This window comes from Bos javanicus, chromosome 7 (genome assembly GCF_032452875.1).
Source record: "Bos javanicus breed banteng chromosome 7, ARS-OSU_banteng_1.0, whole genome shotgun sequence".
Lineage (NCBI taxonomy): Eukaryota > Metazoa > Chordata > Mammalia > Artiodactyla > Bovidae > Bos > Bos javanicus.
In genome coordinates, this window is record NC_083874.1 from 61,001,206 (window position 1) to 61,118,161 (window position 116,956).

A 116,956-nucleotide genomic window follows, 5' to 3' on the forward strand; every position below is an offset into this window, starting at 1 on the left:
GCTGCGAGACCCTGCAAAGTTGGCTGCACCTAAGAAACCCCTGCGTTCATGGGAAAGGAAGGGAAGCCCCAGGACTTGCCAATCGAGGCTCTGAGCATACTTGCTTCTTTATAGGCAGCACCTGGGCCCACTTATCTACAGGTCATAGGTGCTGCCCAGCTGCCCAGGAATCCACACTGGCAGTAGCCAGTGTGCTCAGAGGCTCCTAAGAGTTTCCCCAAGTGCTGAGGGCAGGCTTCCCATTGCATGGGAGCCTAGGAGAGTCCAGACTCTGTCTCACTACCTGGAAAACTTCCCCCATGAGGAGGCAGGTGAAGGAGGTGGCTGTATCCCCTTGAAGAAACCAAAGTGAGGAAGGAGCTCTCTGAGACTCAGCCAGGGCTGACTTTGAGAGGGGAATTCAGGAGCATACAGTTTGAAATACTCAAGCCCTCCCTCCCTTTCTGAGCATGTAGGGGCTTAATCTTCCTGGTAGATGACCGCAACATTTTACCTCCCCAGCAGACATCAAAAACAAGCTCATCTTGGCATCTGGGAAATTTCCAAGTAGAAAACATTCAGTCTAAGACCTCACATGACACGTGGCCTTAGCACCACCACAATCTTTGTTCCTCATGGCAAACTTTCCTTTATGGACACAGACACACTTAAAAGCCATTTGCTGCTAACACCCTGCTTGTTTGGCTCATACAAAAGAGGGTTAAAATTCTCAGTGAGGAAGAATGAAAATGTGCCCAGCTGTATAAGCTTCCTATAGGCCAGACACAGGGATGTTCTTCTGGGGTGAATCTTCCTGTTTTCTGCTCCCTTGTCTCTCCTTTACCCATCTGTTCCAACAAGGTGATCAGGACTGGTTTCATTAAGAATACACACCTATCTAACTATCTATATGTATATATGTAACTCAACCATAAAAAAGAATGAAATAATGTCATCAGCAGCAACATGGATGGCCCTAGGGATTATCATTCTATGTGAAGTCAGAAAGAGAAAGACAAATACCACATGACATCACTTATATATAAAATCTGCAAAAGTTATATAAATGAACTTAATTATAAAAGGAAACAGATTCATAGGCATGGAAAGCAAATTTATGGTTACCAAAGGGGAAAGGGAGGGATAAATTAGGAATTTTAGATTAACATAAACCCACTACTATATACAAAATATTCAAATGGAAAGGACCTACTGTATAGCACAAGGAACTACACTTAATATCTTATAATAACCTATAATGAAAAGGATCTGAAAAAGAATATATATATATGTATGCTGCTGCTGCTAAGTCGCTTCAGTCGTGTCCGACTCTGTGCGACCCCATAGACGGCAGCCCACCAGGCTCCCCCGTCCTGGGATTCTCCAGGCAAGAACACTGGAGTGGGTTGCCATTTCCTTCTTCAATGCATGAAAGTGAAAAGTGAAAGTGAAGCTGCTCAGTCGTGCCCAACTCTTAGCGACCCCATGGACTGCAGCCTACCAGGCTCCTCCGTCCATGGGATTTTCCAGGCAAGAGTACTAGAGTGGGGTGCCATTGCCTTCTCCGATATATATGTATACATACATACATACATACATATATCTGAATCACTTTGCTGAACACCTGAAACTAAGACAACACTGTAAATCAACTATACATCAATAATATTTAAAAAAAGAAAACCACTTTAAACAAAAAGACAAGGGTAGGATAAAAGTAAAAGAATGCAAAAAGACATTCCATGTAAGCAGTAGTCAAAAAAAAAAAAGCTGGAGTGCTATATTAACATCAGACAAATAGACATCAGAACAAGGTATATTTCTAGGAATACTGAACAACATCACAAATGAAGAGTCACTTACTAAAGCAGACAATAATTCTAAATGTATATGCACCTTAGAATAGACATTAAAAATACATGAAACAAAACTGATAGAACTGGAAGAGACAGAAAATCTGCAGTGACGTTCTCTCTCACTAACAGACCGTACAAGTATTAATAGGAAGTCAGTAAGAATACAGAAAGCCTGACCCAAACTATACACCAACTTGACCTAATTGATATTAATAGAATTCTCCACTTAGCAGCAGAATACACATTCTTACAGATACATGGAACATTCACCTAGATGTACCATACCTTATCTATACGAAAAATCATTAAAAATTTAAAAAGCATACAAAGTTTAAGTATCTAAATTATACAAATATTGCACAATAACTTGCACAATTCTTGTGCAAGCTTAATAATTTAAACTTGAAATCATTAACAAGAAGATAAATGGATAATTGAAATATGTGGAAATTGAACAACACACTTACAAGCAACCCTTGAGTCAAAGAAGAATCACATGGGAAATTAGAAAATTGTTTTAATGGAATGAAAAAATAATCAGTGATCTGAGTTTGTACATAAGAAACTAGAGAAAGAATACTTAAATTCATAGTAACTATAGGGAAGGAAAGATAACAACAGAAATTAATGAAACCCAGAAAATGTTAGAGAAAATTCAGTAAAGCCAAAAGCTATTTCATTGCAAAAAAAAAAAAGGATAAAATATCCAAGAAAAAAAGACACAAATTACAAATGTCAAGAATCAAGGAGTGGACATCACCACCAATCCTACAGACACTTAAAGCATTACAAGGCTGGAGTGGTGAGCGGTGGCTGCATGGCACTGGAGTGTCCAAGAGGAGATACCCATGTCCAAGGTCAGAGAAACCACAGTAAGATGGTAGGTGCTGGGAGAGGGCATCAGAGGGCAGGCAGACTGAAACCACAATCACACAAAAGTAACCAATCTAATCACATGGATCACAGCCTTGTCTAACTCAATGAAACTATGAGTCATGCTGTGTAGGGCCACCCAAGACAGACTGGTCATGGTGGAGAGTTCTGACAAAATGAGGTCTACCGGAGAAGGGAATGACAAACCACTTCAGTATTCTTGCCTTGACAACCCCATGAACAGTAAGAAAAGGCAAAAAGATTGGACGCTGAAAGATGAACTTCCCAGGTCAGTAGGTGCGCAATATGCTACTGGAGATCAGTGGCAAAATAACTCCAGAAAGAATGAAGAGACAAAGCCAAAGGAAAAACAACATTCATTTGTGGATGTGACTGGTGATGGAAGCAAGGTCCGATGCTGTAAAGAGCAATAATGCATAGGAACTTGGAATGTTAGGTCCATGAATCAAGGTAAGTTGGAAGTGGTCAAACAAGAGATGGCAAGAGTGAACGTCGACATTTTAGGAATCAGCAAACTAAAATAGACTGGAATGGGTGAATTTAATTTAGATGACCATTATATCTACTACTGTGGGCAAGAATCCCTTAGAAGAAATGGAGTAGCCATCATAGTCAACAAAAGAGTCCAAAATGCAGTACTTAGATACCATCTCAAAAATGACAGAATGATCTCTGTTGTTTCCAAGGCAAACCATGCAATATCACAGTAATCCAAGTCTATGCCCCAACCAGTAATGCTGAAGAAGCTGAAGTTGAACGGTTCTATGAAGACATACAAGACCTTCTAGAACTAACACCCCAAAAAGATGTCCTTTTCATTATAGGGGACTGGAATGCAAAAGTACGAAGTCAAGAAACACCTGGAGTAACAGGCAAATTTGGCCTTGGAGTACAGAATGAAGCAGGGCAAAGGCTAATAGAATTTTGCCAAGAGAACGCACTGGTCATAGCAAACACACTCTTCCAACAACACAAGAGAAGACTCTACACATGGACATCACCAGATGGTCAATACTGAAAACAGATTGATTACATTCTTTGCAGCCAAAGATGGAGAAGCTCTATACAGTCAGCAAAAACAAGACTGGGAGCTGACTGTGGCTCAGGTCGTGAACTCCTTATTGCCAAATTCAGACTTAAATTGAAGAAGGTAGGGAGAACCACTAGAACATTCAGGTATGACCTAAATCAAACCCCTTATGATTATACAGTGGAAGTGAAAAATAGATTTAAGGGACTAGATCTGATAGACAGAGTACCTGATGAACTATGGATAGAGGTTCGTGACACGGTACAGGAGACAGGGATCAAGACCATCCCCAAGAAAAAGAAATGTAAAAAAGCAAAATGGCTGTCTAAGGAGGCCTTACAAATAGCTGAGAAAAGAAGAGAGGCTAAAGGCAAAGGAGAAAAGGAAAGATATACCCATTTGAATGCAGAGTTCCAAAGAATAGCAAAGAGAGATAAGAAAGCCTTCCTCAGTGATCAATGCAAAGAAATAGAGGAAAATAATAGAATGGGAAAGACTGGAGATCTCTTGAAGAAAATTAGAGATACCAAGAGAACATTTCATGCAAAGATGGGCTCAATAAAGGACAGAAACGGTATGGACCTAACAGAAGCAGAAGATATTAAGAAGAGGTGGCAAGAATACACAGAACTGTACAGAAAAGATCTTCACAATCCACATAATCACAATGGTGTGATCACTCACCTAGAGGCAGACATCCTTGGAATGTGAAGTCAAATGGGCCTTAGGAAGCATGACTAGGAACAAAGCTACTGGGGGTGATGGAATTCCATCACCATTGAGCTATTTCAGATCCTAAAAGATGTTGTTGTGAAAGTGCTGCACTCAATATGTCAGCAAATTTGGAAAACTCAGAAGTGGCCACAGGACTGGAAAAAGTCAGTTTTCATTCCAATCCCAAAGAAAGGCAATGCCAAAGAATGCTCAAATTACTACACAATTGTGCTCATCTCACACGCTAGTAAAGTAACGCTCAAAATTCTGCAAACCAGGCTTCAACAATACGTGAACCGTGAACTTCCAGATGTTCAAGCTGGTTTTAGAAAAGGCAGAGGAACCAGAGACCAAATTGCCAACATCTGCTGGATCATGGAAAAAGCAAGTGAGCTCCAGAAAAACATCTATTTCTGCTTTATTGACTATGCCAAAGCCTTTGACTGTGTGGATCACAATAAACTGTGGAAAATTCTGAAAGAGATGGGAATACCAGACCTCCTGACCTGCCTCCTGAGAAATCTGTATGCAGGTCAGGAAGCAACAGTTAGAACTGGACATGGAACAACAGACTGGTTCCAAATTGGGAAAGGAGTACGTCGAGGCTGTATATTGTCACCCTGCTTATTTAACTTACATGCAGGGTACATAGACACCTACCTCCTTGGTTTTTAAATTGCTTTCTTGTATTCATGATGTGAATATCCCATAACTTTTTACCATTTCTCTACTGAATGGACACTTTACTTACTTGATTTTTCTCCATCGCAGTGATCATCTGAGCACGTGAATCATTGTGCATGTGTGACATCACTTTAGGGGAATCCATTCCTAGAGGATGGATTGCTGGGTCTGAAAGTAGGTACAGTTAAATGTGCAGTTTCTGTTCAATTGCCCTCCAAAAGAGGCTGTATAAATGTGCATTCCCACCAAAAGTGTGCAGGGAAACCTAGCTTCACTACATTCTTGCTGAAGTTGGCTATTCAGTTCAGTTCAGATCAGTTGCTCAGTCGTGTCCGACTCTTTGTGACCCCATGAATTGCAGCATGCCAGGCCTCCCTGTCCATCACCAACTCCCGGAGTTCACTCAGACTCACGTCCATCAAGTCAGTGATGCCATCCAGCCATCTCATCCTCTGTCGTCCCCTTCTCCTCCTGCCCCAATCCCTCCCAGCATCAGAGTCTTTTCCAATGAGTCAACTCTTTGCATGAAGTGGCCAAAGTACTGGAGTTTCAGCTTTAGCATCATTCCTTCCAAAGAAATCCCAGGGCTGATCTCCTTCAGAATGGACTGGTTGGACCTCCTTGCAGTCCAAGGGACTCTCAAGAGTCTTCTCCAACACCACAGTTCAAAAGCATCAATTCTTCAGCACTCAGCTTTCTTCACAGTCCAACTCTCACATCCATACATGACCACTGGAAAAACCACAGCCTTGACTAGATGGACCTTTGTTGGCAAAGTAATGTCTCTGCTTTTCAATATGCTATTTAGGTTGGTCATAACTTTTCTTCCAAGGAATAAGTGTCTCTTAATTTCATGGCTGCAGTCACCATCTGCAGTGATTTTGGAGCCCAGAAAAATAAAGTCTGACACTGTTTCCACTGTTTCCCCATCTATTTCCCATGAAGTGATGGGACCAGATGCCATGATCTTCATTTTCTGAATGTTGAGTTTTAAGCCAACTTTTTCACTCTCCTCTTTCACCTTCATCAAGAGGCTTTTTAGTTCCTCTTCACTTTCTGCCATAAGGGTGGTGTCATCTGCATATCTGAGGTTATTGATATTTCTCCCGGCAATCTTGATTCCAGCTTGTGCTTCTTCCAGTCCAGCATTTCTCATGATGTACTCTGCATGTAAGTTAAATAAGCAGGGTGACAATATACAGCCTTGACGTACTCCTTTCCCAATTTGGAACCAGTCTGTTGTTCCATGTCCAGTTCTAACTGTTGCTTCCTGACCTGCATACAAATTTCTCAAGAGGCAGGTCAGGTGGTCTGGTATTCCCATCTCTCTCAGAATTTTCCACAGTTTATTGTGATCCACACAGTCAAAGGCTTTGGCATAGTCAATAAAGCAGAAATAGATGTTTTTCTGGAGCTCACTTGCTTTTTCCATGATCCAGCAGATGTTGGCAATTTGATCCCTGGTTCCTCTGCCTTTTCTAAAACCAGCTTGAACATCTGGAAGTTCACGGTTCACGTATTGCTGAAGCCTGGCTTGGAGAATTTTGAGCATTACTTTACTAGCATGTGAGATGAGTGCAATTGTGTGGTAGTTTGAGCATTCCTTGGCATTGCCTTTCTTTGGGATTGGAATAAAAACTGACCTTTTCCAGTCCTGTGGCCACTTCTGAGTTTTCCAAATTTGCTGACATATTGAGTGCAGCACTTTCACAGCATCATCTTTCAGGATTTGAAATAGCCCAACTGGAATTCCATCACCTCCACTAGCTTTGTTCATAGTGATGCTTTCTAAGGCCCACTTGACTTCACATTCCAGGATATCTGGCTCTAGATGAGTGATCACACCATCGTGATTATCTTGGTCATGAAGATCTTTTTTGTACAGTTCTTCTGTATATTCTTGCCACCTCTTCTTAATATCTTCTGCTTCTGTTAGGTCCATACCATTTCTGTCTTTTATCGAGCCCATCTTTGCATGAAATGTTCCCCTACTGCTACTGCTGCTACTGCTAAGTCACTTCAGTCATGTCCGACTCTGTGCAACCCCATAGATGGCAGCCCACCAGGCTCCCCCATCCCTGGGATTCTCCAGGGAAGAACACTGGAGTGGGTTGCCATTTCCTTCTCCAACGCATGAAAGTGAAAAGTGAAAGTGAAGTCGCTCAGTCGTGTCCTACCCTCAGCGACCCCATGGACCGCAGCCTTCCAGGCTCCTCCGTCCATGGGATTTTCCAGGCAAGAGTACTGGAGTGGGGTGCCATTGCCTTCTCCAATGTTCCCCTGGTATCTCTAATTTTCTTGAAGAGATCTCTAGTCTTTCCCATTCTGTTGTTTTCCTCTATTTCTTTGCATTGATGGCTGAGGAAGGCTATTACTGATCTTTAAAAATGTTCCCAACCTGATAGGAAAAATAAAATGTTATTTCATTGAGATTTTAATATACATTTCCGTGGTTGATTGTGAAATGAACTTTTTTGACATGTATTTTGGCTTTTGGGATTTCTTCTGCACATATCCTTGACCCATGTCCTATTTCTTATCATTTATTGATTTGTTGACACTATTTACATTCTGTATTATGTCTATTAACCCTATTATCAGATACGTTGAAAATATTCTCTACCAGTCCACCACATCTCTTTCAGCTTTCTATTTTGCTCTCTATTTACACAGAAGTTTACACAGAAGCTTTGTATGTTGTAAACTTGTTGGTGTTTTCATTTCTGGTTTCTGGGTTTTGTACCTTGCTGAGGAAGGCTGCAGGGACAGGGGAGCCTGCTGGGCTGCTGTCTATGGGGTCGCACAGAGTCGGACACGACTGAAGGGACTTAGCAGCAGCAGCAGCAGAGGAAGGCTGAGCCACTCGTTGTCTACAGGACACTTTCATCTCTATTTTCTCATACACATCTGGGCCACAGGGACTCGGCGTGTTGCATAGTATCTCCACCAGATAAGAAAAAGAAGGGTCAGAGAGGGTAAGTGACTTATTTCAGGACACACAGACTTTTGGAAAGAGTTGGAGCGAGAATTGGGATTCTCAGAGTCTCAGGCCCAGACTCCTGCTCCCTGCCATCAAGTTAATCCACTCACACCACTCCCCATACAATCACAGCATTCCTGGCAGGCCATCTGCACACCTCCAGTCCTTAGAAAGCTGCAGCATGTGCTTCCTATCCGGGAACAGAACTGTCTCCTTGGGAACCCCCTGTTGCTCCTGGTTCTGTACTCAGGACCCCCAGGTACCTCTGTTCCCTGTCCCCTGACAGGACTCCAGGAACATGTGCCCTCCCCTGGGCCCCCAGACGCACTCTCCAAGTCAAGCACTTTGGTCCCTTAGAGGTCCTCCTGGGACCTGGTCTCCCAGCACATCTGGTCAGCCTCACCCTCATCTTCAACAATATGCAGGGTCACCAATGTGACATTAACTTTCACCTCCCACCCAGTTGGAGGGAGCCCCTTTGTGTGCTGACAGGAGCACAGTCAGATGTCATGAGGGGACAGGATGGAGAGTCTTTGAGGGCTTCGTGAGCAGTGGCTTTGGAGCTGGTCCTTGGAGGAGTCATTCAGGCAGAAAGGAAATCCAGAAGACTGACTGGCATGAGGGCAGAGGGGACAAAAAGTCAGAGATCTCCACGGCAGGCCAGAGGAGGGGTGCAGAAGTAGAGGTAGGAAGGGGTGACGTCCAAGAGCAAAGAGTCCCTGAGCAGGTGGGCGGGAGCTTAGGCTTTATGCTACAGGCCACGGTTCTTCCTGGGAGCCGACAGACAGGGACCTCCAACTACATACAGTCCAGGAACCCTAGCCTCAGAATCACAAGTGAAAGTGAAAGTGAAGTCGCTCAGTCGTGTCCGACTCTTTGCTACCCCGTGGACTGTAGCCCGCCAGGCTCCTCCGTCCATGGGATTTTCCAGGCAAGAATACTGGAGTGGGTTGCCATTTCCTTCTCCAGGGGATCTTCCCGACCCAGGGATCTAACCCACATCTCCCGCATTGCAGGCAGACGCTTTAACCTCTGAGCCACCAGGGAAGTCAGAATCACAAGGGGATCTGTTAAAAAGCAGATTCCAGGGCCATCCCAAGCCTGCAGAATTAGAAGTGGGAGGAACCTGCACAGGAAACAGACTCTCTAGGGAATTCTGATGCTTACTAATGTCTGAGGCCACCACCCTTGAAAGCTCACGAATGGCATTGTGGAAACCTGAGAATCTCTAAGATGTAGAAGTTTGTCTCTGGTCTTGGGGTAGGGTGCTCAGCTTCCATGCAATTCTCAGAGTCCCTGACTGGGGCTGGCAGAGACCCGTCCCTGGTGGAGGGTGTAGAGGTGGAGAAGAGATGGGTCTAGCCCGGGTGGGTAGTGGAAGTCAACAGTGGACCTGGGGGGTGGCCTCAGCAGAGCATGTCCCTGTCCCAGAGATCAGAGGAAGCTGCTCAGCTGCGTGTCCTATTACTGCTGTCCACCTGGAAAATCCGACAGCTTGGACTATCTCGAAGGGGCCTCCTGCCCTTCCTATGCATCCCAAGCCCTCTGGGCTCACCCCCATCTCAGTTCTTTCTTCACTTGCAGGCCACACTTATAGGTAGGTGTGGCTTTTACCCCAAGACTCAGAGTAGTTAAGTCACTGTCTTGAGATCACACAGCTGGTTAGGGTATTTCTGCCTCCTGAGCCTGTGGTATACCTGAACATTCTGATCCACTGACTTCAGATGTTTGAGGGATGTACGAATCTGTGAATGAAAGCTGTGTTAAAAGCTCTACGAGTCGGAAGGCACTCTGCCCTCCTAGAAGTATGGCGTTTGGAGGCCTAACATTTTTCACATGTTGTTCACATGCCAGGTACCATGCCGGGCTCTTGGCATATTTATCTCATTTAATCCTCTCAACCAGGAGGCTGGTTCTATTAATTATTCCTATTTTGCAGATGAGGAGGGCAAAGCTCAGAAAGGTTGGCACTTGCCCCAGGTCTCAGAGCCATCAGGTGACCGAGCTGGCTGCAGAGACTTTGCTAATGACCACCACAAAGCACAATGTGACCCTGGGTCTTTCTCGACTGTGAGGGTGCTGACCACCATGAAGGCAAGTGCCCTGGGCTCACTGTAGGGCACAGTGCGGGTGATGTAGGGGTGACCCCTGGCTGGGGAAGCTGCAGTGATGCTGCTAGGAGGGTGATGAACAGGGATTCCAGACTGACATCACTGCTTCCTATGGCAGAGGAACTTTGCAAAGGATTTGCATGTCAGCCCAAATGTTAGGAAATCCTGAAGCAACTGTGTGGGCCTTTCACACTCCTGCACGTGCTAAGGGTCTCTCCCTGCCTGGCTCTGGGGTCCTGGCACCTCTAGACTCCATGGCAGGGAGAGCTCAGCCTCCACATTCCTTACCACTTAACCCCAGCCCCAGTCCATGCAGGCAGTTTCCCCACCAGGGAGAGGAGGGGCCCAAGCCAGGACACAGGGACCATCATCAGGACACTTGACTCCCATCAGGACTGAGGATAGAAAGAGTTCTAGTGTCTGCCTTAGGCTACCAAGGGTATTTGTTCCTATCTACTATTCCAGCCCAGAGGTGCAGGTCAGGCTCATGCTCTAGCAGGGCTTACAGTGGCCTTTGCTACCTGCCTACAGCTGGCCTTAGCGCCTCTGCTCTCTCCACCCACTCTCCCTGCAGGATTGAAGCCCGAGTTCCCAGCTCCTGAACTCACCCTGCTCTCTTACTGCTCGATGTGGTCCTTCTTCTGTCTGGTCTGTACTCAGCCCTCCTCCCTTTGTCTGCCTTACACTGGCCCCCTGAGGTCACAGCACTTCTCAGTGAAGGGCTGTTCTCAGTGGGGGACGTTACTGATGTAATGTCCTGCTGACTGCCCCACTCCACCCCCAGCACAGCCCTGGTTTCTCCTCACCCTCTGTTCTTGGCCCATGCCTGGCAGGTGGTGGCAGCTCAGTCAGTGCTGGATGCACAAATAAGTGAGTAAACATATAAACAAACGAGCAGAGAGTGAAAGGAGTCCTCCACTCTCAGAAACCGGCAGTGACTTGTTCTGGGCCTATACAGTCCATGAAATTCTCTAGGCCACAATACTGGAGTGGGTAGCCTTTCCCTTCTCCAGGGGATCTTCTCAACCCAGGAATTGAACCAGGGTCTCCTGCATTGCAGGCAGTGAAGTGAAAGTCACTAAGTCATGTCTGACTCTTTGTGACCCCATGGACTGTAACAGTCCACGGAATTCTCCAGGCCAGAATACTGGGGTGGGTAGCCTTTCCCTTCTCCAGGGGATCTTCCCAACCTAGGCATCGAACCCAGGTCTCCCAAATTGCAAGCAGATTCTTTACCAGCTGAGGAAGCTATCAGGGAAGCCCGTAAACAAATGAAAAGAGAGTGAAAGGAGTCCTCCACTCTCAGAAACCAGCCATGCCCTGTTCTGGGCCCAGGATGGAGAGGCTCAGGGCTGTTTCCTACCTGCAGGTCCCTCCCTGTCCCAAGTAGTGGTACTATAACGAAGGTGCTCACACTGACATCAATCTCTGTTGCTCATTTGTCATCCAAATATGAACCTTTGAGACCAAAAGGGGTGCCATTAACAACTGCAGTAAAGCAATTACACAAAGAGGGGTTATCTTGAGTCCCCTGTTCATAAGACACTTCCTTTGTGAGAATCTCCAGACTGAACTCTGTGTACAGGTTATCTCATCTGATCCTCAGAATCATCTAAGGGGATAGCTTTAATTAATCCATGTTATAGATGAGGAAAAACAGGCTCAGAGATGTTAAGTGTTCTTCTCAGGGTCACACAGTTGACACGTGGCAGAGCCGGATTTGAACTGAGGAACTCAGCCCCAGAGCCCATGTGTTTAACTACCTGCTTCAGCAATGGCTGCGGCTCTCAGAAAGGTCAAGGGTAGAGGGGGACTGGCCTGGTTTTTGGAGCCAGACAGACTGGGAATCACATTCCCCACTTATAGCTGTGTGACCACAGCCAGGTTCTGGCCTCTAAGGTTGTTTTTTTTGTTTGTTTTTTTGTTTTTTTTTTTGTCTGTAAACCAGGGGAAGGGTTACTAACTCAGATTCAGTGAGACAATAATGGCAGGTGAAGTGCATCCAACAAATATTTATCAAGCACCGACTCTCTGCTTGGCCCTGGGAACAGTGCTGAGCGTGGCAGGCGTAGTTCCTCCCCTTTGGAGCTCACGGCTGGGTGGTGAAGACAAACCAGGACAGCGGTGGAGTTGCAAGACATCCTGGGAGCGCTGCAGAAGAAAGAGTCTGCCTAAACTGAGAAGGAGCTGGGGAGAGATGCAGAGAGGAGTGGGAATGTTCCAGGAAGGAGAGATAGCATGATAAAGGCCTGGAGATGAGAGAGCACAAAGGACGTTAGTGGACTGATGGGGCCCATCAGAGGCACAAGCGAAGGACCGGGCAAAGAAACTCCCAGCCGGGTGCTGGGAAGGCTTCTTGGGGGAGGTGGCTTTGAGCTGGGCTGGAAGTTAGCCAGACTTATCCTTTCAGTCATAGAGAACTGGGTGTCCTGGGTGGTGAGGGCAGCACCCAGAGAAGTGCAGAGGCAGGGCTTCTGCACAGCACAAGAAACAGGCAACACGATGAATAGGCAACCTGTGAAATGGGAGAAAATCTTTGCAAATTATATGTATGGGCTAAGGAGTTAATATCCAAACATAAGGAACTCATTCAACTCAACAGCAAAATAATCCAATTAAAACACGGACAGAGGAATGGACATTTTTGCAAATTACCAACAGGCCTATGAAAAGATGTACAACATCACTAATCATCAGGGAAATCAAATCAAAACCACAATGAGAAATCACCTCGCAGCTGTTAGAATGGCTACTATCAGAAAGACAAGCAATAAGGGAGCTCTTGGGCACTGCTGGAAGGTTGGACAGCTTGGGGCCCACACAGGGATAGATAGGCCTTGGAGCACAGACACGGGAGAGGCGAGAGACGCTGAAGCCAGGTCAGGAGGGACCTTCACGACCACATGAGGATGTCTGGACTTTGTTGGGCCACGGGGAGCCATCGAAGGTGTCTGAGCAAATAGAGACAAGATCATAGTATGCTTCAAGAAGATCAGTAATGGAGAAGAAAAATTTTCAGACATGGAAGTTGCCATCTTGTACCTTCAGAAGGGGAACAATAACTCTTGAGAATTCTGTGATTTTCCAGAAACTTTGTTACTTCCCCGTGTTTGTAACTTTCTAGTTCCTTGCAGTGATTACCCACAAAACCCTAAACCAGAAAGAGACTGGAACTGCCCCAACCCTGTCAGGTGGAAAGAAGCCATTGGAAAGAGCAGACACACAGGCCCTAATGTGCCCAGAGAGAAGGGCAGAGGCTGAGCCAGTTGGAGGGGACCACAGGGAGATAGGCTGCTTTCTGTGGTGTCCCTGAGTCCCTTCTGGATCCTGAGAAGGCCCAGCCCCCTGCCCCAGGCCTAGGCCCCTTCATCAGGCTCCGAAGCAGTCATGGCTAACGGTATTCTGAGCTGTGGGAGCCCATCACAGCCCAGAAGCCCCAGAAGCTCCCTCTAAGGAGGAGCCTACTCAAGGAATTCCAAGACCCTCACCCTGAGTGGGTGGCTGGCAACCTGATCCAATGGCTTCTCAGCCTGCTATCCCCTCTGCATCCAGAAACTGGACTCCGAATCTCCCTGAGGAAGGCAGGAGCAAAGACACCAGACTGGCAGGAATGAGCCTCCCAGTGTGACCTTGGGCCAGCACTTCATGGCTCTGAGCCTTAGCTTTTTCATCTGGGTCTTCCCTTGGCTTGTTGCCTAGCTTTATCGTGAACATCACATCGGCTTACAGAGAGGATCCCACTCTAAATGATGAGGGACCAAGACAGAGCCAGGGTCTCATGGGTCTCTTTCTGTGTTATACATCTGCTAATGGGTACTTTTTAATGCAGGCATATATTATATAATTGCTTCTATAAAAGTAATTTTAAATGTTTATGAAGCTGAATGAGAAACTGAAATAGAAAAGACCTTGTGGAGACAGGGCTATAATTCAAAGAAGGAACATTAATGGGGGCTGTGGGGCCCCTCATCAGCTGAGGGTCAGGGCCCTGGAAGCAAAAGCTTTCAGTCTTTCTCTCTTTTTCCAGGAACAAGGACCCTGGCTGTGAATAGGGTGGCGGAAGAATTGTATAGTCAAGTGGCTCATCGTCTGGGAGGAAAATTCCAGCTCACCAGTTCCCATGGGCCCGTCTGAGTGGTGGGGATGGGAGAGCCACAGGAGCTACAGTTTCCCCATCCTCCAGCTCCCACATCCCCTCTGCACAGGGGTGTGTGGGCTCCCAGCCCATCAGATGCTTGTTTATTACATCCACCTAGCCCTCAGAGTCTCTTAGCTCCTTCCTTCCCCCCAGCACTTTCTCTTGGGGACCCACAGCCCCAGAGGTCTGGAGTCAGGAGACAGGGGCTGGGACCCAGGCTTCCCTTCGCCCCCCTGAGAGCTGACCCAGGTTTCAGCCAGGCCCAGGCACCCATCACCTCCCTGCTGTACCAACCTGACAACCATAGGCAGGTCACCACAACCTCTCCTGAACTGGTATCCCCTTCGTAATACGGGGACAGGAGCAGCCCTAGGTTCACGGGGGGATGTGAAGGCAAACGGGAAGATGTGTGCAGCAACAGGACATCCCGGCACAGAGGAACGCTTCAGCAAGTGGCACCAGCACTGTGTCCTCCTCGCCTCTCTCTGTGGTGTCTTAGCTCCATCTACTTCTGGGCTAACCCACCCAAGACCCCATAAGGAGCAGGCCTGAGGTGAAGGGGCCGAGGTCCCCTGACCTCCAGATAGAGGCTTTCCCAAAGACAAGGAAAATCCCCATCTGGAGTGTGGCTGTTTATTCTCTTTACAGGGCAGATCCGGGTGTGGCTTACTCATCTCCTACCACAGCCAGGGGAGATGGGATCATGGGCGCCAAGGCCAGGACCCCCAGGCCCTGCAGCAGGGGAGGTGGGGCAGGGGGGTTTCCCTGGGGGTGGCTCAGCTGCCCCTGAGTTGGCGGCTGGGCCCATGAGTCAGAGCTGCCCCACGTCTCTGTTCCTCTCCCCACTGGCAGCCACGGCCCCAGACTCCTGGAGGCAGTCCAGGGAGGCCTGTGGTTCTGAAAGGAGGTGCTAGTCTCCAGAAGGAAACTGGGATGCCCCATCCCCAGCTCAGACAGAGCAAGGAATGGCCGAGGTCACACAGTGAGGTGTGACGGGTCTCAGGCAGAACCCTGCTGCCCCCTCAGGTGACCCGTCCCAAAGGACCCAGGCAGGAGGGCCAGGACCTGTGTACTCTGCCCTCTGCCCCGGCAGCTCTATTGCCCTGGCCCCATTCTGCTGCCGGGTCTCCCTGGGCTGTCAAGTAGAGCCTACAACCAGTACTGAGCTGGCCAGTGGACACCAGGATGCCTGGCTCATGACAGCCCCACACACCACTAAGCTGCCACAGCCATGAGGGATGAGTCTGCACCCCTCTCCCAGCCTGGCAGACTCTGCTCTCAGAGCCACAGCTAGGCCCCTGCTTCCCTCCCCTGGCCGTGCTGTGGCCACACTCACCCACATCTTCCTTACTTCTTCTTCTTCTCTCTCCTTCCTCCTTTCTGCTCCCTCAGGCACACTGTCTGTCTCCCTGCCCGTACCTGAGACCCGACCACAGGTCACCAGGGCCTGGGATCTGGGCTGTAGTGAATGCCTCTTATGAGCCACACCAGCTTGGAACTGGGTCACAGGTTGCAGGGAGGGTGGCTGGCTTAATGGCCAAAGCCAAAGCACATGGCGGGGCAGTGCGGGGGTGGCAGTGGGGCTCAGGGTCCCCACCCAGAACCAAGCACTACGGCGCCAGAAGAGCCTTCTTCTTCCACAACTTGGAAAACCAAAGCCTGAGGTCCAGGTCCCCCAACTACCAGGGAAGAGCGGTGGGGCGGGGGGTGGGGAGTGTGAAAAACCCCATCTCACAAATGGAAGTGGACTTGAGCTGAGGGGTCACGTGGAGATCCTACGGCTGTGTGAGCCCGGCTGCCCCACCCCACTCCTGCCACCTCCCGGGCCCAGGGACCCACACCTGTGGGACATCACGAAGTCTGTGAGTGAGAAGCACCAGGTTTAATATTAAAATCTTTCTCTTAAAAAAGTACACAGAGAGGAAAATTTGATGGCGTACAAAATAGCACTTCTGTCATATAAATGTGTGTTAACGTGAGTCCTAAAAATACTTGTAAACCTAGGTGATTACATCTTTGGTACCGTAGTGAGAACCCAACCCTCCCCTCGACCAGGCTTTAGGGGTCCCAGGGCAGGGAGGTGCCAACCAACACAGGGGGCTGGTTCCCAGAGTCGCTGACCTTCCCTCACCCACCCACCCCCACCCCATCCAGCCATTCCCCTGCCAGTGGTCCTGGCCACAGCCCTCACTCCCCAGGCCCCACCACTGCCCACTGGGCTAACAGAGGCATGAGGTGAGCACCCCTGGGCAGACAAAGCCATCTCCCACAGTTCCTTCCTCAGACTGGGGCAGCTGGAAGGTGGGAAGGCAACCCCCAAGTACCCACGTCTTGCAGCCCCTCCTCGGGTCCCCCCTCCAAGGCGTCTTGTCCTCTCACTGCCCGTCAGGTCTGCGGCACAGCCCTGGACAGCAGGTGCTGGAGTGGCAGGCTGCGCCAGGCGCTTCGATTTGCTGCCTGCTTCCTTTGCCCAGGACAGCTCCAGCCAGAGGCCATGTGGGTGCTGAAAGGGATCCCATGGTCTCCCCCCGTCCCTTCTGGGGGTTTTCCAGGACACTGGCTATCACTCAGAGCCAAGGCCTGGGCAGCTGGCCTTTGGGGACCTGCCGGGGGCCTGGGGAAGGGGCCCAGTTCCTGAATGCCCGGAAGTGTGTGATGTGTGATTGGAGCCTCCCCAGGTCCCAGCTGATCCCAGGATAGAGGTGTGGAGTGTTTATCTTTGCTTCATCTGGGCAAGTGTACAACCCCTGGAATACTCTAGAATGTTAGTGCTGGCAGGGTACCAGAAGTCAGTGAGTCCAATTGCTCATTTTTCAACAAGGAAAACAGCCCCAGAGAGGGTGAAGGAATTCTCCAAGGTCTCTTAGCAGGTCCAATGCCATACTGGTCCACACATGCAGGCACCTGTTGCAAGCATGTCAACACACGCATCGGAGATGGGGGGCTCATCTGGCCCTGGAGACTCTGGTGAGTGGAGTAAGACTGGCAGTGATAAGAAAGAGGATCCCTGGACCCATGGGGCCAGGAAGACATGGACATGGCATATTATGGGGAGGTGCACCCCAAGTCCCTGGGCCTGGGGCTACAGGCCAGGGTATCCTGTACTTGGCTCAGCCCCAGCATTAATTAAGCACAGAAGGCCCCAGACCAGCTTGGGCCTGGGAAAGCAAAGACTGGCACTGAGGGCAGGCGGCTTCTGGATGAGGCAACATTGTCCAAGGCCAGGCCCTAGCTCGGCCAGGAGCTGGAGATGCTAGGGTCCCTTTCCCAGCTCTTGGAGAAAAAAGTGCAAGGAGAGAGCTGCAGCTCCTTGAGCAGCAGCTGGCTGAACAGAAGAGTTAATCCACCACTTCACGAAACTTGAGGGTTCCATCCTCCACATCTGTCAGGCAGGGTAAGAATCCCAGACTGTGGGTTGCCAAGCCCATCGTTCCCATCTTACAGATGGGGAAACTGAGTCCCCTGGGAGAGCCCTGGCTCAGAGTCACAGGGGTGCTCCAGAGGCAGAGGACTGGTCACGGCTCCTCCAGCTCTCTTGCCTCCTAAGCCAGGCCGAGGGGTTGGGTATGATGTGCCAAGGGCAGAAGCCTTCCGGAAAGGGACAGCCGACGGGAGCAGCCTGGCTGACGGGAGGCCAGGCCCGGCCAGGCGGTGCAGGGTGCTGGGAGGTAGAGGGGAGCTTCGGGTAGGGCAGGGCAGGGTGGGGGCCAGCCCCTACAGGAAGCTGTCCTCCGCCTCGGCCCGAGGCCCGGGGCAGCTGCAATCCGGCGGCCACTTGGGCTCTGGCTCCACCTGGGAGGCAGGCTGCGGCTCTGGCTCTGGCTCCTCTTGGGGTTCCAGAGGGCTGTCACAGGAGATGGTGGAGGAGGTGTTGACTTCATTCAGGGTGGAGCTAGAGGCGGGGAGGGCAAGTGAGTGAGAGGCTGGAGGGAACCTCAGTGAAAGAACAGCATTAACATAGAGCCCTCTATCTACCTGAGCTGGCTGCATGTGCCTTACACACTTTAGCTCACTAAAATCCTTGTAGAGATTACATGAGGCACGCGTCGTGAGGAAAGTGCAGCTCAGAGAGGTTATGTCACTGCCCTGCATCGCACAGTGGCTAAGTATAGGATGGGGACTTAGAGCAGATCTAGTTGACTCCAGAGTCCATTGCTCACTCATCAGTCTCCATCTCGCACATGCCTGAACGCATAATGACCTCATTCAATCCCTATAACAACCTCCAAATTGAAGTACTCCGACTGTTTTCATTTTGCAGACGAAGCAACTGAGGTTCAGAGAGGAGAAGCAGCTGGTCTGAAGGCTCAGAGCAGCCCCAGCATTCACACCCCAAGCTGTCTGAACTCAGCTGAACTCCTCTGTACACTGGCTGCTTGGAGCCTTGGAATATTAGCTTCTCAAACAGGGTGGGGAGGGACTTCTAAGTCCCGTGTGCGCTCCTAGTGCATGTACAGAGATGGGCTCACAGCAAAGGGACCTGGCCGGGTCTCACTGCAGCGAGTGGCAGAAATACAGCTGGAACCCAGTTTGCAGCCCCAGCCATTTCGCCACAGGGTGGATCTTGTTTTGGGTGTAGGTCTGGCCACATGCGGAACATCTAGTCCAGGCGATAGCTGGCCTTCCTCCAAAACCCTCCCCTCGTGCTGTAACTTCACATCCCAAGGCCAAAGAAAAGCATGAATCTTCTCCCCAGTGTGAATTTTGGCCTGAACTTCTGTAGACACCTCTGCCTCCCGGTTCCATGCTCCCTGGGGTCCTCAGGGCACGGTGCTGAAGGCCAGATCACAGGCTTGGGGATGACCACAGAGTAATACATGTGGTGCTAGGGATGCAAATTAGATTTTCCTTTTCCCTCCTTAGGGCTAAGTCACAGCCGAGAGAGGGGACAGAGTAGATGGCTGTGGGGGTTCCTTTAAAGGAAACAGATACTTTGCATATATGTCCCAGGCCATTCTTTCTCTTACCAGCCTGCCATTTCCACCTGAGGTCATCAAAGGTCAAATGAGTTCCATTCTTTTTTCTACTCATTGGCAGGAATAAGTACTCAGCTGAGGTAACTCACTTCTAAGCCAAGTCTGATGGCATGAAGATACAGACTGACACACACACATACAAAGACACACACGCACGTGTGCACACACACACTATGTACACTACTGCTTTGGGCTGCAGGTAGGAATAGCTACCTGGCAAGGCTGGGGGAACCCTCCAGTGGGCCCTCATCAGCAACCTCAGGTTTGGGGTCAGGCAGGGGGATGATGTAGTCATTGTCCCCCTCGTTGGGCTGCACAGCAGTATAGAGGACGGAGCTGGAGTCCAGAGGAGATCGGAGGCCATTGAAGCCAGGCAAGCGGGCTTGGGACCGAAGGATGGCTGGGTGGTCGCTCCTCAGAAACTCCTCATCCACCTGCTGGTACTTCTGCTCAGCGGGCAGGAAGAATCCAAGACAGAGGGAGGGTCAGACCAGAAATGACTTCAGGGATCATCTAACAGGTAGATTCTGAGCTAGCCCTTCCAGCATTATGTAAATAAGGTCCCTGGTGCTCAGAGAGGAAGGAGAATTGCCCAAAGCCACTAAGTTACCCTCCTCCCTGGCCTTCTACCAGACAAGGTGAGCTGAGGGTCACCTGGGGAGGGGTCAGTACTCAGACCAGCACCCGTGACCCTAACTCTCCCCTGCTTCAGGGGAGACAGGCGTGGGCTCTCTGCCTGCCATGGCCTCCTTCGCTGGGGCCTGTTTCCCTCACTACTGGTCCTGGACCCATAACCTGATGTGGCTGGGAGTGGGCTGAGGAATGGACTGAGGGAAAGGGCTGTGTCTAGACAAAGGATACATGCATCCCCCTCGCACTAGCTTTGCGGTGGGGCAGGGGACGGTTTTAATGCCCCGCTGGCAACATCTGCCGTGTACGAGCCTGCCACAGGGTCTAGGCAGTCAGGCCCTTAGTAGCCATTGCGCCTGGGGTTGTTCAGACTTGGGACGGAGGCCCAGGGTTTGGTCTGATTGCAAAGGCAAGTGGAAGGATGCAGGATGAGGGGGCAATAGGCTCCCTGCCTTCAGTTTAAATTAATCAGCTTCCAAGTAGGATTTCACTTTAAGAAATTCTGTACTGCTAAAATAAACTACACTCACATCCCTTATTAGCACCAATAGGGAAACAGGGCCAGAGAGGGGAAAGGATTGTCCCCAAACACCAGTGTGTCACAGTGAGCCTTGTACCCTGTGTCTATTTCTGCACTGGTGCTCTCCAGTCCCCACCCCCACCCTGCCTCAGCGTACCTTTTTGTAGCCCTCACCCAGCAGTCTCTCGAGAAGCAGCACCAGCTGGGAGAAGGGGGGCCGGATCTCGAACTTCTCTTCCCAGCACTTCTGCATGATCTCGTAGCTGAGGAAAGGGGCAGAGGGGTCAGGGCCTCCAGCCCAGGGCCTGCCACCTCCCAGGACAAAGTGAGGAATAAATAAAAAGAGGTGGGAGGGGAGGTGGGGAGGGTCTCCCCTTTACTGCTCCGGCATGTTCCCTTGAGAAGCCCCTCCTTCACCTTCAGTTCAGTGCTTCCATGGGGTTGGCCGCATGGTGAGCACATGACTGGGTCTGGCCAGTAGGGGTTCATCCCCTCAGCCCAGTGGCTGGTTCTGGATGGGCCTGTGACCCTAGCAGAGCCCTTGACAGCCACCTCTGGGCCTTTTGCTGGAACTATGGTGAAAGCAGCCAGGCTGAAGCCATTTGGATGGTGCCAGCCTGAAAGTAAGGTTAACATGAAGGAGAACAGAGTCCCAGGGTAGAACAAGAGGCTGTGGCTAATGTCTGTGAACAATGGGATCCGGCTAAACCTAATTTTTCTACATCTCTGAACTAATCTATTTTTATCTTAAGCTGGTAAAGTTGGAAATGTATTATCTGCACCCCCAAATATCTTCCCAGATGCTCCACTCACATCTCGTCAGAGGCGTGGGCAGGCTGGGCCATGCGGTAGCCCCTCTTGATGGCGTTGTAGAACTGCTCGTTCATGGGCAGCTCTGGGTATGGGGTGCCACCTGTTAGGGAGCAGAGACAAGAGACACAGGCTCAGGGGTGCTGGGAAAGCAGCAGGAATCCTCTCCTACAGGACAGGGAGAGGCACACCAGCCCAGGCACTGGTGAGGGTATCTTGGCTTTGGCACTGGGAAATGTGGGCTCCTTCACAGGCTCTGGACACAGACTGAATCCCTCCCCGGAATCAGAACCAGAGAACACCAGAGCCAGGCTTCTTGACGTCACTGTCCAAGTCCATCTATACTGAGATGCAGAGGTAAGGAGATCCAGACGGCAAGACACTTTGCCGAGGTCACACAGTAACAAGAACAGAGCAGAGCTTCTGAACCTTGTCCCACCACCCCCCTAGGATGGAGGTGTGGGCGCTCAGGGTGGACGCTGTGCTGTGTGCGGGTGAGCACTGGAGGATGAAGGAAGCATACCCAGCGTGAAGATCTCCCAGAGCAAGATGCCGAAGGACCACACGTCGCTCAGGGTAGTGTAGAGGCTGTTGAAGATGCTCTCGGGGGCCATCCACTTCAGAGGCAGGAAGGTCTGTGGGAGGGCAGAGGCTGCTGAGTGAGAGGAGGGGCTGAGCCCCACTCTGCACCTGGGGGGCAGGAGGAGGCCCGGCGGTCCCCACCTCAGCTGTTTCTCACTTCCTGGCCCCCAAGGCCCATCACTGCCGATACACGGTTCCCACACCCATCCCAATGCTGGTTAGTCAGAGGATCAGGAGGCTGAGTTTCTCTTCTCACAGGATGGGGACACGGCAACCCCTGTCTGTGAGGAAGAGCCCCAGGGTCTGAGACTCCTCGGGGAGCAGGATCCCTTTCCTGACCGCAGTAGAGGCCCCTGTGGGCGGAGGCAGGGATGTGCTCAGGTGTCCCCCAGCTCTCATCCTAGCTGCCTTCCATCTCTGGAGCCTAGTGTCCCTCCAGTTCTGTCCCTGTGTGGAAAGTGGGGACATGAGTGCGAGGCAGGATGGTCACCTTTTATCCGAGTACCACCTGCCACTCACTCATCTGGGCTTCTTCCTCTGCCTGCCATCACTGCTGAGAAGCGCATTTTGCCTGCTCCCTATCCATTCCAGCTTTATAGCTGGCCCCTTGGCCCCTGCCATGCCCAGCAAATCTGAGCCCTTGGCCCACACCCCAGGCCTGGGCATCTCACCCCCATCCCCTCCCCATGCACAGTTGGTGGCTCCCCTTCCTGTCCCTACACACAGGGCCAGGCAGGCAGAGCCCACGAGGACTCTGTCCTGATTTCCCGTGAGTCAAAGCCACATGAACCATGATGACGGTGAAGGCACTCACGCTGCCCTTGGAGATGTAGTTCGAGTCCCGCATGATGTCACGAGCCAGGCCAAAGTCGCAGATCTTGACCAGCTTGCCCTCACAGATGAGCACGTTCCTGGCTGCCAGGTCTCGGTGGACACACTGGGGACAGGGGATGGGAGCTGAGACTGTGGGGCAATTGTGGGGAAAGGCTCTCTAGGTCGAGGGCTTTATAAAAAATACATGGCTGGTCAGGTGTGAGGGGCCACCAGGTGTGAGGGCATTGGCCATCCTCAGCCACCAGGGGGATGCTGTATGGGTCACGTACTTGGAGGACCCTGGCTGGTCGGGGGACCCCCCTCCCCAGGACCCCACTCTGCTCACTGTGACTACACATACATTCTTGGACGCCAGGAACTCCATGCCATTGGCCACCTGGTAGCTGAAGCCCACAAGATCCGTGTAGCTAAGCACTGGGGACTCGTTGATCAAAGTCACCCGGCAAGTCCTCTCAGGAGCTAGAGAAGAGCAGAAGGACATCTTGAGTCTCCCCAGGGCCACAGAACCCTGGCCTCTGGCTCGTAGAGGCTGGATGGCCCAGAGAGGAGTCTCCTGATCCTCTAAGGCTTCCCCAAAAGGAAAACAATTTCCAAATATCTCTTAAATTTTCTGACTTCCAGAAAAAACTTTTGGCATTAGCCCTGGGCCACTTTTACTCAGCCTGGCCTGCCTGCTCCTCAGGGCACTAGTCAGCCTGGGGCCTGCTCTGAGCAGATCACTCTTTCCTGAGGCCCCAGCAGGTCAGGCATCCCCTCCAACCCAAGCTCCTCTCCTCCCTGAAGGCTGTGTGCACATTTCTTGACCCAAAAACAGGGGTTGATATTGGGGTTCCACCACACAGCAGCTTTGGGCAGGTGGCAGGCCTCAGTTTCTGCATCTATGAAATGGGCACAGGGCCACCTTCCTGGCAGGGTTGTTGCCAGACTGGGTGGAGGAAAGGGTTTGGAAAGAATGCATGACAACACTGGTGTGAGGACCCTGCGTGCACCCACCAGAGGGGACGTAGTTATCATAAGGAGCCATGTAGTTCGAGGACTCGATGTCTGCGTATTTGACATCTCCTTTCATGTCCAGCATGGGCACATAGTCCACCGACTCGTCCTTGCTCATGTCCATGTAGCCACCATCGCTCTCCCCAGGCAGTGACACGTGGCTGGGGGCAGAGGAGCATCACAGAGGCAGTAGCACAGGCTCTCCCCGCTCATCCCCCTCCTGCCCCTCTGCTCACCACTGGGGCCAGAAAGGCCCCGTCACTTATGCGTTTCTTCTCTCCCTCACTCAAGCATCCTCTACTCACAATCTGTCACAATACGAACGACCATGTAGTGAGCCCTTCCAGCCAACCTCAGACCCATCCTGAGCTGGGCACTGGGGCTGCCAAGATGATGATAAGACCTAGGTTGTGTCCTCAGAGAACTCATGCCTAGGGCAATTCCAGTACCCAAAGAAAGGGTCACAGGAAGGACACTGTCCAGCCATGAGGCCCTGCAAGTGGGCAGTGAATCACCTTAATGCCTCTGCCCGCGGCATCAGCTCTCCAGAGAGCTGTGGGACCAAGCACACATGTGTCTCTAGGGGGAGAAAAAAGACTGGAAGGAAACCAATCAAAATGTTGAAGAGAACATGGATGAATTTTAACGTCTTTTAATGCTATTCTTAACTGACTCTTGCCTCTGAAATAGACAAGTATTGCTTTTGCAATCAGCAAGAGAGAAAAGAAATGTTATTTTTGGACAAGAAGAAGAAAAAGGATAGCTACCCTGGAGGCACTGGAGAGACTGCTGTGTGGAGGAGGGGGAAGGCTGCAGCAAGGGAGGAGTAGAGTGGAGAGCGCTACAGTGAGGGTCAACCTGGATCAGGAGGACCCCAGGTGCTCCCCATTGATGGAGAGACAATGATGTGTGTTTGGTGAGAGGTCGAAGGGGGTCACATCCGCGGAGTGCTCAGTGCAGGGCCTGCCACACCTCCTACAATCAGCAGGTGGCAGCTACCATCATCACCACTGTTATTGTCATGCCCACCTCTAGGGTGGTCGAGGGGGCCAGGCTGCAGGCTGGCTCTAGGAGCAGCTCTGCCCACCCTGGCCTCAACTTCCTGTCCTGGACAAGGAGGGGTGAGCAGGTGCTCCTCAGGGCTCCCCACCGACTCAGGCCCCAGCCTCCCTGCGGTACCTAGGCAGAGGGAGCCCAACAGGCAGGGCGTTGCTGTAGAGCTCGGCGCTGGGCGGGCGGCGCTTGTCCGAGCAGCGCTGCAGGAAGGTGTGCTTGTTGCGGTGCAGGTAGTCCACCAGGTCGCCGTAACGGCAGTACTCGGTAATGATGTAGATGGGCCCTGCAGGAGGACAGGCTCAGGGACAGTCCCAGGGCCAGGGGTGGGGCGGGGTCAGGCTTCCGGTCAGAGCCCTGAGGCTAACGACAGGCTGCATGTGGAACAGCAGACAGGCTCAGGCCCCAGGCAAACCTGGATTTTCCTGGCTGTGAGCAAGGCAGTCTCCCTGAGCCTTACTATCCTCATCTATCAAATGGGGCTAGTAATGCCCACCCCAAAGAATCTCATGAGTATTCATGAGATAATGCCTTTGGTTAGCTCAGCTCAGTGCTTGGCAAACTGCAAGCACAGGGTTAGCTGTTGTTGATGAAGCTGAAATTTGAGCCCAGGATATAAAGCAAACCAAGGCAACTGATTATTACCAGGTTACTGTTTAAATTCAAGCACAATGCATTGACTTGGCAGTTTGAAGATACTGGTGGAATCAAACATTTTGAAATGTGTGACCACTGCAGACAAAAATTGGTCTACGCACACAGTGTACTTCTGTATTTTGTTTTGGTTGCACAATACTGAGGAAAATCCCAAATCTCACAACAAGCAGCTGCAAATAGTGATAACTTTTTTTTTTTTTTTGCAGCCTAACTTGTAATCAGAGTTTCAAATAAACACACTCAGCTGGAGAGACCTTACTTATTCTACGTTCCGAGTGAAAGCAGCTCTGAGTGAGCAAGCCGGTTGGTGGTCTCCAGAGGAAGGGCTCATTTCAGTGTCTCATGAGCTGTTACTTATTACCCTTTTTAAAATCGACTGTGACAAGTTTTAAACATCAGAGGACTCCTTGATTTGGAAACTGCTAGGAATGGTAACCTGAAGAGTGCTTTGGTCTTGGAGGTGATGTGATTTTGTGACTTGCTAATCTGACACACATCTGGCTCTGTGAAGTGAGGGCACTGGACTGGGTAGGCACGGACCCTCCAGTGAGAGTGTCCTGTTGTCCTTGGACTGAGGAGGGGGCAGGGAGGGGCCAGGCCTTGGCCACTGGCACTTCCCAGAATCCTCTGGGAGTGGGTTGTACCTCCTTTAGTGCAGGCGCCCAGCAGGTTGACCACGTTCAGGTGGGGCCCAAGGTGACTCATGATCTTCAGCTCCGACATGAGGGCTTGCTTCTCACTGCTGCGGGCTGTGGCTGAGGGAGAGAGAGGACCTCAGGCCTGGCCCAGTCACGGAGGCCTCCCTGGAGCCTATTCTGGCTCCTCTGCCCCAGTCTGTGCTGTTAGACCCAGGTGGTCAAGGGTGGTGAGGACCCACAGGCAGGAGGAAGGAAAAAGGGTGGGCGGGGAGGCTCCTGGAGGAGGGGGCAGGGTGAGGAAGCCTCTTTCCCAAAGTAGAATCGGGAGTGCTGCTGGCTGTGGTATGCCTGTACTTCTGTGCCCAGAGAATCAGCACAAGGCCTGCTCTGGGAGTGCCTGAATGTGCGGGGGAGGTGGGGGTGAGGGGAGAGAGAGGCGGGGTCCCAGGACTCACATTTCAGCATCTTCACAGCCACTTTCATGGTAGCCTGAGAATGGCTCAGGCCGTGAGCCGTGGCCTCCACCACCTGCCCAAAGGCCCCGGAGCCCAGGGTGCGTCCTAGGAAAGAGATAATCTCTCAGCTGCTGACCCACGAAGAATCTCAACATGTATGCTTTCTGAGGCCAGGTTAGACATCCCTCAAGCTACCCTGGACTTAAGGTGTTTCTCCCATGAAGGCTCCTAAAATCACAGTGCTTTGCAGTCCTTCCTGGTCTCACCTAAGTCCTGCCTACTTTCTGGTCCCTCTTTAGTCCCTGGAAAACCTCTCCCCCAGAGGGGAGCACAGGTTCTCCGTACCCTCTCAGCCTCTCCAGCTGCACTAAGCACAGGCCTCGCACTCATTAATACTTCCTCTCTCTCCACAAAGGGGTTTCATCTCACAGCATCTCTGGATCATAGAACATAAAGGCTAGAGGGTCTCAAGGGGATCATCTTACCCCCCCCATTGTACAGAGGGTAGGGCCTGAGGGCCAGAGAAGGCAAGACATCAGCCCTAGGTCTCAAGCCAATCATGGCAAGGCTGGGCCCAGATGTCAGACAGTGTTCCCACCAGCCTCAAGTCCCCAGACTGCCAATTGAGGCCTCCTTGGACTGACCGAGCACAAGCTGGTCCCGTGGCAGCTCCCAGGTGGAGTCGTAGGGCAGCTGCATAGGGTCCACATAGATGTACTCATGGCCATCAGAGCTCACAGATTCGATCACTTTCCATCGGATTTCATAGCGTGGCTTCTGCAGGATCAAGATCAGGGATGGATCATCAGAGGGGGACCACTAGGTCCAGCTCCTTATGAAACAGATGAGGCAAGAAAAACTGAAGCCCAGAAAAGATTATCTGAAGTCATACAGTAGATCTGAAGTCATACAGCAAGTTATCAATAGAGCCAAGGCCTTTATGGGCTCCATGGGAACAGATATAAGGAGGAGGTGGCAGAGAAGCAGCTGACAGCTGAGCAGCAGGCTCATCAGAACCTCCTCACCAGCTTCTCCCCAAACCCCAGTTGCTCCTCAGATGCGAGTAGAGGAGCACGTAGCCTTGGAAAGTGACACGAGGCAGGGACACTCTACTGGATGTGGATGGCCCCTCCCCATGCCGGGTCAGTCACAGTGGGAATCTCAGAAAGATATAACCTTAGAATGTTGAAATCACAGGATGCTGGAATCACAGGATTGGAATCTTAGAATGACAGAATCGAGTGCAGCAATCCTATGGAAGAATCATGGAATGGGGAAACCACAGTACAGACCATCGAAATGACAGATTAGCGGGATTAGAATGCCTTTCAGTAGAATCCTAGGAGTGTGGGTGACAGTTGGAAGAATGCTGGAACCCAGGCAGTCCACCTTGAAGGTCTCGGGCCCTGTGGCTAGGCTGGACAGACCTGATGCCCGAGCAAGATGCTGGGTGGGGAGTGGGGTGCACTGCAGAGTCGGAGCACTCCAGATGGTCTGGACCAGGCCCCTGTGACTCCAGGCAGCTGGGGTTGGAGGTAGCTCAGACACCCCGCATCACTTTACGTCATTTTATCACCTGAGCTCCATGCTGGGCCCCAGACATGGCCAGATCCTGCAGCACTAGAGGATGGCAGAGGTCCATGCGAAAAAATGGTGTGCCACTCTGAACCCATTAGGCAAAGGCGGGGCTTACCTTCTGCCAGAGCATGATGAGGATAATGAGGGAGATGATCGTGAGGACCACCAAGGCCAGGATGGCCGAGATCACCACCACCTTGAAGGGCAGGGCTGGACGCAGAGATGAGAGATGCTTATGAACAAACAGGACATTTGGCAGCTCCCCTCCCTGCACTCTACCTCTGGTACCACAAAAACCTCTCTGCCCGTCCTGCCCAGAATGGAACCAGCCCCATCCCCGCTTTGGCCTATGATGTCAGACCTTTAGCCTTTCCCTTCTGGGCCACACCTCCAGCCTCACCCTAAATATTCCCTGCCCTACAGTAACTCCCCCTGGATCACCACTGGCCTCCATATCCCCTCAGCTCTTTCCAGGATCAGTCTGGCCTGTCTGCCACAGGTCCAGATTGAATACAAGCTCCTGAGAGCAGGGCTGTGGTTCACCTTTCTTCTGAATCTAGGCCCTCATGGGGCTTGTCACAGCAAGGACAGACACCAAGGGATACAATAACTGAACTCCCATAGCCTGAGGCATACAGACTCCAGAAAGGAGCCTGTTTCCCCTCCCCCACCCCCACCCACAGCGATGGCAATCATAAAGCAGACTGAGGAAGGGGCCAGGCAACAGGTAACCATACAGGGCCAACTCTGGGCCCCCGAAGCTCTGAGTCTCCTCTACCCTCAAAGCCTCAGCCTCTTTGCTGCACATACCCACTTCTTCCCACTCCCTCCTCATTCAGCCAGACCCTCATCACCCTTGTCCTGCCCCTCTGGCCACCCATGAAGTTCCTTGGGAACTCCCTCCCTCCTCCCCTGTCCCCCACAGGCCCTTTTCTGCTCCCTAGAGAGCTCTAGGGAGCCTACATCTTCTAGGGAGCTATCTTTGAGCAAAAAGAGAGGACTTCACCCAGCCATGACAGTTTCCCCCTCAGATGGCACACAAAAGCTTTACTTCTGCCTTGCTCAGAGTTGGTCAGTAGGTGCCCACTTGCTCAGGAATATGAATGTATGTGTAGGAGTATGGATGAGGTAAGGCATTAAAACCTCCACCCATCCCACCACAGGGCAGGGGAAGGCAGGTCTGTGTAAAGAAGTATCTGCTTATACAAGCCCAAATACCTACCTAAGTGCCGGCGTAAGTATGTCCAAAACACCTTGTACAACCTTCATAGCTCTGCTCACACTGGCTTCTGGCTTCTCTTGTAGTCCCCTCCCCTTTACCTCTTCCCCCAACCCCTAAATACACACAAACTCTGTTCTCCAACCACGTTGATTTCTTTAATTGCTCTGAATTCACTTTGCCTCTGGGCTTTTAAACAGGCTATTCCCTCTGACTGGAGCACCATTCCTCACTAGGCTAACTCCTAATTATCTTTCAGTTATTGGCCTAAAGCTTCATTTCACCAGGATACTTTTCTGAATCCCATAGATGGGGATGGAGCTCCTTCTCCCTCCAGGCTTTCCCCCCAGAAGCTGACCCTCACGGTGAGGCTGCCTAGTTCCTTGTCTGCATTCTTTCTGGACCATGGGCACTAGGAGGACAGGCAGGGCTGGGCTTTCTCCAGAGAGAAGCTGAGACCCTGTGACTATTTACTGGATGAGGAAACGGGTGCATAAATGAAGTTTATGCATACAGGTCCATGTACACACTGGGACTGGCAGGTAGCAAAAGCATCTGGGCACCATAGTGACTGTTCACATGGGTGAGAATTATGCATGGATGTGTACCTACTACCAGACATGCAAGGCACAGCAAGCATATATGTGGGGGATTGGGTTGCACACTTTCACTGAAAGGTGTGCTGCATCTCCATGCTTACAGGCATGCATTATGCCATATGTGCACGCTGCACAGGGGTTGTACATGCACTGTTTGCCACTTATATGGGGATTGTGTACCACATATACACACCTACAGACATACACTTGTGGGTTTACATATCTGCCCAGGGATTGGGATGCTCATGTATGTGGTTTACAAACATATACTTACTGGGTTTACACCCACAAATATGCTTGTGTGCATGCTTACAGACACATGCTCAAGCTTTATGCATGTATGTGAGGATGAGACATTCTTCACTACCTGCTTTACAAATCTACACCTGGAGGGTTTACACCCGTGTCCATGGATCAGGCATGCTCAAGTACACATATATACAATGTACATACATAAGGAGATACAGTTGTTCGTAGTCATGGTTTACACACGTACACTCGTGGATGTACACACGTGTGCCAATATTGTGCTGTTGTGTAAGCGCATAGGAACATACACTCGCAGCGCTCCTGAGTGCCCTGGCCCTGCCAACTCTGGCCTGCCATGGGCATACAGACACAGACCCAAGTATAGCAGGGTGGAAGTGGAGGTGAGGGGTCGTCAAGGGGCCACAGAGGACGGAGGACTCACAATGTGGCACCACGGTGACCTCCTGCACGTCGTAGCCCAGCAGGTTGTGCAGCGTGCAGCGCACGGACAGCGGCTGATCCACATGGCGCAGGCGCAGTGTGCTCACCACCTCGAACTCCTGCTCCTCTGCCCAGTACGTCACATTCGTCTCTAGCTGGCTCTCCTCCTCGGAACTGTTCCCCAGCGGCGTGGGCGGCAGCTCCCGCGGACACCTGCCGAGAACCGGCCAGGTCGGCTTCCAGTCCCTTCCCACCCTACGCGGGCGAGAAAACTGAGGCCATAAGCAGGCAGCGCCACTGTGTGGTGCTGGAAGGAAGCCGGGCCTGTCTAGTTCTTTTTCCCACTGCCTGCTCCTTAATGGGTTCCTCATGTGATCTCTCGACTGACCAGCAGGGGCGCTCCTACCCTAGAATTGGGAACCCCGGATTGCAAAATCCGCTCCCTTCGTTTGACCCTCAGGGTCAAGGTAAGGAAAAGCGACAGTTTAGGTCATGCAGAGCATCTCCAAGAAGCCACGTCTTCTAGACTATGGCTCTAGCCTGGAACAGTGTTCCCAGAGGAAGGTTCCAGACTAGATGACTTTCACTGAGTCCATCTAGTTAGCTGTGGGTACCTTGGGAAACGGAGGCTTGGGGGTCTGCTCACCTTTTGAGGTCACTGCAGGTAGACCAGGTGAGGTGTGGCTGGGGCATGCCCCGGCCGCGACAACGAACTGTCTGCTCCCCATTGGCAGGGTGGCTCTCGCTCAGCTCCAGCACACGGACAGGCACTGCGTGGAAAGGGAGCAGGCAGAGAGGTGGAGAGGTCAGAATAGACAGTCAGTGAGCAAGGCCCTCAGGGAAGGCTTGTTCCAGAGTCTCCCCTGGGGGAGGGGGAGGGGAACTGCAGACTGCAGGTGAGCATTAAATACCAGGACTCACCGTGTGAAAACTGACAGATTCCCCTTCTGGGTACTTCAAAGGCAATGCCTGTAGGGTGCTAGTCTGTCTTTAACACCTAAGATTTTCTAATCTTCCCTTTTAACAAAGAGAGGGCAAGCCTCGGATCAGAGTCCTGGACCAGCAAGAACATGGAGCCAAGATTTAATAGCATTTTTTTTGTTGTTTTCTCAGAGTTTATTTTAGTGGTTGCTTTATATTTATGACATGTGATGCTGATTTTCCATCTACAATGGAGAGGTTCAATTTTCAGTCAAAATAAATTTATTTTTAGGAAGTTAGTCCACAAAACATTAAGTCATTATCGTGTCATTTCTCTGCTCAAAACCCTGCAGTGGCTTTTCATTTCAGTCACAGTAAAAGCCAAACTCCATAGTGTAGCCCATGAGGGCCTAGACTATCTATCCTCCCATGGGCCCCCAACTGCCAACCTCAGCTCTGATCTCATCTCCCACCGTTCAAGGTCATCTCTGACCTCATCTGCACCGCTTATCTCTCACTCTATTCTGGCCACACAAGCCTTTCAATGTTGCCTTCATACTGCCTGGTGTGCCCTTTTCCCAAATAGCCACTTGGCTAATGCCCTCACCTTCTCCAAGTCTTCACACAAATGTCATTTCCATGCAGTCAACCCTGATTATGCTATTGAAACTATAGCTTTCCTCACTCCCTAGTCTGCAGGACTCTCTATCCTCCTTACCTAGCTTTTATTGTTTTCTTTCACAGCACTTGTTTGCACCTGGCTTGCTGGGTTTTTCCCCCACTACTGAATGTTTTTCTTCCTCCCACTAAGATGCAAGCTATACAATGGCAGGGCCTCAAGAACCTTGAATGGACTGGCTTGGTGTAGCTGCTCAATAAATATCTAATTAGTAGTACAGTGTAAGTGGTGTGTGAGAAGGAAACATCATGACACTGGGACATGAATGCCTGAGGTTTTGCAAACACCAGTCTAGTGCAATGACTTTCTTTTAAAGCTGGGGAAACTGAAGCCCAAAGAGGGGATGTGCATACAGCAGTGGTCAGTGTTGGAGCCTGGTCTAGAATCCAGCCCTCTGAGTCCTGGACTCCCTCTTCTGCTCCTCCTCTGGGTGGATGGCCAGTGTAGGAATGGAGAGAGAATAGAGGTGGGAGGGTCAGGGGAAGGAAAGCAGGGGGAAGGCTCCTCACCATTGACCTGCAGCTGGAAGGAGAGCTGGGCTTCAGCATCCTCATGGAAGGCCCGCATGGTGTAGTAGCCAGCCTCAGCCACCTTCACCCGCACCAGTGTCAGCTCTGACACATACCTGAGGAGGACAGGCCAGGGGACCAGCTGTCAGAGCTGGGAGAACTCTTACAAGCCCCCACCTTTCTTGTAAAGATAAGAAAAACAAGGCCCAGGGCGTAGAAGGGGATTGCCAAGGTCACATGGCTGTCAGTAGCCGTGCCAGGACTTTTGGATCCCCACCCATAGGCAGCTCCAGTGAGCCAAGAGGGAGGGTTAGGAGGATTGGGGTGGAGGGCATGGTGAAGGGGAAGCACTATGTCTGTTCCTCCGCATTTCATCCCTTTCAGAAAGGCCTGAACTGCCTTATTCTAACATACAGCACCTCAGGTCGGCCTCAGGGCCACATTCTTGCATAGGTGGCAGTGGCCTGCCAGGCCCTCTTCCCTAGCCATCCTGTCTTTTTCTCCAGGGCTGCTTCCTGCTGGCTCCACCCATCACAAGGACAACTAAACATCTGGGTGGTCATCTGACCAGCATCTGTTTTCCCTTCTAGAGAGGAAACTCTAGGAAGGATGGAACTGTTTGGTTCTATTCTAGGCAGTGCCCCCCAGTGCCTGGCAACGTGGCCTGGCAGGGTGCCTGTCACGTAGTAGGTTCTCAGGAAAGATGGGCCTCGATAGGTCTTAAGGCTGTGGGCTGCCTGGTGGCTGCAGAGAACAATAGCTATAATAGAGTGGACAGGTGGCTGCTCACCGAGTCTCAGACACATTGCGTGTGGACAGCACGATCTCGCCGGCGCTGGAGTCACCTAGGGTTCGGTTGTCTTTGAACCACATGACAGTGGGTGGTGGGTAGGCCTCAAACACCACCTGCAGTGTCCGGCTGCGGTGGAGCTCGGCGAATTGTACAGGGTCCAGCTCTCCCAGCAGGCGCACATAGCCGTTCTCTGCAAGGGGCAGCCGTCTGGGGTGGGGCTGTGCCCTGAGCTAATGGGGCAGCACCTCCTTGGGGCGGGGCTCCTGGGGCGGGGCATCAGCTGTACACCCAAGGAGCCCAGCATACTGGAGGCGGGCTTCAGGCTTTAGGAACTGAACCTGAGCCTGGGGATTTAGGTTGGGACTGGGATGGACTGGAGCAGGAACCAAATTTGAGTCTGATATTGGTTTGGGGGCAGGGTTCAAGATTGGGACTAGAGTTGCAGTGCTCTTTAGGTGTGTTCTGTCTCATGATTGTGGCTGAGATGAGTTATAGCCTGCTTCAATTTGGGGATGGGGCGGCCTGGGGCTGGAACGGCAGTAGGGATTTAGAAATCGGGTTGATGCTAGGGTTCTGGCTAGCTGGGAAGTCTAGGTTGGGATTAGGACTGGATTTGGAGCTGATACTGTGCTTTGGTTGGGTTGATCCTGGAAATGGGGCTTTGGTGGGCACTGAGGCTTGAGCTGGATTAGAACGTGGCTGACAGTACCCCAGGGCTGTGACAAGGTCTGGGTCCAGTTCAGAATGAAGGCTGGGGCTAAGCTCAAGGCACTCACCGACCACGGTGACATTGATAGCCTTTTCATCACGATGGTCGCTCACGCTTTCTGATACATTGCAGATGTAGGTCCCTGAGTCTCCTAGCTCAGCACTGGGGATGTGCAGGATAGAACGTATGTGGGGCATTTCAAAGAGGAAGTCAGTCACTGGCTCCACCAGGCGCCCACTCTGTAGAGACAGTTGGGGCAAGCCCCCCACATTAGAAAAGGTCCAGGAAGTCAGGCTATAAGCTGAAATATCCATCCCTGCCTGACCCTTCCTCTAACCTGTGGCCTGGCATTACCTCCATGCGTGGGTATGTCCACTCGAAGTTGACCACCTCATTCCCGGTCACAATGCACATGATGGTGATATTCTCCCCTTGGCGGACCACAGTCTGCACTGCATTCACTGAGACATTGATGGATGACACTGGTGGAAAGAGATTGGCTTAGGGCTGAAGAAGTCACCACCAACATCAGCTTAGGGATGGGGTCAGGGTCCACAGAAGGAGGGCATGACTGGTGTGTGGAAGATTCATTGTTTTGACAAATATTTATTAAATACCTACTATATGCCAAGTACTATTCTAGGCACTAGGGCTTTAGCAGGAAATACAACAGACAAAATTCCTGTCCTCATGAAACTGGCATTCTAGAATGTTTTGAAATCAAAGTACTCTCTGGGCACCTAAGTACAAAAGAAACTTACTGAGCACAACCAGGTACTCGCCATCTTTTATTTAATCTTCATAATAATCCCCCTAGATAAATGGTCTGTATTATCCCTATTTTACAGAGGAAGAAGCACACTCTGAGAGATTATTTGTCTTGTGCAAAGTCACTCAGATGGGAAGTGGCAGAGCTGGGATTCAAATCCCACTGGCTGAAAGCCTGTGCCTTTGCCTACCACAGTATATACAGCCCAGCCCCAGCACTAATGCTTCCCATGACCTTCGGCATACTTCATCCTCTTTCTGAGCCTCAGTTTTCTCATCTGTAAAATAGGGAAACACACCTGCCTTCCATAGCTGTAGTGAGAATCCAGTGAAAATGGAATTGCACACTTGATAATCTGAAAAGGTCTTTCCCTCTGTGGAGGGTCATACTTGCCTCGGCTGAGCACCAGGCCAGAAAGGGGGCTCACCCTGGAGGCTGTAGACATGGTAGGCATCGGAATCCACCTCCCTGTCCCCGATGGTGGTTTTGCAGATGTAGGTCTTGTCCTCAAAGGTACCAGAGAAGCCACGCTGAGGGTCATAGGCTATGGGCAGGGGGACATCCACCTTCTTCTCGTGCAGCATCACCACCAGCCTCGGATCCGTCACTCGGCATGGAATTGTGGTCTCAGTTATTTCCGTGAGAAAGATGAATAGCTCCTCAGGGTCGACAGGGAGGAAGCCCACAGAAGGATCTGCCAGAGGCAGGGCCAAGAATGTGAGTCAGAGGAGCTGGGTTTCTGGCTCTTCCCTGATTTGCTCTGTCACCTTGAACAAGTCTCTTCCCTCTCTGCCCCTCAGTCTACCTTCTACAGAAGAAGCATGCTCTCAGGGTCCCTTCTAGCTTTAGCATTTGATATGGACAGCATCAGCCTGAGAAAGAAGATAAGTCACAAGCTGAAGGACAGCTGGTACCTGGAGCTTGGAAAATGGGAAGATGGGATGTGGAGGCCAAGGGGGTGCATATTGGAACCAGCAGAGAATGCAGCATCCTTGGGAACCAGGAATGGGGTGGGCTGGCAGACAGCAGACGAATATCTAGACCCAGGGGTGGGAGTGGACATACTCCTGGACTGAGCCAGGCTGGATTCCCTGATTCATCTGCATTTCTGAGATGGCTATGTTTCACCATCTCAGTAAAGCGCTCTCTGAGTCCCCCAGATGCCTGCAGCTGAGAAGGGCAGGAGAGGAGAAGTGCACTGGCCAGGGGTCCTCACCTGGTACAAAGATGTAGAGCCGTTTTCGCTCACTGGCCTCCAGCCCATGGGAGCGTTTGTAGCCACAGAAGTATTCTCCTGTGTCTAGTCCAGTGACGTTGACCAGTGTCAGCACGCTGGAGAATGTGCCATCCTGGGTCTCGGTCATTTCCTGGGGGGGTTTCTGGGACATCCGTTCCCACACCACTGGAGCTGGGCCCGAGCAGGTCAGAACAAAGGTGCTGGAGAGGTTGAGGACAAGTTCTGGCCCCGGGGGTATGATGGCCAGGCCCCAGGAGGCCTGTGGTCCCAGCAGAAACAGCAGGGGCAGCAGTAGCACCTGGCCTTTGGGAGAGGAGGCATCAGACGTCAGGGCACAAGAGCAATAGCACCTCTTTCCATAGCTGACCCTGAGGAACACACCTCCCTAATCCACAGAAAACAGAGACTGGAAGCCATGGCTCTGAGACCTGTTTGCCCAGGGTCTAGTCCCCAGGGACTCCTGGCCTCCTGCTCTCAGTGCCTAGAGACCCCCAGCCTTGCAGTCCTTCTGCAGTGCGGCATTCAGGCTGCAGGCATGTTCTCTCAAAGACATCAGGAAATCCTTGGGAAGCAATTCCCAGGCCCCCAGTTCCTGCATTACTTCCCAGGTCACTTTCTGAGCCTCTTCCCTGCAGCTGCCCCAGTTGCCCAGGTTGTACCCAAAGCCCAGAGATGGCCCTGCTTGGGGAGGTGTTGGCCAACATAGTCCAGAGTGGGGCAGATCAGGTCAGGAAAGAGACTGAGGCCCCTGGAGGCTGAAGGGTGCTGGGGATGTCGAGTGATTGGTTTTCCCTCTGCTTGCTGATGCCCTGGGGAAGGATGCTGTAGGCCTTGTGCCCAGCCTCAGCAGCTGAAAACCCTGGAGGTGAAAATAAGCACCCATTTAGATGGATGGGTGCTCAGCCAGTGGGTCAGTCATCCTTGGGTGAACCTTTGGCTGGCCACTGATTGCCTAGTCAGCATTGATTGCTTGAAAAAGCCCACCCAGACTTGGGAGCTCACAGCCAATGAGGGGTCCATGAATAGGAGGGGAGTCCCTCACCAGAACCAGACAGGCCAGACTGATATCAGTAAGTGCTGATAAGAGACGGGAGACCAGAGTGACTGTTAGGGAAGAGGGTGGGGACAGTTGGTGAGCGGACATGGAGTATGGAGGGCCAAACCAAGAATTTGAGCTGATGGCTCTGGACAGGCAGAGGTCCACTGAAGTTTCTGAGCTGAGGGGTGGACAGTGGAAGGAGGCCTCCACTGAGACCCAGTAGAAAGGCAGGGAACTGAAGCTCAAGAGCAGAGCAGCGCCCCTGGGCTCCCAGGTCCTGGTGCTAGCATAAGCCACCCTGCCAGCTTCAGAGTCCTACCTAGAGGTTCCCCAGGGCCCCCTATCCCTGCCCAAGCCTACCTACCTTTGAGGACAACAGCTTGCATGGCGCTCGGAAGCCACATGGTATCCTGCAAAGGTAAACAGGAGTCAGGGCTCAGAGTAGCCAGAGGCAGTGCCACAGCCCATCTTTGCCCTGGGTCCTGTAGAGTAAGCCCCAGCTTGAGCCACCCAGCCCCTGGATCCATTAGGCTAAAGTCAAAGACTACCCATACTCCACACCAAGAGGGCACTCATGCCCAAGGGGCTCCTTCCCCTGAATTGGGCCAAGTCTCGGGGTGCCTGGACCTTGCTTTGACTCTGCCTCTACTTCTTTGATGGTCTTGACTGAACCCCCCGCTTCTCCTTGGGTACGTATGGTGGGGGTGGGGTCTTGGCCTGGATGGTGTTCGGGGGCCCACCGGCTCTAACAGCCTGTCCTCCGGGTGACAGTTCCAATACCAGGCTCTTATCTGCCAGGACAAATATTTAGGAAAGTGTGATGAAAGGCCTGAGGGAGAGGGAGGGGGTGAGCCAGAACCCAGAGAACTCCCACAGTTCCACAAGCACAACAGGAAATGGAGGCGGCTATGGGAAGGGAAGCGGGGGAGTGGGGCTGTGGAATGTGGGGGGCACCCCCCACGCCTGGCCCCCTTAACTCAGCCCCAGGCTGCACAGGGAGGCCCAGGGGGAGGGGCCAGGGGCTGGACCCAGAGGAGGCCTCACCACACAGCACAGCATCCTTGCAAACTACTGAATCCAAGCCCCTCACCCCCACCTTCAGTATCCAGATGGGGAGAATGAGGCTTTAAGAGGGGAAGAAGTTTGCCCAGGGTTACATGGCAGAGCTTGTTCTGGAGGGAGACAAAGTGACCGGAACGATAGGGGTAGAAAGACAAAGACTCAGAGATACAGACAGGAATCACCCAGTGATGGAGGCGAAAGAGAAGCAGGGACACAGAGGGAGACAGATCGGACTATATGGGTCTTCACCCTCTCCCTGCCCTTGGCAGCCCCATCCGAGGATCCAAAATAACCAGCAATACCCAGGTTTGCAAAGTTGTGACCGCAGTATCAACAGGAAGGAGGCCAGAAGTGGGTGGGGGTCCTAGGGCAAGAAATGTGGGAGAGACCAGGTGATAAGGAGACAAGAAAGCCTGGTGCCTTCCCTGAGTGGCTGCCCAGCCTGGCCTGGCTCCTAAGCCCATGCCAGATTGCTCCACTCCACCCTCATCTCATCCCTTTTAGTTTGCAATCCAGGGCTAGGATGTGAGTCTAAGCTCCAGCAGGGCTACCTCCTGCACCATCACATTTCAGTGGCCTCTGTCTCCAGCTCTCAAAACACAGGACGATGGCAAGTGGCTCACTTTCAGGGCTGTGTTTACACATTCAGCATGAGACACAGGCAAGGGCCTGGACTGGGGACCACTGGTCTCAGCTGTCTGCTCAGCACCCTAAGAACTCCCTGAATAAATCTGCTCTCCTCTTCAGACCAGCCTTCCTGAGAGCCCCCTCCCCTCTGCCAAATGCCTTAGACTCAAAGCCCAGCCATGCTGAGGCCGCATCCCCAGCGCCCCCCGCCCACCCCTCCTGCCGCAGCCCTCCAGCTGGTTGCCAGACCTCTTCCGGCAGGACGAAGCAGCGCCACAGTGGAGCCAGCAGCCCCCACAGAGGCCTATCTGCCCCTTAGTGGGTGCCTCTCTGGATCCCCCCTTCCTGCTAGAGATCTCAGCCAAAGAAAATCATTAGCAGTGGAGGCTGGGGGAAGGGGTCATTTCAGCCTCCTTGCCCATCCCCTCCCCACCTCTCTGGCTGGCCACACTGTTTATTATTCTAAAGGAGGAATTTGGTCGGCTGGCCTGGAGATGGGAGGTCATGACAACTAGGACTGGCCTGGCTCTGGAAGGCTGTGTACTAGGCCCCTGGGTGAGCAGCCCTCGACCCTGGCTCCTCTCTGCTAGACCTGGGGCTCAGGGGGATTAGAGTCCCTGAGGCTCTGAGCTGGGAGGGGCCTTCTTGAACAGGCAGCAGAGACCTACAGACAGACTGTCATGGCCCAGTCACATCAAAAAGGCAGAATCAGGCTGCAGAGAGAGGATGGGATAGGCAAAGGAGCTCAGGGAAAGTGGAGACACCTTAGGGAGAGTATAGATAACCAGGGATCTTGAACTGGCTTCTCCCTCCATGAAATGAGCATTTCACATGGGACTTCAGACCTACCATGAGACTGAGCCTCCAGCCCTCTCTGGGAGTCAGTTTCCCCTTCCATACAGGGAGAGGTTTGGATGGATCATCTCAGAGAGCCAGCCTTGCTCTAACACTGCCAGAGAGAAGGTTCTAGTCACTATTATTCTTGCCGGGGTGGCCTGGGGACATGGGGTTGTTGATGAGAGGAAAGGCAACATTCCTGAGGCTGGAGCAAAATGAGCATCCATAACCCATTTTCATTTCATGGATTCACTTCCCTAACCATTTGGTCCCAGATTTGCTGTGTGTACTTTGACAAATTCTTTCCCTCTCTGGGCTTCTGTTTTTCAGGTGACTTCCAGACAAATAAACAGGTAATATGGCCCTCTGGAGGTGACAGTGGAAGTGTGGCATGGGCAACAAGCTGGTGGATTGGGAAGAACCAGAATGGGGACTGGGACCCAACCTCCTGGGCCATCTTGGATGACTCCTTGACACCTCCAGTTGTCTACCCAATGCCTACAGACTTCTGTGCTTTCCAGAGGTTGTATATTTGCAGCCAACCCCAGAAAGGCCCAGGTGGCTAAAATAGGGGAAGAGGGCTTGCCTGTGACCACTTCTCTTCTTCAGGGGCAAGACTGCTTTCCAGGGAGGAGCCACCTGGGACAAAGTGGATGTCATAGGGAGGAGGAATCCCCTTCCTACCACACTCTCCTGCCTCAGAAGGCCCTTGGAGCACAGAGAGGGAGGGGACCCTCAGAGATCGCCCCTTTGTTTGTGAGGCGAGTGCTGTGTGGGACGTTCTCATGAGTCTTCCTATTTTGGCTCGGTTGGGGGTACAGAGATCCACAGATGGGATAATTGCCCAGCTCCTCACAGTGAGTCAGAGGTACCCCCTCAGTCCAGGGTATGACCTCAAGTCCAGAGGAACAAGTGTGCTTGAGGATTCCTCCTCAGAGCCTCAGCCCTGCTCATACAAGCCTCCACTCCTTTCCCACCGCCTTAATCTAAATAAATCCAGTCCATCTTGGCCACATCCGCTAGCAGCAGCTTCCCTCCCTCGGGGTCCCAAGGCTCCCACGACACAGGCAGGCTGGGGAGGGGGGCCTGCACTGCTGCCAGTGGGGGAGGCTCACACACGGAGAGCACGTGCACACAGCACAGGCTCCTGCCTACGCGCTCGCTCACACACTGCTCTGAAATACAGGGCAGCGGGCCCTGTGTGTGCCCAGCCCGCACGCCGGCATCAGACATGCGCAAGCCCACACGTGCATGCATGCAGCTCCACCGCGCCTGCAGCACCACCTCGGGGCTCTCCCACGTGCCCATGTGAGGTGCACACATGTAGGTTAAATCACACGTGTACTTAGCACAAGCAAAGCTATGCACATACAACACGCATAGAGCATGTGCCCATGGGACCCCAAACTCACCTGAACACACATGCACACGTGGGCACAGACAAGACACAAAGTCAGCGTGTGCTGTGCACTTACTATGCCAGGTACTATCCTGAGCACTTGACATAGACTGACTCACTTGCTCCTCAGACAACACTATGAGGTAGATAGATACAAGGATCACCCTGTTTTAGATGGGGAAACTGAGGCAGGGAGTGCTTATTTACTTGCCTAAGAGCACAGAGCAGAGACTGAGCCGAGGTAGATGGCTCTGCCACCACTACTGTGTTTACTGGGCTTGGCTGTTCCAACGTCAGTGGGGACTGGTGGAAACAGACAGGACTGAGATTTAGCCAGCCCAGAATGACAGGACGTGGTGACTGGATGTAGAGGGGCTGGAGAAAGAGGTGTCCTAAATGAGCCCCACTCCCATTTCTGGCTTGGAGTACTTAGGGGGCAGGAATGTGTCTGTGCTGGAGGCACAATATCTTTTTCTGAGATGAGAATGAGGCAGAACAGAAGGAGTGGGAGCTGGCCCTGAGCTGGTTTTAGGATTTGGAGGGGATGTGGGTACCTGAGGGGGCAGGGGGACACTCAGTCTGGAGGCAAGGATCAGGCTGGGCAGAAATAGCAGTGAGGTGGGGATGGGAGGAAGCCCTGCTTCACAGAGGAGGGGTGCTTGAGGCCCGCAGTCTCGGGCCAGGGATGCTCTGAATAAACAAGATGCCAGAGGGAGGGGGAGGCCTGGCCTTGGGGTCACGGGGTTAGAGTCTTGGAATGTCAGAGCTCTGAGGCCCTCAGGGACCATCTATCTGATCCAACCCTCTTCCTGTGCACCACTGTGCAGACGGGAAAACTGAGGCTTGGAGAAGGACAGGGACCAGTGTCAGGGTTTTGACCTAGCAGGCCGGGTTCAGGGGGCTAGTGGGGTGCTGTAGTTCATCTGCCTGGGCAGCCCCTGCCTCCAGCCCTGGTTTTGATGTGAGGCTGGTGGTTCAAGGCCCAGGGTTTGAACAACAGTTGCTGTCCACTCCCTCCCGACAGGATACTGCCCCCGCCCACCACACACAGACCTTTATGTCACTTTCCCGGCCTTGTCCCAGTCAGACAGGGATTAGAAACAGACTCAGAGGAGGCGACTTGCTAAGTTGCTGTCAGAAGTGGGATGCAGACTCCAGTCTCCTGCCTGGTGTTCTGGTCCTCCCTCCTGCACACCACGGACACTTCACAGCCCCAGACACAAACTTCAGGGGCAGATCCCCGGCTGAGAGGAGGGGATATGGGTCCTAGCCCAGCTCTGTCACCTGCTTGTACAGTCCTGCGCCTCTCTGAGCCTCAGTTTCCCCATCTGTACATGGGGTGGGCAGGGCTGTCCTGAGAACACTGCTGGGGCTGACACGGGTGACTCTCAGGACCCTGCTCTGGAAGTAGCCGTGCTGAGTTGAAATGCTGGGATGGGGGTAGGGTGCTGGGGAGCGGCCCTGGCCAGGATGTCATGACTCAGCTCAAAGAAGGCAGCCAGCTCCAGGCCTGGGAGTGTGTGGGGGCAAGAGGGATCTGGAGCCAAAGCCTGAGTCCTCCCGCCAGCAGCTGGGGGAGTATGAGAGTGATGGCAGAGGGTGTGGCTCTGTGGGCTCACTCCAAGTGGGCTGAGCTGTAGGTGCCATCTTGAAGCATGGGTAGGGAACCCCATCCTGGGAGCCAGGAAGGACAGCAGGGTCCGTTGGGTTGGGAGATAGTATGGGCAGGGGTTAGAAAGCTAGAACTCAGCTGAGGTTGTGGAGCTTTCACCTGAGGTTGAGGGCATGTCGATCCAATGCCCCTTCTGCTGCTGAAGGTCAGCATTCCACCCTACACACTGAACCTCCCCACAAACCTCAGGATCATGTGGAGACCAGAGAGGGTAAGCAACCTGACCTGAGTCACACAGTGATGCCAATCACCCAGGCCCAGTTCCCTGCCATGCGGCTTCTAGACCCAGAGGACCTTTCTGTTTTCCAGGTATCTACGAGGTCCTCCAAACAAAGCAGCAGAAATCAGCTAAGTTGGGGCCTGGAATGGGGTCCAGCTGTTCTGGAAGTCCGTGTGGGATGAAAGGACAGTGCCAGTTCCATGGAACATCACTCTGATGGCCCTACCCCACCCCCTCCAGCACAAGCTCGGTGACCTCTGGCTACCCCATGGTACCACATCGCCTCTAGTCTGAGCCTTCCTGCCTGTTCTCATCCCCTGACCAGAGCAACGTTCCTGAAATCCCCACCCAGCCATGTCCTTCCCTGGTGCCTCCACGGCTCTCCATCCACCCTACATAAAAGCTGGCTTCTTAGCCCAGCCTGTAAGAACCTTCACTCCCTGCCCTGCTGACAGACAGCTCATCACCACGGAGGGGGCAGGATGCTGTCCTTCCAGCTCCCTAGGGGCCCAAGTGAGGCCCCCATGCTCTTGTCACTCACTCTGTTCTTCTCTCCCCAGGAGGCCTCCCCAGGGACACAATGGAAAGAAATGACCTCTTTTCTGGAAGTTCAAAATAAAACGAAACATCTGTCTGGATTGGAGCCAGGCTGATAAAACATGGACTGATCCCTCCCAGTCCGAGCCCTCTCTCCTGCCACACACCCCTCACCCGCCGCAGAGTAGCAGCAGGCGCTTGGAGGTAGGGGGAGCAGCCCTAGTTACTTGGAACAGTTCGTGGGAAAGCGCTCAGTGTGTGCCTCGCGGCCACTGGGGGCCCAGGGGAGGGGGTCTGGGTCCCCACACAGGCTGGGAACCGGCCTGAGAAGGAGGTCAGAGAGGGAGGGAGGCCCGCCACATACCCTTGTCCACCCGCCCGCCAAGCAAACGCTTCCTGCCTCCTCCGGCGCCTCACTGGCCTCCCTGCTCGTCCCCACGGCCACCCCCTGGGCCATTGTGGCCTGGCTCTGCCCAGGCCCAGTGGATCCCTGGATTAGAGTCCTCTGGATCCCAGCTGGGCCTCAATGCCCCCTTCAAAAAGGAACACTTAGAAGACCTTGAAAATAAGAAGAATAGCCAACTCTGATTTAGTTCTTATCACCCAATGCCTGGGCCAAGCCCTTAATGTGAATGGTCTCAGAACAATCCATGACATCGGTGTTGCTTCTGCATTTTATAGATAAGGAGAACAAGGCACAGAGAGGGCAAATCGTTTGCCCAAGGTCACAGAGTTCGCCAGTGGTGGAGCCCCTTTTCTATCCCGGGTGGACTGATCCCAGAGCACACAGGCTCAACAGCCATGTGACAGCCTTTCTAAGACAGGAGGCAAAGATGTCAAGCTTGTGCCTGACACACAGTATGAGCTCAATAAAGGAGTCAACAGGCTTGTTTGTTCACCCTCTATTTTCCAACCTCTCCCCTCTTCAGCCAGCTGAAACTGAAGTTGGCGGAACAAAGAGGCAGACAGTCACATCATCTTTCACAGAACTCTATATTCTTAGGTGTGAGATGGGTTGTAAGTCCTCCTACTTCACTTCTCCCCCAGCCTCTCTGCAATTGTCAAGCCTCCCAACTGCACACCTCCCACGATAGGGATCTCGCCACCTCACCATGGCCCATTCTATTCTTGAACAGCTCAGGTTCCTCAGGGGTCAGGCTGTTTGGAAACTTTTATTACATGTGCTCCATCTGTCTCTTTATACTCTCTGCCCATTAGTCCTGCTTCCATTTGCCACCGTCAATGACTCCCTGTCCCCACAAGCAGGGCATCTTTTTTCCCGTTCATTTTTCTGATGCTCCACAATGTGGAAACAAAAGCCCTTACTAATTCAGAGCCAAGCACTCTGCTAAATGACATGACCTGGGAATTTGGTTTCATCCTCACAACAATCCTGTGAGAAGGGTACAATCATTATTTCTATTCATAGAGGAAGAAATTAAGTCTCAGAGAGGTGTGGCAACTTGCTCAAGGTCACACAACAAATTAATAAAAGCCAATGATAAGCTGGGATTCAAACTCAGGCCCATCTGACTGATCCCAAACATGTATTCTTAACCGCTATGTTGGACTGCCTAGCTTCTGCCCAGAAACAGGTCTGTTCCCAGAGAAGCACTACCACATGGGTTCACCCTAACGGGCTCAAGCCTCAGGTATTCGAGGTCCTCAGAGGTCAGAGTCCTGAGCAGGGGATCTACCCCAGCTCACCCAGGAATTTGGAAGTTAAGCAAGGCAGGATCTCAGAACCTTTCTGGGACATCACTGCAGAACCTGAGGGTCAGCATCTACACTGAGGAGAGGAGTCCTTGCTGAGGACAGCAGGGCTCTGGTCTACCACAAGCCCTGTCCCAAAGGCCGCAGACAGAGCATCCCGGCAGTCAGGCTAGGTGCAATGCTATGCTGCATTCATGCTCCAGGCCTACCCCTGCTGGGGCCCCAGCACCCCCTTTCCACTGTTCAGAGGGCCCAGGGGCCCCTGCAGCTGCAGAGTTCTAGGCCTCCACCATCCTTCGGCTGTCCTCCCTGCAACCCCGCCCCCCACCGCCCCCCAGAGCCTCATCTCCGGCCGGTGCCATGGCAACAGAGAGAGCCAGGCCCTGGCAGCCAAAGGAGCCCCCGAGAGGGGTCCCAGGCTCAGACTGGGGAGGGGGGTGCGGCAGGCGCAGACAAGCAAACCTTCTGTTCCCCTGGCTGCTGCCAGCCCGGGATCAGCCCCGGGCTGGGGTGGGGGCTGAACACAGAATGGGTTCTCAGAGCCAAGTGGGCAGGGGGCAGGCGGGCCTCGGCCGTGTGGACTGACCCACCAGCACGCGGCCTTCCCCCAGCAGCCCAGAGTCCACACATCGGGTGGGGCAGCTAGCTAACAAGAATCTGCCATTAATTGATGCCAATTACAGAGCATTGAGATTCCCCTCATAGCCCTCCTGCGCGCCAGAGCCAGAGGGGAGAAAACTCCCACGTTTTAGTCCCCTTATTTTCTCCACATCTGTTCTCTCACCCCTTCCTCCAGGAGCTCACCCTGAGTCTCCCACTCGCTGTTACTCAGCCTCCCTGTGCCTCGGGTCTCCTCTCTCTAAGTCCGGGCCCGTCATTGAGTTGTCGAGGCCTTCGAATGAGTTAATACAAGTAAAATGCACAGAGCAGGGCCTGGCGCACAGCCCTCGGCCAAGTCAGTGGCCACGTGACTCTTCTTCATTCACTCACGGGAGAATAAGTCACTCACTCATTCACTCACTTGGCCTTGAGACCCGGCTAGGCTAGGCTTGTCAGCAAAGGGGTCCGTGTGGGAAACGGGGTGGTGAGAAAGCCAAGAAGGGTTGCTGCTATTGTTACTGTTGCTGCTGTTGTTACTGGCGGTGTCAGCAGGCTCAGCTTGGGCAGGGGTGGGGGCCCCTCCTCCAGAACCAGAACCCAAGGCTAACAGTCCACTGTCTGCCAACCTGCTCTTTGTCTTAGTCCCTTAGTTCAACTTCTCACAAATGAGAAAGCCCACCTAACAACCTGGGGGATATCTTTAAGTTCCTCATATAGGATTAGGCTTCCTGCTGCTGCTGCTGCTGCTGCTGCTAAGTTGCTTCAGTCATGTCCGACTCTGTGTGACCCCAGAGATGGCAGCCCACCAGGCTCCCCCATCCCTGGGATTCTCCAGGCTTACAGTAGGTGCCCAATATGGGTTTTCCAGATGGCGCTAGTGGTAAAGGACCTACCTGCCAATGCAGGAGACATAAGAGATGCGGGTTCGATCCCTGGGTTGGGAAGATCCCCTGGAGGAGGGCATGGCAACCCATTCTGGCATTCTTGCCTGGAGAATCCCATGGACAGAGGAGCCTGGCGGGCTATGGTCCATAGGGTCACAAAGAGTCGGACACGACTGAAGTGACTTAGCACGCATACCGGTGCTCAATAGATGCTTACTCAGCATGAGAGCTCAAATGGCTGTGGAAGGTCAGCTCTCTGATCCTCAGGATAGCAGGCAATGGTGACCCTTTCCATCTAGGGAGGTGATGGTTCAGAGTGATGAGGGGGCTGAACAGACATATGGGACTCTGATGCCAGGGGACAGTGCCTGATGCCTCCCAGGGAAATGAAAGTACCCAGAGGGGCTCGGTCAGGCCAGGAGCAGCAATCCCAGCCACTTAATCCACTGCCTCATAACCACGCGACTTCTCTGAGTTTAACTTCCCTGAGTCCCATTTTCCTGGGAAACAGCAAAAGAGACACCCTTTTCCATTGCCATGAGAGGTAGAGATGATGCTGAAAGGCTCCTGACGTATGACAGGCGCTCAGTCAGTGGTAACTGTTATGATTATAGGATGGTTTGAGGGGGAGGAGTGGCTGTGAGTTGGGCTCCCTGGGGGATGACGCCAGGGAAGGCTATTCCACAGAAGCTCTGTATGAGCAGTTAAGGAAGTGGGAGACTGTGAGGCATCGGGTGATGGCAAACAAAGGACTGTGAGGCTGGAAACGGGCTTTTCAGCAAAGAGGCAGGTGATGGGCAGAGAAGGAGGGCAGGAGTCACTTTGGGAAAAGACTGGGGTGCTGAGTAAGGACTTGGGCTCTGCCCTGGAGGCACTGGGGAGCCAACTTGCCAGGGTATTGGCAGTGAGGGTGGGGGGCTGGCTGCTGCCTAGGGTGACAACAGGGCAACTCTAAGCACTTATGGGGAGGGCCTCCACAGGGTGGGCGACAGGAGTAGCCTGGCAGTTTGTGGGAGGGTATGGATTAGATGGGGACAGTAGAGGCAGCAAGACCAGCTTTCAGGATGAAGCCGTCTCAAACCCAGCCTGAATTCCCTGGCAGGACCAACTATATAGTTTGCTGTGCTGAGGGCAAAATGCAAGTGTCGGGACCCTTGTTAAAAAATACTATTAAGCATTTCAAGGCAAGGCCCTTCTAAGCATGAAATCCTCTGTGCCTGCACATGTTGAATGCTTATGAAGTCATCCCTGCTCCCTGGACTAAAGGGGAGGCCATCTATTCATCCATCCAGCCATCGACCAACCTGTTTGTCCATCTCTCCGTGTACTTATCACTTTTACTATCCATTCAACAGAAAGGCCCCAGCCTGATAAGAACATAATAAGATAAGATTATTATGATAAGAACAGAAATATAGGTAAGAGTGGAATAGCCCACAGTCCATTGAGTCACCCCTGAGCCCTTACCTTCATTCCCAAAACCCTGGGCTAGGAGAAGCCGGGCCTTCAGTGACAGGTTTGTAAATCTGAGCCCTGCCCTCTGGGGCTGATGCTGGAACCTCCTCCCACTATCCACCACTTAGGCTCAGCTTCAGGAGTAGAGAAGCTAAAAAAGGAGGAAAAGGAGGGTGTCACAGCCCTTATGGCTCCACTTCCAAGACAGAAGGTAACCAGGACAGCAGTAAGATGTGACACAGCCACACAAAGCCTGACAGGAGCTCTCAGGGGCTAAGGGTGGAGCTGGATGTAACCTTTGAGGTCACTGAACTGTCCCCTTGCCCCCTTGTTTTACATAAAAGGAAATTATGGCTGGGATGGAGAAGTGATATAATCAAAGGCTCCATGGTCCACAAGACTACCCAGAGGGGCTCCCATCCCTCATTGGGGTGGCGTTGCTCCATTCTAGCCCAAACTCTGCCCTGTGACCTCAACCTAGTGAGAGCTGGAGCCTGAGCCCTGAGCCACAGAGATGGGTGGAGAAGATCCAACATGTGTGCTGGCGCAGAGGAAAGTCCAGGCCAGCAGGCTGGATCCTGGGCTCAGTGCTACGGCTGAGGCACATCCCTCCTCTTCTCTGGACCTCAGTGTCCCCTGCATACAATAAGGAAGTTGAGCAGAGTGATCCCCATAGTCCTTTTCATCTCTGACCTTCAGGAACTGTCTGACCCCCTGGCCCTGCTGCCCCCACCTCCCAAGTGACGACCCTTTCCATCACAGGGCAGAGAAGCTGGTACCTCTGGCAGATGAAAGGCTTTGCGCACTTGAGACATTAAAGAGCTCTGATCTGAAGCGAGGAAAAGAGAGGGTGCTAATACAGCTAAAACGATACAGGAGATTTTCAACCTCCTGTACTAGGCTGGGGTTAGGAAGAGGGGTCTTGGGGCCATGGCCTGGGGGTTCAGGAAGCTTTTTGGCCTGAGGGTTCTGGGCCTGAAGTCTTGGGAGGGGCTTAGGTTTGGCTTCTACACTGGGAGCAACAGTATGTGAATTCCACACTCCTCCCATTAGAGGTGGGTCTCTGCATCCATTCCCTTGCCTGTGGACCCCACCATTTGTCCATACCATGGGCCAAAGCCTACTTTGAAATCAGAGCATATGAAGTTCAAAAATCAGCAAAGGGTCACAGCATCCACACACACCCCTTCACAGGCAGTCCTGACCCTCCCTCCTCAGTATCCAAGAAAAATGGGCCTGTGGCTGCTGGGGAAACACACACTCAGAGCTCCTCTAAGAAACAGAGTGCATTTCCAGGCTGCTCTGATTGTCAGAAAGTTCTTCCTCTTGATCATAGGGCACCATTTTCCATTAGTGGTCATCGATCCTGACCGCTCTCTGTAACGTGCAGAAAAGGGGTAAGAAAAAACCCTTTCATTGTGAAGTTAAATATGCATGATCCTTGAGTACACAACAGGGCTTGTGTGGCTGCCAATCTGGACTGGCGCGGCTTGGAATCCTGGAATTGTTTTACAGCTGGAAGGAACTCAGAGATCATCTCGTTCAAAAATCCTTATTTTACTGATGGGAAAACTGAGGCCCAGAGACGGACTGACTCACCCACAGTCATACAGGATGGGTTCCAGGGTCTGATGACCACCTCTAGAGCTCTGAGGGGCCCCCACAGCTGAAGCCCAGTCCCCACCCCGTCTCTCAGTCATGGACTCTGGAGTCAAGAACACCAGGTTTATGTCCCGACTCCATCATATCCTAGCTGTGGGACTTAGAGCAACTGACTTAACCTCTTAACCTCTCTGGGCATTTCTTTTTCTATAAATTGGAGAGTTTATGTCCCCTCCTTGAGGTAGTCTGTGATGATTAAATTAGTTCCGCAAATATTTATTAAGCAGTCACTGAAGGCCAGGCGTGTTCTAAGTGCTGAGGAATATAGCCATGACCTTGATGGCAATGGATGTAAAAAGCACAATGAAAGTGCTCAGAGAAGGCTGCTCCCAGTTCTGTCCTCTCTCACACATGGCTTCCCAGTGGAGGTGCTTCAAGCTCTGATGCTGGGAAGACATGGCCAATGGGCAGGTTGTGGGGGGAGATGTGGAAAATAGGGGGGAAGATCTCCCCCTTCCAAGGGTCCACTGTCTGTGGGTTCTGAACCATCTGCCAGAAATAGGGCATGGGGGTGTTTCAGGAGTGCCTGAGGCCCTCTCATTCCTTTCTCCCTCCTCACCATTCAGTAGCCCAATCTGAGCAAAAGGCCCAGAATTCCCTCCTTCGGCCCGGAAGGCAGCTGGTCTCGGAGCCAGACTGTGCCTGGAGGATGGAAGTGAGCCTTCCGCACAGCCATGATGCCCAGGTTCCTTCCCTTCCATGGCTACAGCCCTTCACGATGTGCAGACCAGTGTCACAACCATGTCATCCTGTACAGGAGACGGGGAAAGCAGAGGCGCTCTCTTTGCTCTCTTAGGCGTTAGGTCCAGCTGCACGAGATGCAGGAACCATGCTAAGTGCCTTATCTATATTATTACCTTGTCGACTCTGTGTCCCACCCTACTGCTCACAAAGGAGGGGCCTATTGCCCGGAGAGGCAGAGCATTGGCCCAGGGTCACACAGTTAGCTAGAGCCAAGGGGGCGTCATCAGATGCCGGAAACTGGTGTTGTTTACCCACCATGCCCACTGCCTTCCAGATGCAGACGAAGCAAGAAAGAGGACGTGGGGGCCTGAGGTTGGCCACACAGGATTTGAGAGGAGCCAGGACAAGCGCTGGGTTTTCTGACTCTGAATCCACGGTGCTTTCCGCTGCCCCACATCTGTGGGCAATTAGAAGTCTCAGCTCTTCTTCCCACAGAGGAGGGAGGGCTGCCTGATCACCACTGAAGGGAGAGGGCTCACCAGATGGTCTCCCTCCTCACTCAGGACCAAGCCGGGGCTGGGTGGACCCAGGAGCTAAACTTTCTGCTGGAGAAGGTGCTGGACCCAGGAGCAGGCTCTGAGGGAAGATGGAGACTCTCTCCTCTGACCAGAGCCTCCCTGGGAGCAAGGAGGTTAAGTCTTTGGTTTCAGGCAGACCTCAGCCTACATACCAACTCTACCAACTGTGTGACCCTGGGAAAGTCACTTAGCTTCTCTGAGCTTTGTTTTCCTTGTCTTCAAGGGGTAATCATAATACTGATTCTAAAGACCTGCGATGGGGATTATAAGGCCCGAGAGGTTCCAGCACAGAGTCAGCACTCCAGGATGGTGACCAACATAGTCTGCATGTTCCCAAGTGCTGTGGATTCAAGGCTCTGCTGCTTGGAGGCAAGGGAAGATGGCCTGACTTCAGAAGACCTCACTAGAGGCGTCTGTGTACTTTGGGATCACAGAGACAGGAACACTCCCCCCTTGACATAGAAAAATGTCGGGAGGACCATGTAAGGTTCTGGAAAGGCACCCAGAGGGTGATAAGGAAGAGAGGAAGGAAGATAAGAGGCCTGGGTTCTGGGCTCACCCTTGGGAACACAAGGTCTTCAGTAGGTCCCTCCTCCCCTTCAGAACCACATTTGCTCAGTCCCACTGTCTTCCCAGGGGAACTGGGGTCAGAACACAGGATGGGGAAGCCTGGGACCCAAACAATCTCTGATATGTAAACAGAACACAAACAGAGGGTCAAGCAACAAAGCTCCAGGATGATGGGCATGGCAAGCTCTTGGAAGACCGGAGGAACCAAGGAAGGTTGCCTGGAGGAGGTAGAGGAGGGAGGGTCCTTAAAGGAAAAGGCAAGGTAGTGAGGAAGGGCATGCCTACCGGCAGGAGTATGGAAATTCCTCTGGGAAGCCTGGGATCTGACTGGCAGGAACACAAAGCCCAAGTCTGGTGTGATGGGGCAGGGAGCCTACTATCTCCTGAGCTCTACCACCTACCAGCTGTGTGGCTGTCCTGAGCCTCTGTTTCCTCACCCATAAATTTGGTATAAAATCAGTCCCTTCCGTTGGATTTGAACGCACATGAAATCAAGCATAGAAAACACCCCTAATGGTCCTGCTGCTGCTGCTGCATCACTTTAGTCATGTCCAACTCTGTGTGACCCCATAGACGGCAGCCCACCAGGCTCCCCCGTCCCTGGGATTCTCCAGGCAAGAACACTGGAGTGGGTTGCCATTTCCTTCCCCAGTGCATGAAAAGTGAAAAGTGAAAGTGAAGTCGCTCAGTCATGTCCGACCCTCAGCAACCCCATGGACTGCAGCCTTCCAGGCTCCTCCGTCCATGGGATTTTCCAGGCAAGAGTACTGGAGTGGGGTGTCATTGCCTTCTCTGCCGAATGGTCCTAGCATCATGCAATGTGTCTATGAGTGGCAGCTTCTGTTAGGAGTTTAGGCTTTCCATAGGTACCTTCTACTGGGGAGACTCACGGAAGGAATGGTGATCAGATGCATGTTTTAGGATGGCACGGAGAAAGAGGAAGATGAGAAGGCCTGAGAAGCTGCCTGTGACCAGAGGAAAGGGCCCAATAGCCAACCCCCCTTCTTCACAGAGGGGCCCCCAGATCGGACGGCTGAATCCCAGACCCCCAGCCCAGCCTGCGTGAGGACGGGCCTGCCTCTGCCCCCTCGCCTTCGCACTTTCCCAGCCGCTGGGGGTTTGGAAGGACATCTTAGGAATCCGGAAAATTTGCAAATCCATTTAAATCCCGAGAGGTTGCCTGGCGGCCGACTGGCCTAGAGCCAGACAGATTCTTAGGGACAAGGCTTGGGCCCAGGGACAGAGGCTGTGCGTCTGAGGTCCCCAGTTCCCTGCTAGGTTCCCTTTCTATGTATCCGGCAGGATACATGGATATATCTCCGGATCCATCTCCCAAATCCCTTTTCATACTCCTTCCAGCTCTCCTCACGGCCCCCTACAGGCAGCGCTTTGCTTTGGAAGGCCCCCCTCCCCGCTCACTGCCAGAAACCCCTGGGATTTGTTTGATGAGGGCAAGGGGCACCCACCCCAGAAGCAGCCTGAGCAGGAGAGAGCTGGTTCCTCCAGCCCAGATGTCGCCCACAATCTTGGAGCCTCCTCCCATCTGGTTTTGTTAAAAATATTTTCCATTTTTTGACCTACCCAAGAAGGCGCAGTCTGGGACAAGGGGACAGGACAAGAGGCTGGGGTTCCCTCCTCTTCCCAGCGCTTACCTTGCTGCTGATGCCTTCTGAGGTGTGGGCAAAGTCCTGGGCTCTGGGCTGTCACCCCCTCCAGGAAGACCTCCTCACTGCCTACTCTCCCCTGGCATCACAAGGATTCTGCTGGACCTGAAGTGGGGCAGTGGCAGAGCGGGAGGACAGTGAGGAGCGTTGTCGGCTCGCAGAGCCTCAGGAGAATGGAGGGAGTGAAGGGCTACGGGGTGAGGAGTGGCCTCACTCCCAAAGCATCCTTGTGGAGGAGAAGGGCTGCCAGGAGGGGCCGCCCTGGGTCTGGCTGCCCGGGTCGCTCAGCGCAGGCTGCTGCCTGGTGGCGCTGGTCAGAGGGGCCCGGCTCTCTCCTCCCAGTCCCTCCTTCCCTCTGGCTCCAGACAGGGCGGGCAGGGACTGCGGGCCGCTGGCGGCCCCAGGAGCTCACCCCACTGTGGGCTTCCCTGCCCCCACCCCCCTGCTTTGGGGGAAAGGCTGCAGAACAGCCTCTGATTGGCCCAGCTGGGGGAAGGGGGGCTGGGGGCGGGGAGGGCAGACGCGTGTGTCTGTTTTCAATTTTAGTTTCCCCCTCCCTCTTTCTTTTCCCCCAAGTTTCTTGTTTTTCTTCCTCGTTTCCCTCTGCTTGCTCCCTCCCGTAGCCTGCTCACTCAGGATGTGAGGGGATGTTTAGAAATTCCACAGCCCACGCCAGCCAGCCGCTGAGTCACTTTTATTAAAGAGTGGCCTGGCCCACTAGCCTGATGCCTGTCTCGGGTGGTAGCCTCCTCTGGCTGTTGCACCCGGGGGTGGCTCCCCTCTCTGGGCCTCAGCTTTCCCATCTGCAGAGGGAGCTCTGATAACCCATCTGGTGACTCAGTCGACACTCATTCATTAAACACGCTTGCTGAGCACCTACCATGTGCCAGACACTGTGCCAGGTGTTGGGGTTGCAGTGGTAAGTTACAGTCTCCGACCTCAGGGTACCCAGCTAGTGGGAGATACAGTGCCCGAAGAGGGGGGCACTCCCTGAGGCTTGAGGGAATCAGGAAGGGCTTCTGAAAAAAGGTGACTTAGAAGAGAGAAAAAGCCCTTCTGAGGTTATCAATCACTTCTCATAAGAAGAAATCAAGGTCCGGGGTGAATTAGCACAGAAAGGGAAAGAGACATGCCCAAGGTCACCCAGCAAACTTCAGATTTCCAGACATCTTCCCCTATCATCTCAAAATCCCCAGAGGACCAGGAAAGAATTATTTCCTTATTGTGTGGACAAGGAACTGAAGCCCAGAGGAGTCAGATGGGCTTCCCAAGCTCACACAGCTACAGCAGAGCTAGGGCAGGGTCAGGTCTGTACATACCAGAACAGATTCAGGTGCTCTGACCCCAACGAAGACCCGCACCACAGTGCTGACTGGCCCTCCTGTCCTACCCTCTTCCTTGTTATCCCTTCCCCAACTCTCATTTCTCTTCCAGTACTGTTGTGTTCCATTTCCAACCTCTCACCAAGGTCTGCCAAGCCTTCTCTGGGAGCCCCTGGACTTCTCACCCTCTCCTTTTTTTTTTTTTCCTGCCTGCATCCCATAGCATGCAGAAATTTCCCGACCAGGGATTGAACCCACGTGCTCTGCAGTGGAAGCATGGAGTCTTAACCATTGGACCTCCAGGGAAGTCCCATCCTTTCATTTCTTCAACCCTCATTTCCTCCGATCAGAACAAGTCTCTAATCAACAGATTCCTGACCAAAGGCATCATTTTTAATGAGAGTTGGGTTGTGTCACCCTACCCCTACCACTGTAATACATGGGGAAACTGAGTCCCAGAGAGGGAAAGAGAGGTGTCCCAGGTGGAGCCCTACCTGACTCTGCCCAGAGCTCCTTCCATCCTGCCCTCTATCTACAACCTTTTCCTCTAGCACCTCACCCCAGGTGTCTGTTCATAAAGGAAGGAGGTTGGGATTTCATACCAACCACAGTCACCAATCTTGTGCTCATTTCTTGGTCTTGGCCCACTGGGGACAGCCCAGCAGAACATTTGGGTTAGACCACACAGAGGGAGAAGGGTTTTTCAGACTAGGTCCACATGATGGGGTGGGAGCTATGAGAGTCTCCCAAGGGAGGGGGCTTAGTCCAGCTCAGTGGCAAGGGAGTCATAGGGAAAGTCCGGGGACTCCAAAGACCACAGGGTCAGGCCTTTCTGTCCAAAGATTTCATCAGTCTTTACAACTCCCCTCCTAGCATCTGCCTTGGCCATTCACCTCTGAAGCCTTAGTTCAGCTGCTAGGACCAGGTCAGTAGGGCTGGTGGGGGAGAACAAGGAGGCATTTCAAATCCCAATACCCAAAACAGATAGTCTGGGAGTCCTGAGACCCAGCTATGCACTTCTTGTGTGGCCTTGGATAGGTACTTCGTCTTCTCTGAGCCTCAGTTTCCCCATCTGTTCATAGCAAGGATGGGCTCACTGTGCTGGAGGGCACTTGGGATGCTCTGTCTACAAGTTTCTTAGATCTGGACTCTGGCTAGGGAGAGGAGGCGGGTGGGCCCCAGGGCAAGGGGACAGCTGGGGGCCAGAGATGCAGCACAGAGGGGAGGGGGCGGCTGCTGGTGGCTCCCCTGGGAAGCTGGCGGCCGCCGGTTTCCGGCCAGCCCGGCCATCCGGCTGGCCCATCTGGAATCACTTAGCCCCTACCACCATTAACCCTTGGCAGGCACCAGGGCTGTTACGCCTCCTCACAGCTGAGATGGGGTTGGGGGGTGCAGAATCACACGGAACACCACAGGGCACTCCCCGAGGGCTGGACAGTTGAGGAAGAAGGGTCATGACTGACAGGGCAGGTTTCAGAGATGGACAGAGCTTGGTTCAAATCCCAGCTTTAGCAGTTCGAAGCTACAGGATCTTGGGGAAGTCATTTAAACTCCTGAGCCTCAGTTTCCTCCTCTGAAAAACAGAGATAATTCAAGGGATGACTCAAAAGACTGTTGTCATTTATATTGTACCCCAAGGGCTTAGTACACTGTCTGAATTGTTCTTGAAATAGTGTTTTCCCTCATTCCAGCTGCGGCCCACCACTGTGTATCCCTCGGCTGAGCGCTCCACTTCCTGGGCCTCAGTTTCCCCTGTGTACTCTGAAGGGGTGAGCAGTGGCCAGAGCAGTCCCATCACCCTGGGGTGGTCAGCATGGCCCCCAGCCCCACTGTGGACAGGAGGAGCCACAAGCAGTCTCCCACGCGTCCAGATGCTATGGTCCGTCCTCTGACCATCCTGTCTTGGGAGAGGCTAGGGTGAGGGTGAGTGGGCAGAGCCTGAGGTGTGGGGAGCCCTGCCTGAGGTAGAGGGTGCAGAGGCAAAGGTGCAAGGCAGGCCTTGGGGTTCAGTACATCCCCTTCCCACTGCACAGTGTCATGCTCGAGGATTAAGAACCAAGGCTCTGATGCATGTAGTTCCAATCCAACTCTGCCACTTCCTAGCTGTGTGACTGTGGACAAATTACATGAACTGAGCTCAAAGAGCCTCAGTGTTTTGAGCTGTAACGTGGGGTTGTTGAGAGGCCTGAGTAAGTGATGCACCAAAGGCATTTTATTCAAGGACTAGGGCAGAGTGAGAAAGCTCTCACAAAAGATGCCTGATTCTCCGGTGTCACCGGGAGCTGCTGTCCCAGAAGTCCACCACCAGGGTTGGAGGGAAGCCTGTGCAACCGCCAATTTGACACCCAGGATGTCTGAGGCCCAGGGATGGAGCGTGACTGTGATATGAGTCCAGGACAGGCACCCAGGTTCCGTCTAGACTCTCAGGACCGTGTTCTTCTCTAAAGGAGGGAATCAGGATGAACTGACCGCCCCCTCCTCAGCCCCCACCCACGCTCTTTAGAGCCGGAAGCCGAAGCTCTCCGTAGGGTGAAGGAGTGGGGGGCAGAAAGGGCGCCTGAGTGGGAGAATTCCCAGTAGGCCAGTTCAGCACTCACTCAGGCAGCGCCAGCAGCCCCCACATCTGGCTCTCCCACACTCCCAGCACTGCCCCTCCTCCCGCTCCCCAGGCCTGGGGTCGGGACGCAGCACACATGTGCCACACACTGGCACAGTTGTCTTGGATGCCAGGGCCTGAAGAGCCCTAAGAGTGCTTCCATCAGACACAGAAACTGAGGCCCAGAGGGTGGAGGCGACTTGCCTGAGGTCAGCAGAGACCGAAGGGGCTGGGAAGGCAGGACTCCTGACTCCCAGTGCGTTATCTTTCCATCCTGCACACCCTGAGCAGGTAGCTCCTTGTACCTAAAAGCGAGGGAACCAAAAGAGGCACACAGAGGACACGGCCCCTCCCCCTCCTGGACACTCAGCATAGTGGCTATCTGGTGGGGCAGAGGGGCCAGTGGGGACTTCGGGCCACATTCCCACCCTAGATTCCTAGAACTGCTCTTGCTGGGCCAGGCTGTCACCACCAAGGCTCGACAGGGTTCCCAGAGATAAGGGCTCCAAGACCTTGCCATCTCAGCCTCTCCCCAGCCTCCAGCTGACCTTGGTCTTAGGGCCCCTGGGAACAAGGGTGTGTCCTTCTGGTACACAGATGGCTCACAGATCATCAGACCAACAGGGCCCACAGAGGCCACATACCTCCCTCTCACTGGATCTACTGAGGCCCAGAGAAGGCCAGAACCCTCTTAAGGGCACACAGCAGGTCTGGAGTGGGACCTCTGCCTCTCAGGCTGTTTTTCGCATGCGATGCAAGTTAGTGGAACACCTACTCTGAGCCCTACCTTCATAGAGCTCATAAACAAACACGAAGGAAACCATAAATTAATAATATAAAAATTATGACAAGGACTTCCCTGGCAGTCCAGTTGTTAAGACTCCGTGCTTCCACTGCAGGGGGCACAGGTTTGATCCCTGATCAAGGAACTAATGTCAAGGATCTCACATGCCACACCAATAGAAAAAAAAAGTGATGAAAGAAACAGAGAATAACAGGGTGGATATAGGAGTTCTTGTTTAGGTAGGCTGAAACTTCTCTGCGGAAGACATATTTCAACTGACATCTGAGGTTAAAGGGCTACATGTAATGCAGAGGCAGGAACAGTGTTCTAGACAGAAGAAACAGCATGTGCAAAAGCTTGGAGGCCAGAAAGAGCCTGGTGTGTATGAACAGGAAGAAAAGAGTGGTTGAGGCACAGAGAGGGGACATAGTGGGGTGTAAGGTTGGAGAGGCAGTAAAGTATGGCCTTTGTCCTGAGGGTCAGCAGGGGCCAGGGCAGGATTTTAAATAGGAGATCGATGGGATTATGGTGGTACCTTAAGGAGGATGGGCTAACAGGGGCAAGAGGTGAGGCGAGGCAGGGGACTAGCGGGGAGGCTATGGTCGTCAACTACAGGCTGACTGTCCCCACCCTGACTCTGTCCAGCCCAGAGGCTGGAGGATGTTCCAACTGGGAGTGAGGCTTATGGGTGTGTGCTCGCTTTAGGTACAAGTCCGTGCTTGACCTCCGACTCACAGGGTGACCTTCCTTTCCCGGCCTCTGTATCTCCTCTGAACAACAGATCAACACAGTGCTCCTTCGGATGAGCACATTCTGCCCCTGGACCTCTGGCTCGAGTGTCCCCCTGCTCCCTAAGTAGCTGTGTGCTGGAGACTGCCTCCCTCCCCTACGCCTCTCGTTTCTGCGCTGAGAGGAAGAAAGGAATCAGCACATCCTGTGTCACGATTGAGACTAAGCCCCCAGGGAGCCTTTGAGTAGTACCTCACAGAGCCAGCAGGTGGCACCCCCAGCCTCTGGAGGGGGCAGGAGGTGGAGAGGACCATGATGAGAGGGGAGACAGGAATGGGGAGGGGCTCCCAGGAGCCCCAGCACACACCCATGAGACTCACACCTGTCCCCTGGAGGTGGGCAGAGGTTGCCATCCCCACTTTCCCCACAGCTCAGGAACAGCTCTGAAAGAGAGCGTTCCTTGCCCAAGGTCACAGAGTGAGGTTGAGGCTGGGCTGGGACTGGGGAGCAATCCAGGTAAGCCTCCTGCTAGCCCTGGTGCCCACCAGTTTCTCGTTAGGCAAATCACTTCCAACAGGAAGCTGAGCCCAGAACCTCTTCTCTTTCAGGGCCATAAACCTGATTTAAAAACCAAGTTATCACCAAGATCTTTATGAGGCCATTGTCTCTGCACCCCACCCCAGAAGGCCCTGGTTGGGTGTGTGAGAGCAGCCCAGAGGGAGGGCTTCCAGAGGGAAGAGGGGCCCAGTCAACAGCCACTCCCAGAGATAAGGGGCTGTCACAGAGGAAGAGGCTGTGACAAGGGTGTGGGGGCTCTCCTGCTACACAGGGTCTCAGTGCCACAGCTATATGGCTGTCCAAAGCAACCAGCCCGCAGTGGGCGCCTTGGGGACACCAAAGCCCAGGGAGGCAAGGTTCAAGGTCACATGGTGAGTCAGAGGCCAAGGCAGGGGGAAGACCTGTGATTTCAGACGCCCAGCTTGAAAGTTTTAGACAAGGTTATAGTGTCCTCTTAACATGTAACATGACGGGTAGTTTAGGTCTCTGATTCAGGGGTCCACATAGGGGTGAGGGTGGGGGGTAGCTGAGGCTCTTTTGCATGAGGAAGCCAGAGGAGGAAGAAGAACTAGGTATTTGTTTAGGCAAAATCCTGGGTGGGAAGGAGAGGCACATACAGGCTCACTATCCTTCCAGGCAGCTCAGCTGGAGAGGAAAGAGAAACTTCCAGACAAGCCCCTGACCTGCTGTGTGGGCTCAGGCAGGTAACTTCACTTCTCTGAGCTCTAGCTGCTTCATCTGCAAATCAAACTGGGGATAACAATGACCCTACCTTACTGGGTTGTGTGAGGATGAAATGAGATTAATACATGCAAACAACTTGGCATGATGCCTGGCACTCAGTAAATAATGATGCTTTATATTATTATTTACTGATTATTTACTTATTTATATTTATTATGCATTATTTATTAATGCTCAATAAATAATGATCTATTGTTATTATTATTTCAGCACAGGTGAAAGAGTAAACACTGCAACCTCAGAAAGATTAAGAAAAGGGTGCTGAGCTGGGCATCAGAAGACCTGGGTCTGATTCCAGTACAGCGCTGACTTGCTGAGGGAACCTGGAAAAAAATCCTTTCTTTCTTTAGGCTTCTGGGCCTCAGTTTCTCTATCTGTAAAAGGAGTGAGTTGGAGGATCCGCCGGGCTGGCTGAGAAGCCCTTGGGTACTTGGGCTCGGCAGCAAGAAAGGCAGCCAGCTTCTGTGCCCAGCCATGTGTAACTTTGGCCAGACACCTAGACCTCTCCATGTTTTCTGCTTCCTTTCCTCATCCAGCAAATGAGGCCAGTTTGTCCCACCAGTCCCCAGGGCTCAGGAAAGAACAGGTCCAAGAAGGGGTGACAGAAAGATGGGTAGAGGCCTCTCCAGGAGATGTCTGTGGAGGGGTAGGCACCTCCTGCCCCCACCCTGGGAGAGGATGGCAATGAAGGGGGCCACGGAGCCCTCCCCTCATCCCCACCCACTCCCAACCCCAGGCCTCAGGTCTCCCTGACTCTGCTCTCTCCCTGGCTAGAGAAATAGTCCCTGCTTTGCCTGGCAAGTCCCCCCTCCCTCAGCCACCACCCAAGTCCTGAACACTTCATCACTCCTGGACCCCTGCCCAGCTTCCTTGTAGCTCTTGGGCTTCCCGCCTCTGCTCTGGCTCATTCTCCACACACCAGCCATAGCCCCCTTCCCACCATGCAAAACCCTTGATAAAAACCTCCCATATCCCTCATCAAGCTTGTTCTGCCAAGCCTTGCTCTGTCTCTCCCCACACTCATCTCTTGCCCCCACCACCATCGCTGAACTCCAAATCAGTCTTTCAGTTCTGGAAGACTACGTATCCCCAGCATCAACCCCTCTGCTCACACTGTCCCTCTGCCCACAGTGCCCTTTCCTGCTCCCCAGGGCCCTGACTCATATGTCACATCCTCTTGCAAGACTTCCAAGTCTCCTTCCCTTGGGAGTACTCTCTGGATTCCTGGCCCTCTCCAAAATGTAATTTTACCCTTATTTGTGATCATTTGATTCATACCTGCTTCTCTCCCTTCCCATTCTGTAAGCACCCCAGGGACAGAGCCTCACCTAGTACCTAACACAATGTCGGCATAAAGGAGGAGTGTTAATACACATTTTCCGAACATATGAACTGCCTGCAACGCAGGAGATTGCCTGCAATACAGGAGACCCAGGTTCAATCCCTGGATAGGGAAGATCCCCTGAAGAAGGAAATGGCAATCCACTCCAGTATTTTTGCTTGGGAAATTGTATGGACAGAGAAGCCTGGCAGGCTCAGTCCATGAGGTCACAAGAGTTGGATACAACTTAGCAACTAACTAACACCAAACATAGGAATACAGGAACAAATGAATTCCTATGCTGCTGCTGCTGCTAAGTCACTTCAGTCGTGTCCGACTCTGTGCGACCCCATAGATGGCAGCCCACCAGGCTCCCCCGTCCCTGGGATTCTCCAGGCAAGAACACTGGAGTGGGTTGCCATTTCCTTCTCCAATGCATGAAAGTGAAAAGTGAAAGTGAAGTCGCTCAGTCGTGTCTGACTCTTAGCGACCCCATGGACTGCAGCCCACCAGGCTCCTCCATCCATGGTATTTTCCAGGCAAAGTACTGGAGTGGGATGCCATTGCCTTCTCCGATGAATTCCTATACCTACTCCCAAATTTTAAGCCTTCCATCTAGCTCTGAGGTAACATATTCTTGGAATCAGAGGGTACCTAGAGGGCATCAACTTTCTTACTTTCCAGGATAGGCATCCTGTAAGCAGCATCCCTGACTGGGGACCTCCAACAATCACTTGTCCTACCTTCTGTGGCGGTGAACTCACTCTCTGTCTCACAACAGCCCTTTCATGACGGATGGCCCTTTAGAGAGCACTTTACTATGGGTGGGTTGAAATCTACGTCTGTGCCTGCAGCTTTCTCTCTCAGGTCTTAGGTCTGCCCTGTTTCCTTCCTCAAACTCAGACCTTCAGGCCACCCTCCAGGTCTTTTCTTCCTCCAGTCCAGTCTAAGCAGCGCTGGTTACACCAGCTCAGAGAACAGAGCCCCGTCCTCTTGGGTCTCTTCTCCCTTCTCTGTGTACCCCCCGGTATCTCACCAACCCCTTGAAAGATTGGGTCCAACCCCTTGAAAGACTGGGTCCTGGGTTCAGATGGCTTCTGATCAAACCATCCCCACATGTCCACTTCCTGACCTTCCCTGCTGAGGCTGTAGTGAGCTCATCCATGTCAGCCACAAACCAGGAAGCCCTCTTTCCTCTCTTCCATGAACAGCATTCATTTTGCTGCATAGACTTGGGCACAACCCCTTTCCTTTCTGGGTGTTGGTGCTTCCCACTGTACAATGAAAAGAGCTCCTCCAAGCAGGAAAGGGCATCCTGGGCTTACTGTCGCTCACTCGGTATGGTATCCATCAGAGTCTCAGAAGAACAAGATTCTGACCAAGACAGCTTCATGGCTGAGACCCGTGCAGTCACTCAGGGCCCAGTGTTTAGAAGGGTGCCGTGCTTGCTTGTGCGCTCTGCGGCCACCATCTTGAAATTTAAAATGAGTTTTGAACAAGGGATCTCACATTATCATTTTGCACTGGGCCCTGTGAACTATATCCTCATCCTGACATATCTATCTAGTCCTGAAATGATGCTGACCTGCCCTGGGTAGTGTGGCAACTCAAGGGAGGGACAGGCTGGATAGATAAGACTCTGATTCCACCTTCGGGGCCACAGGTCCCTGCACATTTAGGGGGCTCCCAGGAAACACTGGAGGATCAAACCCCATAAGAGGTTTTTACAGGCCTTCTGATCCAGAGCCCTGTTCTTCATGAATCCTTCCCCCAAACCCTCAGTTTCACTTCCCACTCTCAGTTCACTAATGGCCTCTCAACTCTTTACCCTCACCCCGTCCCCCTCATCATATCTCTGAAATGTTTGACAGTCTTTAATTGGATAGGATGGGGGGAGATGCATGAAACATTTAAAATCCAAGAGGTCCCTAGCTCTAATAATAAATGGATTAGGGCTTTAGGATAAACCAACTATTAAAAAGACATTTTAAAAATCAATTGAAATACTCTGAATGTGAATGGGTATTAGATAATACACAGAAATTTGCGTTAATTTTGTTAGGTTTGATAATGGCATATTATGTAAGAAAATGTCCATGTGTTTTAGAGATGCCTGCTAAAGTATGTAGGGATAAAATGACACGATGTTTGAAATTTGTTTTAAAATACTTTAGCAAGAAAAGGGAGGCGAGTCAGTTAAATAAGTGTGGCAGAATCTTGATAATGGTTGAAGCTCATGATGGGTCTATAGTGAGTCACTCTACAATTCTACTTCTGTGTATATTGGAAACTTCTCATTAAAATGAAGGCAGGGATGGGGAGGAGGGAGGGGGTTGTCAAGAGAATTGTGAAAGGTTCCCTAGAATATCTGTAAAAGAATGCTCCTACCCGACTTCTCTAAGAACTTCCTCTGGAGAGCCAACTCAGGTGAACTCCCCAACTGTTTGCAGACTCGTGTATGTGCATATGTGCATTTTCCCCCAGGGGAAAAACATCCACAGCTTTCAGGAGAGACTAAGAGGGGTCGTGACCCCTCCCCCCCCCCCCAAAAAAAAAGATTAAGGACCCGCTACCTTAAAGACGAGAACCCTGTTTGAAGTCAGCGGTTCCTCCCTTTCACCTCAAACTGGTCCCTACCGACTGCGCCACAGGCCGGGTGCGGTTGTGTGGCGCTAACCCGCATTCGCCCCACTACCACCACTCAGATCCCTTTTCTTCACCTGTACAATGGGGTTGCGGAGAGGTCGGTGTGGCGGCAGGGAGGACAAGGCCGCGGGGAGGACTAGCCCCCAAGGCCGCTAGGCCGGGGCCTTACAGGAGGCTCCCATACCTAGTGATGCCTCGATGCTCGCCGGGATGCGCCCTCCGCGCCCCCACCCTCTCTGGCCCCAGAGTCCACCTCCCGCTTGGGGCGGCAATTTGTCTCCTTTTGAACCCCCCGCCCCCGACGGGTTTCCCCCTTTGATTCGCGGCCTGGAGGCTCCCCCCGCTTTGAAATGCAAACCCGCCTCGGCTGGGGCGGCAGGCGGCCCGGAGCTATAAAAGGCCTGGGTGGGGCGGGCGGCAGCAGGGCTGGGAGTTCAGGTGTGCAGTCGCTCGTCGGGGCAGCCGGCTGCGGCGGCTCCAGGGCCCAGCATGCGCGGGCGGCCTCGCGGCCACCATGTACGTGGGCTATGTTCTGGACAAGGATTCCCCCGTGTACCCCGGCCCCGCCAGGCCCGCTAGTCTCAGCCTGGGCCCACAAGCCTACGGCCCTCCGCCCCCGCCCCCTGGACCCCCGCAGTACCCAGATTTCACCGGCTACTCTCACGTGGAGCCGGGCCCCGTGCCCCCTGCAGCCTGGAGTGCGCCCTTCTCTGCGCCCAAGGACGAATGGGCTGCCGCCTACGGCCCGGGCCCCACGGCTCCCACCGCCAGCCCGGCCCCGCTGGCATTCGGGCCCCCTCCGGACTTTGGCGCGGTGCCCACGCCCCCGGGGCCTGGCCCGGGTCTCCTGGCGCAGCCCCTCGGCGGCCCAGGCACTCCTTCCTCACCCGGAGCGCAAAGGCGGACACCCTACGAGTGGATGCGGCGCAGTGTGGCGGCTGGAGGCGGCGGTGGCAGCGGTAAGGATCCCTCTCTCGCTCTGGGCCTCCGAATGGTTCCCTTGGGCGCCAGCAGGTGCTGCCTGACCTCTGCCGTGGCCCTGCTTGGGTTCCAGAACGCGGCCCCCGTCCACTCTCCCTGGAGGCTGTTCTCTCAGTTTCCCCCTTCTGAATCCCGGCCTGCCAGAGCACTGGAAAGCACAACCTGTCTTTCCCTGTAGGTAGGGAAACTGAGACCCAAGCAATGAAGAAAGACGCCCTGTAGGAACTAAACACAGGTCCCCAGACCTTTATCCCTGGGTAAACTTCGGCAGCACTGGTCCAGGTGGCCATCTGTTCCTTGCACCCCTATCCCAGCCCTGGGACATGCAGTGTGTGCACACACACGCACTGGTCCAGGTGGTCATCTGTTCCTTGCACCCCTATCCCAGCCTCGGGACACGCAGTATGTGTGCACACACACGAGTCACGTTCCAGGTCTCAGTCCCCTATCCATATAATGAAGAGATTGGTGGGTCATATCCGTTGGGCTAAAAAAGAGCCTTCTTTGGTTAGATTGGTGGTGGTTGAGGGTCCCTACCTTACCATCCCAGGGCTCTCCCTGAACTCTTGACCCTGGGGGAGGGGACAGCAGCAGCAGTTGGGAAGGTGGCTGCTGTTTGGCTCCTGAGCCTGTGAACCTCCTGCCCCCAGGCAGGCCTCTCCGATCCACCCTCTTCAAAGGCTGGGGAGAGGGCAGGACAAAGGCTCGGCTTTAATAAGGGGCGGCCTGACCTCTTTATAGGTCCCCCCTTTGTCATGTAACAGGCTGGGCCTTGGCTCGGTAGTGACTCCTGTCGGCCGGAAAGTGAACATGATACCCCATTGTCCTGACTATGTTTGGCCTGTCCTGACAAAGGCCACCTGGCCTTAGGGGCGGGAAGTTGACCTGCCCACCCTTTGATGTCCAGCCCCTCCTCCCCTTCCCCCAGCTGGGAGTGAGCCTGGGCCTTCCCCACCTCCCCCCTCCTCTTCACCCCCACGTCCCCCCCACACGGACAGCTCATCCTGGGGCAGATGCTGCGGAGGGGGTGATCAGCAGCTACAGGTCTGGCTGCAACTGTACCACCTCCTTGAGAGTCCCCAGAACACAGAACCTCCTATCTGCCTCCAGAGGCCTCAGAAGACTGAGGTTTCTGCTGCAGCTGTACCACTTGTCTCTGTGGCTAAATAATAACAGTTAATTCTTACAGAGCACCTACTAACGCAGCAGGCGCTGACCTAAGATCTTTTCATCCTTATAACTTTATCATGGGGACTATTATCACCCCCATTTTCAAGATGAAGAAACTATGGCATAGAGAGATGACAAAGTAGGGCAAATATAGTTATACTGGTGTAACCAGTACATGGTGAGGCTGGGATGTGACCAAGCCTGTGCTCTAATGCTCTCAACAGAGTCCTTTAAATCAGCCATCTTTTCTAGGTCTCAGTTTTACCACCTGTGACATGAGCGAGAAGGGTCTTATACATTTGTTTGAGTTACAAAAGAACTCCTTTGAAAAATGTGGTGGAAAGCATAAATGTTCTCCCTAGGAAAAAAGAAAAAGTGTTTCCTAACTGGGCAGACAATTTCAGGGGTTCCAAAGGCCCCTAGAAGCTTTATCCATAAACCTCAGTTGAGAATTTTACCTTAGATTATATGAGACAAAGTGTCTGGGACCACTGACACTTGGGGTCCTGAGGTTCTGTGTCTGTTCTCTGAAGAAAGTCCACTTGTCCTGCTCCTTTATTCCAGTTGCTACTTCCTGCTCATCAGCCGACTATGGAGATGGACAGGGAGGTTCTCCAGGGGCCTGTGGCGGTCAGAGGACTGGCAGGAGCCCTGAGGAGCTTCCAGGCTGTGTGATGTCAGGCAAATCCTGGCTCTCTGGGCACTGGAGCTGCCAAACCCAGTTTGGCTCGGTCTCGAAAGTCATCTGCAAACTGTTGCCCTGGGCACATTGGAGGCCTAGGAGTAACTCTGCCCAAAGGCAAACATTCTTTCACCCTCACTCCCAGAAAGTAGAAAGGCGGGCCAAGGGAGGTTTGGGGGTTCCCAAGGAAAGTGGCCACCCCTGGAGCCAGGCAAGAACCACTCTGCCTTTTGGAAGCTAGAAGCTGCTGCCTGTCCACTCAGGTGGAGTCTGAATCTGACCAGTGTTCTTGAGGCGGGGGCAGAACTGAATTGAGGTTACAGACCCTCCCTGAGAGAGAGGCCAAGCCCCTCTCTTCTTTGGCCTCAGTTCGTCCCTCTGGGGAATGAAGATGTGGGGTCTCCAGGGGTGTTTCCTGGGTTACTCTGTTGTCTGGGACAGCAGAGGGAAGGTCAGTGCATGCCATCCCCCCCACCCCCCACCCCAGTGCTGCTGGCCCCCGATCTGATGGTATCCTTCCTGCCCCTTCCTTGCCTTCTGTGCTTCTAGCATTCTAGAATATCTGACTGGACAGTTAGAGACGAGACATACAGATGGGAAACTGAAGGCTGGAGATTGTAAGGGAATGTTCTAGTTTCACACAGGTGGAGGCTGGGCTGGGGTATATGTTGGATGAGTCAGTTAAAAATTTTCTGATGGCTTCCCATTATATTTAGGGCAAAATTTACACTTCTTCCTGAGATCTAGCTATATGTGCTGCTACAGGCAGGTCTTATACATTTGCTGTATTCCCTCTTCCAGGAAAACTCTTTGCAAGCTGTCTTACCTTTCAGGTCTTACTTAGCTTCATGGCCACTTCCTCAGAGAGGTCTTCCATGATGTTCTGAAGTCAGTGCCTCCCCCACATACCCGTTGATAATCTTTGCCTTGTTTCCTTCAGAACGTTAACTTACTTTGTGTTTGTGTGGTGTCTATTCCCACACCAACCCACCAAGGTAAACTCCCATGAAGTCCAGAACCATGTTTATTTGACCCATGACTGTGTTTCCCTGATAGCTCAGGTGGTAAAGAATCTGCCTGCAATGCAGGAGACCCCGGTTCAATTCCTGGGTCAGGAAGATCTGCTGGAGAAGGGATGGGCTTCCCTTGTGGCTCAGCTGGTAAAGAATATGCCTACAATGTGGGTGACCTGGGTTCAATCCCTGGGTTGAGAAGATTCCCTGGAGAAGGGAAAGACTACCACTCCACAGTTCTGGCCTGGTGAATTCCATGGGCTTGCAAAGAGTCAGACACGACTGAGTGACTTTCACTTCACTGCATTCCAGGCACCCAGCTCCGTGTGTGGCATTTAGTAGGTGCTCAATATTTTCTGATGAATGAATGAACAGGGCAAGTGTGTGAGGGACAGTAAGAGAGCTCTGGGAGAAGAGGGGAGAGATGAGATCTCAACCTGGAGATGGGACCCACGACTGTCCAGCTGAGCCGCTCACGCCAGTGGTGGAAGCCTGGTTGCCCCTTTCTCCCTGTTCCACGGATGGTCAGTACTCTATTCTTACCTGGGGAATTGGCGGAGCTGAGGCTGGGACTAAGATGCCAGTTGTACCTAAGGAGAGGGCAACAAAGCTTGGGAAGGTGCAAGAGAGGCTATTATGTTGTCCATAAACAAAATATTAGCCAGTTCTGAGTGATGACTGTCACTTGACTGAGGCCAGGATGGGAAATGACTGCAAGTGGCTCTATTCTTTTTTGTCTTCCCCTTTTAACTATAAATATTTTATTTAGGAATCATCCTCTGTCAAAGGTTCAGTCTCTGATGCAGTATCAATAAATAGTTTTTCACAGGTTAATGGCCCATTGGCGTGGCTAAAGTCCCACACAAGTAGGGTAATGCCCACTCAGATGATAAGACTTTTGTAGCAGGGTTTGGATCTTGGTCCAACCTCTTCAGCTATCAGATGGAGAAACTGAGGCCCATGGAGGGGATGAACCCTCCTCCCCCAACTACGTTCCAGGCCTTCTCCCTTGGCCCATTGCCACAGCCACCAACCTGGCCTCTTACCTTCAGCCTCTCCCCAATACCCTGCTGCTGCTGCTGCTCCTGCTGTTTAGTCGCTAAGTTGTATCCAACTCTTTGCAATTCCATGGGCTGTAGCCCACCAGGCTCCCCTGTCCATGGGATTTTCCAGGAAAACATACTGGAATGGATTGCCATTTCCTCCTCCAGGGGATCTTCCTGACCCATGGATCGAATCTGCATTGCCAGTGTCTCCTGCATTGGCAGGCAGATGCTTTACCACTGAGCCACCTGGGAAGCCCCCCTACTGCCCTCAGTTCAGTTCAGTCACTCAGTCATGTCCAAATCTTTGCGACCCCATGAACTGCAGGATGCCAGGCCTCCCTGTCTGTCACCAACTCCCGGAGTCCACCCAAACCCATGTCCATTGAGTCGGTGATGCCATCCAACCATCTCATCCTCTGTCGTCTCCTTCTCCTCCCGCCCTCAATCTTTCCCAGCATCAGGGTCTTTTCAAATGAGTCAGCTCTGACCTTGATGTCCTCTAAACCAGGGGTCTCCAACCCCCTGGTACTGGTGTGTGGCCTGTTAGGAATGGGTGGCACAGCAGGAAGTGAGCGGTGGGTGAGCAAGCAAAGCTTCATCTGCCATTCCCCATTGTTCACATTACCACCTGAACTATCCCCCACCCCCATACTTGGAAAAACTGTCTTCCATAAAACCAGTCCCTGGTGCCAAAAAGGTTGGGGGGCCACTGTTCTAAACCACTACTGGATTTACCTTCTCAAAGCTCATCCCCTGCTCAAGAGCATCCCATGGCTCCCCACTGCCATGGAATTGCCCTTTTGTTTTATACCATTCGATTGCTGTAATGAAAATCCAGCCCCACTTCAGAGTCCTTTTGAGAACCAGCCCCAACCCACTCTTGAAGCCACTTTCCCATTAGTTTGTTGAGATACAGAAATGCTTACCTGGGATGGTTAAGAGTCCAGCTTCAGCGCCTCAAGCCTGAAATTGTGTTTCTGTTAGAAGCTGCATCAGCTGCAGTCAAATTGATGTGGATCATTTCTCTAAGCCTCAGCTTCTTCCACTGTGATATCAAGATTATAGCAGGATTACACCTTGAGGCAATGGTTCCTGTAAAACACAGCCCTGAGCCTGGCATACAGTAGGTACTCAGTGTACTGGTGCCTGTGACCATCTCCACCTGTCATTAGCAGGTACATGAGAGCACACACCTCATACTCCCTGCCTCTCTAGTGTGGGTTTCTTGACCTGAACTGCCCTCCTGTATCTTTACCAGGTCAAATGCTGCTTCTCCAAGGCCACCTCCTCTAGGAAGCCCTCCTTGGTTCCCTCCCCTCCAAGCACTGTATCAGATCCTTTTTGAACATTTATCACTGACTGTCTTGTTGATCTCTGCCATCTGCCATCTGTTATCCCCTCAAGGAACCGTCCTAGTCAGTCTCATCCTTCTCATCATGCCTTGCACATAATAGGAGCTCATGATAAAGCTAATAACTGTGACATCGGCTGAGTCTCTACCATGTGCCAGGCACTGTGTCAAAAACTCTGCATGGGTGATCTCATGTAAGTCTCATAATAGCTGTAAGAGGTGTGAGGATCTATTAGTAGCTTCATTTTTACAGATAAGAGTTAATGAGGCTCAGAGAGGGTAAAGTGACTTGCCAAAGCTCACATGGCCACGTTTGCTGCTGCCCAGGGTTCAAACCTAGCCTCTGCAGCCCGATGACCATCTATCAGATGAAGCAACACACTCAGAATGGGAACCCAAGCCCCCCTCCCCATGTGCATTCCAGTCCAGGTGGGGAAAAGGAGGCCAGTCAGTGATGAGCTGTAAGAGACTGAAGTGGGAGGATGGGCACAGCAGGCTGTTTAAAACCGGTTCTCCAGGCAGAAGCTCCATTCGCCACCTCGTCTTTCAGATGTAGCTGGGAAGGGGGGAATGACCCAGTTAGAAGGTGGCAGAAGGCTTTTTTTGGTTGGGTGTTTTCCCCCCACTTTGCCGATATTGCTGCTGAGAGTTTGGGGAGTTGTTCTGAAGGACCAAAACAGCTTTATTAGCAGCAAGCCTCTCTTATTGGTGGGAATTATCTTAATGAGATGCCTCTCAAGTTTCTGTCCCAGAGTTTTTGGGACCTGGAAACAACATATATGTCTGGAGTCAGGTCCAACACCATATTAAGAGGCTAAGCCCTCCCCTGCCATACTTGCCCCTCAGCCTTATAGGGGTGCCCCCACAAAGACCCCTCAGCATCAACAGAGAGAGGGAACAGGCATCATTGGACACCAAGACTGACCCTCCAGGCTCCCATGTCTTCCCATTGCTCTCAAAGTCAAATCCAAGCCCCTTACCCTAGGGCTCAAAACCCTGCTAGCCTTTTCAGCCTCCTCTTGTGCCTTTTCTCATTCATTCATGAGGCAGGCGGGTGGTGCTAGTCTCTGAGTCTTTCTTCTCTTCTGCTAGGTGCTGGGGATTCCTGCCAGGGCAAGGCACAAGGGGTCCCTTGGGGGTCTGGCCCTCTGTTGCTACTCTCTCTGCTTTAGGGCCTTTGCACATGCTCTCCTGTCTTCCTGGGATATTCTTCCCCATTGGTGACATAGAGACCTCCTTCTCAACCATCAGATCTTGGCTTAGATGTCATCTTCTCCAGGACACTTTCCTCAAGCTAAATAAAGTAGGCTCTCTACCCCCTGCCACCCGCCCCCACATCTTAATCATAATAACTGTAAGAGGTGTGAGGTTATGCTCTGAGCTCAACGCTTCCTTTCCTTCACACTAATCACAGTTTGTAACTATTTCTTATGCTGGTTTGTTTTTAATCTACCCCCCACCCTTGAAAGTGGGAATGAACCATTTAACAAATAAGTACCAAGCACTTCCCATAGTAATAATAATAAGCACTACCATCCATTGAGTACTCACTATTTTTCAAATGCAAGTGTTTTTGACCCCAGAACAACACATTTCTCTATTAGAGTAGTGGCTGTGACTAAGGCTATGCAAACAGTGGAGTTAGACAGAAGGATGTCCTTTGGAGGTTAAGCCAACCAGCTGATGGATGGGATGTGGGGAGCGGGGAAATTGCCACCTAGGCTTTTGGCCTGAGTGGCTGGAGGAGAGGGGCCATTTACTGTGAGGAGAAGGCCAGGAAGCAGTGAGTCTGTGTTAAGTTTAACAAGGATTCATCAAGTACTCACTGTGTGTGTGTCTGGAACAGTTGTAGAACCAAATGAGCAAGATGCATGGTCTCTGCCATCATGGAGCATGTAGGCAGCCAGGAACCAAGGGGAAGGGATTTGCTAAGGTCCCTCGGTGAGCATGAAAAGGGCTGGGGTCCACAGCCCCTCCCTCCCTGCACCTCTGCCCCAGATATGATTCTTTAGGACCCACACCTGCGGACAATTAGGCAGGGACCTCACCTCCAGACCAGAGAAGGATGGCCAGGGTAGGGCAGAGGCCTGGAAACTCCACCAGGAGACAGTTGAGAGGCTGCAGGTTGTTCAGCCCAGAAGACAGAGGGATGCAGTTGCTGCTGGTAACTCTCAGAAGGGCTGTTCTAGGCCAGAGGTGCCCCCTATTTCTGGTGCCCCTTGTGGAAAATCCTAGGAAGAATATAACTGGGTGATGAGCGCAAGGACAGGCTGCTTTGCAGATAGTCCAAGAGTCGGGTTAGGTATATGCTACGAGGGTGTGGGCATCTGGACTTTGCTGGGAGTTTGGTCTAGCTGTGTTGTCCAATAGAACTTCCTGTAATGACGGCTCTGTATCTATACTGTCCAGTGTGGTAGCCATTAGCTACATGTGTCCACTGAGCACTTGCTATATGGCTAGCATGACTAAAACACTGAATTTTTAGTTCTATTTAATTAATTTTAATTTAGGCAGCCAGATGTGGCTAGTAGCTATCATATGGGACAGTGCAGGAAAATTCCTCTCCAGAGTTCCCAGCACGGTAATCCATTCCTGATGTGCCCCTTATTCTCCACTGAGGATTCTCTGGCCTCTTTTGTCCCTGCAGTCATCATCTTTTTGTCTCTGCATCATCATCTTCTTCCCCCTGCTCCTCCTCGTCCTTTCCCTCTTATCCCCCCTCCTCCCTTCCCCTCTTTCTTTTTCTCCACTGTCACAGATAGCTTTTTTAATATCTTGTTAAATACATGAGCACATCTACTCTCCACAGCTTCCATGTCTGAAGGAGGCATTCCTGTCCTCATTTCACAGATGAGTAATGGGATTCAGAAATGTTCCGTGACTTGCCTGGGTTCCCACTGCTAGCCCATGGCCAGGCCGGGTTAGAACCATCAGGTCTATTTGACTATGAACTTTCTGTCCTCTTTACTGCCTCCCATAGCCGAGTCAGATTGGGGACCTCATTGAAGAAGATAGGTGAGGGGAAGATGCAGAGGCAGCTGGGGAGGAGGAAGGGCGGTGCTGACTGAGCTTGGTGCCTAGGAAGGGGGGTGACAGTGGGGTGGAGAAGCCGCCTAAACCTGCAGGGCCCCAGAGTGTGGCTGGTCTGGCCATCCTCTCATCTCACTCCCACAGCCATGCTAGCCTCACTCCTGCTCCAGGAATGAGCAGGAGTGAATGAGGACTCGTGCTAGAGCAGCTAGGACTGGCAAACCAGCCAAAACAAGAACTAATCATGGGCCCAATAGAGAGCCTCAGGGCCCGGGGAGGATATCTATCCATCATGGAACTGGGCAACAGAAGTCCACCCACTGGTCATACACATGGGGGAATGGTTCCAAGCAGAACCTCACATGTCCAGCTGGTGGCCCAGCCAGACCTCCCCACCCCCAGGCAATGTTGTTTGCCCTGAGGGCCCCCATCAGGCGGCATTCCTCCTTCTCCCAAGGGATCCCTCCAACATCCGCTTCTACAAATAGCTCAGTTCAGCTTGTTGTCTCCATAGCTCTTTGCCCTTTGCAAACTGCTTTCATATCCATTCTGCTCCCCAGGGGGAAGGGAAGCCCAAAGAAGTTCAACCACTTGTTAAATCCATTAGCTAAGGATGCAGACCTGGGCCCATGGGCTCAGAGCTACAGAGAAGTTCAGAATCTACAGGGCCCTGGGAGCTGACACCCAACCTTCTGCTGCATAGGAGAAACAGGCCCAGAGGGGAGAAGGGACTTACTTATGGCCACACAGGTGGCACAGCACCGGGACATACTTAATTCAGCTGGTGATTCAGAATCCCCTCCGGTAAGCTTGTTAAAGATGGCAGAGAGACCAGGACACAACAGGCCTGAGAGCTTGTGAATACGTATTTTTAACAAGCATCCATGCCTGCCTGTGTGCATTTCTCTGTGTCTGTGTATGTCTGTTGGGTGTGGGGGATTTTGATGTATGGCCAGTGGGATTGGACCACACAGAGAGGGGTCATGGATTTGTGTTCCAAGCTCTGAGGGCCAGAGCTGGCAGTGTCATCCCTCAGGGCCACAGTCCCAGCAGGAAGAGGTCAAAGGAAGTGCTGACCCAGAGGCCACTTGATTTTCTGGGAGCCACCAACCCTGCCCTGGGGGCAGAGGCTGAACTCTGTCCTTGCCTGGCCCAGGCTGGATGAGGAGGCCCCACTGCAGACCGCCAGGCTCCTGCCCGCACCCTCCAGCTGGGCAGACTTTGTTTCTAGACTCTCAGGGAAATCAGTCTTAGAATTCTTTCAGCAATAATAACAAATATAATCAGAGCATCAACAAACATTGGGAACTTCATGTTTCCAAGTTGGAAGGGACCTTATAAATAAATGGTCTCATCCAACATACAATCCATTGCTTAGATCCATTTCCCAGCATCCCTGCCCTGTGGTTATCCCACCATGGAAATCATTAGGATCTACCTTTCCCTGCATGTGTTCGGTATATGCTAGGCATCATTCATCCGTCCATCTCAAGTGATCCCCTAAATACTCAGGGTGGGAGTTAATTATGGGAGACCTTACACTGGGTGATAGGTTCTAGTGCTGTTTCTAAAACCAGACAGACCTGGGCCAGGTCCCACCCTCAGATGTGCAGACCTTGCTGGGCCTCAGTGTTCTCATCTGTAAACTGGGGCTAACACCACCTGCACAGCTTCATAGGTTGTTGAGAGATGTATACAAAGTTCTTGACACATGGACATATTGGCTGTTATTAGAATAATTATTGCCATTTTGTAGATACAGAACATGAGACTCAGAACCCAGCCAGTGAGAAGCTGGACAGCAAGCCCTAGAGGTCTGCCTGCTCAAACAACCACATGTCACGGTCACCTGGAGAGCTATTCAAGTATCAAATCCCCAAGCCCAATTTTAGTGCCCCTGAGTCTGAACTTCTGGGCCAGAATCTGTGCTTTTAAAAGTTTCCTCAGGCATTTGAGGCTGCTGGTCAGGAGTCAGGACATTTAGCCTGGAACTTCCCAGGGCCTCTGCTGTGCACGCTTTAGGGGTGGGGAGCTTGCTAACCTCTATGGCAGCCTGATGCATATGGATGGACCGTTCCTAGCATCCTACAACCAGAGAAGAGAGAAAGACTCTCATTTGGAGAGTTATCCAAGCCTCTTCTCCTCTCATGCTTCACCCCTAAGAGCTGGTGGGGGGACTCCCACCCTCTCTCCCACCTACGTGCCCTGGCATCTGGCCCAGAGGGTTATTCATTAGGTGACTGGGAGTGGCCTGGCCCCCATCAGACACCTGTTACAGGAGTCCGGACTTCCCTCTTAGGCCCAGTGTCCCAAAGGCCTGTAAATCATTCATCCTGGGCGCTCTCCCTGCCCCACCGCTGTCACGCACCTCCCTGCTCCCTCCCTTCTGGGCCCCCAGGGTGGCACTGGTGATAACAGGAGGGGAAAGGAGGGTTGCTCACAGCAGTGGGGAGTTCTGGCCCAGAGTTGGGACTGGAGCCCAGGGCGCCTGATTGTCATTAAAAATACAAATTCACATCTTCAGAGGGTAAAAATGCAAATACCCCAAAGACTCCCTCTTCCCTGTGGCTCCCCAGGCTTCAGTCCCTTCTCCAGGCAGCCCCGATACTGGCTTCCTGTGTATTCTTACAGAAAGAACTCCGTGGGTGCACAAACATGTTCGAGTGCGTGTGTGTGTGTGTGTTCCATTTTTATACGAAAATAGTAACATACTTTTCACACCATTTTGCCGTTTAAAAAACGTAATGTTTTTAGAAATTGCTCCACGTTGGCACATATAGAGCTTTATAATTTCTTCTTAATGACTGCCTAATGATCCTCTCCATGGATGTACCCTCTCTTATTAACTAGTCCTGACTCATAGACATGTACATGGTTCTTAACTTTTGTACTATCTGAAACAGTACCTCTCTGGGCAGTTTTCTGTGGGATCACTCCCTGGAAGAGGGATTCAGGAGTCAAAGGGCATGTGCATGTTAAATGAGGCTGAGATCACCAAGTTGGGCTCCAAGGAGGACATTCCCATTATCACCCTCTGGCCAGCAGATGGGACTTTCTGGTTCCTGGACCACACAGTATGATTTCAAACATTTGGTTCTTTGGCAGAGCCATTTTCTCAGCAATAAATTTTGTGCTTTGAGCAACTTCCCCAGATAGAAGTTGGTCTGTGTGTTCCTGAGCCCACCAGCCCCTCTCTTGGATCCAGGAGGCTGTAACAGGTCCTGGGTCTTCACTGGCAGCCTTGCTAGAGGTGCAGCTACACAGAGAGGAGTAACTATGCAGCCAGAACCCCATCTCTTGTCTAGTTCCTGATGCCCCCAGAGTTGGGGGAAAGAGCCCAGGCTGGAGGTCAGGAAACCTGAGCCCAGATTGATACCACTACCAGGCAGGATGACCCTCAGCAAGTGCCCTTCTCTGAGCTTTGATTTCCCTCATATATGAAATGGGTGTAATGGATCCCCACTTGCTCATCAGGGAGGATAGGAGTAAGGGTTGGATGCCTGAGGAAAAGGGTGTCTTTATAGTCTCTCAGGCTGAGGTCTGGGTGGGCAGGAAGCCTCCTCCCCCCACTCCCAAAAGTGAATCTTTTTGGCATTTTCAACCTGAGGGCCATCCAGGCCCAGCCAGGACTTTGGGGATCTGCCCTCACCATGGTCTGGACCCTCTCTTCCAGAAATACAAGTGGACGATGGGCCTGCCGTTTGAGCTTCTATTGCCAACGCTTAGAGGGCCATATAGCAGGCTCTGTGGATCCCAAATCTGGTGGGGTGAGGAGCTACGCACCACAACAGGAGCTGCAGGCCTGGTAACTGCCTGGGGCTTCAGTAACCCTGAATGTACAGGGAGTTTGAACTAAAAGAACTCACAAGGCCTCTCTTATTTGGACCTCTGGCTGCTGTATAACCATTCTGAACGTCAGTATCTTCATCTATTATGTGGGAGGAGACTGAACTTCCATGACCCTTTCTGGCTTTGGCCCAGTGAACCCAGCGGGGCTGTGGGTTCAGAGATCTGCTGGGTTCCAGCGGTGGTGGCATTAGGCAGAATTGTTTTTGAGCTGGCATTGAATTTTCTAGGTCAAGAAGGGGCCCCATCTGGAGCCAAGGCCTCGGCAGCCACTCCCTGGTCCCTTTCCTGGGTTAGGCCTGGCTGAGGGCCGAGGCTGTCTCGTGCTGTGTCGGGCAATGGGCTGAGGTCAGTGATTGTGGAAGAGTCCAGTGTGGTTCTGCTGCTCTGGCAGGAAACTCAAGGGAAAGAGCCCAGGAACATCTGCTGTCTCCTGTTCTCCACAAACCACTTGGCTCTTGGGGAGCCCAGCACTGTCCTGCCAAGCTGTGTGGGCTGGGTGGGGAAGGCGGAGGCTGGAACAGTGTTGGGGGGTGGTTAGCACAGGGGTGCTGAGGGACAGTTAGGCCCAGAGCTGGGACCACGGAGATGAAGGTCAGGTTGTTGGGGGGGCATCTGGGTGAAGTGGGAGAGGTCGATGGTTATGCAGACTGGCCATGCCCTGGTGGGATGCAGGGGCGAGTCTGGAAATGCTTACATGTGCCTCCTGGTCATAGCCACGTGCTCAGTTTCTTACAAAAGGACACTGGTATTGAGTCAGGCCCTCACAGCAGCCCAGGCCAAGCATGACTCTTTAATAGTCTCTCCAGACAGACCTCTGATCCCAGCCTGAAAGAGATCCCTGACATTAACCCATGCAGTTCCTGGTCCAAGGCTGAGTCTTATGTGGAAGCCAAGCTACCACCTTCTTTCTCCTGAGTTATGGCAGGTCTCCCCACACTTCCCCTTTCTCACCAGTCTGTTCTCTATGCAGCAGCCAGAGGCATCTTAAGAGGCATCTTAAAACCTATATCAAATCTCATGTCTCCTCTGCTCAAAACCCTGTAATGGCTCCTGTCCCAGACAGAGCAAAACCCAGAGTCCTTTTCATGGCCTGTGGGCCTCGCATGACCTGCCCACCCCCCTGCTTACTGCATCCTGGGCGCACCAGCCTTCTCAGTGTTCCTCCCTCTTCAGACAGCAGGCACATCCCCTACTCAGGGCCTCTGCACCTACTGTTCCCTCTGCTTGGGCACCTCTTCCCCAGACAGCTGCATTGCTCTTTCCCTCACTTCCTTTAGATCTTTGCTCAAGCTCCCCTTCAAGGTAAGGCCTTCATGGACCACTCTGTTCAAAATCATAGCCTCTCTCCTCCCTAAATTCCCAGTCCTTCTTTTTTCTCTGAAATACTTTTCATCAATTAACATATCAAATAATTTTCATATTTTTTTATTTTTACTCATCTCCCTCCACTAGAACCTAAGCTTCAGGAGGGCAGGGACTTTTAATTCTGCTCCCTGCTGTACCCGGGACTTGGCCCACAGCAGGAACTCGGTAAATATCTGTGGGCTGGCCTGAGCACTCCTGCTGTGTGTCTGGGCTCAGGCTGGAGCGCGAATGGCTCCAAGCAGACCAGCCCCCTGGGTGCAGCCCCAGCTCAGGACTTCGTGTTTAGAACCAGGGTCTTTTGAGGAACCTGACAAGTCCTGGGGAACAACCAGCAGTCCCAATACTTTCTGTCTGATTGTTTGGCCAGCAACCAACAGGCATTCAACAGGAAGTGAGGAGCATATACCCCAGGGCAGTTCCTGAAAGCTTCCTGCTTCCAGCCTCTGGCTGTGGCGGCCCTTCCTGCTCTCTCCACCACAGGAGAGAAGAGCAGCTGATGTCTCTATCTCAACCTACCCTGCTGGCAGGTGTTCCTCCAAGGATCCCCGAATTAGAACCACCTGGGGAGCTTGTGAAAAATGCAGATTCCACCCAAGGCTTTCGAGTTGACATGCTCAGTGATGCTCTGGAAGCTGTGCTTTTCCCAAGTTCCCCATGTGTCTGTTGTGCAGCCACACCTGGGAACTGGTGCATAAAAGCTGGTGGGCCTGGCAGTCAGAGTAGGGCTCTGGGTCAGCAGACCTGGCGGAAACCCCAACTCCACCTGCAGCTTGCTGGGTAACCCTGGGCAAGTTGTATCCTGTCTCTGAGCCTTGTGCTCAGTCGCTCAGTCGTGTCCAACTCTGCGATCCCATGGACTGTAGCCTGTCAGGCTCCTCTGTCCGTGGGATTCTCCAGGCAAGACTACTGGAGTGGGTTACCATGCTCTCCTCCAGGGGATCTTTCTGACCCAGGGATTGAACCCACATTCCCTGCATCTCCTGCATTACAGGCAGATACTTTGCCTGCTGAACCATTGAGGAAGCCTCTCTCTCAGTGTTAGGGGCCCCAGATGGGCATAAGAACAGTGCTTGACTCCCAGGTTGGAAGTCTCCAAGCCTGATTGTTACTCTCTCAGCGTTCTTCTTCGGGGGTCCTGGATTGCTCCTCCTCCTGGGAGCCCTGCCTTGGCCTTCTGCAGGCTCCTCTCCCCACTCATCTCTCCTCTTGGCACTTCTGCTTCTCAGGTAAGACTCGGACCAAGGACAAATACCGGGTGGTCTATACCGACCACCAGCGCCTGGAGCTGGAGAAGGAGTTCCACTACAGCCGTTACATCACCATCCGGCGGAAATCAGAGCTGGCCGCCAACCTGGGGCTCACTGAACGGCAGGTGTGTAGGGCCCCTACTTCAGCCACAGGAGCAGTACTGCGAGTCTGACCTCCAGGCTACCAGGCAGATTATGGAGCTCAGTCAAGGGAGAACAGAGAGGTTTTCTCCTGGCCATGGTCATACAACACAACAGAAACAGAGCTGCTGCCATGAATCCCCTGGCCAATAAAACCCAATATCCCTGGGCACCAATACAGGGATAGGGGATCTGATTAATTCTAGGCTATAGCAGTCTTTGATCAGTGCTGTTTAAATCCAGAGGAGGGAGCAGTCACAGGGAGGACAGGGAGGGCTTCCTGGAGGAAGGGTGTTAGAGTATGGCTTTGGAAGATGGAGAGGAAGAGGGTTACAGAAAAAGTTGTCTTAAGAGTAAAGGAGCAGGGGTGGAGGGGTGGGTGTGGGGGTGGGAGGGAGGCTCAAAAGGGAGGGGATATATGTATACTTATGACTGACTCATGTTGTTGCACAGCAGAAACCAACACAACATTGTAAACCAATATCTTCTAATTAAAAATAAATAAAAATTAAAAAATAAAGTAAAAGGATGGAGGAACAGCTGCAACTCCTATATTTTGCTGGGCAGAATAAAAAAAATATTACAGGTACTTCAAAAAAAAATAAAAGGCAGGGTAACAGGTTCCAGAAAGGGAGAACATGTTCACGGTACATGAACAGTTGGGGTAGCTGGAGCCGGAGGGAAGCCCCAAATGCCACATCAAGAAACAAGAGCTCCACTGCCCTCTCTCTTCCTCTTGCTCTGTCATTCAGTCTCCACACCTTCTGCCCCATCTCTGTTCTCTGACCCCACAGGTGAAGATCTGGTTCCAAAACCGGCGGGCCAAGGAGCGCAAAGTGAATAAGAAGAAGCAGCAGCAGCAGCCTCCACAGCCACCCCCACCAGCCCATGACATCACCTCCACCCCAGCAGGGCCACCCCTGGGGGGCCTGTGCCCCAGCTCTGCTAGCCTCCTGGGTGCCTCCTCCCCAGTGCCTGTCAAGGAGGAATATCTGCCATAGCCCCCTGACCAGCCTTGTGGGCTGGGGGCCTTGAGGACTCAGGTGCTGGGAATGTGGCTCCTGTGGGGGCCCAGGAGTCTGAGTCCCAAGCCATACCACTGACCTTCTGAGTAACCCTGGACAAATCACCCACCTATTCCCTGCATCCCCTGGGCCCAACTGTGCAATGAACCTGTTGAATAGGACCTTTTCCCACTTTGGTGTTCTAGGCCTCAGGGGGATAAGGGTGCCTGGGGTGGGAAGTCTTAATTCCCAAGAGGCAAGGTGAGGAGGATCTAGCTCCTCCTCCATAGGCTCAAAGGTGGGAGGCTGTTGTAGGGACCAGATTCCTGGAGAAAGGAGATGGAATCCAGGGAAGATGGCTTGCAGACCATGACCTGAGGGGGTCCAAGGGAAGGGTGCCAGCCTGCCTTTTCCTGCAGGCTCACGTCTACCTGCCCCCATCATCACATGCCTCGAACCCTCTCCTTGCGGGATGCAAAGTACAAAGCCCTCAGGCAAAAGCCCTTTTGAGCCTGGGCAAAAGATGACCATCCTGTCTGAGCTACACAGCATATCCCCTCACACCCATTCTCAGTGGGGTTTCCAGATTGTGGGGAGGCCCCTGCAGGGGACACAGGGGCAGAGTCTACCCTACCAAGTTTCTACCACCCCACCAGGCTGTCCCTTGGGGACCACGCCTCAGAGAGCCCCCAGAGGACTTTCTCTGAACCAAACAGACCTCACAACTGGGCAAGTGTGTTGCACAGAGAATGGAATCTCTTGGATGCAGCTTCAAGAATAAACTTTTTTTTTCTCTTTTTAAAAATGTATAAAAATCATTATAAATAGCATGAAAGGAAACAGCAACTGCATAGTCCCTCCTAGTCTCTGCAGGCATACAACAAGGTCACCTTTAAAACACATTTGAAAGATCAAAACACTACATCATTAGAGTAAGTCTATGAGACTATGTCAAATTTTAAGTCCATTTTGTAAGCAGAATCATCAGATTCAATCTTTCAGTCTTTTGAATTTTTAAAATACTCAGGGATTTCTTTTAACAGATGACATTCGTTGGGTACTCCCACGTGCCAGGCATGGCTGGACCTGGGGAATGCACAGTCCTTGCCCCCAGAATTCCCAGTCTGAGCTATGCTTTAGGTATCAGGGGAGCAGAGCATCCAGGGAGTCCAGAAAGAGCTCCCAGCTTATCTTGGAGGATCTGGAAGGCTTCCTGGAGAAGGGGATGTTTGAAGTGAGGCCTATAGGACTAGTGGGTGTTGTCAAGCCAAGACGGAGGAATGGTTAAAAAAAAAAAAAAAGATTATGAGCAACATAAGCTTGAAAGTCTACTTTTTAGAAACTCCTGATATTGTCAGCTCCCTTTCAGAGGTGGAGAGGAGTCTGTTGCCTGGGGCCTTCACTCCCTAGAGGGATCCAGTGCCAGCTGCCTCCCCTCTGTTTACTGTTCTGGGAGGTGGCCCAGCCATAAAAACTGTGTGCAGTCTGCCTGCCTGCCCTTTGCTCCTGAGGCACATGACGACAATGCGCGAGGTGGATCTAGTCCCCGCATGCGTCCCTGAGGAGCAGAGGCTCTTCTCTCTCCTCCTCCTCCTGGTGGCCTGGGAGGCAGCACAGCTTAACTGAGGATGGTGGACGTCTAAGGCATGGGGACCTGGTGGAACCAGGGGAAAGGACCAGGCCTCCAGGAGCAGAGGAAGAAGATTGGTGGCAGTGTGGCTAGCAGTGATTGAATATAGTTTTCTGATCTTCAGAAATGTTTGCTGTGTGACCCTCGGGTAATTGCTTCCCTACTCATTTCCCCATCTGTAAGACAAAGGAGCTTGTTTATCAAGGAAAAAAAATGGCTCTGGTCAAGTAAGTTTGGGAAGTCCTGCAGACTCAACCCTTCTGGGATAGTCACAGTGGTGTATTAACACATCAAAGACTGACAAGTCCCACAGCAAAGAAACCCCCTGAATTTTCTTTAATCCAGCATTTCTCATGCTTCACTATCAAGGAGACCCCTACCAGCACCTACCAGCACCCCACAGAACACTGTGGGCTCTGGAGTGTGGGGCTGGAGGGCCATGCTTCAGCTGTGACTCAGTGTTTAGTTAGCAAGTTTGTTGTCACAAGGCCTGGACTCCAGCTTGGCCACTTCCAAGCTGTGAGATTTCAGACAAGTTACTTAGCATCTCTGAACCTCAGCGTCCCCATGTGTCAAATGGAAATAAAATACTCTAAGCTGCCTCAGAATTGTGTTTAGCACAGGGCCTGGCATGCAATAAGTCCTGTGTTTTAGCCACCTGCTCCCAGGGCTGCTATATCCTAGGGTGAGATACTGGCAGGCCTAACTGATGCTCTAACAACCCCTGCCCCCAGGGCTGAGGACAGATGGTGGCTGGGAGGATCTGAGGCAGGACAAGCCTGTCCCCAGCCACAGGAAGACCTCTGTGGGGCTGGAGGTCAGTCACCAGGCCTGGCAGGCTTGAGGAGTTGCAGCTGCTGTCTACTGGGAAGTCAAGGGGTTGGGTGGGACCCACAGGTTGGGCTGGCCATCACCTGTCAACTGCTGTTTGAGCTTCATGGAGAAGGAAACTTTGATCTAAGACAACTTCCAAGCAGTGTCTTGAGCTGCCATGTGAGATAATACATTGCCTGCCACACAGAGAATTCAACCAGATCTGGGTGTTGTAATGGCTCAGGAAAAGGACCCCTCAAGTACTGTCAGACCCTGCAGTCACCCCAGTGCTAAGAGGTGTTCGGGATTTCCTATCAGAAATGACCTGGTACTGCTTCTGCTTTGCATATAGTGACTTTATGCTTCCCCCCTGGCTGGGTGGCAGGCCCTGAGTTGGTATTAGAGATGGGGAAAGTGTGGAGGCAAAAGTGAAATCTGGCCTGGCCTGGCTGTGCAAGGCCCAGGGCCTAGTCATGGCCTCTAGCACATCTGAAACATGTGTGTTAGCACTACATTTCTGTAGGCCCCTAACGCCATGTTGAGAACCTGAGGCTTGTGGACGAGACTTCTTCACGGACTGCCAAGAACCTGGTGTGGGCTGAGCAGAGAGGGCCACAGATCAAGACTAGGGAGGGACTCGGGGCTGGGAGTGGAGTATTCACAAAGAGGAGGTCTTTAGCCAGGAAGCCAGCCTGGCTCTAAGTGGGTGAGATGCCCAACCAGTGGGACACAGAAGCTGAGAGCAGAGCAGGTGTAGGATGGGGCAGCTTCAGAGGGTATGGCCGCTCCAGAACTACTTTCTCTGAATCTCACCAGATGGACTAGCAGTCTGGATCCTCATCTTTCACAGTCACCACTGGCTGGTGTAACAAAACACATGATCTTCAGCGATAAAGTCTGAACATTTAAGCAAACTAAAAATGTTTATTTATATGCACTTAAAAATATCTTCCTATATAATAAAAGGAAGTACATTTTCATCTCACATTTTCTTTAAGTCCAGTACATATCCCCATTTTTCTGGTTTGATGTGAGACTAAGAAAAATAAAGGAGAGGGAGAGGGAAGAGGGAAAGGGAAATAGATTATTTATTAGGCTTGGATTCCTAACTAGTTATTTTGCCAAGTGGTACCCAAATTTACCCTTGGAGGGGGAAGGGGGTTGTGTTGAGAACAACTGTCAAATGTGCTCAGTGGCAGAACTCATGGCCAGTTGCATGATCATAAAACCAGGGTTTCAGAAGGTGACTGACTCATGTGGACAATGTCTTGTAAAAAATGTTGGGGAGGGGGGGTTGTTTGTTGTATGAAGTAGACTTTGCCAACAAGGGCTGTGGTGATGAGGGTGAGGATGGAGGAAGTTGTGATATGGAGAGTCTGGGCAGAGTCTGGGTGGGGTCAGACTCCTTGATTCCAGGCTTCACCTGCCTCTGCTTCACTGAATGATTTTCCAGGTCCTGCTTCCTCTGGGCCTCCCTTTCCCCATGTGAAAGGTGAGGCCCAGTGACTGCTGCTGCTGCTTGGTGGCCACCTCATGACGGGTTTGAGAATGGCTAAAGTCCCAGCCCTGTTGCCTTCCCCTCCTCTAGCACTGGCTCCCTCCAGGCCTGGATCTGCGGGGAGCAGGTGCTACTGGGAAGTAGCAACAAGGAGGCGAGTCTTTTAGGGCTCCTGAGCCAATGCCTTGTCTCTACTCCCTGTTCCCACGCTTCTCTGTGCCTTGCTTAGAGCCTAATGAAACCTACAAGCCAATGAGAGGGAGTGGTTCAGTCAAGCTGCCACCCACCCTGTAAGAGGTGTGATGGCAGCCACAGGCCCTTGGATCCAGGAGCCACTGGCTTTTGCCTCTCCCCAGGCATGGCCTGGAAGCAAAGATCAAATTGCCAACATCTGTTGGATCATCAAAAAAGCAAGAGAGTTCCAGAAAAACATCTACTTTATTGACTATGCCAAAGCCTTTGACTATGTGGATCATAACAAAATGTGGAAAATTCTTCAAGAGATGGGAATACCAGACCACTTTACTTGCCTCCTGAGAAATCTGTATACAGCTCAAGAAGCAACAGTTAGAACCAGACATGGAACAACAGACTGGTTCCAAATTGGGAAAGGAGTACATTAAGGGTGTATAATGTCACCCTTCTTATTTAACTTAAATGCAGAGTACATCATGTGAAATGCCAGGCTGGATGAAGCACAATCTGGAATCAAGATTGATGGGAGAAATAGCAATAACCTCAGATACACAGATGACACCACCCTTATGGCAGAAAGCGAAGAACTAAAGAGCCTCTTGATGAAAGTGAAAGAGGAGAGTGAAAAAGTTGGCTTAAAACTCAACATTCAAAAAACTAAGATCATGGCATCCAGTCCCATCACTTCATGGCAAATAGAAGAGGAAACCATGGAAACCTTAAGAGACTTTATTTTTTTGGGCTCCAAAATCACTGCAAATGGTGACTGCAGCCATGAAATTAAAAGATGCTTGCTCTTTGGAAGAAAAGCTATGACCAACCTAGAGAGCATATTAAAAAGCAGAGACATCACTTCGCTGACAAAGGTCCATCTAGTCAAAGCTATGGTTTTTTCAGTAGTCATGCATGGACGAGAGAGCTGGACTATGAAGAAAGCTGAGCCTTGAAGAATTGATGCTTTTGAACTATGATGTTGAAGAAGACTCTTGAGAGTCCCTTGGACTGCAAGGAGATCAAACCAGTCAATTCTAAAAGAAATCAGTCCTGAATATTCATTGGAAGGATTGATGGTGAAACAAGCTTCAATACTTTGGCTACCTGATGTGAAGAACTGACTCATTGCAAAAGACCCTGATCCTGGGAAAGATTGAAGGCAGGAGGAGAAGGGGATGACAGAAGATAAGATGGTTGGATGGGATCACCAACTAGACAGACATGAGTTTGAGCAGGCTCCGGGAGTCAGTGATGAACAGGGAAGCCTGGCATGTTGCAGTCCATGGGGTCACAAAGAGTCAGACACAACTGAGTGACTAAACTGAACTGACTGAGGCATGGCCTAAGGGCCTCCTGGCTTTATCTTCAAAGCTCCAAGATTCAGTGATTTGTGACCCTGGACATACAACTTCACTCCTTGAAGACAGTTTCCTCAGGTGCAAAATAGGGAAGGCCAAAGTTGACTCTCCAGGCTGTTGGAAAGAACTAAAATTTAGATATTGGATATGAGCTCATCAATGCACACAGTAGGGCTCAATGAATTCCACTTCACTTCACATTCATGGCTAAGGGGCTCCTTCCTTCCTGGGTCTGGAGAGGCCCTGCCTGCCCTGTGAGGCCAGGCTTAAAGAAAGGAGCAGCTGGGTGGGACCTAAAAATCACTCCACTCCAAAATCACTGCAGACGGTAATTGCAGCCATGAAACTAAAAGATGCGTGCTCCTTGGAAGAAAAGTTATGACAAACCTAGAGAGCATATTAAAAAGCAGGGACATTACTTTGCTGACAAGGGTCTGTATAGTCAAAGCTATGGTTTTTCAAGTAGTTATGTATGGGTGTGAGCGCTGGACCATAAAGAAGGCTGAGCACCAGAGAATTGATACTTTTGAATTGTGGTGCTGGAGAAGATTCTTGAGAGTCCCTTGGACAACAAGGAGATCAAACCAGTCAATCTTAAAGGAAGTCAACCCTGAATATTCATTAGAAGGACTGATGCAGAAGATGAAACTCAATACTTTGTCCACGAGCTGACTCACTAGGAAAGACCCTGATGCTGGGAAAGATTGAGGGCAGGAGAAGGGGACGACAGAGGATGAGATGGTTAGATGGCATCACTGACTCGATGGACATGAAAACTCCAGGAGACAGTGAAGGACAGCAAAGACTGGTGTGCTGCAGTCCGTGGGGTCACAAAGAGTCAGACACGATTCAGCAACTGAAGAACAACAAGTGGGACCTGGGGAGGAGAGGTAGACCTGGGAGCCTGCCAGGCCCTTTACCCAACCCTGTGCTGTGCTTTAAACTCTTCCTGTCTCCCACTCCAAGGAGAGGAGAGGCAGCAGACACTTAATCTCATTCTCCCCAAAGACCTCCCCATGTTGGCTGCCAGTAGGGCAATGCCTGAACTGGGACACTTTGGAGAGTGAAAGGAGCATGATTTGTAATGTATATGCTGGGCCTGCTACCAAATATGGGTTCAGTTCCACAAACCAATGCATATAATCGTGCTTGCTCAGTCATTTCCAATTCTTTGCGGCCTCATGGACTATAGCCCACCAGGCTCCTCTGTCCATGGAATTTTCCAGACAGTAATACTGCAGTTGGCTGCCATTTCCTACTCCAGGGGATCTTCCCAACCCAGGGATAGAACCCGAGTCTCTTGCATCTCCTGCATTAGCAGGCAGATTCTTTATCGCTGCACCGCCTGGGAAGCCCTAGCTAATAATTTCCCATCCTACCTGTGGGCTCACTGGACCCTCACAACACTCTGAGAAGTCAGCCAAGCCCAAACTGGCTGATGGCCCACTTTACAGATAGGAAACTAGAACATTTTCAAGGTCATACTTCTGGGGAACAGGAACCCACGTGTTCATGATCTAAGTCGCCATACAGTGGCACTTGCCCTATTCTTTCCCCTCACCCCAAAGTTCTTATTTCACTTTCATCCCAAGGAAAGAGGCATGTTCAGGACCACTACTAGTCTAGAAGGTCCATGAGGCCTGACTGTCACCAAGGTCCCTCACTAGCTCTGTGAACTTGAGTAACTCAAACTCTCTGTGCTGTAGTTTCCCTTTCTGTTAAATAAGGATAATAACCTCTTCTCCAGGTCACTGTGTTGAGAAAATATTAGCACCTAACCCAGGATCTGGCACACTTCAGGTGCTCAATAAATATTGGTTGATTAGGTGACTGAATAAATACCTGACTATTGGCTGTTCATTTGTTGGCAAGAGTGGACAACCCATATGGACAAATCCATAAATGTTTACTGAGCCCCTACAATGTGCCAGGCCCTATGCTGAATGTTTTCTATGCACAAACTGCTTGGAGTCCTCACATTCTTGTCAGGAAGGTAAGTTTGTTGTTACCACTTTCCAGGTAAAGAAGCGACAGCACAGAGTTTAAGTAACGTGGACAGGGTCACAAAGAAAAGAGGAGGCACAGGGACGCTGGAACCTAAGACCGGGCTGTTAGCGTTCACGTGTGTGGCCTGTCTCCTTCATTGCCCAGCTAGGGAGAGGGAGGCCCAGAGAGGGCAGGGTACTTGCCCAAGGTCACGCAGGGGGCGACAGCTGAGGCCTCAACACCGAGGGCTTCCTTCCTAGACTCCCCTCCTCACGCGCTCGGGCCCCTCCAATCCGCAGCTCTGCTTGCGGGGGTGCGCATCCCTCCCCCCCCCCCCCCCCCCCCCGCCTCCCTCCTCCTCGGTCCATCAGTCAGCCCATCAGTCTGGGAGTCTACACCGGCTCAGCGGTGCACCCCTCCCCAGCCTCGGGCGCTGCGCAGGGAGAGGCAGGGCGTTTGCAGCGCCCAGCCCGCGCCCCACGCCGGCAGCAGACGGCAGCGCCTGCGCCCGCGGCCCCCCAGCCGGTGTGCGGGAGTCGCGGAGGCCAAGGCGCGGCAGCCGGCCAGCGGCACGATCTCTTGCTCCCTCGCCGGCTCTCTGCGCTCAGGAAAAGCCAAGCTGGGAAGCCCTAGCGACCTGCCTTCCAAGATGAAGAAGCTCCAGGGAGCTCACCTTCGCAAGGTAGGGCACGAGGTCAGGGACGCACCTGAGGGAGGGATGCAGAAGCCCGCCCCCTCTCGAGCCCCCTGGGAGGGTTGGCGAGGACACCTACACTCGGCTCAGGGCTCTGGGGGAGGCCGGCTGAGCTGGATTGCAGGGAGGGGCGGGGTCACGGTCTGCGCGGGGTGGGGAGGGGTGGCCTTCCCCATCCGGGGGTCCGGATGCAGTGTGACGGCGGAAGAGGGGGAGGGGAGGCGGGGAGAGGCTAGGGTTCATTGGGCTAAGTTCTGCGAACAGGTGTCTGCAGCCACAGGAGGCGGGAGGTAGGGGTGCCGGGGCTAGGCACTCGCCCCTCCCCAGTACCTGCATCCCTTTCCCCCAGGAGCTAATTAGGGGAGTGGGGGATGCTGGAATAGCTGAGACAGCCTTGAGCTGGGTTAATGGGGGTGGGGGCTTGGACCTGGTCCTTATCTGTGCACTCTACACTGAAGCAGCCTCAGGGAGCCAGCAGGGGCACTCTGGTTTCCTGCAGGTGCTCCTGCCCTGCAGCACCCACCACCTCCTCCTCCCCATCGGCTTCGTTCTCCTGGCAGCTTTAGCTTCCCTGCTAAGACCCCAGGCTGCCGCTCAGCAGGACACAAGGGAGGCAAAGGCAAGGAGGGAAGCAATGCAAGACCCCACAGCTCGGGAGGTGGGGTGGAAGCTGGCATGCGAGCAGAGGCCAAGTCTCTGTATCCTGGGCCCAGACCTTAGCCTCTCCCCACCTTGTCCTTGGGGTTGGACCTCCCAGCCAAGTTGCAAGTGCATGAGAAGGGAGAGTCTTGGGGGAAGTTTCTGGCTTTGGGCTTAAAAGTACCAGTATTAACCAAGGAGTCCAAACTCCTGGATAGTGTTTCTGCAAATGCCGCTTACCCCGTGACTTTGGGGAAGTATGTTCTCTAACCTGGACCATTGCTGCTCTGTCCCAAGTGAGGGGCACCAAAGCAGCCCCCCCCCCCCAGTCCTGGGGTGGGGGGACACCATGAACTCACAGCAGCTGGTGTTGTTGACTGTCCCCTCTCCCACAAGCCACACCCTCACCCCCAACATGCACTCATTCAAGCTCTCTGCCCTTGGACAGCTGAGTGTGGAACTACTGTGATAAATGGGTTCTTTTTATTTACTGACATGAGTGACTTCTTAGGGTCATTTGTGGGTCTTTTGGGTCTTAAGTCCAGCCGCTGTTCTTTTCCATCTTACTCTCTCCTCCTTCCTCTCCCTCCTCACAAGAGCCCCCGCCCCTCACTGGCACAAGGCCACTCATTATGTAAATACCCATGTTGTGTGAAACCTTATCTCAAGTAATTCTCCAACAATTCTGGGAGATGGGTCTTATTATCCCCCATTTATAGACAAGGAAACTGAGGCACAGAGGGGTGCAACTTACTGCTTTCCTAAAACCAACAGGGCAGGGGTGGGGCCCTTGGCCTCAGGGTCCCTTCTCTTGGTCTTTAAGGGAAGTGGGCAGGGAGTGAGGAAGTACCAAGTGTGGCAAAGGAATGGTGTTGTTCAGAGAGGAGCATACTACTGAGAGTCGGGGGTCTGGGTCCTGGCTTTGCTCTGCCCTTAACTTACCGTTTGACCTTGAGCTCACCCCTTCTCCTCTGAAACTTATTTCCTCATCTGCACAATGATGAAGTCAGACTCCAGATTCCTATTGTTTCTCTCATCCTGAAGAAGGTATGAGAGCCTTGGCTTGGGAAATCCTACCTCTCCCAGACCTGCTGCTGCTGGTCACTACATTTGCTGGTCCCTAAAAGAGGGGTGTGGATCTGGCAAGCTCAGATTTGTGTTCCTCCGTGACTCTGGGTGGGGAGCGGGGAGATCAGGGGTGGGAGCCTCACATTCAGGCAGAAGTGTGAAGCTACTCATTAAGCTTCCAGCCTGCCCCATTGATTTGGTTGCTTTCCTGTCTTTCAATTAGTTCCATCCTTGCTGTGCCAGCCCCCTGGGATCTACCCCATGGTTGAGATGGAGGTACCACATGGGTTTTGGATTGGCTTAGCTTTGGAGGACCCCATCTTCTGTCCCTGGAGCAGAAGCAGGTTTCCCTCTGATTGGGGGAGGAGCTGACAGCATCCTGCTCTTGAAACTCTTGTCACCATGGAAACAGAGAGCCAGGACCGCTCTGTGAACACAGAAAGGGCAGCAGCTTCTCAGGAGGGATCAGAGGAACCTCATTATCGGGCCCTCCTGCCAGCTGGCCTGAATAGGACTGGGGATTCACAGGGTGTCAGGCCTTCCTCCCCATCCAATACCAGGGGCCAGTGTCAATGGCTGCTACCCTACCCCTCTTAGAGCTCACTTGGGAGGGAGTGGCTCCAGATGGCTGAAACCCATTCAGCTGGAGAGAGAAAGGGGAATCAGAGGGAAGAGGTGGATTTCATACAGGTCTGGGAACTGCTGCTACCCTCACCCCAGCATGTTTGAGATCACAGCTAAGAAATTACCAGCAACATACTGGTTTCAACCCTTAGAGCCCTGTTACTTGAAAAGCAGCTTTTCATGCTCTTCCTCATTGTCACCGTCACCCATAATCATGCTAGGCTGCCCCCATCACCACTGCCCCTCTGGCCGATAGCCAGCCTCAGGCAGGACCACCACCACGGCTGTCATTATCACCGAGGGCCCAATGCTGTTACCACGTTTCTGCCATTCTGCCACGGCAGCCAGAAACCTCCAGTCCTGTGACACCTGGACCCTCCTTTCACCATCTTCATCCTAGCACTGTTCAGATGACAAGTCACCAGCAAAGTTTCCTCTGTCACCTGATGTTTATGTAGACACCTCCTTGGGCTGGTGCCAGGAAGGACAATTTTAGGAGATAAAACAAATCGGGTAGTAGCTGTTTGCTGAATCCCTGTGCTTGGACCTGATCTGATTCGTGACCACTGCAGTGAAGTCTCCTTGGTGAATCCTGCCTCACAGATCATCAGAGCCAGAAGACTACTAACTAAAGATTATCTAAACCTGCATTTCTGCCAAGTATATCCCAGCATGCTAGCTCCTTGAAACCCTTTTCTTAAGTAGAATTGGAGGATACTTGTCTGTTCTAGTCCCTACTTGGAGAGTCACAATGCATGGTGGCCCATTAAAGGATATGACAAGTCCTGCAACAAAGAAACCTGTTTTACCTTGTGATAACCCAGCTTTCCCCAAACTTTTTTGAATAAAAAATCCCTTGTTCCCTCAAACATCTACAAACATTTCAAGTGATTTGTTTTTGGAAATCTCCTCAGTGTCCATATGGGGAAATTAAGGCTCAGAAGAGTCTTTCCTAAGGTTGAATAGTGAATTGGCACAGACCTGGGGTGAGAACCATCATCTCCTGACGTCCAGTCTAGTGGACTCACTGCTTCCCGTGGTCGTTCCTCGGCAGGAAGCAGGAGGTCCTTTTTCCTCTCTGAAAACCATGACGCTATTTGATAACATGCCTTCTTTGCAGCTCTGTTCTCCTCTACATCGGACATGGCTTTCCGAGTCAAGCAGAAAAGATCTAACTGCCCCTTTTCTCCTGCCCCGTTCCCAGAGGCACTTCTGGGAGCTGCTGTGTGAATTTTAGATGCTGGGGACTTTGGGCTTCCTTCCGGGTCCAAAGCCCAGACAACTCACGGACACGCTACCTCACATCCCTTGGGCCAGGATTCCAAGAACCCTGAGGAAGGCCTCCATCTCCCAGCCCCAGCCTAAAGGGAGGATGCCCAGTGAACTTCTCCACCCTCCTCAAATTATGGGAGGGGATCTTAGGGACAGTTGGTTCCCATTCCCCTCTGTGCAAGCATCTCTCCTCCAAAGACAGGAAGGTCACAACTTCCTTAGATAGACTGGGGCTTCAGTAGCTTCTTCCTGCTTCGGAACTAAAATTCATAGTCCTCAGCAGGCCTCTTTGAGCCACACAGCATACATCTAAACCCAAGGGAGCCCACATTCCCTCCACGCCCCATCCTTTCTATGTTAAGGGCCCACTTCTTCCTCTTGTCCTCCTGTAACTGCTTTTCCTGAACATGCTCCAGTCCAGCCACCTGCTTTGTGCACATGCTCCAAACTGCTGGTATTGTTCTTAAAATACGGCACTCAGAATGGAGTAGCAGAACTCCAGCATTGGGTGATTGACGATCTGGGCTTCAGCATTAGGAAGTCTGGACTGGAGACCTAGTTCTCCCACTAGTCAGCCTTGTAAAAACTCTGGATGTGTCATTGATACCTCTTTGAGCCTCAGTTTCCCTTTGATGAATACTTAGCTCTCAGAGATTCCCAGGTGGCTCAGTGGTAAAGAATCAGCCTGCCAATGCAGGAGACACAGGTTCAATCCCTGTGTGGGGAAGATCCCCTGGAGGAAGAAATGGCAACCCATTCCAGTATTATTGCCTGGAGAATCTCCATAGACAGAGGAGCCTGGCAGGCTACAGTCCATGGTGTCGCAAAGAGTTGGACACAATTGAGTATGCACGTACCTCTGTTTGTACCTAGCTCTCAGAATTGTTTTGGGAATGAAACCAGGTAATGTGAGTAAAACGTTTCGCACAGTGAGTGCATGATAAGTGCTCACGCATGGTAACTGTCATTAAGATCATCATCAAAATAGGACCATCACTGGATTTGACCTCTGTGTTAGCCAAACTAAGATTAAGGTAGCTTTCTTAGTGCCAGAGCCACCCTACTACTCTCAAAAGTTTGTAGTCACCTGAAATCTTGAGGAGCTCCTGCCTGCTAGCGTGTCAGCCCAGGTTAACAGTGAGAGCAGTTGATTATCTGAACCAATAGAGTTCTTTGCAATTAGCCCTGTTTGAGTTCATATTCTTATTCGAGATGGAGGTGGGGGGTGGGGGTCCCAGTTCAACCTGGCCTCACCTTTCTGTCTCACCTCTTTGGTGTCTCTTACTGGCAGCCTGTCACCCCAGACCTGCTAATGACCCCAAGCGACCAGGGCGATGTAGACCTGGACGTGGACTTTGCCGCAGACCGGGGGAACTGGACAGGCAAGCTGGACTTCCTGCTGTCCTGCATTGGCTACTGTGTCGGCCTGGGGAACGTCTGGCGTTTTCCCTATCGAGCCTATACCAATGGAGGAGGTATGAGCCTGATGCCTGCATGAGGGGTGTCGAGGCCAGAGGACCAAGGCTCAGGGTGGAGTGAGGTTTTAAGTGACCTTGGCCACGGTCTCCTATGTGACCCTGGGCTGAATTAGTTGAAAGTGGTGACCTGGGCTGGAAGTAGGAGCTCACCCTGCCTCATCCCTTTTCCTCTCCCAGTCCCTTCCTTCCTCTCTCATCCCCAGGGTGGATACTCACTCAATTCTCTCCCTAAGCCTTGGCACTCCCTGGGCCCTGAGTGATGGGCAGAGGGGGCTGCCTCCACTTTGTGATAAAGGTCTGTATCTGCCTGTCAGTGGTTACTGCGCTCTCAGTATTCTCCACATTCCTTCCTCTCCCACCTCACCTCCCTTGGAACCTCACTCCATCAATCAGTTACTCCTGGGTTCTTAAATCTTCAATCTAGCTTTGCCTCTTGGTTCCTTCCTTTCAAGCTGCAAACACAACATCTTTTCCATCTTAAATTCTCTGTCCCTGCTTCTTCATCAAGTGGCTATTCTAAGTCTCACCACCAATAGCTGGGGTTGAGCACTCACCATCTGCCAGGCCCCAGGCCTGCCTCACTTAACCCTGATGACAACCACCTGGATGGGCACTGTTGTCTTGATGAGGCAACTGTGCTTGGAGAGGCCAGGTTCCTTGCCCAAGGTCACACGCTGGCGACCCAACGTTCCACCCCAGGGTTATCATCTCCAGAGCAATCTGTCCCTGCCAGCACTGCGTGTCTCCTCCCATCTCTACCAAACTCCTTAAAGAAGCACATATTGGCAGAGCAACAGAAATGCAAGGAAAACTAGATGAAGCGAGGACAAGATGAACTGGGACGACGGGGAAGTATGGGATGAGTGCTAGCCTCTGAAGCTCTGAGAACTCAGGGATGGCCACAGTGGTCTGTCCTCCCTCTCCCCGGTTCCCGAGGCTTTTTCTCTCTGTGGGCTGACCTCATTTTTCCCTGGATCAGACTTCCTCCCTACAGGTGTGCCGGGGGTGGCCAAAGACAACTATGGAATGACTTCCTCCTCAGAACTGTTCCCTCTGAATGAATCTATGTTGAATTGCAGGGAAGGTCTCTAATTGGCCTGCCTTGGGATATGTGCCCAGAAAGGGTGGGCAGGGGTTGGCTGGTGTGACTGGCAGCCCTTCCAGAGCCATATGGTGGTGGGCAGTCCTGTAAAGGAGCTAGCTGCCAGTATGAGAAGAAAAGGAAGAGGGATGCTGGGCACAGGCGACCACAGGTGGCAGCCACAAGCATCTGAGGTGGCATTGGGAGGAGGGGAGGAGCAGGTAGACAGGAGCCAGATTCTAAAGGTCATCGATTTCTGTACTGAGGAGTTTGTACTTTATCTGGCAGGGAATGCACTCATTCACTACGTGTCTGATCTGAGCCTAGTCCTGGCCTGGGCACTAGGGCTACAGAAGTAAGTAAATCCCCATATGTCCACTTGGCCCTCAGTGATCTCCTGGCAGAAAAGAAGACAGTCCCGCAGTGCCCAGCCCCACATGAGAAGTGAAGGTGCCTGCCAGTCATGGGAGGGGGTGGGGCTAGAGCTAGGCTTTCAGGGGAGCTGACCGCCCATCCCTAGACCTTCCCTACCCTTCCTCCTCCTTGCAGGCGCCTTCCTCGTGCCCTACTTCCTCATGCTGGCCATCTGCGGCATCCCCCTCTTCTTCCTTGAGCTCTCTCTGGGCCAGTTCTCCAGTCTGGGACCCCTGGCCGTCTGGAAAATCAGCCCGCTCTTCAAAGGTGAGGCCTTGGCGGGGGGCGGTGTTGAAAGCCTGAGGGAGGCAGGGAGGTTGCCCCCTAGTCTCTGCCCTCTAGGCAGAGAGGGAGGTGAAATCTAGAAAGGGGACGGCTTCCTTGGCCTGAAGGCCGCCCCTCCCGCATCCAGGTGCCGGCGCGGCCATGCTGCTCATCGTGGGCCTAGTGGCCATCTACTACAACATGATTATCGCCTACGTCCTCTTCTACCTCTTCGCCTCCCTCACCAGCAACCTGCCCTGGGAACACTGTGGCAACTGGTGGAACACGGACCTCTGCCTCGAGCACAGAGGCTCCAAGGACGGCAACGGGGCCCTGCCCCTCAACCTCACCAGCACTGTCAGCCCCAGCGAGGAGTACTGGAGGTCAGGCCCCTGCTGGCCCAGCAGCAGTCGGGGAGGGGCAGGGGGCAGGATTGTGCCCGTGCTCCTATGGGGCTCTACATGCACCTCAAAGGTTGAGTTCAGGTGCTGTGTTGGATGGACTCTGAGTTCTAACCCCAGTTCTTCACCTGACCAGCTGTGTGGCCTTGAACAATTTATTTGGTTTGTGATGCTTTATCTTTGAATCAGGTGTGATAGTATCTGAAGGCTACTGTGAGGGTTAAAGGAAAGAAGGCATATAAATTGTGCCGCTCAGCCTGGTGGATAGTGAGTGCTCAGTAAATGCTAGCTGATAGTAATGATGCTGATGATAAGTCATTGTCAACATCTGGAGCCTCAGTTTCCTCCTCTGTACAAGGGGTAGTAAGAGTCCCTGCTTCATAGGATGGAATCAGTCAGTTACTCGTTTATTTATTCAATCTGTGATTATTGAGCGCCGGATATATTAGTAGGCAAAACACTTAGCAGAGACCAGGGTCAACAGGACCAGCTCGGGTTAGTCTAAAAGGAGAGAGGAAACTCTAGGAGAGTAAAGGGTTGCTTGAGAAGGACACAGTTAACTCAGAACCAGCCACGTCGCAAGCCCCTGTGAGTGGTGGGGGTCAGAAGGGCATCACTGCCCATTGGCCTGTCCCTAAGTCCCACTTTATAGCTGAGAAAACAAGGCCCGGAGGCTTGCTCAGTACTTACTGGCAGAGGCAGTACTAGAATCAAGGCCTCCTGATGCTTGATCCTGTTCTGGAACATTCCAGAGTTGCCTTGTTCCTAGGTAGGGACCATTGGCTGACCAGATGACACAGACCAGATAACCATAACCCTTTGCTTGCAAAAGGCTACTCTTAGGGGTTTTCTCCCAAATGAGCCCCATGTTTTTCAATGTTTTAGCCTCCAACCTGCATTTATTACATAGTTCATTCATTTGTCCATTTGAAATGAATCTAAAGTGTCTGCACCTGCTGAGGAATATGTCTGACCAGTGGGGAAGGACAGGCTTGGGTCTGCAACTAAAAGCCAAAGAACATGACATGGTCACTGGCAGCAGCCTAGGGTCTCCATGGCAACACCGTGGCCTGCTGCATCACTTGGGGAGGAGGCAGGAAGCAGATGGCACTGTCACAGGGCTTCACTGAAGGAGTTGAGTGAGTGGAGGGACTTCACAGGGGTGAGGGGATCCACATGGAAATGTGAGGCACCAGGGACTAGCAAGAGGGAGAGCCATAGCACCCCGAGGCAAGGAGGCAAGTGCTATCAGAATCAGGGGAGACTGAAAGCCTCAGAGGAAGGGCCCCCTAGCCAGAGCTATGCTGTAGAAACGGGAGTCACAGCCACACCCTCTGATGGTGTGTGGCGTGCATGCTTACACATGTATTCACACATGTGCGCAAATACCCGAACGCATCATCCAGTCTCCTGCTGTTGCCTCCCATTAGCCAGACCCCTGTGGAAACTGAAGAGGAAGGAGCCTGGGTGATAGTGTCTCTAGAGGCCCAGCTCCTGGGTGCAGAGCTGATCAGAGAAGGACGGAGAGGAATCACACAGAGAATAGCCAGATAGGCTTGTGGGTTGGCCACAACTTCACTCCATGTCTGTGGAGCATGGCAAGGTGACCACAGAACACTCAGGCCTTGTCTCCCACAGCCGCTACGTCCTCCACATCCAAGGAAGCCAGGGCATCGGGAGTCCCGGGCACATCCGCTGGAACCTCTGCCTTTGCCTGCTGCTCGCCTGGGTCATCGTGTTCCTCTGTATCCTCAAGGGTGTGAAGTCCTCGGGCAAGGTGAAGCTGGGAGGCCCTGGAGGCCTGAGAGGCTGGGAACGGCGAGGGCTTCCTGGAGGAGGCAGGGTGTGGGCTGAGCCTGAGAGGATGAATGGACTTCAGCTGGGAAGAGGGGAAGGGAGAGGACATTGAGACTGGGGAAGGGGGAGGCGCTGCCTGAAGAAAGACGTGGAGATGGGGCCGGATGGTGGCCAAGCTGGTTCACTAGACTAGAAACATGCCAAGGGCAGGACCTGTTATTCAAGCTTGTATCCTAATCTAGTGCTTGGCACTTTGGAGAAGCTCAGCAAGTGTTTGTTGAATGCCTGGAGGGTGCGCAAGATTCACAACTCTTTGAAATGCAAGGACTAGAACCCAGTTATCACACTCAGCTGGAAAGTCCAGAGGGCCTGCTTCAGGCACAGCTGGATCTAGCGGTTCAGATGAGGAATGTTGTTCTCTTGGTCTCTTAGCAATGCTTTCCTCCAGGTTGACTTCTTAGGCTTCATTCTTCATGAGCTTGCCCCTAGCAACTCCAGGCATACATCTTTCCTACTTAGTGTTCTCCCTTGCCCTAGGTTTCAAAAATCCTAGAATTGAGTCCCACTGGACAGATGGGTCTTAGACTCATCTCTGGACCAGTCACCCTGGGCAGAAGGGTGGAGTGCTCTACTTGGCTGGGCCTGGAGCTGGAAATTGAAACAGCCCCAGGTGGAAAAGTCAGGCAACTGTTATGCGAAAAAGACCAGCTAGAAGCTGGGAAGACAAAGCCCACTGTAGCTTATGGAGGGTAGGAAGGGCCATAGAGCTGTTTCAGGAGTTGGAAACCTTCTGAGTGGTTTACTCAATCATTTATAAATTAGAACTTGTCTCTCTGCAAAGTGCTGAGATGTTGTCCATGAGGAAAAGAACCATTAGAAGAAAGCATGGAGACCATTAGAAAGCCAGGAGAGGTCATCATGGTGCAAGCCAAGGCAGTGAGAGGCTTGGGACTTGACGGTGTCTGCTGGGGATGAAGCTGGAGGTTTGGGAACAGGTGGAGACAGGACAGAGGAGAATTTGGACATGTCCAATGTCTGATGACCATGCAGGCTGGGTTTGTGTGGGGGGAGGGAGAGAGAGTGGATGGTGGGAACAGCCCTGGGAAGCAGCGATGTGTGGTGGGAGTGAGGGAAGGAAAGAGAGCATCACAGATGGTGGCTGTTTCTAACTTGGGCTACCTGAAGGTTGGGGAGGTGAGTCAGTAAGATGGGGGTTTCTGAGAGGAGGAGAGAAGAGAGAAGGTCACCCCCTTCTGTCCCCATTTACTGTCTCTCAGGTGGTGTATTTCACGGCCACGTTCCCCTACCTCATCCTGCTCATGCTGCTGGTCCGTGGAGTCACCCTCCCTGGGGCCTGGAAGGGCATCCAGTTCTATCTCACCCCTCAGTTCCACCACCTGTTGTCTTCCAAGGTGAGACCCTCAAGGCCAGCATGTAAAGGGAGAGGTCAGGCTAGGGAGTGGAAAGAAGACTCCCTAGGGAAAGGGAGTGGGGGGAGGATCTTCCACATGGTGAATCCCCTGTACCAGACACTGTGCTTGGCACTGTGTATCTTTTTCCTTTATTACTATATACGATCCTATGCAGTAGACGTTATTCTCCCATTTTACAGATGAAGAAACTGAGGCCCAAAAGAATTAGCAGATCACACAGCTAGGGAGCAGCAGAGTTGGGATTTCCTCCCAGACCTGACTGTAAAACCCAAGGACGGTATTAGTAATAATAATAGAAAAATGGTCCTGACAGGTAGCATTCTTATTTGTTGGTGGATGACTACGCCTGCCCCTGCTCTAGCATTGTGCATAATGTAGTCATGTGATCCTTACCACCAGCCTATGAGGCAGGTACCATTCCTATCCCCTCAGTACAGACAGGGGACATGAGGGCTGGAGAGGTAACTGGCCTGAAGAGTCTACACAGCTTGAAAGTGGGGGAACTGGGATTCAAATCCAGGTTCCTCCAACTCCGAGAGGCAATAAAAGGGTTACAGGGGCTGATTGTCAGTACACATCTACTGAAAATTTATACAAGGCACTACTTTCTTCAGAACTGGACCAAGCTTAGAGAGTATCTTCTAGATCCTAGATGGGGAAACTGAGGCCCAGAGAGAGAAAGGAACTTGACCAAGTCCTGCAGTGTTAGAGCAGGCCTTGCTCCCAGGTGCTGTCACTCACTAGCCAGGTCCTTCATCACAGCATGCCTGGGCCTGTCAACTGGCTCTCGCCCTACCTCCTTCCCTTTCTGGGCACCACGGTGTGCCAACCTCTCCTCTCTGCCCTCCCTCTGCATCCTTCCCTGTCACAGGTGTGGATTGAAGCTGCTCTTCAGATCTTCTACTCCTTGGGTGTGGGCTTCGGGGGGCTCCTCACCTTTGCCTCCTACAACACATTTCACCAGAACATCTATAGGTCAGTGCTGCCTCCCGGACCCCGGCGGCTGGAGTGGGTAGGAGAGTGGCTCGCCAGGGAGGGCCTCGTGGGTGAGGACGGGGGCCACTCACCCTGGCCTGTGCCTGGACTTCTCCTGGCAGAGACACCTTCATTGTCACCCTGGGCAACGCCATCACCAGCATCTTGGCTGGCTTTGCCATCTTCTCCGTGCTGGGCTACATGTCTCAGGAGCTGGGTGTACCTGTGGACCAAGTAGCCAAAGCAGGTGGGCAGGCTGCCTGGCCCTGGTGGGTGGAGGGTGCATCGGGCACAGCTGGACTGGGCAAGTGAGCATATACGTGGACCAGCAAGGTTGTGGATGGGTATGGTGTGTGTGTGTGTGTGTTTGCATGCATAGCATGCATGCAAATGAATGTGTCTGAGCTGTTTTCTGAGTGTTCAAGTGCAAAAGGATGGGTGTGCAAATGAGTATGTATCAACCTGTGTCTGGAGAGAAGTGACTTTCTGGAGGAGATTGTGGTGTTTTGTCACATCTCAGGAACTTGCCTTACTTGTCCAGATGAGTCACATCCTGTATGGAGATGCCTTTGTGAGTGAATTGAGGGTTTGGATGATGTTGTGAATCAGTATCTTGCACCAATGGGAGTATCTGAGTGTGTGTGTACGTGGAACTGTTCATGCAAATGATTGTGCACTTAAGCATATTCAAATGAGGGTTTATATTTGGTCTTGTGTTTACTCATGTACTCATTATTAATTCATTTTTTTATCCACCTGTGTTTATGGAGCACGGACAGTGTGCTGGCCTGTGTCTTAGGAGTTAAGAAAGTGTTGGAAGTGTGCAGTGAGTGTACATCTCTGGGTTTGGCCCAAGTGGGTGTAAGTAGTAATCATGTGTGTTTAAGTACATATGCGGGGCCCCCACGTTCCCCAGGCTGCTGACCCCGTGTGCCCTTGGCCCAGGCCCTGGCCTGGCCTTTGTCGTCTACCCACAGGCCATGACCATGCTGCCTCTGTCACCCTTCTGGTCCTTCCTGTTCTTCTTCATGCTGCTGACTCTCGGCTTGGACAGCCAGGTGAGCTGCCCATGCCAGTGGGTGTGCCTCGTGGTACACGTCTGCGATGTGTGTGCGCCTCGCTGCATGAGTTATCCGTGTGTGATGTGGGTGTCTCTGTCTGTATGTGTATCTATGTGTGTATCTGTCCAGTGTGAAATGTATGCCTGTGTGTCTGTGTATGTCTTCACATGATGTTTCTGTATGTCTGATATGTGTGATGTGCGTATGATATGTGTGTGTTGTGCGTGTATCTGCATCTGTGGGATGTACCTCTCTGTGTGTGTTTGTATGTGTGTGGTGGGGGCAGAACTCTGAGCCCCCTTCTCCCCCCAGTTTGCCTTCTTGGAGACCATCGTGACAGCTGTTACGGACGAGTTCCCGTACTACCTTCGGCCCAAGAAGGCTGTGTTCTCGGGGCTCATCTGCGTGGCCATGTACCTGATGGGGCTGGTCCTCACCACGGATGTGAGTGGTGCTGTGGGGTGGGCGGACAGCTGGTGGGCAAGGCTGGGGCAGACACCTGCAGCGCTGTCTGTGGCCAGGCCAACATGCCCCAAGCTACCTGCGTCTTCCTCTGTGGGAGGAAGCTAGTCCACCCCAGACCCTCTTTCTCAAGAAGCAGCTTGGCCTATGACCCAGAGTTCTGATTTTGGAGTCTGAAAAGTCTTCCAGGCTTATTCTTGCACTTGATGAATGACCTCAGGACAAGTGGCTTCACCTCCCTGAGCCTGTTTTCCCACTGATAAAGTGGGGTCTACATATAGGCTATAGGCTTGTGAGACTCAAATCGGATGGTGTGTATAGAGGGCTTGGCAGGCAGACAGCAGTCGCACTCTATCATCTTGCTCTCCCTACTGGCCTGCCTGCTCCCAGCTCCCTTCTTCCTGCCTGGAGAAGGGGCAGCACTGGGGATCGGGGCTGGGATGAGGGCACTCCAGAGCTGTGACTTGTGTTCCAGGGGGGCATGTACTGGCTGGTCCTTCTGGACGACTACAGCGCCAGCTTCGGGCTGATGGTGGTGGTGATCACCACGTGCCTCGCCGTCACCCGGGTGTATGGTGAGAGGGGCTGTGGGAGGTGGAGTCAGGCTCCCAGCTGTGGGAGAATGGGAGTCTACCCTGGAGCCCCCCTGCACTGGGTCCCTGGTCCCAAGGGCCAGGGTTTCCAGTGGGGGCAACTGGGGTGGAGGAGGGGCTGACGGTGCTTGTGGGGCTGTGGGTGGGGCCATTCCCCCTCCTTTCCCCGTGCAGGCATCCAGAGGTTCTGCCGGGACATCCACATGATGCTGGGCTTCAAGCCGGGCTTCTACTTCAGGGCCTGCTGGCTGTTCCTGTCCCCAGCCACGCTCCTGGTAACCAGGGTGGAAGGGAGGGCTGCTGGCTGGGGGCTCAGGGGTGAGAGCAGGGCCCTTCTGGGCATTCAGTCTAGGGGGACTGCCCTAGCCCTCAGTGGACCTCTGTCAGGGCTGGGGGATAGAATGAGTACCAGGATCCTGGTCTACTCCCCTCTCCCGTGGTGTCCCCAGCTTTTGTAGCTGTGCTGGGCCTGGCCCTGTGTTTGATTGGCAGAATGAGTGGGGCTTTCTTAGGCTTCAGAGCTTTAGGGCTGGGGTGGTGAGGCTGTGCTTCTTAGCCTTGGATTTGGAGCAGCTCAGGGATAGGCCATCTCAGGTTTTGGCATTGGGTCAGCTTTGGACAGGGCTGTCTCAGGACTTGCAAAGGCTCCAAAGATGGGCCAGCTCAAGTTCTGGTATAGCTTCGGACTGGGCTTTCTCAGAGACTGGGTGGCTCTGGGCTGGGCTCTCTCAGGCCTTGGGATGGCCCTGGGCTGAGCTATCTCAGGCTTTACAGTAGCTCAGACCTGGGCTATCCCAAGCCCTGGGGCCTGCCCGAGGCCCTCTGTGACGCTGGAGCCCCCACCTGCAGGCCCTGCTGGTGTATAGCATCGTCAAGTACCAGCCCTCAGAGTATGGCAGCTACCGCTTCCCAGCCTGGGCAGAGCTGCTGGGCATCCTGATGGGCCTGCTGTCCTGCCTCATGATCCCAGCCGGCATGCTGGTAGCCGTGCTTCGAGAGGAGGGCTCGCTCTGGGAGGTGAGTCTGCCCCACCCCTGCTTGCCCCCAGCCCCCAACCCCATGGCCCTGCTCTGCACCCAACCTCTAGAGCAGACAATCTCTGCTCCAACACCTTTTTCAGGACCTGCAGGGTGCTTTTAACTGGGAAGAGCATTTTTTTCCTAACCAGTAGCCTGAGTTGTGAATCAGCTCAGATCGGCTTGGGCTGTGGCAGGCTCTGAGGGCCAGAGTCCTGTTCTGTGGCCCCTCATACCATGCGGGGCCTCTGGCAGGGGAGGGGCGCAATCCAGAGACCACTAATGTTGGCCAGTGCCCCCCTGTCCTGGGGAAACCTGAAAGGACAAGGGGTTTACCCACTGTCCCATGGAGAGTTGTGCACGGGTCAGAACTTGAACTTGGGTTGCTAGCTTTCCTATGGAACTCTGGGTCTGAAGCAACATGGAGGGACCCCAGGGATGAGCCGTCACCCTCCTCTGTGACCAGGAGCCCTGCCCATGGCCAGGGCTTGGTGGGGAGACCCAGGGAGCATACAGAGTGCAGGCCGTGTGGCATGGGATTCTGCAGGCCCGGAAGATGGGAGGAGGGGCCCTCTGTGGGTCAGTGGACATGCCGGGATGCTGTATGGCTGCTGGAGACCCACCCCTCTGAACCTCAAGTGCCTCGGCACGCTGGGTCCTCCAGTTCTGAGGCAGTGGGCGGGGAGTCCTCTGGTGGCAAGAGGGTGTTAGAGTGAGCAGGGCTGAGTGAGCATGCTAGGGCCCAGAGACGGCCTTGGGACACACACACATTCACGCCCACCATCAGAAGTGTGCTGGAGCCACCAGCACTGCTTCATGAGAGCTAACTGGTAAATACTCAGGAGAACTGTGAGCCATTGTTAAATCGTTGATAACTTGAAATTGACAAGGGCGGGAATAATTATAACGGTGAAATTGGCTAGGAATCAGGACTCCTATGCTCCTCCACTCCTCCCCAGCCTGCTAACCAGCACACTGCTGCCCCCCTGCTCATTCACCTTCGCTGTTCCTTGGCTGTCCCTCATCCCACCTTCCAGTTTCCGAAGAGAAGCTCAGAGCCCTTCTCTGGCAGAAGTGGACATAGACCACAGGGGCGTCCTGGAGTCCAGCCACTGCTCTGTCTCCAACTGCTGTGTGACTTGAGGCAAACCCCTTCCCTCTCTGAACTGCAGGAGCCCCACCTGTGCTACTAAAGGAAACTTGTCTCCATGTTGAGAGCCAGGGTGTCTGCGAAGGGAAGGAGGAAGTTTATAGTACCCAAGCCTGGCTTTGTCTCCTTCCTGTCCCGCTGCCACCGCCACCCACAGTCAGGCAGAGGGGCCATGGCACTGGGGGCTCTGTGAGCCCCACAGAGGAGTCACTGTCCAGCTCAGGAGTGCCACCTTCAGAGACCAGGGCTCCCAGCACTGACACACTGGGATAGGAGTCCTGGGGCTGCCCCTTGCCAGCTTTGGGATCCTAAGCAAGTGAGTGCACCTCTCTGAAGCTTGCTTTCTCTGTCTTTAAAATGAGGGCAGGTGTCCTTACCTGTCAGGGGACTTGCCATGATCACGAAGCTGGTTTTCCAGGGTGTGGTTCATCCATTGCACTCCAGATGTGCTAACCCCTGTGATTTCCCCAAATGTAGGAAACTCGACTGCATGATCTGTGGTAGTGGGGGACTGAGTTCACGCTCTCCTAGGAAAAAAAAGGGGGAAATTAAGTATAGTGATACCTGCCCAGAGGGTTGCTGTGAGAAGAAAAAAAGGTCATCAACATGGTCAGTACTGTGAGACACACAAAAGCAGAGTATTTTCAAGTTCAGGATGCCGTCAAGACTGCCTGGGTTTGAACACTAGCACCACCACTTCCCCCCTGTGCGACCTTGGCCAATTTAACTAATGTCTCAGAACCATTCTTTCAGCTAGTATCTGTAGGGCTGGAGGTAATAATACTACCCTCTCACAGGAATACTCTAAGGATTACATAAGCCCATCCTCAGCACAGAGCTGCGACGCACAAGGCTCAGTTTTAAGCCAGTTCAAAATCGCCTCAAGATCAGGGGTGATTTTGCCCTTAGGGGACACTGGGTAATGTCTAGAGACTTTTTGATTGTCCTGAGAGGGTAGGGTTAGAGGAAGAATGCTACTGGCATCTAGAAGTCAGGGATCCTGCCACACACTGTTCAGTGTGCAGAACTCCTCTCTAACCACAGCATCAGCAGGGCTCTCGGGTTGAGAAACCTGGTCTAGACACTAGAGTGCAGCTGGAAACAGATTTCAGTCCTTAAACTCAGGGAGCTTGTATTTTAATGCAGGAGACAGACAATAAACAAACATATGAAGGCAGTGGTAAGTGTAATACTTAAAAACAAAACCAAGCCAGAATACAGGAATAGAGAGTGAAGGAAGTTCAGGCCAGGGTGACCACGGGAGACCTCTTTTAGGAGGTGATAGAGACCTGACTAAATCACCAAGGTGATTGGTTTAGATGTCTAGATGGCTAAGGGGAGAGCATCCTAGGCAGAAGGACAGTCAGTGCAAAGGCCCTGAGGCAGAAGGAGCTAGCATGTTTGAGGCCTGTAAGAGGTCAGTGAGACTGGATCAGAGCTGGTAGAGAGAGTGTGGCAGGAGCCAACGTCACAAAGATAGACAGGGGCCAAGACACGGAGGCCAGGGGAGCACTTTGGATTTCATTCCAAGTGAGATGACAAGTTTTTGGCAGGTTTCTGATCAGTGGGGTAACATGCTTCCAATAAACACATTTTAATGGACATCACTATGCTGTGGGTATGGGGCTGTGCGAGGCCCTTAGCCCAGGGCTCACATGCATTATCTCCCTTGGGACCTACACCCTGTGGCTCCACTTACTGTTGGTGTCTTTCTTCACTGAAGAGTCTGGGGCTCTTCTCCCTGGCAGGGCAGGCAGAGAGCTTGGGAATGTGGTTTGAGGAAGATGGAACCCTAGAATGTCCAGGCTTAGTCATCATCTTAGTCAACTCCCTCCTTCCATGGAAACTGGGCTGGGAGAGGGAAAGGTCAGATATCAGAGTGAAACAGAGGCAGAATGTCAGAGATGGCCACTCTGGGATTTCCCTGGTGGTTCAGCAGTTAAGACTCCACGGTTCCAATGCAGGGGATGTGGGTTCAATCCCTGATCAAGGAACTAAGATCCCACATGCCACCCACTGTGACTGAAAAATTAAAAAGAGAGAGAGAGACATGGTCATTCGGTCTCCATCCTGCTAGGGCATAGGTGTCCCACCAAAGCTCCCAGCTCTTCAAGGCTCAGCATTTAGGGAAAGGGACCCAGAGTGGACTCCCAGACTGCCTACCACGTAACCACAACAACAGCCACCATTTATTGGGCCTTACTCTGTTGCCAGCACCCTGCTGAGAGCTTTATCTCAGTGCCTTGCTAACCATCCTTTGAAGGCATCCTGTTTCCAAGGTACAGATGCTGGAAGCAGAGCTTAAATTTCATGCCCAAAGACCACCCACCCAACTTGTGAGCTGCAGGGCAGGATTATCTCCACTCATGTGACACTCCTCTGGGGAAGTGACAGCACCCCCTCCCTTTCCCCAGGTGTTTGTAAAGACTAATCCAGGTGACTTGGTGAGGGTTTTGCCAGTGCTCAGCCGCAAGAAGCACTCCACCAGCCCTGGTTCTCACCCCTGTGGTTGCTTTGCTGCAGCGGCTTCAGCAGGCGAGCCGGCCAGCCATGGATTGGGGCCCATCACTGGAGGAGAACCGGACAGGCATGTACGTGGCTACGCTGGCTGGGAGCCAGTCACCCAAGCCATTGATGGTGCACATGCGCAAGTACGGGGGCATCACCAGCTTCGAGAACACGGCTATCGAAGTAGACCGTGAGATTGCAGAGGAGGAGGAATCCATGATGTGAGACGGAAAGAAGGCAGACATCAGGCCCTGCTGGCCCCCAAGGGAAGCTGCACACCCTCTGGGGTTCTGAGAGGCCTGAGGCTGTTGGAGGTTGCCATGGTGATGCTGGTCCCCAAAGCAAGCCCTTCTTTGTAACCTCTGCCTCTCCCAAAACCTCTGTCTGCTCCCTACAGACACACAGACATTCAAAGCTGAGATGAGCCAGCTCAGCCCTTCCTTCACAGACAGACAGACTGAGGCCAAGGAGGAGGGACTTACCCAAGGTCACATGGCAGAGGGGACTGGACCCCAGGCCTCCTAACCAGTGAGCTCCCTTTCTCACGTGGCAGCTGGCACCACCCTCTCATCTCTGTTCAGGACTCAGTCCCCTCTCTTTCCCTAAGGGAGCCTGCTCCATACACTTCAATGCAGCTGGAATCTTCAGCTGGCAGGGACACTCGGGTGTCCCAAGGTTCGTGAGGCCCCATCAAGGGTTAGCAAGTCAAGTGGGAGAAAGATCCCCATGGGGTCACGGGTGCAGGCCAAGTTTCCTAAAGGAGGTAGGGCCTGAGGCACGGGAGGATGGGCAGATTTGGAGAGAGAGAGAAAAAGAGGAGGGCAGGGTGGGGAGGGCCTCTGGCCAAGGCGCTCACCCAGCCAAGGTGTGAGGTTAGATTATGGCCCCCTTTTCCTCCCCTGGGGCCAGGAGGCAGTCCAGGGAGTGACCAAGGGCACGTGAGCAGGGAGAATGGTGGGAGAAGCAAGTATTTTCAGGTTACAACAGGATTCAGGTGCGAATGAAGACTGAGGGAGTGGGGGAGTCAGAGACGTGGGCAGGCAGGGCGTTTGCATGATCCTGTGCTTTAGATAGAATATACTTCTGGCTCAGTGCACAGGGTGGAGGTGGGAAGCCTGCTGAGGACAGAGCATAGGGGCCAATGCCTAAGCTAGGGTGTTAAGCAAGTGGACGGAAGGGGAAGGAGGAGGACCCCACAACTTCCCTCACTGGACCCCATTTCCTCCTGTGCGGGGAGCCATGGACACCCTTAGGACTGGGGGAGGGGGCACCTGCCCTGCCCTGTAGAGGTGGAGACAAGGGGTCACAGTCAGGACCTAGGGCCCCTCTCCTCCCCTCTTCCTTGTCCTGGCAGCCCTCATTGTCTCCACCAGCTCCAGGCATTGCTGGGGAATTGACCTTGGCTATGGACCACCAGGCAACTAAGAGACTTAGAGATGGTTCACAGGCATGACTGTCTGGTCCCAATGCTGCCCACTCTGCTTCAGCACGCGGGTCCCTGGGCATGGATATGAAGGTAGAGGCAGAGAGCAACCAACACCCCAGGCCTGTGACCTGTGACAGGTTACCCAGAGACTCTGGTGTCTTCAATCCCCAAGCATGGGAGGGGCTGCCCTAGGGTCCCTCCTTCCCTGAAGGATGAGGGTGGGGTGGGAAAATGCCTGAGCAGCTTCTCTACACAGGGCATCCTCTGTGGGGCAGTACGGCCTGGAGCAGCTGTCCAGCCTCTGTGCTCTCTCTCTCTCCCAGGGTCTCCCCAACTCATCTGTGTTCTGTTGGCTTATTGTTAATAAAGACCAATGAAGTCATCTTCCTTACCTTGTCTCCTTGCCAGTGAGAGCCCCAAAGTGGGCAACACAGAACTTTCTGGTTCTCAGTGAGCACATAAGGAAACTGAAGCTCAGCTGCCTCCTTTCCTGGCCCTCCTGGCCTGACACTAGCTTTGCGATTTGTTCAAGGCAGTGGTGGGTGGGTAGGTCTTAGGAAGGTTGATAAGGAAGGTCCTTAATGACCACTTAGTCTCCCATTATACATATGGACAAACCAAGGCCCACCAAGGGGTAGAGACTTGCTCAAGGCTACCCAGTGGAGACAGGCAGAGCCGGGGACAAACCAGGGCCCACCAGTCCTCTTCTTTTCCCTGGCTGTCCTCCTTTCCTCCCCAGGTCTTCCTCAGCCTTACCTGCAGTAGCAGCTAGAGCTCCAAGAGAGGGACTGGGAAGAGCCAAGAGTTTCCCAGGCTGGAAGAATTTCCTGGTTCTACCCACCCCCATCTGTCAGGACCTTGCCAATATAAAAGGGCCCTGGGCCTTTCAAATGCGAGGCCCAGGTGTCTGCAAAGGCTTTGATTGGGGTGGAGAGGAGGGGCTGCTGCATATTTCGGATATTAATAAATTTCCCCTAACAAAGGGTCAGAGCCCCCTCCACCCCACCCCCCTTTGGGGCTCTAGGTGGGGGATGAGATGGGTTTGCTAATTTGCAAAGGATGCAGGAATGGCCATCACAATTCAGAAGGCTTCTTCCCACACCTTGGGGGTGGGGGTGGGGGTGGGCTCAAGCCTTGCTCACAGGGCCCCTGGTGCCTAGCCTGCTCAGAGCTGCCCTGGCCCTGGAGGAAGCACCCTCTGGACTTGATCTCGGACTGAGCCTGGGCTGTAGGACTGAGCTGTAGGCCTGGGTCCTGGGAGTCAGGAATGGAGGATCCTAAGAGTTTAGGCTTTTCTTTTCCTAGATTCCAAGTCTGCATTTGGAGGATTCTAGGTTTCTACAGACCTCCACCAGTTTCAGCCTCTGCAGCCTCACTCACCTGCCCTGCTTCCTCCTGCCTCTGCTTCCCCTGCTCACTGCCTTGCCTCTGCAGTTCCTGGACTGTCCTCCCTGGCCCAGTCTTCCAACCTTTCCTGCTTTTCCCATTTCCATTGCTCCCACAGCCTTCCCTGCCGTGCCACACTTCTGCTCCCTCTGCTGCCCACACCATGTCCCCAGTACTCCCATCCTGGTCCCCATATTGACTTCATATCTCCCTGCCTTATACCAGATGCCAGTTAGGCCCTGATTGCAGTGGGAGTTGATTAGGGATCAGGGACCCACAGCTGGAGGAAACCTTGACAGCACAGTGCTCACTTGAGAGGAGACATCAGCCCTGTCTGGAGTAGAACCCTAGCCTGGAATTCTAGAGTGTCCCAGCAGGTGCCAAACCCAAGTGCCTACAGGGACTTGGGCAGGGAACCTGGGCGAGCAAAGCTGTAGGTGTGAGTGGGAGAGTAAGTGGCAGCTGACCCTTAGTGAGTATTAGAGAGACAAGAGGGACTGGTGCAGATTGTGGTGAGCTGGGAAAGAAGGTCTGTTTCTCTAAAGGAGCAGGTACCCCTCAGAAGTGTGGGCCTGGGTTGCCAGATATTCTGGATTTTTAAGAGAAGAAGGAAATCTGGAGTTTTACAAAGTATGTCCCATTTCTAAAAATGATTCAGAAGGTATAAAGCAGCAAGGCTCAATTAAGGCCTTCTGTTGGCCTTCAATGCAGGCCAACAGCTTGGCAGACTTAGGGGCTGAGCAGTCAGACAGGCAGGGCTTGCCTGAGAATCCCCAGTGAGAATGACCTAGAGTGCAGCCCCACCCAGGGCACCCCACACCTACTCAGCGCTCTGCTTCCTGTCTTAGTTGATCTTTGTGTCTATATGGACCCCTGACCTTGGGAGGCTGGTGGAGGGTTCTGGGAGGCAATGAATATGCCCTGCTGGGATGTGGTGGAAGGTGGCCTGGGGCCCTCCATTCCTATTCTGGGACTCCTCAGAAAAGGTGTTTCCTTGAGCAATGCCAGGAGGCACTGAGATGGGGCCCTGGACCAAATGCAGTGACTTCCAGCCTATCATCTGTGAGAGCAAATGGGGGTGGGGGTGGGGCAGAGGAGAGAGAGGCTTCTGGCCACACATTAGAGCAGCCATATTCCCAAGGTCAAGTGAGGGTCAACAGGTAACACTGGGGCTCACACTGGTTATCTTGGTGTTTGATCCTCAGTAGGCCTTCCCCGTGCATTCCCCTTCACCACCCCAGCCAAGTTCATCTCTGCATGGTTCCCTCTGTAGGTCCAGGCTCCCTGACCTAGTGCCTCCTCCATCTACCCATTGGAATCCTGACCATCCTTTTAGGGCCCACCTCTATACACTTTTCAGCACCCAGGTATGGACTCCTGGAGTCTTCATGGGGGCTGACTCAGCCCTATTTCCAACGAGCTCTGACAGCCCAGGCCAGCCTGCACAGGGCAACTCATGGTCTTTTGAGACAAATCATTTCATGGAATTATGAAGACTCTTTTTTTGTTTTTCACACTCCTTGGAGCCGAGTGCTTGGGGCAGCAGCAGGGCACTATGGGAGGAATGGGTGCACTGCTCAGCCATGTAGGCGTGGGGTCATTTCCAGCTTTGCCTGTGTTGGCTGTGTGGCCTCGGGGACCCACACTGCCACTTCACAGCTTTCCACGATGGGCGTAGCATCAATCTGAAAGCAGTTTCTTGGTGGCTCTGGGGACAGCCAGGGAAGAGTTAAGACAGTCCCAGCCCCTCTGAATTCCACGTGACCCAGGGTTGCTGAGTCTCTGGGTCTGCGGTGGACACTGTTCTCCAGGCTCATTTTTTGCTAATGGCTCATGGAAAGTTTGGCTCCTTGAGCTCCAGACCGCTCCCTCTGAGGCCTGAGGCCTTGCTGACGCTGGTCTTGCCCTGGAAGGGCGTCCAGAGCAGCCTCCCGCCTGCAGAGCTACGGTCAGCACCCTGCTCCCTGTCCGCCTGACTTCCTGCTGCCTGACCTTCTCCCCCAGGACACAGCAGCAGCCCGCCCCTTCTGGCCACATGGAGACCTCCTCCCAGCAGCCCCATCCAGGATTACTTTTCATTTGTGAGGTGTGGGCAGGGGGTGAGGGAAGCCTTTTCCCACTAAAGTCCACCACATCTGTGAGTTGTATCCCTTTGAGAATTGAAGTGGGTAGCAGCCCAGGAGGACCCAACATCTGCTGGCCAGAGTCCAATCTCGACTCCATTGCTCACTGACTGTGTGACCAGCTGAATCAACTTTCCCTCTCTGAACCCAGATGTCCTCAGACTCAGATGGGGAGAATAACAGGAAATTAAATGAGATAATATAGCTGCTTGATGCATAGCTTAAAAAAATGATTAGAGTGCTTCACATAAAACATGGCATGTAGAAATTCTCCAGGTGGGATGGTTCTCAGGAGCTTGCTGTCCAGATAAAGAAACAGAGTTGGGGTGTTGTGCTTGGAGCCAGAGAAGGGCCAAGATGCAGGCGCAGGGCTTGTGCCTTCCAGCTCCATGGCAAGTTCCTTGGAGGGTAGGCCAGTGACCCCATCAGTAAGATGAATGGGTTGGACAAAAAGCTCATTGTGCTCCACAAAGGTGACTGGAGGGAGAGCCGTGGGCAGAAGGGAGTTCTGTGCCCTTGCCTGCTCAATTCAGCCTTTTGTCAGTGACCATGCTATGGAGAGCTATGTGGGGAGCACCACCTCTTTGGAGCCAGATTCAGGGGTTGTCCTCACTTGCAGGATGGACTTCATGAGTAGGAGCCCTGATGATTTCTTCAGTGAGCTGGTACGTCCTGCGAAACCAGTTGGAGGTGGGGGATGTTGGATTGGGATCAGGGAGTGGGACAGGTCCTCTGGGCCAAAAGCCTTGCTTTGACCATGACTCTGCTGCCCCAGGGTCAGGGTCTCAGAGAGTTTCAGGGGTTGGGGTGACAGAAGTCAGAGGCAGGGGAGGGGCCGATGGTCAATATTGATCTAGCTGAGTCAGGGGAGCAGGATGGGGAAGCAGGAAGGCTGGGTGGGGCCTGCCGATAACTGAATCCCAGTATGACTGTGGGAACCAAGGAAGGGGGGTGCTCGATACAGAATTCCCAAACTAGATCCTTACGAAAACAACAGTGGTCTGGAGCCCGGCCCAGTCCTAATGTGTCCTAATCCCTGAGGGTGGAGCCTAGAATATCTATATTTTTAGCAAACTTCCTGGGTAACTCTGAGCAGCCAGCCCAGTTTCCATATTTGGGGGCCACAGGTTTACCCCCATAGTTGCAATAATGAGGAAACTGAGGTCCAGAGAGGGAAAGTAACTCACCCAAGGCCATACAGTGATGATAATCCATCCCTTTTTCCTGAGGGAAGCTATAGTCCACTCCTAGATAACTCCATTCCCTGCCTGCTGTGGCCCAGGGCCCTGGAAGGGACGGCTGCCCAGAGGGAAGTGGCCATGGAGACCTTGGCAGGCCCAGGTGGAGGAGGTAGGGTGGGGCTCATCCCAGGAGGAAGGACGTAGTGGGGGGACATTCCCACAGGACTGGACCTGCCCCGCCTTGCCCTCTGCAAACACTCCCAGCACCGGCTGGGGGATGTTCCCTCAAAGATTTACTATGGACCTGGTTTAGGGAAGGCCTTCTCCATTGCTGGAGACCCACCCATGCCCTGGAAAGGCATGCCCCCAGCACGATAGGGGGCTTCCCAGGTGGCGCTAGTAGTAAAGAACTCATTTGCCAATGCAGGAGATATAAGAGATGCAAGTTCGATCCCTGGGTGGGGAAGATACCCCTGGAGGAGGGCATGGCAACCCGCTCCAGTATTCTTGCCTGGAGAATCCCATAGACAGAGGAGCCTGGCAGACTATAGTCAATAGGGTCGAAAAGAGTTGGACACAACTGAAGCAACTTAGCACGCAAGCAGCACGGTAGCTTCAGGGGCACTCGCAGCCTTCTTACACTTCTGGGCCCCTTCTCCCCTAACCCCTAAATGACCCACCGGTCAGAGCTCTCAGCCCAGCTCTTGCCTGCACGCTTCCCCCACATCTCAACTTGCTAAGCATCCATACAAATCCTCCCAGAACTCCCAGGTGCTACCACCCTCTCTTGCCTCTTATTCTGGCTCCTGAAACCTTGCTACCAGGTCCAGCTGTCACCCTAGTCTGCCCTGAGTGCTGGTTCTCACTCTCTGGGATGGGGACAGGAGACAAGCTAGCTCATCTCTGCCTCCTTCCTGGAGCCCAGTCCGGCTGCTGCATGCCCTAGCAGGTGTTCAGAGTGGTTCTGATTCTGACTCTCACCTCCTTCTCTCCCCGGGCCATTTTGGGCCAGTGTCTTCACTTTCGGCACCACAGTTTCCTTATTTGTGGAATGCAGAGAATTGTAGTGCCCCACAGAGAGGTGAACCGAGGGTCGTGAGAGAGCACATATAAAGGAGGTCAGGTGTGAACAATTTTGGCAGCACACATTTGTCAGGGGTCTACCCTCGGCAAGGATGATGATACCTGTTGCGTGCATCCAGAACATGGACAAGGTGTTGACTGCCTTCCAGGAGCTCACGGTTTTGTGGACACTTGCTCAGGTGACTTCAAATCAGTGAGCTCTGGTGAGGTAGGTAGAGGAGGCTGTGGAGCCTACATGTGGACCTAACGCAGTGCACTCTGGGAGTGGGTAGAGGAGACTGTGGAGCCTGTGGAGGGACCCAATGCAGTGCACGCTGGGAGTGGGTAGAGGAGACTGTGGAGCCTGTGGTGGGACCTAATGCAGTGCATGCTGGGAGTGGGTAGAAACTGTGGCGCCTGTGGCGGGACCTAACGCAGTGCATGCTGGGAAGGAGGTGGGGCTTCCCGGAGAAGGTACAGCAGCTGTGTCCCCAAGGAAGGAGAAATGTTGCTATGCGCTGAGCAAGGAATAAAAAGAAATCCAGTCCTCTGCAGTGAGTTCTGGAGTAAACGGGCAGTGAGGAGGTGGAGACTACAGATGTAAACAACTAAGAGGCACCAGCTCGAGTGGATAACGGTTAAAGAGAAGGGGCAGGGCGGGGAGGGGGTGTGGTAGGTCCTTGAGAATCCCAGGGGAAACACAGACCAGGGCCCTGGAGCTCTGCTTGTGTTAGTCCTGACTTTCTGTCTTGCAAGAAGCCTCTTTGCCTCTGAGTCTTGTTTTCTTCATCTTCAAAATAGGACTGTTCCAACTAGGGCAAGAGGTGTGAAAGCACCCTGTGAACTGTAAAAGATCATGTTCTTGTAGATAATAATAGCGCTTCAAGTGGAGCTGGCACTGTGAGGTAAAGGATACCTCGAGGTTTACCTGGAGCTCCCAGAGCTTCATAGACTCACACAACTCTGGACCTCCTGTAATCTGCTCCTGTGCTGCCACCTGCCGGCGAGTGTCTGCAATGGCAGCTCAAGTTCTCAAGTCCTTCCTGCAGCCCAGGAGGGAGATCCAGGGCACCTGAAGGCTCAGGTCCAAGCCGTCCTGGCGCTGACGTGCCAGGCTCCAAGACAAGAGTGCAAGTGAAGGGCCTGGATCCCTCTGCTTCACACCTCCTTGCCATTTTCAGCCTTACTGCCAAGCTCCTCGCATATGCCCTGTAGAAATGCCCTCTGGCCATCTCACATGCCAGCAGCTGGGATAGACCCAGAAAGCAGCTGGTGCGGGAATTCTGAAGCCCAGGCACCCAGAGCATGGCCTGGAGAGGACGGTTGGCTCTAGAAGTCACCCCCCCCCCCAACCCCGCCCCTGGCCCTGTGGAATCAGGCCTTCATCAAATACAAATTGGCACTTGCCGTCAGCACTCACGATCTAGCTCTACAAGGATTAAATCATGTGCTGCTGCAGCTGCTGATTTTTAATACTCCTTGAAAGGAGTTTAGGGTGGAGACCAGAAATTAGGAACTTTGTGCTCTGGGAAAAACTGGCAGAACAAGTCTTCAGATTGTTAGATATTTTTAGTTGCTGATTTTATGAGCCGGATTCTTGTATCTCCTCTTGTCTAGAAGAGCACCAAAATCCTTCATGGTGACAACTGTTCCTCGTGACTAGCAGAAACCTTCTGCAAAAAATATGTGCTTGATTGCATGTACTCCCCCTTCACCAGAATCACGTATTTACTGATTTCCCCCTCTACTACTTTGGAGCAGTTTCTCAGAGCTATCTGAAATGTTGTCTCCTTGGATATTGTCTTCATTTTGCTGCCAAATAAAACTTACCTTGCAACTCTCAAACACTGTGCTTTTTTTTTTTTTTTTCAAGTTACATCTCTTAGGTGGGGGCATGACTTACAGTGAGCAACTCATCTGTTTTGCATGAGACTGTTGGGTTTTGTACTGAAAATTCATGTCAGCAATGAATGGTTGATCACCCTGTCATGGCCTGAGGGGGCCAAAACCTCTACATCACCACCCTGGGTCAGCCTAACCAACTTGGGGTCAGGGAACCAACTAGCCTCTAATGTGGTAGTGGCCTCTCTTCCCCCAGTGGAGCCTTTCCTGCACTCCTTTCTCCAGCCCCAAGGCCTCTGCCCTAGATGCTAGGTTCATATATAGTCTGTGGGTAAAGAGACCCTTCCTCTCCCTCCCCCTCTCAAGGCCTCTGGGGCCTGGGGCCTTGTCTGTGAGGTTGGGCAGAGGAAAAATATTGGGTAGGAAGGGACTTCTGGAACAACTTCTTCACTGTACAAGGAAACCAAGGCCCGGAGGAGAAGAGCCTTGCCCCAGGTCCCTAAGGAAGACTTT

The 116,956-nt window shown here is 52.6% G+C and overlaps 3 protein-coding genes and 1 non-coding gene across 10 annotated transcripts; 3 read left to right on the forward strand and 1 right to left on the reverse strand.

Moving 5' to 3' along the window:
• Window positions 1-16,249: 16,249 nt before the first annotated feature.
• On the reverse strand, window positions 16,250-53,847 carry PDGFRB (platelet derived growth factor receptor beta). Of its 5 annotated transcripts, none has more exons than XM_061424022.1 (24): window positions 53,429-53,847; window positions 48,295-48,433; window positions 37,641-37,686; window positions 36,217-36,540; window positions 35,428-35,694; window positions 34,586-34,713; window positions 34,299-34,470; window positions 33,520-33,712; window positions 32,730-32,845; window positions 31,267-31,390; window positions 30,622-30,875; window positions 28,228-28,322; window positions 27,179-27,311; window positions 26,535-26,639; window positions 26,086-26,196; window positions 24,911-25,070; window positions 23,732-23,892; window positions 23,079-23,197; window positions 22,719-22,841; window positions 21,846-21,957; window positions 21,326-21,425; window positions 20,670-20,775; window positions 19,576-19,808; window positions 16,250-18,278 (listed from the first exon to the last, which is right to left on the reverse strand). In XM_061424022.1, the coding sequence occupies exons 2-24, from the start codon at window positions 48,298-48,300 to the stop codon at window positions 18,101-18,103; spliced, it is 3,366 nt and encodes a 1,121-aa protein (XP_061280006.1). In that variant the 5' UTR covers window positions 48,301-48,433; window positions 53,429-53,847; the 3' UTR covers window positions 16,250-18,100. The 5 variants fall into 5 exon arrangements, with proteins under 5 accessions (XP_061280006.1, XP_061280007.1, XP_061280009.1 ...); XM_061424023.1 differs by lacking the exon at window positions 48,295-48,433 and adding an exon at window positions 39,815-39,914 and having other exon boundaries at window positions 53,429-53,846; XM_061424025.1 differs by having other exon boundaries at window positions 30,622-30,833; window positions 53,429-53,846.
• Window positions 53,848-64,545: 10,698 nt separating this feature from the next.
• CDX1 (caudal type homeobox 1) lies at window positions 64,546-82,901 on the forward strand. Its single transcript, XM_061424027.1, has 3 exons — window positions 64,546-65,099; window positions 79,854-79,999; window positions 80,810-82,901. The coding sequence occupies exons 1-3, from the start codon at window positions 64,655-64,657 to the stop codon at window positions 81,014-81,016; spliced, it is 798 nt and encodes a 265-aa protein (XP_061280011.1). The 5' UTR covers window positions 64,546-64,654; the 3' UTR covers window positions 81,017-82,901.
• Window positions 82,902-82,932: 31 nt separating this feature from the next.
• On the forward strand, window positions 82,933-109,236 carry SLC6A7 (solute carrier family 6 member 7). 3 transcript variants are annotated; one of them, XM_061424028.1, is made up of 14 exons: window positions 82,933-89,175; window positions 94,082-94,265; window positions 95,899-96,030; window positions 96,176-96,410; window positions 98,067-98,205; window positions 99,503-99,637; window positions 100,530-100,633; window positions 100,756-100,880; window positions 101,579-101,691; window positions 102,007-102,138; window positions 102,632-102,731; window positions 102,924-103,024; window positions 103,599-103,766; window positions 107,439-109,236. In XM_061424028.1, exons 1-14 carry the CDS (start codon window positions 89,143-89,145, stop codon window positions 107,646-107,648), a joined length of 1,911 nt encoding a protein of 636 aa, XP_061280012.1. In that variant the 5' UTR covers window positions 82,933-89,142; the 3' UTR covers window positions 107,649-109,236. The 3 variants fall into 3 exon arrangements, with proteins under 3 accessions (XP_061280012.1, XP_061280013.1, XP_061280014.1); XM_061424029.1 differs by lacking the exons at window positions 82,933-89,175; window positions 94,082-94,265 and adding an exon at window positions 94,272-95,704; XM_061424030.1 differs by lacking the exons at window positions 82,933-89,175; window positions 94,082-94,265 and having other exon boundaries at window positions 95,942-96,030; window positions 96,156-96,410.
• On the forward strand, window positions 105,285-105,445 carry LOC133252237 (U1 spliceosomal RNA). The gene has a single exon (XR_009737858.1). It is a non-coding gene; the product is annotated as a U1 spliceosomal RNA (small nuclear RNA).
• Window positions 109,237-116,956: the final 7,720 nt, after the last annotated feature.

What these genes read in the sequence shown, in the direction of transcription:
- CDX1 (XM_061424027.1), top strand. Translation starts at nt 64,655, where the DNA reads ATGTACGTGGGCTATGTTCTGGACAAGGATTCCCCCGTGTACCCCGGC. An exon ending in TGGAGGCGGCGGTGGCAGCG is followed by an intron (nt 65,100 to 79,853) that starts GTAAGGATCCCT and finishes TCTGCTTCTCAG; the next exon opens with GTAAGACTCGGACCAAGGAC. An exon ending in TGGGGCTCACTGAACGGCAG is followed by an intron (nt 80,000 to 80,809) that starts GTGTGTAGGGCC and finishes CTGACCCCACAG; the next exon opens with GTGAAGATCTGGTTCCAAAA.
- PDGFRB (XM_061424022.1), bottom strand. An exon ending in TCATCATGCTCTGGCAGAAG is followed by an intron (nt 27,312 to 28,227) that starts GTAAGCCCCGCC and finishes TTGATCCTGCAG; the next exon opens with AAGCCACGCTATGAAATCCG. An exon ending in TGATAACTACGTCCCCTCTG is followed by an intron (nt 23,198 to 23,731) that starts GTGGGTGCACGC and finishes GCTCTTCTCTAG; the next exon opens with CTCCTGAGAGGACTTGCCGG.
- SLC6A7 (XM_061424028.1), top strand. Translation starts at nt 89,143, where the DNA reads ATGAAGAAGCTCCAGGGAGCTCACCTTCGCAAG. An exon ending in ACCACCTGTTGTCTTCCAAG is followed by an intron (nt 99,638 to 100,529) that starts GTGAGACCCTCA and finishes TCCCTGTCACAG; the next exon opens with GTGTGGATTGAAGCTGCTCT. An exon ending in CTCTCGGCTTGGACAGCCAG is followed by an intron (nt 101,692 to 102,006) that starts GTGAGCTGCCCA and finishes TTCTCCCCCCAG; the next exon opens with TTTGCCTTCTTGGAGACCAT.